The following is a 144,179-nucleotide window of genomic DNA, read 5'->3' on the forward strand; positions in this document are numbered from 1 at the left end:
GCATTTCACAGAGGTATTGACAAAAAAGAGGGAAATTAATCTAAACCGTTAGTCCGATTTGAATGAAATTTGACACGTGTAAAGAAGAAGTGTTGGCGAGTTTAAGATTTGAATTTGGACCGCATGAGTCTACCAGAGGAGCGGCCAGGGGTGCCCAAAGTAGGACTCGGGTATGATAAATTTTTAAAACGGTCCTCTTTCTTCGTTTGTGTTCCGATTTTAAAAAACTTACACACATAGAATCTCCTCACCGAGCACTATAAAAAACCTCATCATGGCTATCAAATAGTTTAGGAGATATTCGCATTTTAAAATTAAATTATCAACATTTTTACCCACCATACTCCAGTTTTTTGATAACAGCGTGTCCAAATATATCCCGATTTGCTCATTTTTTCTTTTATTGGACTAACTACAAATGTATATGTCAAACAAAAAAAGAATTGTTTACAAATCGTGACTGACTCCAAAGTTATATGCATTTGAATTTAAAAATCAAGAGCGTATATGCATTTTCCAATTTTTAATGCCGTTTTAAAAACCAAAATTTTCGAAATTTTTCTAAAAAAAATGTATATTTCTAAAATGGCTGCGAGGATTAAAAACATGTCAAGCCTTACTTAAAGGTAATTTTGTTGCGGAATTTCGGGTTTTTCAGTTTGTTCAATAAAATAAACCGTTTTTGAGATACGCGAATATATTTTGTGCAACCTCCTCCATTTTCGAAATAACGGTATATTTCGAAAATACGAGCTAACCTATAAAAACGGTTAGCACCACTGAATTCAACGTACCCGAAGTAGTTTAACTCACCGGGTGCCCCGCTTGACAGTTTTTTCAACTAGCACAGTGTAATCAAAATATTAACTTAGATTAAAGTGGTGTTGAAAGTGATGGCGAATATGATTTTGAAACGGTCGTCGGAAGTGATAATAAGGACATCTTTGTCTAACATGGTAATAAACGTTTGGCGTATTTTTAAATGCGTCAATCTTGTACGGTCTGACTTCGAATTTGCCACGTTCATTGACAATGATATTGAACTTTGGGCAGATTTGTTTAAATTCCTAAGACCACTTGATTAAGCAAAGATTCGGGAACGTAGATATAGCTTGAGGGTATAATACAATTTGTTATAAATAATTTAGTAATTCATTTACTAAAGAATTAACTATATAAAAAGTTCTTAATACATTTATATTGTACTTGAGTTCAGGGTCATGCCCAATTAACTTAAATTTTTAAAGCATAGCTCCAAAACGAAATCTAAAGTTTTTTCTAGTCAATTGTTTTGTAGATTGTTCGGGAGGGAATCTGATCAGAATATTTCTGATGAAAATTTAAAGATATAAATGTTTTTTGACATTATCAATACTTGAATTGTTAACATTAACATTAGTTTTTGTTTTAATAATAAATTATTAAAAAACCTACACCAAAACTTGATTCGTGTGTAATCAAAATTTTAAAAAAAATTTAAATTATTCGAATAATTCGATTAATTATAAACATATGATCGAATTATTTGAACAAGTTAAAATCTCTTATTCGAATTTTGCGTTTTCTAGACACATTTTTTTGTTGATATTTTTACGTATACTCTTGATAATTGGCTAGTTTTATTAATAAGTACCACATGAAACTATTTGTTTTATTTTTTAAGTTTTATTTTGATAATAAATGGTCAACAAGTTTGCAATAATTCCATGCTTCTTATCTAAATGAACCCCTACTCAATGAATAATGAAGTAGTTTTAATTATATTACTATAATAGATACAAGGTTAAGTATACAAAGACATCGAAATTGTGGTATAGATTGTTAAAAATCAAGAACCTCTAAAGAAGGTGCCCTAAAAATATTCTGCTAATTGCAATTTGAATAAAAAATCTCAACATTTGTTTCTCATTAAAACTAAACATTCAATCTAAAATTCTTTAAAATTCCTTTTCCCAGGGCTAACTTCCCCTTTTTTTAAAACATCACCTGGCCTTTTACTAGCTTCACTGTTGCTAATAAACATTAAGTTGTTCGTGACAACAAAATTATAAGTATCTACATTTTTGTTGTCTTTTTTGTTGTTGTTAGTGTGCAAAAACATAAGGTGCGTTAACTATGATGATTATGTAAATGTCCCCCAAAAGATAAAGGAAGCAAATTGTATAATCGTGATAAAATGTTATTGGCGAAATTAAACCAAAAAAAAAAAACAAAACAAATCTCACAACATTTTGAAGGGCGAACAGTTGGGCACGGAAATGGAATTATAATTTAATTTTGTATAAAGTGAATGATTATATTAGCAACTTGAAAAAGTTTGTGCACATTTTACAAATAATTAATTGAATTTAGTTAATTAATGAATGAAATTAATGAGATAAATGTTTATGTAAGTTTATTATTTTTTTTTAAATGAATATATTGAAAATAATAGAGATGGTTACAAATCTGAGAGTTTCATTAATTATTATTAGTTTAATGTAAATTAATTTTAAAGAGCACAATTAATCAATTATGTCTATCGATTAAGTTGTCTTATTTAAATAAAGCTAATAAAAATTTATAAACTTATTGTCTATAGCGCCATATTGATAAGTCTATAATTTTATATAACTGTGTGTTTTAATTGTACTTTGTCTTAAAGTAGTTAGAGTATACTTTTATTCTAAACCACTGGCTGAAGTTTTCTTTAATCAGTTCCGATTATGTGTTTTTTTTTATATAATTTATCATCTGAAAATATGATTTTAGAAAATACTTGATTGTGGCAACTAAGCAATTTAAATTCTAAAATGTTCTTGCTCGAATAAAACGATTAATTCGAATAAGAGATTTTAACTTTTTCGAATAATTCGATCACACGTTTAAAATTAATCGACTTATTCAAATAATTTACATTTTTTTAAAAAAGTAAAGAATTATGTTTTTATACCATTCACCTTCGTGAGAAGGGTATATATAAGTTTGTCATTCCGTTTGTAATTTCCACAATATAATTTTCCTACCCTATAAAGTGTATATATTCTGGATCCTTATAGATAGCGAAGTCGATTAAGCCGTCTGTCTGTTGAAATCAATTTTCTGAAGACCACAGATATCTTCTGAATCCAAATCTTCAATAATTAAAATCATCAAAATCGGTCCACAAATTGCAAAGACCTTTGCAACGAAGTATATAAGACCATAGTAAGTTGGACCTACAATGGCTCAAAATCGGAAAAAATATTTTTTATACGGAATTTTTTTATCACAAAAAAAAAATATAAAACAAAAAAAATATTTTTAAAATTTAAAAAATAAAATTAAAGATAACAACTCGAAAATTTTTTTTCCAAAAAATAAAAAAAAAACAATTTTGGAAAAAAAATAAATTTTGTTTTTAACTTTTTAGGTAAACAAAATTTTTCATGTCGTTAATTAATTAGGTATTTAAAATGAGTAAGTAATTATTTAGTAAATAAATTATTTACATTTTCTAAATTATTTATAACAAATTGTATTATACCCTCAAGGTCTACCAACGTTGCCGAATCTTTGCGTAATCAAATATAATACAAATCTATACAAATCTGTCCAAAGTTTGATATGATTGTCATTGAACGTGGCTAGTTTGAAGCAAAAAGTTTATTACCATATGAGACAAAGATGTCCAAAGACATGTATAAGATTAACTCCATTCATAAATGTAGGTTTGCAATTTTTGGTGTTTATCATTTGATTTATTAAATATTTTGCAACACTTATGTTCGCGGTTAATAACATCACTTATATATATTTCAAGATCATGGCCTTCGTCTATTTCAACGTCATCATTATAAATGTCATCCTCAATATTACTTTCGACGACCGTTTCAAAATCACATTCGCCATCACTTTCAAAACCACTTTAATCTACATATGTTATTATTTTGATTATTAATTTCGATTGTGCTAATAATTCCCAGCATGTATTCACACCATGGCCGCCCGTCATGTTTAAACTCTAAAATTTATGTAAAATGTTATCTAAAATGTATGTTTCGAAATAAAATCTTAAATCATTCTGCATTTTTTTTTTTTACTAAATAACAAATATTTTATTCCGTACCTTTTATTTTCATTGGTTCAAGTTCTAAATTAAACCTTTGAAAGACTTTTTTTTAGAATTGTAACTTCTTGCAGTAGTATTTATAATTTATGGAAGGAGCTTTCGGACCACTCATCTACAGTGATCAAAAGACTCCCTTTGTCTTTAGTTTTTTGTCGAATTTCAGAAATAATACAATTTTTGTAAGTCATTATTACTTATTTAAATTAGGAATTATGAAAAATTTTAAGCAATTTAATGAATTTAAATATATATATAAATGCAAAACATATATATATGTTTTACATTTATTCGTTTTATTCGGTTTATTCGATTATTCTACATAAAATTGTTCGAATAATTATTCGTAAGAAATTATTCGATAAATTGTACGAACATTCGTCGAATGAATACCGTAGTATTTATGCTTAATGTTTTTCTGCTTTCTTTGGGAGCCCCATGGAAAGTTTATACGGACCCCTATAGAGTGGACCCCTATTGACACTATTATATTTAGAGATGCCAAACGGGGAATCCCGTTTCCGCAAATCCCGGGATTTTTTAATTTCGTACCCCGGGATTTTCCAAATCGCGTTTTTCTTTATTAAATAAGGGAAATTGTAATTTTTATGTTCCTTTTTCATGCATTTTGACTTCTACACGCCAGAATATCGCAAAATTGCTACAATATAGTAAATAAAAACAGCGGTATTTTTGGTTTTCATTTGAAAATCAATTTTTCATCATATTTTTTGTAAGTTATCTAACAAAACCCAATCATCTTCAAACGAAATTGATTTTATCTCAGATGAGGAGCTCGAACAAAATGAAAATATTTCGATTACTCAAAGGCTAAAAGATATTTTTAATAAATGTAAAATTCCCTAAATAACAATAACGAAACCAAATTATAATGTAGGTTTGCAACTTGCAAAAGAAATAGATCATTTTATTTCTGAAGAATCAAGAGGAAAATACTTGCAGATTTGTTACAAGTATTTGCAAACGGTTTTGCCTATACGAAAGATGTTTTTTGGGCATCAGCATATATTATGTCGGAAACAAAATTCGTTCCAGAATGACAGATGAAACCATAGATGCAATAGTACTCTTAAGAAGCTATTTAAAACAAACACTAATTTTTTACTAAGGTACTGCTTTTTACCAGTGTGTACATTCTTTATTTAATTAATTGCTAAATAAAAAATCAAAAGTGACATAACTCAAAATTTTAATTTTTCAGAAATCGAAAATAAATACATATATATAAAAATTGAAACATAATGAAAGACATTAGTTTTTTATCCACAGTCAACAACAACACAATACACTGATATCTTTTTTATAGATAATCAAGTGTGTTCTGCAGTTTAAGCGTAAAATTAATTTTTAGGGTTTATATAACCCGACAAATAAATTTTGAGTTATGTCACTTTTGAACTGGGTGTGCGATATGTACGTTTCTTTCTTATAATTTTCGGGATTTATACTTGATGTATTCTTTATCAAACCTCGAACCCCGGGATTTTCAAAAGTTAGTCCCGATTAGCATCTCTAACTATAATATAATTAACAATAGATTAAATATGATCATATTATGGTATTTTGTAATGCTAAATATTAGTATTATTAGGATTATATAAAAATCATAATATAATTTGACAGCGACTATTAAATCCAATCATAATATGACGCTGTTCCATTATGGTAACCGAGTAACTGCCAGTAATGGAAATTAAATGTGCAAAAATTAAAAATTTTCTCACCCTGTATTATTATAAATCCCCTTCTATATAGAAATTTATGTTTGCATGTCATTTGTATACAATACATTATTAAATATAATAATTAACTTTAAAAGTAAATTCTAGCCCCTCAAAATATACAAAAAATTGTCATGTTTTATAAACCAGTGTAAATTTGAATTTATAATTATTTATTAATTATGACATGAGCACGTTTTAAATTAGTTGCAAATACAACAAATTGTATTATATGTTTAATTAATTTAAAATATTATTATAATGAGGTAATTTAGACAAAAACATACAATTACTTAAACACACGTGTACAAACATTAACCCACATAGAAAAAAATAGAAAAAAAAACACTTAGAGAATTAGCAGGTCAAATAAACTTTGTTTATGATAGAATGTAGAAAACCAACAAAAAACTAAAAATGGATTAATTTGACTTAAATAATTTTGATTTAGAAACTTGTTATGTTAAATAAAAGCTTTTTCCTTCAAGTTGTTTTTTTAACAAAACTTTTGAGCACTTTGCTATTATGTTTATTATTGTTTTAAATAAATAAACATTTTGCTAAGTGTATTTATTTAAAACGTACAACAAGCTAAATGCAATTGCATTCTGTTGTACTTGTTTTCATACTTTATATAATAAAGTGTTTTGATGTATTTATCTAAAGCCAACTGAAAGTATGAGTTTTAGTTTATTTTTTTTTCATTCCACTTTTTTCTGCTAATAATCCCAAGAGTACGTGTGTTTTGTAGCTTCAACTTTAAACTACTGCAATTTGAGTAAAATACAGTTAAATGTTAGTTTAATGTTAAAACTTTAAATCAACTTTGTATTTGTATGTACATATTTTGTTGTTTTATACAGGAGCGAAACAAAATTTACAAAAAATAATTAAATGCTTATTTGTTACAAAATAATTTCAAATGGGAAATATTAAATACATTTCGCTTTTTTGCTCAAAGATTGCAAAAGTTATACTTCAAGTTAATGCAGTTGAAATAAGCAAGAATATAAGTATATTAAATTTAAATATGTTTATTTCCAAGGAATTCTTATAAATTAAATGTTTTATTTTATAAATTGTTTATGGAACTATTGTGGATTTCCATTATGAGCATTCTAGTTATTTTATATTTTTAATAGTTTCGTCATAGTTTCTTGGCAACTTTGCTTTTGAAGCTGTATTTTGTAAAATGAGTTCATTTTAGATTTGAAAACTTATTTATCATTTCGAAATCATATGAAAATTCTTCTTAAATAGATGTAAGACATTACAAGAATTTGTTTAAAATCTCATATTTTTATGAACATTTTTTGTTTGTTTACCTTAATGAAAAAACTTTTGTAAACTACAACATTTTGGCAATTTTAAATTCCTTATTACATATTCTTTTTTTGCTTAAACTTTCATCTTCGAGTATATTACAGATCAAAAATAAAAGAAAATTCTACCAACAGCGTAATTCATTTCGATAGAAATGTTTTTTAATAAGAATATTGAAAAGGAAAATTTCTAAATTTGTATGTTCCCTACACCAATCATAACAAAACTATGAAACTATATTTTAAGCAATTTATTTATTCAAGACTTTTGCCACCGAAAATGTAAAAATATTTATCTGCGGATATCTAATAACAAAGCTATTACAGTTATGATCTGAAAAAAATGTAAAAACACTCATTATTCTGATCTGCTATTTAACCCATTCCCAGCCATTGTACCTACTTGAGTACAGAAAAAAGGCAATATTCAAATACTCATACATTTTTTAACAAGATAAATTTGACAACTTTATTTGTGATTTTGCATTCAACATACTGAGCTTTTAAACATCACGCGTAAAAAATTTAAAAAAAATAATACCCTTAAGGTATATTTTGTCCTGTATTTATAATGATATATAATTTTTTTGAATGTTGTTGACGATATTGTTTGAGATCGCATGTACCAGGTGAAATATAAGTATTGTGTGACAGTGATAGCGACGATGATGTTCCACTTGAGATGTTCTGACAGAAAATAATGCCCTCAAGATCAAGCAAAACTAATTATATTTGGATAATAAGACCATGTGATGTTCAAATGTCTCAAACTATTTTTTTGGACAATGAGTTCAATATTATTTCATACTTGAATGGGAAAAGGTTTTTAGTTTAACCATTTAGCAGACTTGCATTTATGCATCGCAAGCTAATATGCACAATTTATGCTTCAGCGCAGAAGATTTGAATATATTCTTGAGTATTTTGCTTTACAGTGAATATCGCTCTATGCCAAAAGAAGATATGTATTGGTTGCTATGCGAGATTTAAAGATTCAAAGAAATAAAACGTTTTGTTAATTTGGCTGATAACACTTATTTAGATGCTACTGACAAAGTGAGACCCATATACAAATTACACTGGCTTCTGGTGTCGCAACTACTCCTGGAAACCAATTGCATTAAAGGATAAAAATTCCCCTACGATGGGGTGAATGTCATAACAGAATAATATGGTTGTCTGAACAATGCGATATTGCGTTGTGTTGAAAAAGTAATGTTTTAAAAATTTTCACACATTATAAAAATAGCATACACTTTACGCCATTGTACCCATTCAGGTACATCCCCAAAAATACGTTTCATAAATATTTTTTTTAATTTTTTTAGTTTAAATAAATAAATGAATTTAAAAATTTTTAATTTTAAATGGTCTTGGTTTTTAATGGGTTAAGACTGTAAAGAAGAAAAATAATTAATCCCTTTTAAATATTAAAAAAATGCCACTAGGAGAAAATATACCAATCTCCCTTTGAACTTTTGAACATCCGTTAAGTTTGCATTTTTAAATTAATCCATTATACGGACTTTTTTTGTCTTGAACGTTTCAAATAAATATTAATATTTTTAAAAAGTACAAAACTGTTTATCCAGATTTGCCTACAAGATATTTGAGTTTTTTTATACTAAAAATCGATTATTGGTACAAAATATGAGTGATAAAAGATTGATTTTATTATGCATAAATTGCAGTATTTGCGACATTATTAACGATTTAAAATATTTGATTTTTTATACTAAAAATCGATATTTGGCATAAAATATCAGTGGTCGCAGATCACAGTATTTACAATGTTATTAATGATTCATGATATTTAAGTTTTATTTTTTCTAAAAATCGATTTTTGATATGAAATATGAGTGATCACAGATTAAACTTATTTTCTTTAAAATCGCAGTATTTACAAAGTTATTAACAATGTATGATATTTGAGTCTTTTTTTTACTTAAAATCGATTTTGTGATCACAGATTAAGCTTGTTTTCTTTAAAATCGCAGTTAGTACTATTTAAGATATTTCACTTTTTTTTACTAAAAATCGATTTTAGGTATGAATATGTGTGATCATAGATTGATCTTATTTTCCTTGAAATTGCAGTATTTGCAAAGTTATTAACGATTTAAAATCTTTGAGTTTTTTTTTACTAAAAATCGGAAATGCCAGATTTATTTGCCAAAAATTTTGATTCTGCCCCACAGTGGCATGGTCTCCATTTGATCAAAGAATCAAGAGAGTTTCTAACCAGGACATTTGAATTGTTTGGAGAATGAACCTTCTAAAACGGATAATCTCGTGAAATGGTAAGTAAGTACTACTATTTCATTCAATAAAATATTTGGGGTATTCACACGGTTTGCTATTAGTCATATTGTCATAATATCCTAATATATTATAATAGTTGTTGTTGTATTTTAAACAAAAAAAGTATTATTCTATGACAAAACAATAAACATATTTCAAATAGTGTTATTAGTTTAGAACTTTTTTGTTTGAAACACAACAAAAATTTGTTTAAACTGTTAGGACATTATGACAATATGACGAAATAGTAGACGTTTTTTCCAAATTAAAGATATTTATACCAAATTACTGTGAAATATAGAGAAAGTTCGGGTAATGTGGTATAGCTGATCTGTTCTCAGAAAATTAACATTGGGTGAGTGTACTTAATTTTTGCAGGTCATGGAAATAGTCAGTTGTAAAAAATCACCGAGATCTTGTGGTAAACATTTTTTGTGATCTGTTAAAATTTTTTTTTCTAAAATCACGTGTTTTAAACTTCATTAATTTAATTTTAAAGTCAAATGGGAATATTTTGCTATTGAATAACACATGCAACAATATAGCATATTTAGTGTATATGTTTAATTATATCCTTCACCTCTGTGAGAAGGGTATATATAAGTTTGTCATTCCGTTTATAATTTCTACATTTTTCATTTCCGACCTTATAAAGTATATATATTCTGGATCCTTATAGATAGCGGAGTCGATTAAGCCATGTCCGTCCGTCCGTCTGTCTGTCCGTCTGTCTGTTGAAATCAATTTTCTAATTCTATCAGACATGCTTTCAAGAAGTTTAAAATCAGCAAAATCCGTCCATAAATAACGGATATATGAGCAAAAAAACCGGGACAACCGCGATTTTTGACCTATTTTTTATCTATATCTGGATTACAAAGTCATTAATATAGACAATATGGATATCTAAGTAATGATAGATATTTCAAAGTCCATTGCAACGATGTAGATAAGGCTATAGTAAGTTGGACCTACAATGGGTCAAATATGTTTCCCGGGAAAAATATTTTTTAACCCGATTTTTTTTTTCATCAAAAAATTGTTTGTCATAATTTTTTTTTTTTAAAAAACTAAAAAAAAATTTTAAAAAACTAAAAAAAAATTTGCAAAAAATTTTTTTTAAAAAAAATTTAAAAAAAAATTTAATTTTGTTTAATAAAAATATTTAAAAAAAATTATTTTAAAGTATAATTTGGTGAAGGGTATATAAGATTCGGCATAGCCGAATATAGCTTTCTTACTTGTTTTATAATAATTTTAATAAACCACTTGGTCGGCTAATGTGGTATAGCTAAAGAATTTCAAACAAATTATATGCCAAAGAAAGGTGAAGTAAGAAAATGGACAGCGAAAGATTTGAAGAAAACTATCTGAGCTATTAGAAACAACAAGATTGACATTATTTTCACATCAGTCATTCAATGTCTCCTACGAAGCGAAAAATGTATTGAGGAGCTTCTGCTAAGCTTAGTCAGCCGCCAACTTTAACCGCATCCATTTAAGATGATTTAAATAAAACGCAACTCATTTTAAAAAACATGCATCGGTTATGTGGTTTACCCGCCAATTTTTTCAATGGCTTGTTTATATTTTTTTCTCTTATTCCCAAATTCCTCTGAAACTTGAACTTAAACAACTTTTTTACTTCCATTGATGTAAACCTAACACTTGTAGTAGAACACCAGCTGAGAACTGTTCCAATCGAATTGAGATTCTAAAATTTATAGTCAATGTAATTTCAATATTTCACATTAACTGAACTTACTCTATGATTATATTTGCGACTTTGATTTTTTAACTGAATTGGAATTAAACATTTGCTAAACTTAGAGAACATTAATAATCAAACATTTAGATTTGACTGAAAATGACAAAGGAATAACTAACAATTTCGTACGGCAAGAAACAATTTTTTTTTCGTATTTCTTGCAGAAATACTTTTTATTAGGGGCTGTACGGGAATTATATTTTTGGCTTACGGTAAACTGTACCTATATTTGGGATTTCATGTGAACTGAACAAATTTTTAAAAAGGATCGGTCAAGAACTCTCTGAGTTAACTTATTACCTATTGCTCTTAGCAAAATTTGTTTTATAGCTATTTCTTCAATCTTTCGAAGAAAAATTGAAAAGAATGTCAAAAAAGTTTTTGATTTTGCAAAAAAAAAGTAAAATATTTTTTCTTTTTTTTTGAAAGATTGAAGAAATAGCTATCTAAACTATTTATGAAAAATTTGGCAAAATAACTTGAATTAACTATTAATTATCTGTGTACTATTAATTACTTTTACGTCTAGATTCCTTACTTTTTGTCACAATTTCATCACAGATACCTCTTTTGAAAGGTTTTAAAATAATCTGTGTTTCTGTTTCACTAACTGATTCAAAAAATGGCCGCAAGGTGGTGGTAATAACATTTTATTTTATTTATTTATTTTTATTTGGATTTTCTTCAATGTTGCACAGTGGGGCAGAATTGAAATTTTTTGAAAATAAATCTGGCATTTCTAAACGGCTGGTCCGATAGGAATAAAATTTGACGTGGGCGTAGCCAAGGAGTATTCGAGTTTAAGTTATTAAAATGGGATTTATTTCCAAAAAATTTCAATTCTACCTCACTGTGTTTACATTCAGAAAAAAAGTAGACCTAACAATCCTGGATAAAGTTGCTGAACAATGTCAAGCAAGTCGTAGAACAAAAATTGTTTCTGATACCCCAGAGATTAATTGAGACATTGCTATATATAACCTGTTCCTTTGTCTGCTAGTGTTACAACTTTCCAATAGTTAGCTTACTTTTGTAATGAATATTTCTAAAGAAAAATTGTAAAGCTCACAAGCAGACCAATTTATTATTAATTCTTATATAAAGATTCTATCTAAAGTATAAAATACCTATTATAAAACAAAACTAGTCTCTTAAATTACATAAATAAAGAACTTTATTTCATAAAAAACTATAAAAATATTTAGAGTCTTAATAGCATCCTTTATAAGCATAGACTTACTAGCAATCCAAAAATTCATTTTCCAATAATGTTTAGTGTACAACAATGCTCTTGTATATATTTCAAAAAATTGTTGCCAAACTGGAAGAATGGTTTGTAGCAGACAATAGTGTTTTCCAAAAGAAAGACTGCCGTTAATAAATTAGATTCTTTTCATTAAAACCTGGCTACATAGTAAGAGTAAGTGTGCAGCCATAGTAACTTATTTATTTATATACAATACATATAGTTTTCATTTACTATTGCTCTCGTCTCATAAGAATCAAAATGCATTAATAATTTATTTTAAGCACAAAGTCTTTGGCAACCAACCACTTGTAGTAGAATGAGAGTGCATTTATTTGCCGGTGTAATAGGTAGGAGAGGAACAGGATTTGTGGAAAGAGTGGGTTGAATAAAAGTCCTCCTTGCATCCCACATATTTAGTTAACCATGGTGTGGTAGTAGTACAAGAAATATAGTGTTGATTTCGATTTTGTTCTGTTTTGGGCCTTTAAGTGTCATTATTGTTGAGTACAGGATCTTGTAGCAAGTTGTTGTTGCTGTTGTTATTTTTAATGCCTCTTGATACTTTAGAGGTTTGAGGGTTTTTGTCTTACATTGTGTGTTTTTCATCTCAGTTAGTTTTTTTTTCCTTTTTTGGGGGTATATATCACTTGGTTGGGAGTTTTTCGGTTTTACTCTTTTACTATTTTTTCATTCCATTTTGTTTCGTTACTTATCTAGACGCCTTTTATTGTCATGACACTTGAAGTATATCCCCCGAGTTAATATATCAACCGCACTGATTATACTACGTGTATATAAACATTTGGTAGGAAAATAATAAAAAATAAAAAAAAAACATCGAAAGTATAGACATGAGTGTGTGTTTATAATAAGCCTGCCTGTAGAGAAACATGTCTATAGCGGAGACAATACAGTTTTCCTGACTGCCTGCCTGCCTGTCTGTTGTGTATGTACGAATTTACGAGAACTTGTTCCTGATGCCTGGCATTTATCCAAAACGTTAAACGAAATGGTTTAAGTACCAGAAGCATACAACAATATTTAAGATTATGTATATGTCAGTTAAAATATATCTATAAATGTATGAGTTTGTGAGTGTATTTCTAGGAAAGGACTGGGATCACCCAATATTTTTACTATATCTTTTTATAGATATTTTGCACCCACATACTCAGAGCACAAACTTGAATGTGATTAGTTCACAGCAACTTTAAAAGGTATAAAATATCAATCCAGCTAAGTCCACTTATTATGAATATTTAAATCGTTCGACGAGTTTTCTATAGAAAATAGTTGGACGAGTTTTCTCTAGAAAATCGTTGGACAAGTTTACTCTAGAAAATCGTTGGACGAGTTTTCTATAGAAAATCGTTGGACGAGTTTTCTATAGAAAATAGTTGGACGAGTTTTCTATAGAAAATAGTTGGACGAGTTTTCTATAGAAAATAGTTGGACGAGTTTTCTATAGAAAATAGTTGGACGAGTTTTCTATAGAAAATAGTTGGACGAGTTTTCTATAGAAAATCGTTGGACGAGTTTTCAATAGAAAATTTTTGGACGAGTTTTCTATAGAAAATCGTTGGACGAGTTTTCTATAGCAAATCGTTGGACGAGTTTTCTATAGAAAATCGTTGGAGATGTTTTCTATAGAAAATCGTTGGACGAGTTTTCTATAGAAAATCGTTGGACGAGTTTTCTATAGAAAATCGTTGGACGAGTTTTCTATAGAAAATCGTTGGAGATGTTTTCTATAGAAAATCGTTAGACAAATTTCTATAGAAAATCGTTTTAGGATATCATATGGTCGGGCTTCCCGACTATACTTTCTTTGGCAAAATTTTCTGACCAAACGAAATAGCAAAGTAACACTGACTGTTTAGACCAGTCATGCCCAAGCCCTATACTCTTGGTACTCTTTTGTTTTTGTAATTGCTCTTAGCTATAGGCTGTGTGTTTTGTATACTCACTAGAGCACTCAGCACTAGCAATACAAAATACACAAACAACTTTGTCTTATTATTTTTTTGTCGTTCTTCACTGAATACACCCATGTTGAAAGCAACAACACTTTCGTATGCTTTGCTGGTAAACATTGACGACTACGATCATCCATGTAGATTTTGTTATTGTTTATCGTATGATATTTTAAAAATGTGTGTGTTGAAAGTGAGTTTTTTTTCTTTTTTCTTTGTATGAATTGGTTTTAGCAACAACAAATATTGAATAAAAAGTAGCTTTTCTTTAAATGTATTGGTGTTTACTCTTCCATAAGGAACTTGTGGGCACCCCTGGTTTAGACTATCGAAAAGGTGGTTAGTAAAGTGACCACCAAAAGATAACCTAATATGACCAGATTTCAGACGGAAAAAATTCAACCTATAGTTCAGGCAGGCTGTGTACTTGAAATAAATTATTGTTATACAATTGTAACTGCATCTGCATAAACTTATTTAATTGATAACAGTCCTTAAATGCGAGTGTTTTTGTGTGCGTTTTTGTTTTATTCTATCGACGCCAAACAAACTAATATGACGCCAACAGAAAATAAATCTGCAGCAGCTGTGTATTTCCGCCAAGATGAGAATCCTGTTGAAACAAAAAAAAATCAACTAAAAAACAAAAACAACAACAACAACAACAACAGAAAAACACATCACTTCCTGTTTTTGTATGAGTATGTATGTTTGTCTAAAATAAAAAATAGAAAAAAAATAGAAACAACGAAAAGAAAAGCTGCCGGGGTTCACAGTTGTTCTATATTGACTGGCATTAACTATTTTCGTGGTTTATTGAAAGAAAAGAAAAAAAAAATCAAATAAAAGACAAAAGTAGCAACAACATATAAGTTAAAAGCCAAGCAACCGACTTCTTAAGTGTATTTTTGTTTGCAAAACTGACTGACTGAGTGAATGTTGTTTATGGTTTAATTCCTGACTTTTTTTTCTTTGCTTTAAATCTTCTTTTACTCTCCATAAGAGTGAATTTTTGTTTCCACTTTTTGGTATCCTTGATTTAGCGAAGAATTTTGATGTTATCGTTAGAAAAACAAAATGCAGAAAAAGAAGCGTTTTGTATTGGCACATTGCCAATTCATCACATTTAAGAGGGAAAACATGAAAAGAAAAACAATCCAATTTTAGGTTTATCTTTTAAATAATTCAAGAGAGTTTGTAGTTTATTTTTTTTTAATTCTTTATTTGTAAATAAAACAGGAACTTTTGGTCATTGTCTGAAAAGAAATTATAATGTGATGTGTCTTTAAATGTTTAAAGAAATGGTTTTTTGAAAGGAAAATTATTTAAGTAAAACATTAAAAACTTGCGGAATTTTATAAAATTTGTAGCTTTTATTTTGAAACATTTATAAAATGTAAATTTATTAAAAGTATTGGCAATTGTTAGCTATGACCATTTGATATCTTTCTGGCAAAATGTGGATTCTGAACCAAAAGAACTGCTCATCTTTTGGTTTGATACTTTCCAACCACTTCATTCCAATTGATGATGGCATATTACGGTTTCATATCTGGCCGCATATTCTTGGCGTTTTTCGGCCAATGTTCGCTTTAAACGAATCAGTTGCGTTTGGTATTTCAGCAGCTTACAATAGATAGGGCCCTTTTGGTTGCATCAAATATAGAAAATTACCTTAGCGCCATGGATATTTGGCTTTGGTGTCGATTCTAATGATTCTAAAACTGCTTAAATGTATTTTCTTAGAAAATAGTTTTGAGAATGAGAAAGGCAAAGACAAGAGTTTTGACTATATACGGATTTCATACATCAAATAGAAATTTTTTCGATATTTTTCTGTATTTTCAATAGATACATCGTTGGACGAGTTTTCTATAGAAAATCATTGGACTTTTTTTCCTAAGAAAATCTTTGGACGTGTTTTTATCTAAAGAATTTTCTATAGAAAATCGTTCGACGAGTTTTCTATAGAAAATCGTTCGACGAGTTTTCTATAGAAAATCGTTCGACGAGTTTTCTATAGAAAATCGTTCGACGAGTTTTCTATAGAAAATCGTTCGACGAGTTTTCTATAGAAAATCGTTCGACGAGTTTTCTATAGAAAATCGTTCGACGAGTTTTCTATAGAAAATCGTTCGACGAGTTTTCTATAGAAAATCGTTCGACGAGTTTTCTATAGAAAATCGTTCGACGAGTTTTCTATAGAAAATCGTTCGACGAGTTTTCTATAGAAAATCGTTCGACGAGTTTTCTATTGAAAATCGTTCGACGAGTTTTCTATAGAAAATCGTTCGACGAGTTTTCTATAGAAAATCGTTCGACGAGTTTTCTATAGAAAATCGTTGGAAAAGTTTTTTTATAGAAAATCGTTGGACAAGTTTTTTTCAGAAAATCGTTCGACGCATTTTTAATAAAAAAAAATCCTTCTAAAGAAAATCGTTGGGGAGATCTAGAAAATCCTTTGACAAGCTTTCTATAGAAAATCGTTGGACGATTTTTCTACAGAAAATCATTGTATGAGTTTTCTGTAAAAAGTCATTGGACGAGTTTTCTACAGAAAATCATTAGATGAGTTTTCTATAGCAAATCATTGGCGGAATTCTCAATAGAAAATCAATGGATGAGTTTTCTATAGAAAATCTTTGAACGTGTTTTCTGCAGAAAATAGTTGGACATGTTTTCTAAGAAATTTTGAATTTTGTTTAATTTAGTATTAGAACATTTCCTGGAATTCCCGGGAAAGAAAATATTTGTTCATTACTTCCCGGCAAAGGAAAAAGTCTGGAATATTAGGAGCCCTAATCAATATGCTTACATTTAATATAAAGTGATGTATTCAGATCTGGCACAGAATCTGAACGAAAGTTAAAAAACTCGAATTTAGCAATTCCCAAATTTTTTAAAAAGCATATTTAGCTTTCGTACGAATTTGATGTATGTGATAACCTGATTATTGAATTTTTATAATTAAGAACATGTTATGTGTTAGTATATAGTTAAGGTAAAAATTAAATAGTTTTAAGTCAAACTAAAATTTTATTTAATTATAATAATTGTCTAAAGAATATTTCAAACAATTTCTGTAATGAAATCTAAGTATGCTTAACATTGCAATAAAAATCTAATCAAACTTAGAGAAAATCACCAGTAATAAATTAAATTAACAAATAAATATCAATAACTTTGCTTCAAAATCATAGCAAACTTTGTATATTTACAATAAACTCAATCTGCAATACTTGTAATATGTATTATTTGCATCAGTCTCTACTTAGCCATTCGTAGTAAAATTACAGAGAAAATCTAAATATAACAAAATTTAATTGATTACCTTTTTAAGGTACGTAACAGCTCTAGTGGAACAATATAAACTTAATTACTGTGTCCTTTTGTATGATTTGCATTTCTTGACATTACAACAAGACCCTGCCTGCCACACTTGATATTTTTGCATTCTATTGATTTCATTACCAAGACTTGTACGAGTATGAATACATTAGGTATTTCCTGCAATGGCATTACATTCGTATTAGTTAGTCGATGAATGTGTGGAGAGGTAACATTGTTATTATCGTTGTCAAAGTCAACATCATCATCATCGTCCTCATCGCAGTCATTGCTATTATTATTGTTTTATGAATATCGAGAGCAAACTTAATTGTGTTTGGTTGTGTGTGTGTCTTTGTAAGTTTCTGTGCTGACATTAGAACATTGCATTAAAACCACTTACTCTCAATTTTAAATACAGTAAAACAGGGTTAAATTTCACTTCTTGGGATCATTTTAAGTTAATAAACTAAGATTGTTTATAACAAAGCTCTTTACAGCTGATTTTTTTGATATAAAAAAGTTACTTTAACTTTAGTACTTCAAAAAAAATGGAGTTTGTTATAACTAAGTATTACTGTAATATGTATAGGTTTATATAAGCATGTTCGTGTTTATGTTTCCTTTGCAAACAGCCATCAATATCGTTAACTTCATTACAGAAAATACATTTACTTAGAAAAGGATGCAACTATAATTTCCATTTAATATCGAATATTTGCTTGTTTACAGATCTATAAAATCACAAGCTTAAGAGTTGCATTAGAAACATGCAGATAAGTGGTAATTGTATAATGCAAATACCAAATCCAGCTTTAGTCAGAATTCGATTGAATGAAAATCTTACAAAAAATCTTTTAATTAATGGCTAAGTTGGTATGATGCCCCACTATATTGAGGGGGGTTTGTTGTATTATGCGTTTGTGCTGATGGTAGTAAAGCCAAAACATCCACATTAAAGCACGATCGACTTAAAATATCATTATCCGTCCCACTAAGAAGCATTTAACCAGAAAACCTTACCAAAAATGTAAACATGAATTTATGGAAATTTAAAAAACAAAATTCTGCATCATATTGTGAATTTTCAAGGCCTAAGGTTGAGATTTGTAGTTGTGAGACACAGTCAGGAAAGTGAAGAAAATTAAATGCGTTTTAATTTTTAGAGGTTTTTATTATATATTTTTTTGCTAATATAATTGAAAATTTCTATATTGAGATTTATGTAAAGCTCGCTCAAGTCGAATTTCATCACGATACTAATATTTTTAAGTTAACTATTTGTCCCGGCAAACGTTGTTCTGCCATAGCTCACACAAAGTTTGAAGACTACCGCTATAATAGTACTCCAGATATGCCATGCCAATTGTGAATCTAAACCATCAAACACACACAAAAAATTTCATCGAAATCGGCCCAACCGTTAAGGAGGAGTTCAGTTACTAACACACGTACATAAGAATTATATATATAAAGACTCTAACGTTCATTAGTTAGAGTGAATTTGTGAAAGGGAATTTTATGCCAAATAAAATTTAACAAAAATAAGTCATGTCACCTAATTTTATGACAATCGCCACATAATAACTCATAGCTACCAGAGCTGTAAATGAATCATTAATTTTTGAATTTATTCGCGACTCAATTGGGCACTGAATTAGTAAATTTTGAATTAATTCTTTTCACACAAAAAATTAATTGAATGAAATTTGAGTCAATTCAAATGAATGTGATAAAAATTAGATGTAATTTTTTTCCAATTCAAATGAATTTATCAAATGAATTCCAATTAGTTTCTAATAATGAATTTGTCAAAGAAAAAAGAATTAACAATTAATTTCCAACTCATTTGAATTGATTGAAATGTGAATTGATTTTGTTAGTCAATCAATTAATTTTTTATGAAAAAGACAGCAAACAAAACGAGAGTATTGTATATCCCTAGTATAATCCAAAGACAAAAAATTCTTAGATTTGAAATTCCCATGATATACTGGAATTGTCAGGTAACTGCAGAATAGTAATTGAATTATTAGGTATCGACGAAAATCCTACCAAAATGGGAAAATTTTGTTTATTTTCAAAGAAACTTAAATTTTTATTTTTATCAAATAGTGTGAAAATGTTATTAAAGGTGTGTTTAACAATATTTTTTTGTTTAAATAATTTCATATTTGTATATTGTGGAAATTTTTTTTTTACATTTTTCAATGGATTTTTAAAGATTCTAGCAACTTTGAATCCCAACATAACATTTTTTGATGTCAAAGCTACAATTGGAAAAATTTGTTTACTTTTTGTATTGAAAACTTCCAGCTGTAATAAAAATAGTAAATTGAATTTAATTGATTGCAACTCATTTTTGATTTCATTCATTTGAATTGCAATACATTGTTCTAATTCATTTGAATGAATTCAAAATTAATTCAAATGAATTGGAAATTAATTGCAATTCACTTTAACAAATTCATTTGAATTGGAAATGAATTGCTACTCATTTTACATATTCATTTGAATTGAAAATGAATTGCACTCATTTTTACAAATTCATTTCAATTGGATATGAAATTTTTTTCAATTCTTTTGTGTTGTGAAAATAATTAATTCAAAATTTAACTAATTCGTAACGAATTAAAATAAAAAAACAAGTTAGAACGGTATATTCGGCTTTGCAGAATCTTAAATCCACTCCACCTACATACATATTTTTCCTGAATATTGTATGGATACTGCAATTTTGAAGGCATTTATAGACCATAGAACCATATTTCGGGAATACATTTGTATGGGGGCTAGGAGAAATCATGAACCGATTCTTATAATTTTCACCAGAGTTAGTCCTTTTATTATAAAAATAACGTGTGTAAAGTTTTATGGTATTATCTGCAATATATTTACACAAATAACCAAAAATATGTGAAAATTGTCGATTTTTTTTAGGTTGTCTAACACTTTGGTTCATAGCTCTGGTTCTACTGAACCGATTTTGCTGATTTTCAATACCAAACTGCTTAGGACAACAATAAACATATTTTTTGCAAGTCTACCAATTTTGTTTGCGTATTTTGGACGTGAGCATGTTTTACATAGACACACAGACGGACATGGCTCAATCGACTTAGAATTTCATAAGGATCAAGAAAATATATACTTTGTTGGGTCTCAGATGAATATTTCTCAATGTTACACACGGAATGACAAACTTATATATACCCTTATTCACCACTTGTGGTGGCGGAGGGTATAATAATGATTAATTTACAGCTAAGGAAGCTTTCACTTTTTTTACAAGTCTGCATGAACAATTTTTTTCAAAAACTGTGTGTGTATGGGCATTTCCATAGTCAGCAACACGACAATTAAGTAAGTAGTTCTATGTTTAGTGCAAAAGGTATGTTTTGTCATTTTATGGTTTCCAATATATTAGTAATAAATATGTAATAAAGATCGCTTCATAAATTACAACTTTTTTCGACTGCAGAAACTAGTTCAAAGTGATTTTTTAGATTGAAGAATAATGTGTATTTCTCTTGATATTGGTTTTGTTTACAACTTTATATTTTTTCTTTACTGTACAGTGCTGAAATACATAACATAAATTTTAACTCTTTCTTCTCACTTTTAGACTTCTCTACTGTGATTCCTAATGTTTACGTAGATATACATTTTTCTTTGGTATAATTTTCCTTATATCGAGTAATTTGTTTTACCTTATAATATTGTTCCTTTTTTCTTTTAACAGCTTTGTTATTTGTTTAAGCCTATGTCTATAACTCTTAAGTATCAGCTTTTATATCGAAATATGATTTATAATTTAATTGATCTCTTTTAAATGTTTCCAAGTACCGTATTGTTGGTGCCCTTCTTTTTTGGCAGATTAAAATAACAAAAAAATTCACTCTATAGTTTGATTTTATAATATCTTTAGTTTTTCTAAAACCTTTTGGGAAAAGGTTTCCTGATGATCTCGCCTAAGCAACTAGTGAAATTCGCATAGGAACTAGCTTATCCCCCAACAATATATGTCAGTGAATTTATCAATAATTGGGAATTTTAGCACAATTCTTACTCTAAAAAATATTTGTGTTTGAAAAAAACACGGTTTTGAACGCTACACATTTTGAAAATCAAAATAAAATACTTGGTGTGATTATTATTTGCAATAATTTTTTTAGTTATCGCCACTAAACTTGAATTTGATTTAAAACTTTCAGCCACCTGAATACTAATAAGAAACGATGATTTAGGTACAAGTACGTGACATTAGAACATGAACCAAATCAAATTATAAATATACCATTAATCGAGCTTATTCATTAATGTATAGTTGATATTAAAAAATTTATACATTATTTAATATAATATTAGCAAAAATCGATCGTTTAAAAATAGTTTAATTCAATTTTTGGTAATTATTCGAACTTTTTTTATATATAAAATGAAAGTTAATTTTTTATTAGGTTTAAGTTCATTTTATAATATAATTTATTTGTAATAATTCAAAGAATATCACTGAATACTAACATTTTTAGACAATTGGCAAATTGGAATGCCCTTGGCAGGGTAGAAAATGCATTCCAATTTGCCAATTGTCTAAAAATGTTAGTATTCAGTGATATTCTTTGAATTATTACAAATAAATTCAATCACATTTTAAGCCCAAATGAGGCAAACAAATTCATTACCCTTAAGATTATTATTTATGTTTGTATAAATAATCCTACAAATTATTTATAAAAATATCAATGTACAAATTTATGTATTTCAATAATCTACATTGCATAATCGAACCTTGAGCTCATCTACATTATATGTATATTTAATATTTTAACAAATTTCGCTTAATTAATTATTTTTTTTCATGTAGCCAGTTTGATAATTCTGTTGATAAAATAACTTATGTAAGAGAAAGTAAACAGAAAACAAATCTTATCAAAATCTATTTATAAAAGCTGGCGTAGACAAATTCTTAGGGGGTATAATTAAAGTAATATAATAGAGATTTTGTCTTAATATGATTAAGATTTTTTCCTCGAATTCTACTGTGAAAGGTGCCAGTGGCAAGCAAATGAGGATTTCTAGTTAAAATTCAATACAAACACAAAGGCAATAAATCAGGCATTGAAATACAAACAAACAAGCAAAGAAACCAACCAAACAAACAAACACAAACAAAATCAATAGGATTATGCAAAAATTGTTGTTGCTACTGCTCAATATAAGTAAAATTTGTTTTAATGTGTGAGTGTACATACAGGTGTTCATTAGGGTGGCCTTTGTATTGGACAAGTGGTCTAAGTTGGGAGGCTTTGTCTCAACCGTCTTATAGTCCAGACAGTGCCCCGTCCGAATACTATTTGTTGCTGGAAGCTCTCTCTGGCTTATGATTCATCTTGGAACAGAATATACGAAATTGCTTTGATTCGTTCTTGGCCTCAAAAGATGAGCAGTTCTTTTGGCTTATGTTGCCAAAAAGATGGGAAACGATCATAGTTAACAATGCAAAATACTTTGAAAACGTTTATGTTTTACAAATGTTTCTAAATAATAGTTAAACATTTTAAAAATCTCGCATTATTAAGTCATACACCCAATAGATCTTTTTTTCAACATTTAATTTTTTTTTTTGAAAAATATAGTTATTTTGGCCCAAAACAAGAAAATTTTGGGAGCATTGAAAATTCAAAATCAGCAAAATAAGGACCACCCTACAGTACATACATCATGTACTCGTATGCCTCTATATTCACACCCAAACGACATAGAAAAGTTCAAATGTTCATGTGTTTCATTGTGAGCGCCAGAAAAACATGACAAGGTCTCTAAGGTTTTGTTAGTTTATTAATGTGTGAGTGAGTGTGTGTGTGTGTGTGTGTGTGTGTGTGATGAATGAAATATTTATTTATAAACGAATTCAAAATTCTCCAACTTATGGATACATTCCGCCACATACACTCAATGCAACAGCAACTACATACGTCTCTATAGTACTTATGAGTATGTATAAGCAATTAAAAGTTGAGAATGCCATTAAAACTAAACTTAAAATCATAAATATTATGGTGAATTAATCTCCAATGTATTTCGAAAAATTAATTAATATAAAATATAAATGTATGTATTTTAAGTAGTAAATAAATCATTATTCTCAACACAAGCATCATAAATATTGAAATACTTCTATGAGCATTGTATAACTATTTATGTGAATAAATAGAGAAAATTAATTTTACACCATGTCCTTTAAGTATATATTTTTCAACAAGAATAGGGTAAATTTATACAGCTTCAATTGAATCATAGTAATGCTACAATAATCAAATTATTAGTTTTTTCTCTTGTTCGAATAAAACGAATAATTCGAATAAGAGATTTTAACTTGTTCGAATAATTCGATCACACGTTTAAATTTAATCAAATTATTCGAATAATTAAATTTTTTTAAAAAATTAAAGAATGAAGTTTAAAACAAATTTCCAAAAAAAAAAATTTGAAAAACGAAAAAAAAATGGAATTTGTTTACCTAAAAATATTTAAAAAAAATTATTTTAAAGTATAACAATAAAATATTAAAAAACCTATATCAAGTTTTTTAATATTTTATTGTTATACTTTAAAATATTTTTAGGTAAAAAAATTCCATTTTTTTTCGTTTTAAAAAATTTTTTTTTTTGGAAATTTGTTTTAAATTTTTTTGAAAAAGTTTTTCCAATTTTTTTTTTTTTAATTTTTAAAAATTTTTTTTTGGAAAGAGAATTTTTGACAATAAAAAAATTTTAATGAAAAAAAATTCGTGTTAAAAGATATTTTCCCGATTTTGACCCATTGTAGGTCCAACTTACTATAGCCTTCTATACATTGTTGCAAATGGACTTTGAAATATCTATCATTAGAAATCCATATTGTCTATATTAATGACTTTGTAATCCAGTCATAGATCAAAAATAAGCCAAAAAGGCCAAAAATCGAGGTTGTCCCAGTTTTTTCCTTATATCTCAGCCATTTGAGAGCCGCTTTTGTCGATTTAAATATCATCCGAGCCGGAAGAATTCCCTACATACTAGGGTATTCAATTAATCGGGTTTCTGGTTTAATCGGTTAATCGAGCAAATAATTAATCGAGGTTTAGATTTATTCGGTTAATAATCGGTTAATTTAAAATTGTTCGATTAACCGAATAATTTCTATTTTGATTTTAAATTGAAAATACAACAACGAATTTTGTGTACAAAAACATAAAAAAACAGCAAGTAAGGTATTTGAGATCATTTTTGTAAACATATCGCCTATTTGCTGCAACAGTGTTTTTTGTTGTAAACATCAAAATTAAAATTCATGTTTTCTCGTATATTTGATAAGTAAAAATTAGGGTTAAATACAGATTAGAAAGATATTAACATCTACTATTTATATTTCTGAAATCGCATGATTTGTTGAAAATTTATTTAAGAAATAGTAAAATGTCATAAAATATTCAAAGACGTTTTTCTCGAAACGACTTTTTTTTGGATTATAACGTTGTTGCAGCAAATGAGCGATATGTGAGTTTTTTAGGGTTTAAGTGAGATCTTCTGAAAAAATAATTTTAAGAAGAATATAATTTAATCGAGTTTTTTCTTTAGATTTAATAAAACTTTTCTTGGAAAAAATCTCTTTCGCTGATTGTATATGTTTCAGAAATTAAAAGCATGATAAAGAATATTCCTTTTTGGATTGCTTTAGATTTTGATTAATTTAGTTATGATAAAAGACTCATTTCAAAAAAAGTTTCGTCTATAAATGTAAATACAAAGTATCAAATACATGTAAATTAAATATGTCATTTTCATGTTTAGACGCTATAATTTCTGTTTCGAAATCAATTCTAAAATCATTCCGTCTTTTTTTACTAAATGTTTTATTCCGTACCTTTTATTTTCATTGCTTCAAGTCCTAAGTTAACAATTTTGAAAGACTTGTTTTTAGATTTGTAACTTCTAGCAGTAATATTTAAATATTTATTTATAGAAGGAGCTATAGACTCTCCCCCATATGCATAAACAGTTTATAAATTTATCAAAGGTTTGTAAAACAAAATTTCCATACAAAATCTGTTTCATAAACCTTTGATAAATTTATAAACTGTTTATGCATATGGGGGTCTATCTTTAGTTATTTGTCGAATTTCAGAAACAATACAATCTTTGTAAGTCATTACTACTTATTTAAATTTGCAATTATGAAAAATTTTAAGCAATTTAATAAATTTAAAGAATAATCGAATAAAACGAATAAATGTACAATTCGTTTTATTCGATTAATCTACACAAAATTGCTAAAATTATTCGTTATTCGAAAATGGTAGTTTATAATTGTTTGAACAATTAGTTTCAATATATTTTCCTAGAAATTTACTTAAATATTTGGCTGTGCCGAATCTTGAATGGTATCACCAAGTTATACTTTAAAATAAATATTTTTAGGCAAACAAATTTTTTTTTTCGAAATTGCTGTTTTAAATTTTTTTTTTATTTTTTTTAATTTTTTTTTTTGTAAAAAGAGTTTATGACAAAAAATTATTTTTAATGAAAAAAAATTCGGGATAAAAAATATTTTTCCCGATTTTACCCATTGTAGGTCCAACTTACTAAAGCCTTATATACATCGTTGCAATGGACTTTGAAATATCTATGATTAGATATCCATATATATAGATCAAGAATAGGCCAAAAAATCGAGGTTGTCCCGGTTTTTTCCTTTTATTGCTCGATTTTGTCGATTTTAAACAGCAACCGAGTCGGAAGTATTCCCGATATATTGATGTATGAATCATGTATGTAAATTTGGGGCTACTGAAAGTTGATTTCAACATACAAACAGACAAACGGACATGGCTATATAGACTTCGCTATCTATAACGATCCAGAATATATATACTTTGTTGGGTCGCTAAGTCAAAAATTACAAACAGCCACTCATGATGAAGTTTATAAAAAAAGATATCTTGCATTTCGTACATTATAAGCTAAAATTCAGAGATAATCAACATTTAGTGAAAATGTCCTTATATTTAAAAAAACAGCCCAAAAACTTGAAATATTCTATCAGGCGTTTTTATACCCTACACCACCATAGTGGGGAGGGTATTATGCGTTTGTGCAGATGTTTGTAACGCCCAAAAATATTAGTCTAACACCCATCTGAGTCGATTAAACGATGTCCGTCCGTCTGGTCGGCTGGCTGGCTGGCTGGCTGTCCATGTAAACCTTGTGCGCAGAGTACAGGTCGCAATTTTGAAGATATTTCGATGAAATTTGATACATATTATTTTTTCGGCTAAGGACCAAGCCTATTGAAACTGGCTGAAATCGGTCCATTATTTCACCTAGCCCCCATACTAATGTCCTCCCGAAATTGGACTTTATCGGTCATAAATGTTTAATTTATATATGTATCTCCACAAATTCCGCTCCAAATAAGTTTTATATACACAAAATTCATGTCACCAAATTTTGTTACGATCGGTCCATAATTGGTCATAGCTCCCATATAGACCCGCTTCCGAAAATCACTTTAACGTGCATAAATCGCTTAAAAATGTTGGTGTACACACAAAATTCAACATAGTTAACTTTAATATAGACATAAATCACACGACCTAATTTCATGGTGATCGGTCCATAATTGGTCATAGCACCCATATAAGGCCCACTTCCGAAAATCACTCAAAAATATAAATTATTGAAATTTTAAAAGAAAAATGTTTTTGCTCTTTTACTTAGTGTAGGGTATTATATGGTCGGGCTTGACCGACCATACTTTCTTACTTGTTTTGTTATAAGTTTTCTGCTTTTTATAAACATAGCCTTATTTATTGTACTTTAATGTCCATGGTGTTTTTGTTATAATGAAAACAAATAAATTTAATTGAAACAAACACATAATTGAAATGATATTAAATAATTTTGTAGTTATAAATAAATCTTGTAAAATATTTATTAATAAATAAAAATTAATATTCTGAAATACGTTCGTTAAATTTAAGTAGCACTTGCATGCAAGTATAAATCAATTCAATCCTTTTGGTTTTTGCATTACTTTTCCTTATCGCTCGTATTTGCATGAAACTTTTTTCAACATTATTAACTTAGTATATTTTTGCTCTTACATTTTATGGTCTTCAACAGCAGTAAATTTTTTCAGGACAAATAATTCTTGGTTAACTCCACTTTTAAGTTAGTTGCGAACAACAATACCAACAGAAAAAAAATACAGAAACAACAACGAGAAAAGTTATATAAATGAATATAAAGCAGAAACATGCATTTTAACCATAAATTGGTCAAAAGGCCAGTTGGTGAAAATTAACTTTATTTTTTATTATTTGTACGAAACGTAAAGAATATTAAGTGTTATCCAGAAACTCTCTTACACTCACTCGGTCTCAGTTAGTCAAGCAGCCAGCTCATTTTTTTTTTGGGAATTGATAAATATGGCTACAGAAAAGTTGGTACTGGTGGTCGGCCGGTGTTTTTTGTTTGTACTTAGTAGTGAATGGCAGGAAATACAAACATATAAAAGATTTGGGGGGAAAAATAAACAAATGGAAAGAAAATATTATCGTTTTAAATTGGTATGTAGTACGTATTTAAAAATATATAAATTTTGTACAATATCAGCCTGGCAGCCAGGAACGCAAAGTGTGTATACACGCAGAGAAAAAATATAATTGGGCATGGTTACTGTAACCATTTAAATATTGTTACAAGATTTTTAACAATATTATAGTCACAGTAACCATTTACATGATTGTGGTAACCATAATATGGTTAATTTACGATTCACATGATTGTATCAACCATATATATGGTTACAGTAAACAAATATATGTTTGTGACAACCATTTATATGATGAATAATTTTATCATAATATGTTGTTCTCAGGTTATGATAAGCTTTAAGCCGAGAGCACCATAATATGATAAGTCCTTCATCAATGAATGGTTGTCACAAACATATATTTGTTTACTGTAACCATATATATGGTTGATACAATCATGTGAATCGTAAATTAACCATATTATGGTTACCACAATCATGTAAATGGTTACTGTGACTATAATATTGTTAAAAATCTTGTAACACTATTTAAATGGTTACAGTAACCATGCCCAACTATATTTTTTCTCTGCGTGTAGTGATAAGGACAAAAGGATTTAACAGTGAGCGGAAGTGTATTAGGTGTTTATACAGTTTTGGAAATTATTTACATTATGACAACAATGAAACTGTTTTTTTCTGCCAACAAAGCGTTATATGCGGGAAATTTTGCTTTATTTCTTTAATTCGATTTGGATTTTTTCAGAATAAAAAACATTATTGCGTGTGCTATTTATCTCTTACAATTTCAGAGTTATAGACATTTAAAAATTGATATTTTAAAATTTTGCCATACCTTGGTCCGCTTTTTTAAAAATACAGGGGCGCAAATTTTAGTCATAATGGACCTGATTTTTTTTTGTTAAATAGAGAAATAAACAAGGGGAGACATATTCGTAAAATGGAACATGTTTTTTATTCCAAAATGTTCTGCGTAAAGATACCTTACAGAGAAACATAAATTTGTTATATGTTCTTAAATAACGCAAAAAAAACAGCAAAAATCTATTATTTTATGAATTTTTAAATTGAAAATCGTTTATTTTTGGATCTATAATCGATATTGCTATAAAATCTTTTGTAGTATATTATTGGTAATTCATTTGTCTAACTAACAAATAAATTCGAGTCCATTCTAATAACTTAAACTCGAATACTCCTTTTCTGCGCCCATGTCAAATTTTGGTTCTGCCCCACTTTGAGCTATGAAAGCAAATAATTTTTTCACCAAATCATTACTTGCGATAAAAAATGTATCCATTACGACAACCCAAAGTGTAAGAAATAGTACGTGAAGCCCGGCCATCGAGACGAATCGACACCTAAGCTCTATTATGATGAGCTGAAATCTGACTATACCATCATAGGGAACCTCTACAGAATGCAACTGATTCATTTGTAGAGAGCATTGGTCGAAAAATGCCCAGATTATGCGGCCAGTCATGAAACCGTAATATTCCATCGTGAAATCGCTCGGCTACATGTTGCAATATCTGTTCAAAAGTACTTAGAATGAAGTGGTAGTATATTTTTGCCTCACCCGCTTTATAGTCCGGACCGTGCGGCCTGCTACTACTATTTGACTCGATCGTTGCATAATTTTCTCTCTGGAACTTATAAGCCGTTCTTGGCTTCAAATGATGATCAGTTCTTTTGGCTCGGAATCCATATGTTGCCAGAAAGTTGGGATTTTATTATTGATTACGATTCACTACATCATAGTACATATGTATGTGTACAAAATTTTAAACTTTTACTATCAAAAATAACCAAGTATATGATTTTTGTTTTTACCTTATTTTAGGTTGTATCTTTATTTTATTTTAATAAAATTGTTGCAATTGAATATATTTTGCAGTCTTAATGAAAATTTAATGAAGAACATTTTATAGTTTAAAAAAGTAGTTGTTAGTAATTAAAATAAATAAACATAATAAAATTAAAAATGTATATATAAACTGCTTTTATTTAAAATAAAAAAAAATATTTTTATTTAAGTTTTTATTTTTTCATAAAAATTAATATTGATGATATGTTTTTTTGTTTCAGAAAATAACAATTCAAAAAAACGTAAGCCACATATTTTAAATTGTGCTTTTAAAAAATTTGTTTTTTTTTTCAAAAATATATTTCTAGAGTCATTGTAATTCAGATTTGAAAATTTGGTTTCAATATCTCAAGTAGTTTTCATTTTAAATCGTTTTTTTCTTCTCCTATAAACTTATGAAAAGTGATGTTACGTTATTTTGCATTTTAGGTGACGATATATAAGTTTGTCATTCCGTTTGTAATTTCTACATTTTTCATTTGCGACCCCACAAAGTATATAGTATGTACATATATTCTGGATCGTTATAGATAGCGAAGTCGATATAGCCATGTCCGTCTGTCCGTCTGTATGTTGAAATCAGTTTTACGTAGTCCCCAAATAACTTAAATAAATGATTCATACTTGAATATGTCGGTAATTCATCCGGCTCTGTTCGAACAAAATCGACCCATAAATGGCTGAGATATAAGGATAAAACCGGGACAACCTCGATTTTTGTCATTAGTCATTAATAAAACAATATGGATATCTAATGATAGATATTTCAAAGTCCATTGCAACTAGAGATGTTAATCAGAACTGATTTTTGAAAATCCCGGGTCGGGATTTCGGGATTCTCGGGAAATCTAAAATCCCGAAAATTATAAGAAAAAAACGTTCATAATTATGTCTTTACAATTGAAAGAAAATTTGTTATTTAGCAATTAATTGTTATTAGACACTAAAGAGCATAAAATACTTGCATGAGTACATTATATAAGAAGAAATAACTATAAAGTATGTACATTAGGGTACATACTTTATAGTATGTGGGTCGATATTTTTCAAGAAAAATCGTATAGCAGAATCGAATTCTACAGAAAATTCTATGAAATTTTCCACAAGGCTAATATCGGATCCTATCTTGCGCATTTCGTCTTTTATTAAATAACACTATGCAACAAATGGAGACTTTTGGAAAAACACAAGATCATGACAGTATAGGTTCGACTCTACTACCAAAGGGTAGTACAACCCTATACTCAGTTTGCCCATTTTGGTGACCGATTTTTTTTTATGGGCCCCCAAAGTTTCTGAAAATCAGTGGGGCCTCTAAAAAAGGTGTCATCAGGTTTTGGTTAACAGCTAATTCAGACTTTGTGCTACGGCTTAACTTTATATGGCAATAATATAGCTAAGAGTCCGCCAAATAAATTTTGTTAAAATTTGTTTCCAAAAAATAGCTTTTTCGTGCACTTTTGTTGAAAAAATATAGGAAGAAAATTTTTTTTTTTTACTTTTTTTAGAATAACTTCCAGGGACTCCTAATTTTTCAATAACAATATCTCGCAAAGTTGTAGCTACGGTAAATTTGAATAACTCTTGTGAACATATCAATGCATTCTGAATGTGTCTAGTCACTCTACATAGCACATAAAGATCACTTTGTACCTTAACAATTTTCGTTTTTCCTATTTTTTGACGCTAAAACAAAGATTTTTTTGTAAAAATAGTATTATCAAGTCCACACTTCTATGTTGTGCTGTATTATTTACTCGGCTGAGGTGTTCGGAATGGGGATCAGTGGGTGGACCTTCAATGTCACACATTTATAAAAAAATTACCAAAAAGTCATTTATGATCCGAATGAGCTGCAATTTCAAATATAGATAGACCTTGAGAAGGTCTACAAAAAATATGATTTTATCTGTAGTTATCTCTTTTAGTTCAAGAGATATTTGGGTTTAATATTTTTTTAAATTTTGCCCGATCTTTTTTTCGTATTTTAAATTTGATGGGCCTACGAAAGGTCGAAATTTGTTTTTTTATATATGACGTATATTTGCGATAAAATTCTAAAGAAAATAAAACAAATCTGATAACAATTATTTCGTCCCTATAAAAAGTTACACGCATCCAAAGTTGAAGCATCTTTTTATATATTTCAACTTTGTATGCGTGTGTTTTTTAAGTTTTTTCCCAAAAAAGTCCCCATATTTTTTCTTTTATAAAAAACTAATTTTCTTCGGGACTATATAAATTTTTTTATGATCTGGAAAGAGAACTTAATGCAAAAACATATAAGGTAAAATTTGACTAACTTAAGCGGACATTGTACCCCCCAGCCCTATCCAAACTTGGGCAATTTTGAAAAAAAAAAATTAGGTTTGAGTAAAAAATTCTAAAAACGCAAAACACCGACCCTCAAAAGCTCATCACATTTGTATAGCCCCATATGTTGTTTATATACATACAGAACGTTTTTACTATCATGCTGTAAATAACGTCAAAGTGGGCTATTTTCTAAAAAAAACTTAGTTTTTGGAACAAATTTTCGCCGTTTCAGGAATTTCGGTGTTTAAAAACAAAGAATGGCAACATTAGTGATGCCATTGACTTACGAATATTTAGGTCTATATTACTTCCAAATTTTATTGTGATGTCTGTAACTGTTCAAATTTTACATTAATTCAAAGTTTTTATTTTTCTTGATGGAAAATCACCATTTTAAAATATTATTAGTTTTTAAGGTAAATGACGTCACAAAATTATTCATTTCACTAAAATGTCAATCTTTAAGTCATAAGGTTTCCACCGATATCAAAAACTTATATAAAAAGCTTATATTTACACTTCAGAAGTTCCACAAACCTTGCCCACTTTCAAAAATTTTAAAGTTTTTTCATATCTTGCATCAAGCCGGTCTTGCATGATCAAGATTGGATAAAGTTATGCGCCCGGATCATACCGATAATGATTTGCCCATTCTTCGTTATTCCAGCACAATAGAGAATATACACTCGAACATACATTTTTAACAAAAAAATTATTGTTTTAGAGTCAAAAATTAGTAAAAAACTACAAATTTTAAGCTACAAAGTGATTTTTGACAGCTATTTAGAATACCTAGGTATGTTCGGATTGCATTGATATGTTCACGAGAGTTATTTAAATTTACCGTAGCTACAACTTTGCGGGATATTGTTATTGAAAAATTAGGAGTCCCTGGAAGTTATTCTAAAAAAAGTAAAAAAAAAAATTTTCTTCCTATATTTTTTCAACAAAAGTGCACGAAAAAGCTATTTTTTGGAAACAAATTTTAACAAAATTTATTTGGCGGACTCTTAGCTATATTATTGCCATATAAAGTTAAGCCGTAGCACAAAGTCTGAATTAGCTGTTAACCAAAACCTGATGACACCTTTTTTAGAGGCCCCACTGATTTTCAGAAACTTTGGGGGCCCATAAAAAAAAATCGGTCACCAAAATGGGCAAACTGAGTATAGGGTTTTACTACACTTTGGTAGTAGAGTCGAATCTATACTGTCATGATCGTGTGTTTTTTTCACTGTTGCACTGTGTAATAATTCAGTATTTATTTTTTTTATCAATCGAAATATTTTCATTTTGTTCGAGCTCCTCATCTGAAATCAAATCTATTTCATTTGAAGAGGATTTAAATTGAGTTTTATTAGACAACTTACGAAAAAAGGTGAAGATTGATTTTCTAGAGCCTCAAGGAAAACCAAAAACACCATTTTCCTTTATTAACTATATTGTAGCAGGAGTTGCGCTTAACAACATTGCTGAACATCACTTTGTGATATTCGGTTATGTAGAATGTCAAAATGCTTGAAAAAGGCACACAAAAATGACAATTTTCCCTATTTATTTATGAAAAACGGGATTTGGAAAATCCCGAAAACCCCGGGATTTAAAATTAAAAATTCCCGGGCTTCGGGATTCAGTTAATCCCGAAAACCCCGGGATTTTCGAGAACGGTATTCCCCGTTTGGTATCTCTAATTGCAACGCTGTATATAAGGCTATAGTAAGTTGGACCTACAATGAGTCAAAAGCGGGAAAAATATTTTTTAACCCAATTTTTTTTTTCATAAAAAAAAAAATATTTTTGTCAAAAATTTTTTTTCCCAAAAAATGTTTTTTTTTTAAAAAATTTAAAAAAGATTTTTTAAAAAAAAATTAAAAACAAATTGGAATTAAAAAAAAAATTATTTTGATTAAATATTTAAAAAAAATATTTTTATTTACAATTTGGTGAAGGGTATAAAAGATTCGGTACAGCCGAATATAGCTCTCTTATTTGTCCTTTTTAATTTTTGTAAATTGCACTAATAATTACCTTTATGATTTATATACTGGTGTCTAAATAACAGCAAATAACAATAAAATGTCGTTACCGTTTCAAATCGGTAGCCAAATTAACTGTACAAATGTTTGATCTTCACTGTATTCAACTAATTTTCCTAAAACTTTTTTATATTTTGTTAAATGTGACTTTTTAAAAACCACAGAGTAGTGCACCCGATTTATCAGTTAACACAATAAATTATCTGAATACCGAATATTCAACTTAAATGTATAAAAACCATTTAACATTTAAACAAATATTAAATCACGAGAAGAAAAAACAAAAAATGTATTCCAAGAAACATGTACGAATGAGTAGTACGAGGAGTGGTAAGTAGATGTTGTATACAATTATGTTTGTGCGTATTTTATTATCCAAATTTGATGAGCAACATTATCTTTTGATCATTGTTTGGAAACAATTTCATTAAGTGTTCTTTTCCCTAAGTTGAGGCGTGTGGATGTTGTGTTGTTCTGGTTGCGTTGTTAAAGTCTGCGTAATTATAATTATGTATGTATTTCTACTTTGAGTTATAAGTACAAAAATACCTTTTTAACATTTTCGCATTTAAACAAAAAAAAAACATTCAACAAACTTACGCACATACAGAGATACACTCCATTAACTGATTGTGTTCGTGATGAATGTTGAACATCCGACACAAATGAAAGGATGAGAAAAACAAATAACGATGGCTGCAACAAGAGCAGGAGCCAACTAAAATGGAGACTGTTTGGCTGAATGGATAAATGGCTGACTGGCTGACTAACTTGCCGACTATTTTGCTGGCTGCTGTTATTAGTAAAAGTAAGTTTTACGAAAATAAAGACGGAAAGATAACAAGTAAGAACTATGATTTTGTTATTTTTTTTTTTGGAGCCGCACACTTTTCCACGAAATGACTAATTTGCAAAAAGTTTCCACTTCAAGTTGTTCGAGAGTATAGAGTTTATTTCCGCCTGCTATTGAATTTTTATAGGCCATGAACAGTGTTTGCAACTGCAAATAATTTTATGGGAAATCACAAACAACATTTATTTGTTTTGGAATTCAATATTTACGGTTCACCAATTGATTATATACAATTTTATTTTATAGTTTTATTTTGCAATTTTCCTTCACCTGCAAAAAGTGCACAGATTTGTTTATGTGTTTATTTTCGCCAACGTGTCTTTTGTAAGTTTAAACTTACAGCACTACATACATGGTATACAGTGATTAGAAAACATTTAGTTAACTTTAAAAGAAGGGCACGAACATTTAACATGTTCCTGGCGAAACGAGGTCATGTACATACAGACATCTAAATATGTATGCAAGTACTATCTCAACAATCGCAGGCGACAGTGGAGCTAAAACATGATTTATATACATCTGATTTCCAAAAATTTCAAATCGTTTATGAGAAAAATCAAAAATGTTGTAGAATTTTAGAATCATTTTGAGTCTGGCTGGGTGGCTGTTTATGTAATGTCCTTTTGAAATAGGAATTTATTTGTCATCAATGTTTAATTTACGTATGTAGGTATCTACACTCGAAATAAAATCAAACGATAATAAATCACACGAGATTATTGCTTATAACTCCGAAAAATAAATTATTGAAATTTTAAAAGAAACTGGTTTTTGAAGGGCAATACTTTTATTTTTTTTTTTTTGGAAACTCCAATTTTTTTTTTTTATAAAATTCTCAATTTAGTTTCACTGTTCGCACCACTATAACAAATAACAACTCTAATGTCAGTTATTTTTTCTGCTTTTGTTTCTCTCTTTATTTCTACGCCCCCTTTGTTTACGAAGTTTTGTAAACAAATCACGTAAAAAATTTTAACGCAACGCATTTTTTGTTTTCCGTATCATGGAAACAAATACACTGAAACACGTTCTCACACCCACACATACAGACTACAAACAAATCTGCCAGAGTGTTATGATGAAAAACTGGCTGGCTGACTTAACTTCAAACATCCTTTCCTATTTTGAAACTGTGCGAAAAAAAAATCAAAGCTTTGTTCTAGCTCAAATACACGCCAACACCCCAACACTCCAACATTCAGACAAAAACCCCTCTCCCCGAAGCTCAATAATGTAAATTTGTGTATTTGTTGGCTTCTTTGTATATTCTTTTGGGGGTGAATCAGTCAGTACATACAACAAAAAATACTGATAAAAAGTTGGTCTTTCATTAAAACTGGCTACAAAATAAGCGGTATATAAATAAACACACACACACACAATACATTTTCTATGGAAAGGTACACGAGTATTGAAGTATATTTAACAAAAATCTATTGAAAAAAATTAAAATAGATGGTTGTTGGAAAAGGCTTTAAAAACATAAATATTGGCATACTGGCATGTACTTCAAGAGTTTTGAAATTATTTGATTTTAAAGAATCCTTTAAGGGATGGTCTCCAATTCGTTTAGTAAAATAAATCGTATTTGATTCTTGGAAAAGCTACTAAAAAGAAAAGCTTTTCAAGATATTTTCAAATTCAACTCTATGGTTACTTAGCAAGAGAGTTAGTTATGTCATTTTGTCAAAGTTTATTTTAATTAGATAGCGGTTTCTGTGAAATTTTCTTACTTATGAAAGCAATAGTTATTTCCTGAAAGTGAATAAATATGACATTCAAATGAATTGTAGTTAATTTTAAATAAATTTATGGTATATAATATTGAGTAAAGAGAAAGTGATTAACGACGCTAATTTGGAAAACGACATAGCGTGGGTTATAGGTCTTGTAAAAGTTATTAATTATACCCTACACCACCATAGTGGGGAGGGTATTATGCGTTTGTGCAGATGTTTGTAACGCCCAAAAATATTAGTCTAACACCCACTATAAAGTATACCGATCGAATCACTTTCTGAGTCGATTAAGAGTACAGGTCGCAATTTTGAAGATATTTCGATGAAATTTGATACATATTATTTTTTCGGCTCAAGAACCAAGCCTATTGAAACTGGCTGTAATCGGTCCATTATTTCACCTAGCCCCCATACAAATGTCCTCCAGAAATTGGATTTTATCGGTCATAAATGTTTAATTTATATATGTATCTCCACAAATTCCGCTACAAAAAAGTTTTATATACACAAAATTCATGTCACCAAATTTTGTTACGATCGGTCCATAATTAGTCATAGCTCCCATATAGACCCGCTTCCGAAAATCACTTTAACGTGCATAAATCGCTTATAAATGTTGGTATACACACAAAATTCAATATAATTAACTTTTATATAGACATAAATTACACGACCTAATTTCATGGTGATCGGTCCATAATTGGTCATAGCCCCCATATAAGGCCCACTTCCGAAAATCACTCAAAAATATAAATTATTGAAATTTTAACAGAAAAATGTTTTTGCTCTTTTACTTAGTGTAGGGTATTATATGGTCGGGCTTGACCGACCATACTTTCTTACTTGTTTTATATACAAACTAGCTAAAACCCGGTGTGCTTCGCTATCCGTATCGTAATGAAATAAAAAGTTTAGGGTTAAAAAATATCTTTAAAATGAGAAATCTCTTAATAAGTATAGTTCTCTACATATTTGGAAGTAACTGTTTACTTTGTATGATAGGTGCCACGCCCACTAATACAATCTCACCCATTTTCAGCCAAACTCCGTATATTGATAATAATTTTGTGAAGTTTTGCGGCTTTCATTATTATAGTTCATCAAATATTCCATAATAACTACTTACTTTGTATGGGAGGTGCAACGCTCACTACTGATAGTCCGCCCATTCTTGTCCTAAATATTATTATTTGCTGGTAGGAAATGTATGGACTCTATCTCATATAGGAGGTGCCACGCCCTCTGTGGTTACTACTCCCATTTTTTCCTCAAATAATTATACAAATGGTGGAATTGTTCAGGTGAAATTTGTGGTCTATAGCTGTTATAGTTTCCTAGATATTTGATTTTTAAAATTAACTTTCTTTCTAAACTTTCAATGTAAGTTATCTTATTTACCAGTATCGTAAAGCTGACTCCTGTTTTTCAAAATTTATTGAAAACATATATCCGTATTTAATTTTTCCTTAAAGTATATCACACCTGCGAACCATTTTGACAGTTTATATTGTATATATGGGCATTTCCACAGAAAAAAAAATGTGTTTTCAATTACGAAAATTATCTATTCAATAATTTTTGTATTTGAAATTCAACCAATAACGAAAATTGTATATTCAGTTGTCAAAATAATCAAATTCAAAACTCGAAATTCAATAGAAAATATCAAGAAATTTTGTTTTTGAGCAAATGAATACTTGATTTAATTATGAAATAATTGAAACCAGTTCAATATGGGATAAATGTTTGAATTTAAATATAATTTTTTCTGTGTATGTATGTATATAGTTATATTAAAAACTTTGTAATGATACACACAATTATGAATGTATATTTATAAAGTTGCTTTCAATATAATCAAAGACATCGTAAAATCAAAAAATCTACATGGTAACATTTAATAAAACATTAATTAAATATTAAGGTAGAACCAAACTTAAGCGACCATAACTCTTCAACTTGTTTCATTTTCAATATTTGAATTTTCTTCCTGTCACCCACCTATTTCAAGTATGTCAAACAAATTTCGTAGTTGTTGTTCATACCAACAACAACTTGAAAGAAAAGTTTGTCATTAGCTAGAAAATTGCGTTGTTAGTAAATAATTAAGAAAAACAGTTTGGTTCATTTTTATCAAAGTTTGTTTTCCGTTTTTTCTATAGCAAACTTTGTAAAATAGATGAAACACAAAAGCAATTCTTAAGCATGATTTAACAAAGTGAAACAAAACAAACAAAAAATTGAAACAAACAAATTTGTTTGTATACTTTGAAGCACTTTTTACAAGAATAATGGTTAATTTAAGGTATTCAGTCAGTCTACGGCGAATAAATTCTACACTCACAACAAATAAACTTTGTTTTGTCAACAAAGAAAAAATACAATCAACTTGAGACTTAAAGGATCACATCATTTAAATTTCAGCAAATTTAAGCACTATGACACTTGAAGGATGTTTTAACCCAAACCAGGCGATAATAATTCTGAAAAATCTCTCAAGGTCATATCTAAAGCGTAAAACTGAGATAGAGATACAACATTGAACAATGTTTGTGATAAATACAATAAGAAAAAGAAAACACAAAAATGTTTAGCTACTAAATGGAATGATTTATTAAAAGTTAATTTTTTGTTAAGAATTTTTTTGTTCTTTTCTTCTCTGGAAAGAATAAACATTTCTTTTTTTCTTCTCATTTTTGGTATTTTCCTTCATTTAAATGCTATAAATCAAGTCTAGTAAAAATCAACTTAGTTTCTGTTTTATTTCCATTAGAAATGTGTAGCTACTTATGTGTGTGTGTGAGTTAGTAGTTACCCAGTCGGCCAAATCTTCAAGACATACTCAATGAGGGTATGTCTTCTCACCTTAACAATTAAATGAAGTCCTAATTCAAGACAATGTTGTTCATATTGTAGTCAACAGAGTTAGATATAGACATTGCCTTGGTCCCGAACGTGACATTTGTACACCTTTGAAGTGAAAAAAATACAGTAACCTAAACAATTTTCTTTTCTTATCCACATTTTCCGATTGTATATATATAGCACTATGTTTTTGCAAAAGATCAATTTGCAATAAACATGGTATCCCGAACGTGACAAAAAATAGAACTCGTCCGGCTTCCACTAGAAAAATCAGTTTCTAGAGATGTCTTGTTGAAGTGTTTGCATTGGTTTTTGTTGTACAATAGTTTGCATTTAGTATTCAAGTTATTGTTGCTCACCTTTTCATCGATTGTATTTGATATAAAAAATGTCTTACAAAAATCGACAACGTCAATGTTGTCTGCGATAATTTGGTCAACTGGATAGAAATGCACATACACACATTTGGTTAAACAATACAACACACAATTTTCGATACATAGTGATATTCTATTTGGCTTGTTAAACTGAAATGAGAAATATTTAGCTTTAAGAAGCATATGTGCAGATTTCCAAGGTTTGCACTCATTATCAAGGCCTGGGAAAGAAATATAATTTTAGCAGATTTCTTTACCTTGAAACATATTATTGTTTTCAAAGGACTTCTTGTAAACTTTTGATTTCGTAATAATTTTGTTTTTTAATAAAGATTTTACTTCTTTAGAACTCTGTCTTATTTAGGTATACGATTTACGTTTCAAATATTTTTTGTTTTTCTATTTTTGTGAACTTTTAGTGCGGACATCTTCTAGAATTGGTTGTTTCTGTTTTTATTTTTTTTTGCACCCTATGGCTATTTTCAGAAAAAGTTAAACATCAGCAGAAAAAGAAAAGAATTTATGTGAACTGTTTTTCTTATTTGTAGTAGTATAACATTTCATTTGTCAGGAGGTAAGAGTTATGAAGCCATGTGTATTAGGGTTGTAACGTGGCCTAAAATTGACACTTATTTAAAACCTGAATTTGTGTACGTAAACCCATTCCTATGAGAGAAATTGAACCTACAGCTTAATAGCATATACAAATCTAGCATCGTGTTAGCGAAGGCTTGACACCACTAGTAAAGTAGGCCTGGATTGATTAACGGCGACATGAAATAACGCCCAATTAGGAAAATGAAATAAGCTCCAATAAAATTGGAAAAATTTAAAATTGGGCGTTATTTCATTTTTTTGGCGGGTTAATTCATTTTTAAATTGGGAATTATTTCATTATGAAATAACTCCCAAATGAAGTAAATTCAAAAAGAAAAAAAATTGGAGTTTACTTCATATAAAATATTTTTGGGCTTTATTTCATTTTATTTGGGCCTTATTTCATTTTCATAAAAATGAGTTGTTGACAAATTTTTAAGAGTTTAAAAACTTTTATTACAACTAGAAACCGTTAGGATCGTGTTAAAATATTCTTGTTGCAGCTTAATAGCATTAGAATTGGACTACAAGACGATAGAGTGTTGGGCTATCAATCTGAGGGTTGCGGGTTCGATTCCAGCCAGAGACTCTGGGTGTATCTGCAGACAAGCAAAACGCTTCGCAGTTCGTGTGTTTTTTAAAAAAACCTTTGAACTCGTGACATCAAACAAATTTTTATTAATGGAATACGATTATGAGTAGAAATAGAAAATTGTTGTATTTTATTACTGAACAACAATTATACTTAAAAAATCATTATAAAAAATACAGTGCTCTTCATGTACTACGAAAAGAAGCTTTATTACTTTACAGAGACAAGTTTTGTAATGGAAAAAAGAATAGCGCCGCAGGTGAGCAATAGTTTGTAACAAAAATCGCGGCGATTTTTGTTAATGTAAATTTGTAAATTTGTTCTTGTATTTCCATTAACATTTGATCATGCAAAGGTTACAACCACCCATTTAAATATTTTAATTCAAAGGTGTTAAATTTCAATGCAGCCATATACAGTGGTGGCCAGGAATTTAAGACAAAAATTGTTTGCTAAATTCCATGTAATTGTCAATTATTTTTTCAAATATTTCCACAAATATGTATGCATGAGGACTGTTTTAACACACAAGTGTGTTTTATTCGAATGTGTCAATTCATACATATTCACCATGAACACATAAAATTTTTCTACAACTTGACCAAAAATTTGTTTTTTAATTAAACATATTTTCTCACATTTATATCATTATAATTTTATTATTATAAAATATTCGGACCAAATTTCGTATTTTTAGTTCCATTAGTTTCGGTCATATCATGTTATTAACAGCGGATGTTCGCTGAGGTCGGTCAACGTATTTCCACATATCTTTGTCCATATATGTTTTACCAATTTTTCCAAACATTTTTCAGAAACTAGAAACATTAATAATAAATTTCATACCCTTAGAGGTTCTTTTATTTTGGCTCTAACTTAAAATTCAGTTGATGAAAAAAATTCAAGTATTTGTCTTAAATTGGTGGCCACCACTGTACATAACTGACTATGAGCAAGGTCTCCGTAAGGCAATAAGAACCGTATTTTCAGGTTCCAGAATATTTGGATGCTGGTTCCATTACTACCAAGCATTACGTCGAAAAATAACATCTAAACACAAAAATTTTGATAAATTCATATATAAAACACGTTTCATTAAAATTTTAAATATTATTTAATTTTTTGGGACTTATTTCTTGGGCATTATTTCCATATTTTTTTGGAAATTATTTCATTATGAAATAAAACCCTAATATTGGGAATTACGTTGTAACTTTAATTGGGAGTTAGTTCATTGAAATTGGGTAATTTTTTTTCATTTGGGAGTTATTTAATTTTTTTTTGGTTTTAATTTATTGGGACTTATTTCATTTTCCTAATTGGGCGTTATTTCATTGGGTGTTATTTCATATCGCCTTGATTAACAACTCGCGCATCATTGTCATTATTTCTTAACCCTTTTAGCCACGGTTTTATGTGTATAAGTTTATAATCAAAACAATTGCAGAAAAAAAAATAAAAATACACCTAAAGGATTTTATTGAATGGGGTGGTTAGTTTATTAACCACCATGGCGGTTGACATTAAAAATAATTATGATAAATAATTTCGTAGCTTATAACTTTATTTGAAAGCTAATCATTTGGACTATTTTGTTTGTTTGCTAAAACAAACGAAATAGCTCCGTAGTTGGGTCATAATCCAATTCGATTATATCATTTTTTATAACCCCACATCCTGTGTAATAACCGGGCTCTTTCAATCGATAATTTGTTCCCCATTTTGGTTCCACCACAGCAGTTTAAGTGACTAACAAATGTATGAGCCAAATTTGATAGAGATATGTCATCATCCGAATCAAAATCAACATCAAACTTTGACTGGAGCCCTTAAGGTATGTCACGGAGCACCATCAGATCGGTTTCCTCCTCATAATTCTCTTTTTCTTCGAACAAAATACCTTCTACCTTCGTTCATTGAGTACACGCGGAATCTTTACAAAATTACAATAAATTATGTAGAGAAAAACATTATATAAAACCTACTTCCATCACAGTGGTTAGTTATCTAACCACTCTATTACTTTCGTTGTTTATCAAAGAGTATAGTATAGAATATTACTTTGTTGGTTCAAGACAACCAAAGAAACACAAAATAACAAATTAACACTAAAGTCGATGAACAGTAAACTCTGATATTTTTTATAGAATGCGGGAAAGCCACTTAGAGAAACTGCGGTTTATAATATTTTCAAATTAATATATTAAACTAATCAGAGAACCCTGACGGCAAAGTTTTGCAAAAACCATAAACGAAGACCTCAAAAAATTCAATTGTTTAGCAAAATCCCAATACATGCCTCTAAAAATGTTTTAAAGACTTTAGAAAAGGTGGTTAGAAAAGTGACCACTAAACCGCAAAGAGTTAAGGACAATCAGGCTAGTTTTCGTTTTTTGCCCTTCAAGAATCTTTCGTCTGGCGCTTGTGTGATGTAAGGCTTAGTATAACGGTTCCAATTGTACTTCGTTTGCACCAACTGCTTGTCTTTTGGACAATCCCTGGTCGAGACCATAAAAACTGTTTGATACTGGTTGAGTACCATTTAGAACATAAATCGTAAATTGGTGGAGTAACATTTTCAGTCTTGATTTTAGTAACAAAAAATTGTTCATATCTTATATTTCTGTTATTTGAACGCTTTCGAAAAATCTGTTTTCCCGGAATTGGACCATAGTCGGTTCATATTAATAATATCGTTAGAAATGTATTGTTAATATCGAGCCCTTAGCGCCAAATTATCGTAAGCGACATTTTTAAAATTTTTGTTTTATTACAGAAATTAAAATTTTATGGACCGACTGATGTTTTAGCGTTCTCAGAATATCAAAATTGTTAATAACATCAAAAATATAGGGGGTAAGATTTTATCGTAAGTCAATGTTTATATTTTACAGTAAACTAATTTTATCGTAAGCGACACACAGTGGTATAGAAAAAAAAGATGGAAATAAATGTGTAACTTCTAAATGGTTAGATTGGTTTGAATGAAATTTCACGTGCGCAAAGAAGAAGTGTTGTCGAGTTTAAATTTTGAACGTAGACCTCATGGGCCCACCAGGGGCGTGACCAAGGGCCCTCAAAGTAGGACACCTCGGGTATGTTACATTTTTAAAACGATATTATTTCTTGGTTTGAGTTCCGATTTCAAAAACATTATACATGTAGAATCTTCTAATCGAGCACTACAAAAACCCTTGTCGTAGCTATCAATTATCTATTATAGCTTAGGAGATATTCGCATTTGAAAATTAAATTTTCAACATTTTTACCCACCCTACTCCAGTTTTTTGATAACAGCGTATCCAAATATTTCCAGATTTTCTCCGGTTTTCATTTATTGGACTAACAACGCATGTAAGTGTCAAATGGAAAAAGAACTGTTTAAAAATAATAACTAAGTCCAAAGTTATATGCATTTGAATTTAAAAAATTTTTAAAAAGCAATTTTTCGCTATTTTTTTGGGAAAAAATAACTTTTTTTCTTTTTAAGTTATCGCAAAAAGATTCTAATATGGTGTATAAGGAATTTCTAGTTTCTGAAAGCTTAGTCTTCATAAAATATTCTAAAGGAAAACCAATTTCAAAATTCTTGTTACCGAGGGGACCAGGTCCTTTTAAAAAACACATATTTTTTATGTAAAATAAAATTTTAGGCCAAAAATTCTCACATGGCGTATCCGATATCAAAATATAGTAACCGATTATAGGTGGCTCAATATGTTTCTAATTATTTTGTAAAGGGTCCCGATAACCCCGACCCTGGTGTGGATATTATAGCCAAAAAACTAAAAATTACCATTTTTGGAATTTTTTAACACTTTTTTGGGAATTGCGGGATTGCTGATAATAAATTTCAAAATTCGTTTTTATTTTTCCATCTTAAATAGAAAAATCTATATAACTGTGAAATTTCATTAAAAACTATTCATAAATAAAAATTTTATTTCAATTCGAATAATTTGTATCTATGCAAAAATTCAATAAAAAACATTTTTTGTCATATTTTTCTATAAAGTATTCCATGAATTTTTAATTGTCAAAAGTTATAAATATTTTTGAGAAATAGACAAATAGCTTGAACGAAATTATATTATATCGCATCATAAAATTTTTAATTGTATGTATAAATTTCAAAATAATCAAAAAAAACCTTCTCCTGTAAAATTTGTGTTTTGTCGCTTACGATAATTTGGCGCTAAGGGCTCGATATCTTAATTTTGATGTATAGAAATACAAATACTTTTTACCTTTGGGCAGGTCGCCTACCCGAAAATAGGTGTGACCGACAAACAAATTTTATATTGCTACAGCAACATCAACAAGACATTGATTTCGCTGCGCGAGAACATTGTACAAAAGTTTATGTGTGTCGTCACAACACAATTTTCGACAAAATGTTTTCTTGTGACGGCCTTAAAAATGCCATATAAAAATCTATTTAGATATATAATGCTTAAAATGAATTTATTTGCTGTGAAACAGATAAAAATATAATTGCCAGTATCTATTGTTTTATGTTATTAACATTATTTCATAGTTGTTATCACCCTAATATTGGGCAAACATCCTTCTATTTCGATTTCCTTCACTAAATAACTTGTGTGATTTTATCGCAATCGAAAAGTCATCATTGTTTATTGATGCAACATTAAATTGTACTTAAAAAGAATAATGTGTTTTTATTTTGCTTTTTATACCATGAAAAAGGAAAGTATACACCACTGGAGATTATTACGTTAACAATGTTAAAGGCAAACAATTCAAAGAAATGCGACCAAACTTAAAGTTTGATAGTAAGAGACCGATAGAAATAGGAAGTAACTCGTTTTGAAGATATACTATATGTCATGTTAGACACAACTTGAATGATTTACCAAAGAATGAATATTAAAAAGGAACATTTTTTTTAAAAGCAATGATGTTAAATGGCAGTTACTAATTAAGTTAAGAAAACATAAATAATTCCAAAGTTTTCAACTGAGCTTGAGTAGTATATCAAAACAAATGGCTTCACAAAGTAGCATGTCTTTTTCCTGCTTATGCGCACCCAGAGAAAAAATATAGTTGTGTATGTTTACTGTAACCATTTTAATATTGCTACAAGTTTTTTAACAATATTATAGTCACAGTAACTATTTAAATGATTGTGGTAACCATAATATGGTTAATTTACGATCCTAATGATTGTATCAACCATATATATGGTTACAGTAAACATGTATATGTTTGTGACAACCATATTTATGATGAAGCATTATATCATAATATGTTGTTCTTAGATAATGATATCCATAGGCCGAAATAACATAATACGGTAAGTTATCCATCATAAAAATGGTTGTCACAAACATATATATGTTTACTGTAACCATTTATATGGTTGATACAATCATGAGGATTGTAAATTAACCATATTATGGTTACCACAATCATTTAAATAGTTACTGAACTATAATATTGTTAAAAAACTTGTAACAATGTTGAAATGGTTACAGTAAACATACACAACTATATTTATTCTCTGCGTGTGGCAGCTATTTAGTTGATCACTTTTTTTACCCGAAATAAATCTAGTTTTTAACTTTAAACCTCATCTTCAATACATAAATAATAATTTTTGGTTTCAAGTCTCCAAACAATGCTTTCTTTTATTTCATTATATCGCCTGGCCTTTTCATCTGAAATATTAATGACTTTAAATTTGGTTTGTAATTTATAAGAAACACAAAATCATCGTTTTATATTTTCTGTCATTATGTGCTGTTGCTCTTGTATTCTTTTGGCTTTTCTTCTGTTTGGTGATTACTGAGGTCTTTGTTGTGCAAATGTTGTTCTCATGGCTTTAGTTCGTAAGAACTTTTATTATGCAAATTTTTAATGAACATTTTAACACACACAAAAAGGACCAAGCGACTTAATGTGAAAACAAAGGGAAAACGAATTTAAGACGATAGAGAGATAGTCTTTTTTGACAACATCTTCGGGGAGGACAAATAGAACAGCAGGGAATAAAGAGAAAACAAGTGGTATTTTCGTTAGAAAATTTTAATTTATTTTAGATTCTTTTCTTTCTTGTTTTGTTTTGGTTTTCATTTACGAAATGTAAAATTAGAAAAGAAAGATTTAAACAAAAATTAGGTGACAAATTGTCATGAAGACTTCAAAACTTAATGTGGAAAAAGCAATACGAATGAGATTAGATCGATTTTTTACTGAATTTAATATTTATGGAATATTTCTGTTCTCCACACCTAGGGAAAGTTGTTTAACAATATTATAGTCACAATAACTATTAAGATGATTGTGGTAACCATAATATGGTTAATTTACGATTCACATGATTGTCTCTATCATGTATATGGTTACAGTAAACAAGTATATGTAGTGACAACAATTTTTATAATGAATTATATAATAATAAGGGTCCTCATGTAAACGCTTATATGCCTCGTAAACTGTGCAATCTGTGCATTTTTATACTCTCGCAAATGAACTGTCAAAAAATGTATGGAAATTCGTTTGCACAACTCGGATAAGTTTGCGCGACAATTTAGACTCGCAAACTTGAATTTATTGTACATTTGATGAATCAGCTGCTTTTGTTTACTTTTATTAATAAGAAATAAAAATCAAATAAAATATAAAAATTTTGAGCATGTGAAAATTGTGTAACTTTAGAACAGAATGATTGTATTAAATGACATTGTATATGAAAGCATTAACCAACAGCTACACAGAAAAAATTATGACTAAAATATTTTCAAACAAATGCATGTTTGAAATCAGATTTGTATTTTATTATTTATTTTATTTGGTTTCATAAATATTTTAGTTGGTTTTAAATTTGATGGTTAACAATGCTAACAACTTTTTTTAATAATGAGAAACGTCTATTTGTTTTGTAAATATTTTAACATAATGTACTTAAAATCAAGCACGTTTTCATTTTGTGATACATTTTTATAATATTCAAAATAATAGACAACACTTGTACATAACAAAATATTTTCTTTATTAAAATTTTGTTTGAATTTTTTTATAAACTCAAACAATTTTTTAAATTATTGAAAAAATGTGTGTTTACTTTGAAACAAAAACAAATTTATAGTGAATTTTGACAAACAGCTGTAAAATAAAAATAAATTATACATATATTTTGAAAAAAAATATTTACATATGTACACAATTTTTAAGTTTTGGTCGTCATGAAACAGACTAGGAGTTCAAGGGCTCAATAACTCCTCACGTTTCAAGATTGGTAAGTATGTATGAACTTAAAATTCTTTATTATATCATTGTTAAACATTCCGGTATAATTGCAGACGTTGTTAGCTTCCTATGACAGAAATTTGGGAGAATACGACATAATTGGTAAGACGATTGATTTTCATTAAGATGAATGTGAAAACTGGTTTATCTTCCCACAGGTGAACAATATCCATATAACTTGGATTCCCGTTTGCTGGATAGTCCGTAAGTGGGAGAAACTAGTTCATATTTTATATGACAGTATTTTCTATAGAAAATATTGTGTATAACAGTATTTTCTTTAGAAACTATTATATATAACAGTATTTTCTTTAGAAAATATTGTATATAACAGTATTTTCTTTAGAAAATATTGTGTATAACAGTATTTTTATATAGAAAATATTGTCTATAGCAGTATTTTATATAGAAAATATTGTGTATAATAGTATTTTCTTTAGAAAATATTGTGTATAAAGTATTTTCTTTATAAACTATTGTGTATAAAGTATTTTCTTTATAAACTATTGTGTATAACAGTGTTTTTCTATAGAAAATATTGTGTATAACAGTATTTTATATAGAAAATATTGTGTATAACAGTATTTTCTTTAGAAACTATTGTGTAAAATAGTATTTTCTTTAGAAAATATTGTGTATATCAGTGGTTTATATAGAAAATATTGTTTATAATATTATATTATAATATATAATTAAAATATTTATTGATTTTGAATTTAAATGTTATTAATATTTTAATTGATTTAATAAAAAATATTGTTTGAATATCTAGTCAAAACCAATTATTTGTTTCTATGGTTTTATTAAAAATATTGTTTGATTTTATGTGGAATTTCATATAAATGTTTCATTGATAGTTAAAATATTTTAATAAGAAAAAAAATTTTTTTTTTCAATAAAATATTTACAAATTTTGTTGTTTGATTTTGTGATTTTTGTGATAGGTCCCATTTCAATAAAATATTCAATTGACTTTATGAATTTTGTGATTGGATTTGAATTTTTGTTTTTTCTGTGTAGAACATAAATAAAATCTTACAAACTATGTATATCACCGTTTGTTCCAAAGATTTAACTTTCATTCAACATTTTTAAAATTAAAATTTATACAATTTGAAAATTTATTTTTTAAGGCTTTTGTTGAATTTATTTTTATTTGACATTTGTATCAAATAGAGAGAAATTTAATGTATAAACTTGCACAAAATTGAAAAGGTGGGTTCATGAAACACGTCGCGCAAATTTGCACAATTGAACAACTTTTTTTAAGTTTTATCCATGTCGACTTCACGTATCATCAGAGATCGAAAATAACTCGTCCATATACCAATAAACCCAAATTGTGATTTATATTTTTCTGATAAAAATAAATCACTGAAAATAACAGTTATAAAATGATTTTTATTTTAATGGTTTGGCGTGAGATAAACAATTCATTTGTTCTTGTTCTTAATAACTGTTACTTTCTCTTTTATTTAGATACAATAACATATTATTAGTAATTTTTAACAAATTATGGAAATAATATGATAAGTATGAAGTAATGAAGTCTGAGTAACAGAAAAGAGGATTTTTTTTAAATTGTTATTAATCTTTTGATAAATTTTATATGATTAAGCGTTGATTTGCATCAGCGTTGATCCAAAAGTGTTGGGTATAAAATATTCGGCCCAACCTTGTAAAATTTCCTCACTTGTTTAATATTAATATAATTAAATTTTCTTCTATTATGTTCATTAAAAAAACATATTTATAATTTGTGCTTTCTTCTCCTTGTATTATTATATTCATTTCATTGTTGAAAATAATAATAATAATAACAGCTACTACTCCTGTTTCATTGTGTATATCTCATCCATAACTCTTAGTGACAAATGATGCCAACCATTATTGTGGCATTTATGTTCAGCATGCTCTATCATGCTTGTCATGTCCTGTCCTGTACTGCTCGTTTCAGTCCTGCACTCAGAGCACAATGAGCACAATATTGCGGAACAGTTCAGTTCAGTTTGAGTTTTATTCTTCATCTTTGTTCTATAGTAAATAGACGTTCATTTTGCCATGCGTTTGTTTATAAGAGTTTGTGTGTGTATGACTGCGATACTGCAGTATTTTAACACTTCAACGCTTATGAATTGCTTGTAATACATCACTAAAAATTAAAAAAATAGAATATTTTGTGTATGTTGTCGTCGTCTAGTTGAGTTTATCTTAAGCCTGAGAAATGAACATCTTGCATTGTGTACGTTTGATTATCTTCTTTTTCATTTTATATAAGAATTTTTTTAGTTTCTAGTATTGTTCTGTTTTTAGGGGTATTGTTCTGTTTTTATAACCTCAAAACTTCATTTGTTAAAAAAAGTGCACCTGTGTGTTAGATGATAAAATATGTTTCCTTGTAATACTGGTAATTATGTATAAAATTTAAAGAACATTTTTAATCGTGTTTGCTATAAAATAGAGAATTAAGGGCAACTGGGAAATTTGTTATTATTATTTGCAAAGGTGCAGTTGAGTATTATGGCATAAATGATGCCTTTATTCTACCTTTTAACCTTCTTTGTGTACCTTGGCAAGCGTATAACGTGTTCTTTTCAAATAATGTTGCCCTTAACAGCACTGAAAATATGATATTTGCATTTTTAAAACAGCTGTTCTTGTTATTGTTTTTGAAGTTCATTTGTATTAGTTAAATAGTTTTTTTATTTTTTGATTAAAAGTATTAAAATGTAGGCAAAAAGTATAGTTCTAGAATATGGCATTGATTTTGATCGTTAAATGTGTTACTCTTTATGAGGTTATGAGCAGAGTACGGAAATAAACAAATCGAAACGTTTGCTATCGTTTTGTTTTGATCTTTGCAGTGAGTAAAACAAAAAACAAACATAAACAATGAGAATGATTGTCGCATTTTGTTTTGTATTGTTTTTGCTCATGAGCGCAAACTGTACATTATTATAAAGTTTATATTATAAACGTACGCAGCTAGAAAAGAAAAGAGTAAAAACAATATTGAAACATTTTGATAAAAAAAACGATTATCAAACGTTTGGTAATTGATTTACTCATTATAATAGAGAACACAGTACAAAAAAAAACAAAACGAATAAAAACAAGTAAGAAAGTATGTCGGTCAAGCCCGACCATATAATACCCTACACTAAGTAAAGAGCAAAAACGTTTTTCTTTTAAAAATTCAATAATTTATATTTTTGAGTGATTTTGGAAGTGGGCCTTATATGGGGGCTATGACCAATTATGGACCGATCACCATGAAATTAGGTCGTGTGATTTATGTCTATATGAAAGTTATTTATGTTGAATTTTGTGTGTAGACCAATATTTTTAAGCGATTTATGCACGTTAAAGTGATTTTCGGAAGCGGGTCTATATGGGAGCTATGACTAATTATGGACCGATCGTAACAAAATTTGGTGACATGAATTTTGTATATATAAGCGCAATTTGTGGAGACACATTTATAAATTAAACATTTATGACCGATAAAGTCCAATTTCGGAAGGACATTTGTATGGGGGATAGGTGAAATAATGGACCGATTTGAGCCAGTTTCAATAGGCTTGGTCCTTGGTCCGAAAAAATAATATGTGCCAAATTTTATCGAAATATCTTCAAAATTGCAACCTGTACTCTGCGCACAAGCTTTACATGGACATCCAGCCAGCCAACCAGACGGACGGACGGACATCGTTTAATCGACTCAGAAAGTGATTCTAAGTCGATCGGTATACTTTAAGGTATACCGATATATAAAGTGAGGCCAATCCACCACAGGCCTACATACTCCATTCCATCCAAATAAACCGTTTGATACGGATTACATGCTGGTGGCATCATCGGACCTTATTTCTTCAAATATGAAGCCAGAGCTCATTGACCGAAACAATGAGATCGTTACCGCACCATGATTTTTTGTTTGAAGATATGGGTGACATTGAAATGTACTTGTCAATTTGCTTCCAAGGTAGTGCGATTTCACTCCTCTCGATTATTTTCTGTGGGGCCACGTAAAGTCACTGGTGATAAACCAGCAAGAATTGACATAACGCCAGAAATTAAAATTTTCTGGCTTTAAATATATCTTATTAAATTATTCAAATAATATTTTTCACGCGTTATTTGTTCGAATAATCTCGGAAATTTAGAAATTAATTGATAACCCGAATAATAAATAATTTATACTTTTATTCGATTAAAATGAAAATAGAATAATTGTCAATCCTAGTCAGTTTATTTTCATTATTTAAAAATCAACAATTTTTAAGACTTTCACTCATTATAGTTTTTTCTACAGACAACACAAAAATAAGAAAAAATTTGGAAAGGTCTTTGTGTGAGATATTTTATTATTAAATATTTTCTTAGCCAATGTAATTAAAATATTACTTATTAGTATTTAGATTTAATAAATTTAACTTTATAAAACAAAACTCACCTTTCATTTGTAAAATTAAAAAAAATTCGATTAATAAATTGCACAAAAACAATAATCTGCTACACACAATAATAATTTTTTGTTGCTTTTACTTTTATATAATTTCACAACAACAACAAAAACAAACAAACCCTCACTCATATGAAAAAAAAACAAAACAAAGTGAGAGCTAGAAATTGCTATGCTTCTTCTTTTATTGATGAATCTCTCGCAAAAAAACAAATGCAACGTCATCACAATAATTTGTCAAATTACTACTTAATATTTTTTACACGCACACACTTTTTCTCTATTAAATAAACATTTTTTTAATAAACTTTTCATTGTTTTCTATGAATATAATATTTTTTATTCACTCTTCGCAATTTGTTTAATTAATAAACTATTTTAATAATTAATAACAATCAATAGACGATCGAACAATGAAATTACGTTTTTTAATTAACAGGGCGAAAAATAAACTAAAGAGGAATTGTGTAAATAAAGGAGATGACAGATGTTGCGAATACAGTGAGTGAGTGGTAAAGTGATGGGTTTTGGTACAAAAGATGTTGTAAATAGTGGGATGTAACATTTTTAGATTTTATAGGTTAAAAAAGTATGTGTGATATAAAACTTACTACAAATCTGGCAATCATAGATGTCTTAACTTAATAATCTTTAAAGAACTACTTTAAGAATGAATGTTACCCCTAAAATACAAACAAAAATTGTCTGTAATTACATTTATTGAAGTCTGCAGAAGTTGAAACCTTTGTTAAATTACACTCTGCTACAAAACAACACTTTTTGTGAGAACTTGAAAAGCGACCTAATGAGGGTAGGCCTAGGTGAGAACATACTAAAACCGTTTGAAAGATTTTGAAACACCCTCAAAATTTTGAGTTATTTCGAAAACACTGTTTTAGGGTAGGTCGTAGTACTTTAGTACCTCTAACTCACATATTTTTAGACCGATTTCATAATTTTAAACAATCATGGAAAATGCATACATAAAAAAGTTGATAAATTTTGTTTTGCTTTTAGATATTCTTAGCAAAAACAATACTTATAACTTACAAATGTATCAAAAAATGCACGTCATTTTAAAGCGTATTTCTATCCAAGCTCGTTAATAAATTTAAATTCGGACAAAAACTAACTGCGCGACATGTCGACAAGTCGACGAACATCACTGAAAACGGTTTTTTATAATAACTTCTGAATTTGAGGGTGTTTCTGAAATTTTTAGACACAATTTGTAATGTACTCAGCAATACCTATAACCCACGCTGGGTCGTTTTCCAAGTTATTTTCCATCGTAGCACCGTGTTATATTTGATTTTTGAAAATAATATTCATAGCTTTATTTATTGACTTTAATTACAGTTATCAATAAAATACCGTAACTGAAATAAAGATAAATAACATTACAACTGATTCTCCGTTGAGAAAATAATCCAAATTATCGTTACCGTTTCGCGTAGGTAGCTAAACACGATTTTAAGAATACACTTTAATATTCGTATGGGAGTGGATTTGTTTTTGTTTTCCGTACTCTTGACAACCCTTGATTTTAAGTAAATAAATCTTTTTAAAATTCGTCATATATTCTGGATCCTTATAGATAGCCATGTCCGTCTGTCTGTCTGTCTGTTGAAATCAATTTTCTGAAGACCCCAGATATCTTCGGGATCCAAATCTTCAATAATTCTGTCAGATATGCTTTCGAGAAGTTTGCTATTTAAAATCAGCAAAATCGGTCCATAAATAACGGAGATATGAGCAAAAAACCGGGACAACCTCGATTTTTGACCTATTTTTGATCTATATCTGTATTACTAAGTCATTAATATAGACAATATGGATATCTAATGATAGATATTTCAAAGTCCATTGCAACGATGTAGATAAGGCTATAGTAAGTTGGACCTACAATGGGTCAAAATCGGGAAACATATTTTTTAACCCGAATTTTTTTTCATCAAAAAATTTGTTTTGACATACATTTTAAAAAAAAAAAAATTTTGAAAAAACTTTTTTTAAAAAAAAAAAAAAAAAAACCATTTCAAAAAAAAAAATTTTGAAAAACGATTAAAAAAAAAATTTTGTTTTCCTAAAAATATTTAAAAAAATTTATTTTAAAGTATAATTTGGTGAAGGGTATATAAGATTCGGCATAGCCGAATATAGCACTCTTACTTGTTAAATATATAGATGTTTAAAAAAGTCGATCGTATGTATACTTCTGTAACGGTGTGTGACACTTTTTTCAATTAATTTTATTCGGTTTATTCGATTATGATATATAAAATTATTCAAATTAGACATTCGAATAATATAAAAACTAACATTTTAAATTATTCGAATAATTATTCGTTAGAAATTGTTTGCTTATTCGAATGGATACCTTATTGTTCAGTCAATCTAACACATTTTTAAGATTATTTGAAAAAAAATTTAAGTTTAAGGTGCAAAACATTTCCCAAAGATAATTCAATTTGCATCATGAATGCATTTTTTGAATACAAACATTATTTTAGTTAAAAAAATTCGTCTTAAATCAATAACATTCGACATTAGCAGTTGCAATGTAGCTACCACCTAAATTGTATTGGATCTACACTCATATGCAAAATATTTTACTACAAAAATAACACAATTATGCCCTCCATATCATCGCTAAACTAGAGCTTACAAACAGAAAATGGGTAAAACTCATACACATGATTGTACTCATGTTATTATTGTGGAATTAACTAAACAACAGCCATAATAACAATAATATTGCGATGACCTAGTTTAAACAATTGCTATTAGTGTTTTCTACAAAAATCTTTAACAATAAAACTATTTTTATGCAAATTATAAACAAAATAAAGTAAGTAACACACCACTGCAACTGCAACTACAACAAACTTGTAAACCATTGTTAACGATAACATTAAACCGAGTGTAACGCCAATGACCGACCATCCTGTGTATACAAACTCATACACCACACAACGGATGTTGGTCTATACTTAAATTAAAACAGGATATAAGTAAGTGCTGCTAAATGCAAATATGTGTGTATCTACATATATTTAGAAACTTTAAACAGGATGTTTCTCTTAACAGCAAAATATCAACATTAAATAGACAATGGACATTTGTGTTTATCCCTGCCACAACTTGGAATTTTTAGCATTTCATGCTAACAAGTCTTTGGCGGGTCAAAATCATGTCATGTCAGTAATCATTATTTTCAGTGTTGTATACCTAAATGCCCATTATTATATGACAGTTTTTTGAAGCACATACAAGCAAACAAATGACAAAAATAAGCATGATTGTGTGGTATACATATTTATAATGAATTCAGACATATCATGTCTTGAGTTACGTATGTAGGCGAAAAACAGAAATGATTGACTAGTTTTATTGAATATTGTATACATTATGTATTTATATTAGCGTGGGTCTAAAAAGAAATTGACAAAGGCTCCCCCTAGAATTTAAGATAAGGTAAATACGATTCCAGAAATGCGGAAATGATTTTTTTTGCCACGCCCCAAAATACCACCATGCGTTGTCATTTAAAGCTCGATCATTGTTTATTTACAACAGCTACATTTCGCTATTTGTTTTTTTGTAGAAAATTCTAGAATTATATCGGTTAGGGTGGGCCGATTTGTAAGAACGATAATTTGTCGATATTTTGCCATCGATTTTTCGAAAGCTTTTGGCATGAGGAAAAAAAAGTTCCATATCTAAAGAGTCATATTCGAGTAATATTAAAAAAAATTAAATCAGCCGATTTTTGTATTACCTACTAAAAAATCCTATCAAACTTGAGGCTATTCTAGATATCGGCAATAGAGACAATATGAGACCTATAGACTTAAATAGCCTGAAGGATGGAGAAGTTGCCACTGCATATTCCGAAGCCTTGAGAAATGCTTTTAGATATTGACAAGAAGGTGAGCTAATGAAATGGAAAAAGGTGAAATCTATATTTATGTAACGAACAACGGAAAAGCACGACATCTCCGTAGAGATTTCGAACTCGAAGTACTAAACTACACATGCAGGCACGTTGCAACAAGCTCGATGTAAAAGTGAAATGGGACATAAGGAGATGGCTCGACGAAATCAGCAAAGACGCGCAAATCGCAGCAGATAACTAGTCATCGCATCGGCGATATGTATAGATCTCTGAGGAAACTCACGCATGGTTATACGGCATCGCAAAGGCCCCTAAGAGGTGTGAACGGTGAACTTGCTACGACAGAAGAGCAACAGGTTGAGGTATGGGCGGATCACTATAGCCGAATAATTTCTAGGAATATTCGTCCTTTACGAACTGAATACATATGTGAGTCTCACGTGGATGACCCTTACATCGTTTCCGCATGTCCCTCCATTGAGAAGATTGCGAATTCAATTAGCAGTCTCAAAGGAAACAAGTCTCCAAGTGTTGACGGAATATCTGCTGAGCTCTTGAAATCCGACCCACATACAGGTGCTGAAATAATACTGCCAATCATTGGTACATTTTGGGAGAACGAAAATCTCGCAAAACGAGCTGACTGAGGGCGTGATAATAAATATACCAAAAAAGAGTGATCTCACGGACCCTATATCATTATTCTACTATGCGTGATTAATAAGGTAATAGCCCAGATAAGGTTTTCGGACAGGGTAACACCAACTCTAATCCAACTCCAATGCTGAATTCAGACCCAATAAGTCCACCATCGACTATATAAACAGCCTACGTGTTATTGTTGAACAATCTGTAAAGTGGCGCTCACCATTGTATCTATGCTTCATAGACTTCGAGAAGGCCTTCGATAAACTGAACAACGATGTAATTTGGAGTTCATTGGCATGTATGAGAATACCTCTTAATACCTCTTAAAAGTTTATACCGTAATGCCTCTTGTAGGATAGAACATGGCAAATTGCTGAGTGAAACTGTGAGAGTTGGGATAGGTGTCCGATAGGGATGTGTCCTGTCATCACTTCTATTTAATATAGTTCTGGATACGATCTTTGGAAGAGTCTTCGATAAAGACAGGGAGATATTGTGGGGATTGCAGGGTCGACTTAACGATCTTGATTATGCAGGCGACATTTATCTACTGGCTCACAGCCACTCAGATCTGGCGGCAAACACACGAAGCGTAACTCTGGCAGCGGATTCAGCAGATTTGAAAATAAATGTCATGAAGACAAAAACATTACGTATAAATGCAACCTCCCGGAATTTATTTGGAATAGATGTCAGCGAAATGGAAGATGTCAGCCAATTTTGCTATCTCGGGAGCAGTATATCTACGTACGGGGGATCGGGTGAAGACATAGACAATCGCCTGGAGAATGGAGAAGGCACATCAAACATTTGGTCGCCTAAAACCTATTTGGAGATCACCGTATTTTTCTCTGCATACGAAAATAGCAATGCCAATGTAAAATCTTCTCTTTTGTACGGCTGTGAAACTTGTGATACACATACGTAATATGCAATTATTCATGAACCGCTGTCTTCGCAAGATCCTACGTGTATTCTGGCCTAATCACACGCACAGGGAAAAAATAAGCCAATAAATCCTATCGGATCGGATCAGCCACACCCTTAGAAGGCAGCATAACGACATCATTAGAACTGCCATAGACTGGAACCTGCAAGGGAACAAAATTAGGGGACGCCCAGCTCGTACATGGAGAATGCAGATTGAGACCGAAGTAAATAGAAGTGGCAATAGTTGTGGAGAAGTGAAGGCGTTCGCACAAAATAGGTAGATGTTCAAACATTTTATTGAGGCCCTATGCTCCTTGTAGGAACGACGGGAACTTTTATATACTATAAAAACCTTAAAAATAAAAGTTGAGAAAAAGTAAATTTTATGACTTTTATTCCTCATGCCAAACGTATCGAAAAATCAATTGCACATTATCGACAAATTTGTTTCCTTATAAAACGGCCCACCCTAATGTATATAAAAATTAAAGATATAGGAGCTGCAAAACATTGTTATTGTTATTTTTCGAAAGATTGAAAATTTATATTTAGTTTATAAAAGCATTTAAATCTTGTTTTTAGATTTAAATGGAAATAAAAGTGATCTATTAACATATAATGAAATATAAAAAAAACTATAAGCTTTTGTTTAAAAAAAAAATGTATTGTCCTTTATTTCCATTTCCAATCCATTTATTATTTTAGTAGTTTTTAACCTGCTATAAAAATAATATTAATCTTATGCGCAATTTAGATTTAATTTAATCCTAAACATTGTAAATGATTTGTGTCCTGTGGAAAATAAAAACTAAAACAACAGCAGCATTTGATGCCATAGTAAAAATAACCTTAAATTGTTTATAACATCTAGTGATTGAAAATTATATTAAACACAAAACAACAAATCTGTTACACAATACGGATTTAAACAGATATAAAAAATAACATTTAAGTTTTAGCAGGCTCTTAACACAAAGAACATTTAGGACCTCAACATCTGTTGTTTTGATGCTTGTCATTATTATCAGCAACAGAAATACTATTTTGAGAGCTTGATGTGCTGCTTTTGTTTCTTTTGGTCTACATTTCAAAAGCTATAAACTATACAAAAAGAATAAACCTAAACCTCATCCTTCACTAGAGCTGAAAACATTGAAATCATCTATTATATTGAGTTTTACGAACGAAACGAAATGTTGGTGCCATTGAGAAAATGTCAAATTGCAAATCAATGCAAATTGTTACCAAAACACTAATCAAACGCACACAACAATGAACTGTCAACTGTTATTACTGCTGGTAGATGGTACCGCAACATTCAAATTCTCTTTATCGTACAAATGCATAGGAGTATTTACAAAATACATAACACATACATATGTAAATATTTACATATATACATATTTATATTGTATGTATATGAATTAGGATGGCCCTCATTTCTCTGTCATCTAAAAATATAAAGTATAATTATTTTCCTGCATAGCTAACTCTAGCTAGATACCAAAAACATAAAAAAATCGAGTAAAACAAAAATCAGCCAAATCGCTTCAGCCGTTTTCACGTGATCCATTACAAATGTACATGGACCATTTCATTATACCCTACACCACCATAGTGAGGAGGGTATATTCGGTTAGTGTTGATGTTTGTAATGTGCTAAAATATTGTCCCAACACACACTTAAATTATACCAATCTTCTCATCATCAATCGATTAAATATTGTTACGTTTTAACCTTTTCAAAACGTTGGTTTATTTCCTTTAAATAAACCGGATACTTTTGACAGCAAATAAAAGCCGTTTAGTAGTTTAAAAAATTGTAACAACTCTTTATTTATTCAAAATGTACAACAACAGAATTAAATAGTCACATGGACCATTTCATTGTGCTAAAATATTATAATGTGCTAAAATATTGTCCCAACACACACTTAAATTATACCAATCTTCTCATCATCAATCGATTAAATATTGTTACGTTTTAACCTTTTCAAAACGTTGGTTTATTTCCTTTAAATAAACCGGATACTTTTGACAGCAACTAAAAGCCGTTTAGTAGTTTAAAAATTGTAACAACTCTTTATTTATTTAAAATGTACAACAACAGAATTAAATAGTCACTCAATGTTTTCTATACAAGTTTATAAATTCTCAGAAATACAGACACTTTATAATGTACAAGAATTCAATTGAAAAATACAGCACACTTTAAGGCACTCAGTTGATGTTTATTCGAATAGCGTCTCTGATAAACTCACTAACTACTATAGATATTTCAAAGACCTCTGTAAAGACAAAACGCCATAGTAAGTCGGACATACAATGGGTCAAAATCGGAAAAAAAATATTTTTTAACTCAATTTTTTTTTTCACCAAAAGTTTTTTTTCGCTAAATTAAAAATTTTAAAAAACAATTCGAAAAAAAAATTTCGTTGAAAAAAACAACTTTGAAAAAAAATTAATTTTGTTTACCTAATAATATTTAAAATTTTTATTTTGAAGTATAATTTGGTGAAGATTTATTTAGAATAATTCTTTCAGTAACTAGAAAATATCTTTGATAAATTTCAGATTGCTAGAGGATAATGAAAATTCCTGATATGGGCCTTATACATACAATTATGGATAATAAATATGGATAATCATTGCTGGTTTAAAGTTGCATAATGCCGCTCAAACAGCAGTGCTTCTCAAACATTAACATAACTGTGGGTATTATTAGCCAGGCTGTGGAACATACAACAAAAGCATTGAGTTGAGTATTGAGAATCTTCACTGGTAAACGCGGCCTTTTGGACTCTTTCAAACTGCCTGACACGTGCAAACAGGAACCTTTGACTATAAAAGGCCTTGTGTATTTGTATTTGTATAATTAAGCCGCCTATTAATATGCAAAAGACGGGTCGTACTTGGACGTAACACCGGCAATATTGCTATATATTCACGATATCGAATTTTATAGAGGAATGGGGTCTAATATCACCACTTGTAGAATGCACTGGCCCTCTGTGGCAAAGGAAAGGATCAATACTGTCTTGACTCTTGTTAGGGATCAGATCAGGCTTCTTACGGGTATAATTGCTAGGCATTGTGTGATCCGATATATGCCAGAATGTTTGGGCTACCCACTTTATAACTATTGTTTAGAGTTGAAGAGGATGAATCGGTACATCACCTTACTTATCACTGCCCCGTTTTACAAGATCGGAGAGTAGTACATATTTCATGATCTGCACTGTCTCAGAGTCAGAAGTCAAATAGATCACATGAGTTTAGTGAGGGTGAATAATCTTTCCTTCTTTCTTTATTTATTTTTATTTATTATTGACATCATACGTGAAAACTTCTAAGGACACTGCTCTACACGCAGAGAAAAAATGTAATTGGGCATGGTTACTGTAACCATTTATTTAGTGTTACAAGTTTTTTAACTATATTATAGTCACAGTAACCATTTACATGATTGTGGTAACCATAATATGGTTAACTTACGATTCACATGATTGTCTCAACCATATATATGGTTACAGAAAACATATATATGTTTGTGGCAACCATATTTATGATGAATAATTTTATCATAATATGTTGTTCTCAGATTATGATAAGCCTTAAGCCGAGAGCACCATAATATGATAAGTTCTTCATCATATAAATGGTTGTCACAAACATATATATGTTTACTGTAACCATATATATGGTTGAGACAATCATGTGAATCGTAAGTTAACCATATTATGGTTACCACAATCATGTAAATGGTTACTGTGACTATAATATAGTTAAAAAACTTGTAACACTAAATAAATGGTTACAGCAACCATGCCCAACTATATTTTTCTCTGCGTGTATGTTCATATACATATATTGTGCTATTTGGATTGCGATCCATTATTAGTTATTTATTATTTTTTTAATTTTGTTTGTTTAATTTTATTTATTGCGTTCAATATATATTGGCTATTTGGTTCGCGATCTGGATTTCAGAATATTAGGCTATTCTGCGATCCATCAATACTGCATTCAATAAATATCGCAATACTGGATCACGGTCAATATATATTGAACTTGTAGCACTGCCCTAACAGTACCACAATGGGCACAAGACATCAAGGTGAACTCGCTAATTTGTGAACTACCTAACATTGTGGAGGACTAATATTGTTGTGTTGGACAATTTAGAACACAGATATTAAAGATGTTCTAGAAAATTAAAATTGTAAATATGCAATCCAAAGCAACAAGGTGATATTAAATATTAGAAAATTGGCTACGAAACGTATTTAAATGAAATACTTTTCATAAATTTGTGACCCATATATAAATTTCTTCGAAAGCCGCCAATTTAAAATCGGTCCTCATTTCCCATTTTATAGAATCGAAAAAAGTTTTCTTAAGTTTTTAAATTTCGTAAAAATGATTTGAAAATTCTATATTTGGTGATTTGAAATAAACTTGAAATTGTATGAACTTTTTTGGTATTAAATTATAATGGGTTATCGATGTCAGAAAATTTGTATATTTAAATGTCTACATATGTATGTAAATGAAATACAAAAACTATCTTTAATTGGATTTTTTTAATATTTAATTTGTTTGAAAATATTGCAACTTTAACTCAAAACACGAAACTCAAATTTTCGGCATTTAGTTTTTAGATGACAGTGAACAATTTCTGGAATCATCAATAAGGGTCACCCTAATATTATGTATATATGTATACATAGATATGTATGTAGTTTAGTATTTTGTAGTCGTAGTCATAATCGCCATCATCATAATGAAATGACACAGCAACATCATGGAACAAATTAGAGAATGAATGAGTGTGTCAATGTAACATTACAGAACTAAGGACTAAGATTTGTTAATCTGGTCTACTCTGAGTGATTTGACGAATATTTGGACTTTAATATAAATATTCACATTTGAATTCTCTTTAGAAAATTCCGATACCTTTAATTTTTTAGAGTTTCTAAAGTTTTGTCTAAAAATATGACACTTACTTGATTGAACCTATTCCTTATTATTAATAATGTTTAGTTTTGCTAGTGGCAGTGTTACACTCCATAAAAACACCAAATATACTACACTAAATAGTATAGAGTAGAGAAATTTTTAGTTATGGACCAAAAAGCAGCATGTGGATTTTACGGCTTTGATCAAAGCATACACACACACACCATTAACAAATCCCATACATACGACGGACTTCAGCCAACAACAAATGTAATGTTTGGGAAAATCTATTGGCCAACAATTTTCAAACGTATAAAACATGAACATAACTGCTGCTGCTGGTGTTGCTGACTTTGAACAATTTAAATTGTTAATATTTTATAACATTTATTGGCGATGTTGCTTGCTGTTGCTGTTTACTACGAAATATGCATAAATTATGCGATAACCCAACATATTTTCGGAACAAACCACAAAGTGTTATGGATATTAGATAGATGTGTAGATGGATGTATGTATGTTTTTATGGAATGAATGAAAACAAGAAAAATGACACATTAATATTGTATAATGGTTATATATTACCGCATAAAAGCTGTATGGGATATAAAATGTCTTTTATTGGAAGATTTTGCAAATTATTATTAAACAAAGCTGGCTCTGGCCGTTTTGTGTGCAAATTATGAGGGTTTGATTTTCTTTTGGATTGAAATTAGAGATTTATTTTTTCAATAGAGTGGTCATAATGTTTTTTAGATATATAATCTTTGGAGATATTAAACAGTACCAAAGTGAATACTATTATAGTTAGAGAAATGTTTAATATGAATTTTTAAAGATTCAAACTTAATGGTAACATATTTTGTATTAATTACATACCATCTACATTACTAAGAAGTAGTTTAGTAACGTCTAGTTTATAATCTGGTATATAAATAACAATAATAATTTATTGGCCTCAGTCCGAGCTAAATAATTCCATGCGTTGAAGAACATCTTCAGTTTGATGGCATTATTAATCGTCAAAATTGCTAACATGTGATTATCAAGAACAAAATGCATAAACAACGTGTCTCAGTTTGGTTGTTTTTGGAGCTGAAGATATTAGTGGGCCATATTTCTTCTTATTGGGTGTAGGTCTAAAAAATGCGGGATTTTTTAAAATTTTTGGCTATTATATTGAAACATTTGTACAATATAAATTTATTCCAAATATTGGCCATTGATATTAACAACATATTGATTCCGTTAACAACATACTGCTCATATTGTGAGGCCCAGAATGAATCAAGAAAATTTCGGATACAGAGAGCGTTCTGCATCGATTGAAACAAATTGTATTTGGACGAGAAAAGGTCTGGAATATAAGGCGGGAGAGGCAAAACTTCCCAACCACTTCATTATATATAGTTTTTAACAGGTATTGCAATATGTGGCCGAGCGTTGTCTTGATGGAATATTACGGTTGCATGTCTGGCCTCATATCCTGGTCATTTTTCCGCAAATGCTCGCTGCAAATGAATCAGTTGTTTTCGGTATAGGTTCCATGTAATGGTCAGACCAGATTTCAGTAGCATATTTGATCCCACCAAATACAGTGCATTACCTTAGCGTCATGGATATTTGGCTGGTTGGCCAGGCTTCACATCCGATCTCTTACGTTTTTGGTTATCGTAATGGATCCATTTTTCATCGTAAGTATTGAGTCGGTGCAAAACATCATTTCAAGTTCTCTAGGCTTCAATTCTTATGGTACCCAATTTCCCTGCTTTTGGATAAATCCTGCTGCTCGCAAGCATTTTGAAATTGCTGCTTGGGAAGCTCCCAATCATTTTGCAAGCTCTTGTTGAGTTTGACAACAATCTCCATGGAATAATGCCTCCAATTATTGGTCTGCAAACTTTTTTGGCTGACCTAGGCGATATTTGTCATCCGTCTCAAAATCACCACTACCGAACAAACCATAAAAGTGAATAAATTGAATTATTATTCACTTTCATGGTAACTGGTATTTTTTAGAGACTTTTTGTAAATGAAACACAACAAGTTTAATGGAATGACCAACATTTTGGTTGTATTAGCTCATTAATTTCATGGCATATAATATTTAAAAATAATTTCTGCGACTGCGATTTAAGAACGCCATCCTGTCGTTCCAATTTGTACCACTTTTTCGGTCTTATTATAATTGAGCAATCGTTGCTGGTTTAACAGCATAGACCAGAGATTTGACGATCTGCCACAAAAAGTGGTTCAAAGGTTTCAAATCACTCGCACGAGGTTTCCAATTCACAGGTTCGGTCAACAAATGATTTGCAATGGAATGGGGAATAAAAAAACGCTACTCGCAGTTCGCCATTCACGGTAATTTTGGCACTGGTTTTGAATTTAAAGACAAATGGACCGATGACGCGTTCTACCTGTAAACCGCAGTAAACAGTGATTTTTTCGGGATGTAATGGAGTCTCAAGAGGATTTTTCAAAAGATTACACTTCTGCTTGTTTACATACCCTTCAAGCCAGAAAAGAGCCTCAACGTTGAAGATGATTTGACTTGATGAAATGTTCTAGATGTTTCACCAGAACAACGTTTGCGTAAACGTTGTTCTGGTGAAAGTCTTTGCCTGGTGATTTGCCAAAATATATTGAAAAAAAGTCAAACACACATGATTAGTGTGACAGCTAGTTTTACAGTTATCACTATCGGAAGTTCTATACATCAAACTCAGATTCTCAAAACAATTTTCCTCAATCACTATTCTACACTATTTCGTGATCAAGCAACTCAGTTGATTCAGAAAGACTTTTCTTGGACATCATCTTAAATCGCTAAAGAGTTTTTTAATAAAAATAAATAAAGTTTTTTCTCATCTCTTTTCTAATAAAAATTTTATGAAAAAAATAATTACAATTGCTTTAATCAGAGATGAATTCATTCAAATTTTAATTCAATTCATATTTCTGGAAAAACCGAGTGCAATGAAGAATTCATAATGAATTCATTCAGATTTTAATTTTTTTTCTATTTTGGACATTTAAATATTTTTTATTCACTGTGAATTTGAAATCAAATTTTGAATCATTCATTTGCAGCTCTGCTGGGTAATCACATATAACTAGAATCTATAACTGCTGGTTTTACGATTTATTCAATTTATACATGTTCATTTTATGATTTATAATCAAACATTTTTAGTTTATTTTCATTTCGGTTTTGTTTTAATTTAATAAAAACAATTTATTATACATGTGACATTGTTTTTGACCTCATTTAAAGTAAAATAAAATGAAAAAACACTATAACTTTTATATCAACAAATTATATAAAAAAAGTTATCACATAAGTACACACACAACACTTTCAAACAATCATAATTTTTATGAATACATATGTATATTAGGGTTGATCTTATTTTGCACTTCCTTTTTTTAGAATATTTAACAAAAAATTAAATGTTGAAAAAAATAAAATTAAAAATATTTTTTTTCTAATGCTCAATATGCTGGGATATCAATCTGACAGTTTCGGGACAGTTCGATTCCAGCCAGAGTATTTGGGTGTATCCGCAGACAAAGAAAAACTTTCGCACTTTGTGTTTGTTTAAATAAAAAAATAAAATAAAATATAAACATTTTCTGACATTGATACCTCAGTTATAACTTTACACCAAATAAATCATAAAATTTCATGCAAATTTCTAAACCCAAATTTTAAAATTTTCTCAAACCAAATTTCCAAAAATAACTCAAGAACTGTTTTTTTTACTAAAAATTAAAAAATGTTCACCTTTCCCATGTACCAATATTTCATATGTTTTCTAAGGTCATAAAAACCTTAACCCTTTTAAGGTTTTTATAATTTTTTTTTATCCTTTGATCCTTACCAAACACTGAACACAGAATAAAAATTTTGAGAAATATTGGGTCAACCCTAATATACATACATCAATAATCGTAGTGTAGTTAAAAATTGTTCGCAGTTATATAGGATTTGAGTCAGGAATAATCAACTTGGTACCATTATCCTTTTTTCCCACAAATACAATATTGTAATGATGGCTTATTTGGTACATGCTCGCATGATATCAACTTAAGACTTGACGAATGTTGGTCCATTTTTCAATTTTGTTGGTACAATTTGAATTGTTCGTTGTACGTCCCTGATGTATGTTTTCATACAAAATCATTTTAATAGTTCTTGACACTCATATTCAACAAATTCCAGTCACACATAAAATACACAAGTTTATGCGTTTATGGTAAAATAGTTTATATATGAGGAAAATCAAAAAATTTTGGAAAAATTTTCGGAAAATATTTGACTAGAAATATTTTTACTACTGCCTGCTCCACGACGTCGAAATTTTTCTTTCGAAAAATTTGTATGAAAAACACTCAGTTTTTAAAATTCTTTCGAATAGTTTTCATACAAATTTGTTAGGAGCAGTATACGAATAAACTTAAGCATGCTAAAACTGTACACGTTAATCACTTTTACCAAAAGTTATAATGGTTTAAAGCTGAAACTCGGAACTATCAGCTTTGTTAAATATATATATAATTTGCAAAGATATCTATAAAAATCTCCGTATTCCACATTTAATAAAAAATAACGGTTTTATTCAAATAACATTTGATTTCGAAAGGATATATGTATATGTCTAGAGGCGCTGAAACGGGAATAGAACGAGAATCATGGCGTCAGCAAATGGGTCGCAGTGCATCTTCATCGAGTGCTACAGAGACACCTCTACAGTATATCGAAATACTAGAAGCCAATCGCTCCCGAATGGCTCGATCAAGAGAAAGAATCGATTTAAAGTTTGCCGGCATTTTATTACAATAAGTATGATGGCTAGAGGAATCACAATGATGTACTGATTGGCGCAATGAACAATCATTGCTTACATTGCATCGTTTTGAAGTTCCCTAAGGAATGCCCGGGAATGAGCTGTTCAAACGATAAAGTTATTCTGCCAACAGCTATTGAGCCGCCTGAGCTGCTTCTAAGTTACATTTCCGGCGCCAATCCTATTCTTCAAAATATCCTTCCTTTAAAATATCCTTTCTTCAAAATATCTAAAAGTGCAACTCATGCTTTCAATGACGTCGGCTTCATGCTCACCTTTATAGTTCAAGGTCAAATGTACCACAGAATTGGATCATTGCTCCCGTTTCCCAATGATGCGAAGTTCCTTCAAATTTATTTCACTGGAAATGAAGCTACATAAGCCGAATGCTATCAAAGAACATACTTGTGCATTTGCTGCAATACTCTTCTGCCGAAACATTCTCAAAACAATTGTTGGACATCGGAAATGGAAATATTTCAATTGATCCCGACTCAAATGAGATTTCGTTGCCGAAATGAATATTCATGCCGTTGTCGTCAAGTCTTACAATCAACTACAAAAATTCGGATTAGCTGTGGGAAGATGCAATTTTGGCACCAACAAAATATGATGTTAACAATCTCAATAAGTAAATACAATTAAAACTGCCTGGCGAAACAATAAAATACAAATCGATTGACACAATAATGAACGAAAAACAAGCCATCGATTATCCTACTGAATTTTTGAATTCTTTGCAACATCTAACATTTAAGGATTGGCTGTGCGTTGGATCAACGACTTTGTCCGACACTATATATTAAAATCTAGATCGAAAAGCAATATAAAACAGATGTTTTCTAAGGGCCAGCAACGCGGACCGGGTTCAGCTAGTGGACTATAAAAATGTCGAAAGTACTCTTCTTTATTTTCGATTTAATCTGTAACTTAGAAAATGTTAGTACACACGCAGAGAAAAAATATAGTTGTGCATTAAACCGTACATCAAGAAAAGAAGATTACGAAAAAAAAAATTTTTTGCCATCTTTGTCATTTACACTCGGATATAAAGTATCATTGTTTTTGTTTCGGGAAGATGTTTTGCTCTACGGGCCATTGGTCTCAAGTTACCTGTTCTATTATTTATCCACTAGATATTTCTTCCTACCACCCTAATGTACGACCCTAATAATAGAAAATTTAAGCTCGCAAGGAATCATTAAACTTTTGTACGGCGCACTTTTTTTCCTTGTAAGGTGGTACACTCTATTGTGCATGTTTACTATAACCATTTAAACATTGTTACAAGTTTTTTAACAATATTATAGCCACAGTAACTATTTACATGATTGTGGTAAGCATAATATGATTAATTTACGATTTAGATGATTGTGTCAACCATATATATGGTTACACCAAACAAGTATATGTATGTGACAACCATATTTATGATGAATAATTCTATCATAATATGTTGTTCTCAGATTATGATATCCATAAGCCGAGAGCAACATAATATGGTAAGTCCTTTATCATATAAATGCTTGTCAAAAACATATACATGTTTACTGTAACCATATATATGGTTGACACAATCATTTAAATAATTACAGTGACTATAATATTGTTAAAAAACCAATGTTGAAATGGTTACAGTAATCATGCACAACTATATTTTTCCTATCCGTGCAGATATCAAATTAATGATAAAAATCTTGTAAGTAGTATATTTAAAATTATTGTTTATACCCTACACCACCATACTTGGGAGGGTATTATGCGTTTGTGTAGATGTTTGTAACGCCCAAAAATATTCGTCTAAGTATAGTATACCGATCGACTTAGAATCACTTTCTGAGTCGATTAAACGATGTCCGTCCGTCCGTCTGGTTGGCTGGCTGTCCATGTAAACCTTGTGCGCACAGTACAGGTCGCAATTTTGAAGATATTTCGATCAAATTTGGTGCATATTAGTTTTTCGGCCAAAGGACCAAGCCTACTGAAACAGGCTGAAATCGGTCCATTATTTCACCTAGCCCCTATACAAATGTCGTTCCGAAAATGGACTTTATCGGTCATAAATGTTTAATTTGTAAATGTATCTCCACAAATTGAGCTTCGAATAAGTTTTATATAAACAGACTTTATGTCACCAAATTTTGTTACGATAAGTCCATAATTAGTCATAGCTCCCATATAGACCCGCTTCCGAAAATCACTTTAACGTGCATAAATCGCTTAAAAATGTTGGTATACTCACAAAATTCAACATAGTAAACTTTCATATAGACATAAATCACACGACCTAATTTCATGGTGATCGGTCCATAATTGGTCATAGTCCCCATATAAGGCCCACTTCCGAAAATCACTCACGAATATAAATTATTGATATTTTAAAAGAAAAATGTTTTTGCTCTTTTACTTAGTATAGGGTATTATATGGTTGGACTTGACCGACCATACTTTCTTACTTGTTTAAACTTTAAGTGGTAAAAGATTTGGATTCACAGTTTTTTCTATGGTAGCGATTTTTATTTTTTCATATCGAAACAAAAGAAATACAAGCCATCTGAATTCAGTTTCAACGATTCTCCAAAATTTTTGGATTTTCCTCATATGGATGTTTGCAATTGTAGTTGTATTTGCTAGCAAATGTTTATGTATATGTGGGAGAGAGAGTCTGTGTTGATTTATATGTCAGTAATGCTGCCTTGCATATGAACGTGATTTGTACGTAGTCACAGTTTTATGAAGTTTCATATTTTACGATGACAACGCATGGTTGCCATCTCTCGAACGAACGAAATGAATATTTGTTATTGCTTTTGGTCCTCTTCTCTTTTTAATATATGCCACTGTTCCTTTGGGTTGGCGTTTGTGAGATCTCATCGTTAGCGAAAAGAAAGAGAAAATAGTTTAATAAATGCGTTTGAGTTCAGTGCCAGTGCCATATCGCACCAAATAAAATCCATAAAACTATCACAAAATGAAACTAAAACAAAAAACAAGTTGCCATTTTTGTAGAAATGGTAGGAGGAGGGAGGTAGTAGGAGTAAGAGTGGCAGGATGCTGTGAATGGTATGTTGCCAGATATACGAGTATAAGTCATAAAGTTATTTACTTATTTTTATGTTCCTCTTAATTTTATTTCTTTAGTGTTTTAGTGTGTGAGTGCGAGTGAAAACATAAAAATTATAATGAATGAAGCATATTCATAATTGGCAAAAAAAAGAAGAAAAACAACATAAAGCAGATGATAAAGGATTTTATTATGAAAATATTTGTATAACAATTTTTAAGTCGATCTTATTATTTTAATCTGTTGTTATTAAATGCGGATTAATTATTTTCATTTTAATTTTCAATTTTAGTTAATTAAAATCTGCTAGAAAGGGTTATGGTGTGAGAAGTCGTAAAAAAATGTAAAGTTTTTTGTTATATTATAAAGATATTTATATTTTATAATTGGGTCTTTAGTATAAATGATAAGTAACGAAATGTTTATGAAGTTCTCATCGAGTTCAAACAAAGGAAAGAAAATCATCAACAAAATATATAACTGATTGATACTTTTGAAACAGTTACTAACCCTAGAACACAAAAAATAACAATAATGTGTTTTCAATTACGAAAATTATCTATTCAATAATTTTTGTATTTGAAATTCAACCAATAACGAAAATTGTATATTCAATTGTCAAAATAATCAAATTCAAAACTCAAAATTCAATACAAAATATCAAGAAATTTTGTTTTTAAGCAAATGAATACTTGATTTAATTATGAAATAATTGAAAGCAGTTCAATATGTGACAAAAATTTGAATTGAAACGGTTTAAGAAATAGTTTTTTCTGTGTAATTTTTAAGTCAAAAATTATATAAATATTTATTCTATTGATCAGAAATGTTAGGTATTGTTATATTCGGCTGTACCGAATCTTAAATAGCCACTATCAATATATGACAATAAAATATTTTTCTGATATATGGGTTTTAAGGGGATGTAGTCTCAATTGTGGACCGATATTCACAAAAGTTGGTAGAATGATTTATGTTAATATAAAAGTAGTTTAGTATAAGAAAAAAAAGAGAGCTATATTCGGATGTGCCGAATCTTATGTACGCTTCAAAAAATTATACTTTAAAATAAAAATTTAAAATATTTTTTTAGTGAATTTCAAATTTTTTTTAATTTATTAGTGAACTAGATATTATGGGAAACATTCCTTTTTTAATTTTTAGTGAAAAAAAATTTATGATTTTTTGTGAAAAAAAATCGGGTTAAAATTTTTTTTCCCAATTTTGACTGATTGTAGTTCCAACTTACTATGTCCAAAAATAGGTAAAAAAAATCGAGGTTGTCCTGTTTTTTTCATTATATCTTTGTCATTTGTGTCTATAGCGTTACGAAAAGTTGATTTCAACAGACGGACATTGCTATGTCGACTCCGCTATCTATAACGATCTAGAATATAAATATATGTATTTTGTGGGGTCGCAAATAAAAAATGTATAAATAAAAATGGGGGGACCTTGTTTGGCGACTTGGGATAAATGTTGCTTCCTTCGCCATACAGTATAATTTCAGAGTACTTAGAACTAATTTGTGCAAAATTTTATCAACATATTTATTCTGGGGGATATTCGTACTAGGGCTAGGTGAAATCATAGACCGATATTACCCGTTTACAATGCCAAACCATATTAACAGGGAGCATTTGTGGTAAAGTTCAGTCAGCTAGCTGCTGTCGGTGGGGTCATATCGTGTCTTCAACAGATAGACAAGCTAGAGCATATTATAATAAAATTCTGACCCAGAATGACCCAGAATATATCCACTAATGTGGTTCTGAAATAAATATTTTGATGTGTTACAGACGGAATGACAGGAATATTATGACAGTAAAGAATTATGGATTCAAACACATACAAATCGTTTTTACATTCCAGTTATCATTCACAATTGCTCTTAATTCTCAGCTTAATTCCAGCTCTTCTGGGAAGCTGGAAGTATTTATCTATTTTCTTCGTAATACATACATTTCCATAACCTGTCCGTTAAACCCAAATAACTTACAGTCATGAGAAAACGGCCAACAAATGACTGAGATATAAGGAAAGAACCAGGACGAACTCGATATTAATTGAACTATTTTTTTTCTATATCAGGATTACTAATATAGTCATTAATATAGACAATATGGATATCTAATGATAGATATTTCAAATAATTTTGCAACGTCTATATAATACTTACTATGGTCAGTAGAATCTACAATGGATCAAAATAGGAAAAAATATTTTTTAAACCGAATTCTTTTCACAAAAAAAAAAAAATAGTTTCATTAAGAAATTAAAAAAAAATATTTTATATAAATTTTGATTCACCATTAAATTAAAAAAAAATTTTTTTTTTTAAATTTAAAAAAAAAAAAATGAATTTTCTATTTATATTTCACAATGTTTTAAATATATTTTAGATTTTACTTATTGCATTTCAGAAATTTTAATTTATACTTCAAAATTACTAACAGAAATGGAAACTTCTTAATTACAAAAAGCAAATTCAGAAATACATTTAGAAATTTCTGAAATATAAGTTGAAGAAAATCACATTTAAACATTTTTTTTGGGTCAATTCATAATCAAGCATAGTTCCCATAATCTTTTAAAAATATTTATATCTACACAGAAAAAATTATATTTCAATTCAAACATTTATCCCATATTGCACTGGTTTCAATTATTTCATAATTAAATCATGTATTCATTTGCTCAAAAACAAAATTTCTTGATATTTTCTATTGAATTTTGAGTTTTGAATTTGATTATTTTGACAATTGAATATAAAATTTTCGTTATTGGTTGAATTTCAAATACAAAAATGATTGAATAGATAATTTTCGTAATTGGAACACAAAAAATAACAAAAATGTGTTTTCAATTACGAAAATTATAATTCAAAACTCAAAGTTCAATAGAAAATATCAAGAAATTTTGTTTTTAAGCAAATGAATACTTGATTTAATTATGAAATAATTGAAACCAGTTCAATATGGGATAAATGTTTGAATTGAAATATAATTTTTTCTGTGTACATACAATTCAACAGAAATAAGTTTCATATAGATATAAATCACACGACCTAATTTCATGGTCATCGGTCCTTAATTGCTCATAGCTCCCTAAAAGTCAACACAAATAGGTTTCATGAAAACATAACTCCATAATTAGTGATAGCTCTCATATAAGGCCAGCTACCGAAAATCACTTTAACGAGCATAAATCGCTTAAAATTCGTGTCTACATAAAATTCAAACAATATAAGTATCATATAGACATAAATCACACGAATCGTTCTAAAATTTATCAAAGCTCCCATATACGTTCCACATCCAAAAATCACTTTAAAGATCATAAATCTGACAAACATGTTGTAATTCAAATAAAATTTAACAGAAATCTGTTTCATATGGAAATAAATCACACGGCCTAATCTAGTCCATAATTGATCATAACTCCTAAATAAGGTCAACACATGAAATAGGAAAATATTCAAATTTTAATAGCATATGATTATATCGTCCTTCTTGACCGACTATATTATTTTAATTCTTTTTCGATTTTTCTATAGATTTTTTAAAGAATACCTTAAATAAATCTCATCTAAGTAATAGTAACTTTCTATTAACTAAATTTATATAAATCTTGACAAGACACCTTTTCATTAAAGGTCTGTGTTATTGCAAACCTATAACAAGCCTAACACATTCTTCCACCAAAAAAATTTTAACATAAAAAGCAAAAAGGAAAATAAACGTATGATTAACCCTCATTTTCACAGGATTAACAAGAAACCATTTAAAACATTTTCATTATTACTTGCCAAAACATTTTGACCATTTTAAATGAATAGATTTTTGTTAACCAGCGAGACCTTAAAAAAAGTAAATAAAAATTAAATAAAAAAAACCTGAAACAAAAAGAACTAAATCAAGCCAAATAGATAAAAACAAATCTTGGCAAAAAAAGTAACAGAGTGGGATTAAAAAAATAAAAAAAACAGAAAAGTGGCGTTTAATTAAATATTTACCAAGTCATAAGTAGCAATAAATGGTTTTTTAAATCCAGAGGCCATATTTTGGCAAACACTTTACATTCTAAATAGGAACATTCTTTGTATGTGTTTCACTTTTTTTTATACTATGTAGCTTAAATAATTCCCCAGTTATATAAAAATAGACCCCAAATTTTATACACGTTTTATATATAAATGTACAATATATGAATGATTGTGTTTCTATTTTGCTTATAAACTGCCTTAAAGGGGTGAGCAGGGAAAATTTCCAATCAGTACGTTTTTGTCTGTTTTCTTTTTTTTATTTAGTTATATATTTTCTTTTCTATTGTTATTGTTGTTCTTGTTGATGTTGTAAAACTTTCTCTAGCCACATTTGGGTTATTTTGTCTTCTATTTTTTTTCTTCCCTTGTGTTATCACTAACTGACCCTTTTTTCTATTTTGTTGGGTTCTAGTGATACCATATAATAATAGGAAAAACTGAATTTAAGTTCTATATACACCTAGGTCTCGTTTATCTTAAATTCATTACAATTTTTTGTAGTTTTTTGTATATACTGTGGATTAAGCAGCATTGAATTGTGTGTGAAATTATTTAGTCAAGTCACATTGAAGTAAACTGAAACATAGTAGTAACAGGACCATTTAAAACCATATAAAATAGAATTGTAGAACAACACAAATTTGTTAAACTTACACAAAATGTATGTAAAGTTAAATATATCATTGATTTAATCAATTCATTTGTAACACATACAATATTTGATTATATTGTTAAGTTTTTATATCCATCATCGCTGGCTGGAATATTCTACAAATACTCTGTGTTGATAAGGTTTGTTTGGTATTGAAAATGGGCATTATCGGTCCACGATTCCACCTAGCCCCACATAATTGTCCCCCTAGAATATTGTTTGAGCCATCAATAAATATCTTGATTATATGGCTAAAAATTCTGAAAAAATTAGGTCCAAGTACTCTGAAGTTATATTGTAAATTATGGCGACAATTGGGTAACATTTGTCCCAAGTCCCCATACAAGGCCCCCTTAGAAAAAGACTTTTACAATCATAATTGTATTATAATTACACTGTCCAACAATTTAAGACTTTTTGATTGGAAGAGATAAACTCTGTAATTCTGAAAGGAAATGTAGAGTAGATCATTTTTGCAGAAGAAACTTATAGTCCAGCTGGTTGGAGTTTTTTTCTACACAAAAAAAGTTATATTTCAATTCAAACATTTATCCCATTTTGAACTGGTTTCAATTATTTCATAATTAAATCAAGTATTCATTTGCTCAAAAACAAAATTTCTTGATATTTTCTTTTGAATTTTGAGTTTTGAATTTGATTATTTTGACAATTGAATATACAATTTTCGTTATTGGTTGAATTTCAAATACAAAAATTATTGAATAGATAATTTTCGTAATTGAAACACAAAAAATAACAAAAATGTGTTTTCAATTACGAAAATTATCTATTCAATAATTTTTGTATTTGAAATTCAACCAATAACGAAAATTTTATATTCAATTGTCAAAATAATCAAATTCAAAACTCAAAATTCAATAGAAAATATCAAGAAATTTTGTTTTTGAGCGAATGAATACTTGATTTAATTATGAAATAATTGAAACCAGTTCAATATGTGACAAATATTTGAATTGAAACGGTTTAAGAAATAGTTTTTTCTTTGTACAGTAAGTTATAGTTTGAATTTTTTGATCGAAGTTGTAAGTTAATGTCTGAGTTAATTTTAATTGTCAGAGGTATATTATGGAATTTTATGGGGATCAATTTTGTGAAAGATCTTAACCCACTAGTTCCTCTCTTTAGGGGTCAATTTTAATATTTTTTTTAGAGAAAATAAAAAAAAGCTTTCAAAAACGACAGTTTAAAATTAATGTTTGCGGATAAATTTCAGTGGGGGTTACCAAAGATACCAAAATTGTAAACAAAGCTCTTTACTCTTAATTAGCAAAACTAAACGCCACCAAAAATACATTTATGATCCGAACAAGCTGTACTAAAGTTAAGTTAAAACTATACATATGTTAAGTTGTCTCGTTTAGTTCAAGAGATATTTAGGTTTATTTATGAAATTTGACATAAACAATTTTTATATAAACCTGATTTAAAAAAGCTGGATTTACATATGTTTTGAATGCGGTTACTTAATAATTTATATGTCATTTTGAAGGGTACATATCTGCAATTGATTTTCATTTAGTTATTGAACATTGTAGTGAAAACAACAAAGTTTTTTTTTTTGTTTCGAATTTTGCGGGAAGTTTTGCTTTACTTCTTTAATTTGAAAAAATGTTCCACTGAAGCACACCGATTGTTCATCGGAGCTTATGGTAAAAGTGTTTAATCGGTTTCAACGTCCGAATGGTTGTTTGTGCAGTTTAGAGGAGGTGATTTTGATACGAAAGACAAAGATCGCCTAGGACAGCCAGAAAAGTTTGAAGACCAAGAAATTTAGGCATTAATCCATGAAGATTGTTGTAAGACTTAACAAGATTTTGCCAAATCATTAAGGGCTACTCAATCAGCAATTTCAAAACGTTTGAAAGCAGCAGGATTCATCCAAAAGCAGTTAAATTGGGGACCAACGAATTGAGGCTGGGAGACATTGAAATACGATTTTGTATGTCTGAACTGTAGCTCCAACGCTATAGAAGAAAACGATTTTTGCACCGAATCGATGCGATGAAAAATGAATCCATTACGATAGCTCGAAGCGTAAGAGTTCGTATGTGTAGCCCGATCAACCAGCCGAATCGACACCAAAGCCAAATATCCATTGCGCTAAAACAATTCTCTGTATTTATGAGCTTCTGAAATCTGGCAAAAATATCACATGGAAATTGTACCAAACGCAACTGATTTATTTGAAGTGAGTATTTGCCGAAAAATACCCAGAATAGTTCATCACGACAACGCTCGGCCACATGTTGTTAAAAAGTATTTAGAATGAAGTCGTTGGGAAGTTTTGCCTCACTCGCCTTAAGGTCCAGACCTTGCTCCGTCCGACTTATATTTGTATCGATCGATGCAGAAAAGAGTATCCGAAATTGAATTGATTCGTTCTTGGCCTCAAAAGATGAGCACTTATTTTGTCTCGGAATCCATATCTTGCCACAAAGATGGGAAAAGGTCATAGCTAACTATGGCCAATACTTTGAATAAATTTATATTGTACAAATGTTTCCATATAAAAGCAAAGTATTTTAATATTTTTAAATTCAAATTGCAATGAATCATTAATACTTTAAATGCAGAAATTTATAAATAAATATTCCTGAGAAAATCTTTCGATTTCAATTGTATATGGCTTTTAAACCATTTATGCAATTGTAAACCTTAGTTTCTACATATTTTCCAAAAATCGTTTTATTGAATACTGGATATTGAACCAATTAATTGAAAAAGATATCTTCGATTTTTTAAATTCAGAGTGCGACCATGAGGGAATTTCGAGACAGTCGCGGATCCAGAGGGGGTGAAAGATGAATTTTCCCCCCCAAAACCGAAAAGTTTTCATATAAAAAACAAATTTTATTTTTTATCAATAACAAATTTATTATTATTTTCTCTAATATCGTTAAAAGTTATGTTAGGCACAATAATAATTCCTTTAAGAACACACAATTTCAATTTAATTCATTCTTAATGATCAAATTGATCTGCTGTGGCTGATAATTTGTTTATTTACCAACAGTATATCTGTTGCTAGAACCGGAAATAAATTACTGATATAATGGAATCATTCGTTTAGCAACAAATTTGACCATCATAAAAATCTGAATATTGCAACTTTAAGAAGAAAACGTATAAAGAAGTTTCCGAAAAATCTCAGCAAAAATTTTCTGAAAATTTAAAAATAAACATTTCCGGGAATTCCCAAATGTTTATTTTTAACCAAACTAAAGACAATTTCATAATTCTGGAGAACTTAAAATATATGCCCAATTCACAATTGATGTCGTAGCGTTGTAGCATTGTATATCGTAAATATTTTTCAAACAAATTTTTCTAAACAAAAACAAAACATTAATAAAAAAAATACGACATACAACGATACAACGCTACGACACCAATTGTGAATTGGGCAATTATGTTACGAATTTAGAAGTGTAAAGGTTGATAGACATTTTTCGATTCGTCCCTCATACACTCTGGTTCACTTATTTAAAGGCACTAAAAATTCCATATTCAGCAGCCTGTATCTTCTGCAATTTTAAACCAATTGCATAATTTTAAAATAGAAATGGAAGCTAGACATCTTGAGATCTAAAAAAAATCATGATAGTAGTGGTTTCTTAACTAAAGAACTTTTTTTTTAACAATTTATAAAAAAAGTAAAAAAATTTGCTATTTACAATTTATTACATCTTAATCATTTTACGAGTCAAAATGGCAAAACAAAAAATTTTAAATCTATCGGAAAAAACTAAAATCGATGTTTACCGTTCTGAAGGATATTCTAACCGCGCAATAGCTAAAAAAATTGGACGAAGCCCAACAGTTGTCGACAATTACATCAAGGACCCCGAGGGGTATGGAAAAAATTTTAAAGGAAGGGTTTCATTGTCTTTATCTACGTATGAGAAAAGAAAAATCGTCAGAATTGCTTCTAATTCTGCCTTATCCTTGTCAAAAATAAGAGCTCAAGCTGGAGTGCAAGCGAGCAAGTCATCAATACGCAGAGTAATTAAGAGCTGTGAGTATCTTAAATACCTGAAATTACAAAAAAAGCCGCCACTTAATGCTCCTCGTAAGGAAAAGCGGCTTCAATTCGCAAGAGACTACATGGTATGGGATGTGCAGCAAAGAGGTCATGTAAATGACTGGAGAACCGTTGTATTTACGGATGAGAAGAAGTTTAATTTGGATGGGCCTGATGGCTACAACTATTATTTCCATGATTTGCGCAAAGAAAAGCGATTTTTGAACCGACATCACAGCCGAGAGGGCGGCGTTATGGTGTGGGGTGCTATTACGTACTATGGCACCATTGATCTTGAATTTCAAAGTGCAAAAATGACTGGTGCAAGCTATAAAACGTTATTGGAATCAGCTTTTCCGAAGTTCAGTGAACTATTTGGTCCCATATCTTGGATATTGCAACAGGATAATGCCCCTATACACACCGCCAGAGTAGTAAAGGAGTTCATTGCAAGCCAAAATGTTAATATTCTGGACTGGCCACCCTATTCGCCAGATCTAAACATTATCGAAAATGTCTGGGGTTGGTTATCTCGTAAGGTCTATGAAGGAGGTAGACAATTTGATGACAAGCAGTCACTAATTCAGGCCATTAAGGATGCTTGGAATCAAATATCGTTGGATTACATACATTCTCTTTATCTGTCAATGAAAACACGTATATTTGAAGTTATTAAAAACAAAGGGGGTTGTACCCATTACTAATTTCTTAAATAAAGTAAAATAAATTTAAAAAAAACAAGAAAAACTGCTTTTCATTAAAATTAGTTAAAGTGCCTTTATTCAAGTGAACCAAAAAAATAGCAAATTTTTTGACTTTTTTTTATAAATTGCACAAAAAAAGTTCTTTAGTTAAGAAACCACTAATATCATGATTTTTTTTAGATCTCAAGATGTCTAGCTTCCATTTCTATTTTAAAATTATGCAATTGGTTTAAAATTGCAGAAGATACAGGCTGCTGAATATGGAATTTTTAGTGCCTTTAAATAAGTGAACCGGAGTGTATAACAGTTGTCAAGCCATTATGAGCAAAATGCAATATATTAGATCGGGCTTTATATGATGTATTCAAATAGCGATATTTTAGGGGTTGATGAACTATATTTATCCGTGATTGTCTTCAACTAATTTTTCAACATAGGTAGTTTTTTTTAAATTTGTATAAAAATTGGACACATATTATTAGACATAAGCGGTCTTTAAGGATATTCGTTATAACCTAATGTAGCATTCTACTGAGCAATAATAAATAAAGCTACTACAACAAAAAAAGTTCTATTTGACTTTGTGAACTTTGCTGGACATTATAGTAAATATTTAATATGACTCTTTTTATCTTCATGGTTGGCAAGCAATCATATGTACACAAAACCCTTTACCCCATTCTCATCCTTTCTAAATTCCCTTACACACAAACATGCCCCTACTTCCTTTACCGGAAAATTACAAAAGCAAAAACAACAAAAAATTAACAAAAGGATTATTTGCTTGAAAACTTCAACAAAATTACATTATAATTAAATTTTAGTAAAACACAAAGTAAAAGGCAAAAAAAAACTCCCAAAACAAACAGACACCAAAAATGAAAATGAACCGAGAGGAAAATATAGAAACATGAAAAAAGACTAAACTGAACTGAAACTGTGATATAAAGTTTTTGTGTTTCTTAGTTTATATTGTAAAATTTCAATTACCACAATACGAGTGTACAAAAATGCTTATAGGAAAAGAACATCTGGTTGAATTCCCATTGGAGTTTCTTACAGCACATTTTTGGCAATTACACACAATGGACACAATCACGAAAAGCAACCGTAATTAAGCAGCGTAAAGACGGTCAAAGGCAATTATGACTTTATTGTGTTTAGTACGAGTTTTTTTCCGTAGAGTTTAAATTTAAAATCATTAATTTTATTATGTGTCTTAGAAATGTCGAAAGATAAAAAAACAATGTTTAGAGTGTTGATTAGAAAGTTTTTTAAGTAAAATTTTAAATCTTAATAGAGCCTTAAAGGATTTTCCTGTAAATTTTTAGAGTTCTTAAATTTATACTTTATGTCAACAGTAGCTGTAGAGTTACTCATTGTGCTTCTATTACAGTGTTGTGTTGTAAAGCAAAGCTTAAGGCTATTTTATCTAAATGAGGAAGAAGAAAAAAAGCTTCCTTTTTGGTGTTAATGACTTTTATGTACCTGTGAGGTAATTGTTTAAAATTTATTTTGTACACCACTGCTGCTTTTTACATGAAAGGGAAAATGTTTTGAATTTTAAGATTCTGTAAATTTTGGATTTTCATACTAAATACTAGCCTCATCTCTACAAAAAAACAATGAACTGAGATTCAACATTACCGAAATTTGCTAACATTACCGAAATTACTGCAATTACCGTTCTACGCAGAAAAAAATATAATTGTAAATGTTTACCGTAACCATTTAAACATTTTTAAAAGTTTTTGTACAATATTATGGTCAATGTAATTTTTTATATGATTGCGATAACCATAATATGGTAAATTTACAATTCCCATGATTGTAGCAATCATACATATGGTTGCACTAAATAAGTACATGTTTGTGACAACCATTTTTGTGATGAAGGATTTACTATATTATATTGTTCTCTGCTTTTGTATACCATAATCTAAGAACAACATATTATGATATAATAATTCATCGTGAATATGATTACCATAAACATATTTATTTACTAAAATCACACATATATGGTTGCGAAAATCATGTCAATCTTTACTTTGATTAGGTTTATTATTACATTACTGTAATCTCATATACAAATTACATTACTAAACAGGACTTTATCGGTCATAAGTTTCTGATTTGTATAGGTATCCACTAGGGTATTCGAATTATTCGATTTTTCTCTTTTTCGAATAAAACGAATAATTCGACTAAGAGATTTTAACTTGTTCGAATAATTCGATCACACGTTTAAAATTAATCGAATTATTCGAATAATTTAAAGTTTTTTAAAAAAGTAAAGAGTGAAGTTTTGATGTCGGTTTTTTAATATTTTATTAGGTCTGTTCATTTACTTTCCCAGTAAATACTTGCAACGAGAGAATAAAATCAAAATTTACAAAATTACTCTCTTAAATAACAGTAACAATTGTTTTATACACACAATTTCCTTATTTTATTCCTTTTAAAATGTATAAATACTCACATTTTCTTCAATTTTATTGAAAATTCTTTTGTTTTGACATTTTTTCACCACAAAAATAAAATTTTAAATAAATAAACAATAACACAATACATATAAAATATAAGCTGCTCACTATTACGAGTTCAAAATAGAACTTGTAATAGTTTGCAACGAGAGAACACTCTCTAAAATTTATACGCTCTTGATTTTTTCTCTACTTGCAAGTTTTTGAGTTAATGAACGCTTTTCCAATAACAATTGTTACTAACTAGTAACAACTTTTAGTTATTGAACATAGCTATTGTTATAGAAAAACATAAAATAATGTTAAAGTTAACAATTCAAGTATTGATAATGTTAAAAAACATTCGAAAACAAAGTCCAACGTATTAAGAACTGTTTTATATCGTTAATTAATTCGGGTTTTAAATTGAGTAACTAATTCTTTAGCAAATTAATTATTCACTATTTCTAAATTATTTATAACAAATTGTATTATACATCAAGCTCTATCAACGTTGCCGAATCTTTGCTTAATAAAGTGGTCTTGGGGAATTACACAATAAAGGGAATCTGTCCAAAGTTTGATATCATTTTCAGTGAACGTGGCTAATTTGAAGTCAGGCAGTGCATGATTGACGCATTTACAAATACGCAAAAAGTTTATTACCATGTTAGACAAAGATGATCAACGATGTTCAAAATCATGTATAAGACGAACTCCATGCTTTTCTTGCAACAAAACGTTAATTTGCAATATTTGCGTGTATCATTCGATGTATTATATATTTTGCAACACTTACGTACGCGGTTAATAATATCACTTATATACATGTAGGATTGGGACAGTTAAGGACAAGACAGACAGACAAGGGTTAATAGACAGAAACAGAGGGACGGACAAACACTCATTTATCTATGGGAGAGAATGAGCTTAATATGTTTACATAGTGAACAACGGACAGACAGGGAAAGGTAGTGAGTTTAGTTTTATTGTGACGTTCGAACAAGGAAGTTCTAAAATATTAGTTTTGACGTGTTGACCGTGATGAACAAACGCGACTGTTTATTTTAATTTCTTTTAGTTTCATACATATTTTTATTTTTACCGCCTAAGCCATTTACTTTAAATAAAATGAATTAGATTTAATATTCAAAGTGTTTTATTTAATAAAAAGAAGGAATCAACAAATTCCTACAAAATTGGGGGCTCAACCGGGATGGCCCTGGCGGAAAAGTGAATGTGTGAACTTGATTAAAAAGTGATGAAATTATGAAAAACTGTGTAAGAAACGAATAACTGCACGAAAAGAACAACAAAAGAAAAAACGTAGTCAAACTATTTTTCTGTTGAAGTGATGTGCTGTATGTATATGAGAACAACAACAACATGAATAAGTGCCGTATGTAAAAAGAAAAAAATTGTGTTGCATGAAAAGACAAAACTTCTAGAAGCCAAAAGTCGTTACTATTGAAGTGAGTGCGCGTGAAAGAGAAATTGTGAACTTTACCACTCAACTATATTCGAAAAAAAAAACTTTGAAGGTGGCAACAAGAACGATCATACAAATGTTATGTTAAGAAGGAAAGACGTTACACAGAGATTAAATGAAAAAAAAACTTTTCGAAGAACTTATGAACATAGTAACAAGTAAAAAACATGAATTGATGTTGTGTAGATGTTTGTACATAAGTAGTGTGTTATTATTGTTGAGACAATAAACAAATGAAGAAGAATCAATGAGAGAGCAAAATAATAAAACTAAACGTATTTACAAGAACAACACAGTGTGAATATGAAAAGAAGAGAACAGTGAAAAACATATAATAGAATAATATAATAAAGCTCAACGTATTTACAAGAACAACACAGTGTGAATATGAAAACAACCCTTATTTTGAAATCAAATGAACAAGTGCTTTTGAGTGAGATGATCGGAGAATAAAGAAGCTGTTTTTTGCATTGTGAAGGAGATAAAGCGTTGTAGATGACGAAATTGGTTGCTGTAATTGTTTGAGCAGTAAACGCAGTTGCTGAGCAGTCGCAGCCGTGAAGATTTTTGTTATTGCTGTTGATGTCAACCAAGGCGTGTTTTAGTAGTAATAAAGATAAGTGTGTATGTATGTAATTAGAATATTTTATGTGGAGAGGTTAATATTGTGAGGCTGAGTAAATTAGATGTTAATGGACGTTGAAGTTTTGAATTTTGAGTGCTTTGGACGTATGCATTCATTTATGACGTATAGATGTTAGTATTTTATACTAAATTTGAACTTGATGTTTTGAGTGAATTTTGTGATGTAAGAGGAAGATGGAAGATATTTGATTTTGAAATTGCATACATAGTGTGACGATAATTGGTGTTATTTGATGATAATAATTTGAGTATTTTGATTAATTAAATTAGATGTGAATTTTGATTGGATGTTTAAATTCTTTGAGGATAATTAATGTAATTTGGACTATTTTGATTGATTTTAATTAATTTGAATATGGAGTTTAATGATTAATTTTTAATGTTTAGATTATTCGATGATAATTGATGAAATTTATAATATTGTAATTAACTTTGGCGAAATTATTCCATCGAGATTTTATACGTGGATAATATTTTAAATAATACTGTATTGATATTGGATATTTTAATTGTAATAATTATTTAATTTTTATAATAATATTTAATTTTAAATTTATGAGCCGTTGATGGACACAATGGACCGAGACGAAATTTTGGGATTGAATTTAGAGGGCTTGAGGGCCAAATTGGACGAATTAGGACTTTCTAGAACTGGTAATAAGAGTGTTTTACAGGAAAGACTTTTGACTCATTTTAATGTAGAGAATGTAGATGATAATTCCGATTATGGTGAAGCTTCTTCTGTAGTTGCCGGCAATGTTGCGACATTACCCCACAGTAGTTTTACTTTAAGGGACGTTCAGGATTCGGTTTCAGCTTTTTCAGGCGATGGTTTGCCAGAAATTGAACAATGGTTAGAAGAGTTCGAAGACTGTTCATGTGCTGTTAAATGGAACGACCTTCAGCGGTACATATACGCAAAACAATTGTTGACGGGTGCTGCGAAGACTTTTGCTAGAAGCGAATCTGGTATTAAGGATTGGTGTTCCCTAAAGCAAGCATTGAAGAAAGAATTTGGAAGAAAGCTGTCATCGTTGGAGATTCATAGAACATTGGGAAATCGGAAGAAGAAGTCAGGTGAAACATTGCGCGAATATCTTTATAGTCTACGAGAGATTGGAAATCCTATTAGATTGGACGAACAGAGCTTAATTGAATACTTCATAGATGGGATAAGCGACTATAAGTCAAACAAGGCTATTTTGTACCAGTCAAGGAACTTAGACGAACTTAAGGAGAATATCGCAATTTATGAGAAGATTAGTGCATCGGACTCATCAGGGTCAAAGGGGGCACGACCCAAGAGTTTTTTGAAGAATGTGACGGGAACCAAGGATGAAAGACGATGTTTCAAGTGTGGTGATAAGGGACATTTGTCTAGTGCGTGTGCAAGTGCCCAGGTAAAATGCTTTAAGTGTCATGGTTTTGGACATAAGTCATTTGAGTGCGGACAGGAGGTCAAGAAGGAGAAGAACGAGGATAAAAAAAGGAAGTGGAGGCGGAGGAAATGGCAAGAGCACCAATAATGTTCATACGTTGTCTGACGATATAATTATTCCATCAAGAAGAATATTTAAGGACATCTCGATTTTGGATAGGACAATTTCTGCTTTCGTCGATACTGGTAGCGATATTTGTGCTATTCGTTGCGATAGCCTATTGATTTTAGGTGAGTTTGATCTCAAACCGGATGTGAGGACTTTGGTCGGAATAGGTGGAAGGAAGATTACTACGATGGGTAATTTTACTGTTAAGGTCGGTATGGATGAGGTTGAAATGGATGTAACATTCCATGTTTGTAAGGAGGGTGATATTTTGTATTCCGTTGTGTTAGGGAATGATATTTTTGATGAGGTTGATTTGGTTATTGATTCGGATGGAGCTAAATTTCGATATAAGGGGCGATCCGCGAAAGTTGAGGAAGTGAATGATACTGGGAATGACAGTTTGATGGCTGAGCTGCAGAGCGAGTGTGGTGATAAATTGGACGCTCAACACTTGGTGAAGAATATTGAATTGGAGAATTTAATTGGGACGTATGAACCAACTAGAGCTGAAGATTGCTCGATGAAGATGATGTTAAATGATGAGATTCCCGCGGCACAGATGCCGAGAAGAATGTCATATACGGATCCAATTTTGGTAGACGAACAATTGGTAGAGTTGTTTAAGGAGGGCGTAAATAAGCCGAGCTCTTCGGAATATGCTGCACCAATGGTATTAGCTGCAAAAATAGACGGAACCAAACGACTATGCTGCGATTACCGTAGACTTGATGAGACGAAGGTAAGGGACGATTTTAAAGTGGTTGTAACTGATGATGTTATACGGTGTTCGAGGGGTGTAGAGGCATTTAGGAGGTTAGAATTTGATTACATTTCTTCGGTTTTTAGGGAATTGGTGACTGAGGGATCGATGATGATTGACACGAATGATCGAGTACTTCTCTCAGGGAATGAAGAGAAGGAAATTGGGATGTTACGAGGAGTATTGAAGGTCTCGGAGCTAAACGGACTGGATATTGAATGGATGAAGTGTCAGTTTTTGAGAGGGAAGATTGATTTTCGTGGTTGTATTGTGGAGTTTTTGACGGTTAGACTTTTGGATGGATCGATGATTTATGTATTGAGTTTGAGGTTCAGGGCGATGTCATATTGTGCTTCATTCGCATTAACGATGAGGGAACAAAATGTTCTGCCGAGGATGTCTAGGAGTGATCTATTTTTACTGGAAATTGACTACGAGACGGAAAATAGTATTGTTTCGGGGATGAGATGTGTGGATGTATGGAGTCGAGCGCAATGCCCTATGATTGGGAATTCTTTCAGGTACCGTAGTGTGAGGAAGGCACGACCCCAGGATGAGCGGATAAGGGAGGTTCCAATGATTTTAAACAATGTTTTGAATATGAGGATTTGCGATGATTTTGATGTTGGAAGTTTGTTAGGTGAACTAATTCTACGAAGGTTCCATGAATTACGGATTCGGAAGGAGGAAAGGTGGATATTTGATAGGGGAAGGGTTCCGATAACAGCATATGACGGTAGTGGATTGGTCGCCATTAAGCGCACACAATTTGGTGCTGGAATGAAGTTGGAACCGAAGTTTCTTGGTCCTTATGGGGTCGTGAAGGAGCTTGACCATGGTCGGTATGAGGTTGGGAAGGTGGGAGATTCGGAGGGAAGTAGGAAGTGTACGACTGTGTCGGAGTACATGAAGAGATGGGGACAACATTCGGGACGAATGTGAGGTCAGGAATGGCCGGATGTAGGATTGGGACAGTTAAGGACAAGACAGACAGACAAGGGTTAATAGACAGAAACAGAGGGACGGACAAACACTCATTTATCTATGGGAGAGAATGAGCTTAATATGTTTACATAGTGAACAACGGACAGACAGGGAAAGGTAGTGAGTTTAGTTTTATTGTGACGTTCGAACAAGGAAGTTCTAAAATATTAGTTTTGACGTGTTGACCGTGATGAACAAACGCGACTGTTTATTTTAATTTCTTTTAGTTTCATACATATTTTTATTTTTACCGCCTAAGCCATTTACTTTAAATAAAATGAATTAGATTTAATATTCAAAGTGTTTTATTTAATAAAAAGAAGGAATCAACAAATTCCTACATACATGTATTTTAAGATCATGGCCTTCATCTATTTAAATGTAATCATTATAAATGTCATCCTCAATATCACTTTCGACGACCGTTTCAAAATCACATTCTCCCTCACACTCAACTCCAATTTAATCTAAGTTAAAATTTTGATTATTAATTGCGATTCTTCTAATATTTCGCCAGCTAAATATCAAATATTTTATTCCGTACTTTTTGTTTTCATTGGATCAAGTCCTAAGTTTTTAGAATTGTAACTTCTTGCAGTAATATTTATATATTTATAGAAGGAGCTATCAGAACACTCATCTACAGTGATCGAAAGTTCATTTGTCTTTAGTTATTTGTCGAATTTCAGAAACAGTACAATTTTTGTGAGTCATTGTTACTTATTTAAATTTGAAATTATGAAAAATTTTAAGCAATTTAATAAATTTAAATATATATGAACATTTATTCGTTTTATTCGATTATTCTACATAAAATTGTTCGAATTATTCGTTATTCGAAAATTGCCATTTTTAAATTGTTCGAATAATAATGCGTATGAAATTATTCGATTAATCGAACGATCATTAGCCGAATGAATACCCTAGTATCCCCACAAATTTTGGCACAAATAAGTTTTATATTAGGTGTATGATTGAAAAATGCAGGATTTACAGTAAATGGCGTATCTTTTAAATGCGATTTTTGTTTTTAATATCTTATAAGTCATTTTGAAGGCCACATATCTGTCTTTTATTCTCATTTAGTTATTGAACTAGAAACAATTAAATTGTTTTGATTCGAAAATGTCGAATTTTGTCCCCTGCGTCCCCTGCGGAAAGTTTTGCTTTATTTCTTTAATTTGCAAAAAAGTGCCGCTGAAGCACACCGATTGATCATCAAAGCTTATGGTGAATATGTTCCATCGGTTGGAATGCGCGAGAGATGGTTTTTGAAGTTCAGAAGTGGTGATTTTGAAACGGGAGATAAATATCGCCCACGCCAGCCATAAATGTTTGAAGACCAAGAATGAGGCATTACCCCATTAAGGTTGTTGGAAAACTCAACAAGAGTTTGAAAAATCATTGGGAGCTACTCTTGCAGCAACTCTAAAATGTTTGCAAGGAGCATGATTCATCCAGAAGCAGGGAAAGTGGGTACCATACGAATTGAAGGCAAGAGACCTAGAAGAAATACATTTCTGCAGCGAATCATTGCATGCTATGAAAAATGGATTCATAACCCGAATCGTAAGAGATCGAATGTAGAGTCCTACGAACCAGCCTAATCGACACCAAAGTCAAATATCCACGGCGATAAGGCAATGATCTGTATTTTGTGGAACCAAAAGTGTCCTATCTAAGTCTGGCCAGACCATCACCAGTACCGAAAGCGACTGATGCTATCTTAGAGATCATTGGCCGAATGTAAAATTTTTAAACACGTGCCATTTTTTTATCATTCGATTTCAAAGCTTTTTATATTTTTGGAAAGATCTTAGCTAAGTCTTGAAAAAGCTTTCTTGCATGTGATACTTATCTCTTATATTTTCTGAGTTATAGGCATTTAAAAAATTAAATTTTAAAATTTTGGCATACCTTGCTTTTTTAAAAATATAGTGCATCGAATAGACTTAAATTTACTTTGTTATTCAGAAAACTAAATTACGAATTATATACAAATGATTTCAGATGAATGTCTATTACGGATCCAATAAACGATTTTCTATTTAAAAATTAAAAAAATTTTAAATTTTTGCTGTTTTTTGACCGAAATGGTGACTTAAATCTTTTTGTATTTAAAAAAAAAATTCTTAAAGAAAATATAACAATTGGTATAAAAAACATGTTCCATTTTTCGAATATATCGTCTCTACGCCCTTCGGAATTTGACTTATTTTTTATAAAAATTTCAAATTTGGACCACATGTTTTAATATCCCAAAGCTGTGCTCAGAAAACGGAAAGCAGCTCTGCAAACCTTGATGTGTTCCCTATTTATCCCCGAAGTATTTTCCGACCTTATATGCCAATACCATTTTTGAGATATTCGCTCCAATTATTAGGAATTCCGGAATTCCCTTTGACCTTTTCACAAGTTTATTTACACTTTGTTGTTTTGAATGACAAATTTAAAAAACGTATTGAGTTTTATTAATAAATAATGATTTTATTACATATTACATATTTATTGAGTTTTTGGTACTTTTTTATAATCCTAGAAATAAGAATTTTATAGCTTCAGAGTGAAAACTTAAAATTATCAAAATATTTTTAAAATTATATATTTTAATTCGCATAACACAGACTGAAGAAATAATCTGCTGATTATTTATAGTCACTTTGGAATGGCTTTGTGCCAATTGGTATTGTTCCAAGTTCAACAATTTTATTTGTTAAAGAAATGGGCCTAGTCACTGAAGATTTTTTGACGAAAATTAAGATTAGTTTCAGTTAAACAATTTTATAATTTTCAAGTGTTGTTGAGCGCAATATCCGTACATGATGATTTGGCAAAACAGCTTTAACAATATGAACGCTATCAACTGTCAAAGTTCGGAAGTCCCTAGTGGTAGATCCTTTATATTCACTGGTTGTCCTGTCAAATAAACAGCTTTAAGTAATAATACTTTAAATTAAATTAAGATTGTATAGAAAAATTTATTAACGATTGATTTAAGTCAAGGATACAACATATTTTCTTGTATATTTCTATGCGCATTCTAAAACTACAAAAATATCTTATAAAAAATGCACTCAAGCTTGCTTTAATTGAATTAAAATTGTGTAACCAATTAGGTTTTAATAATGTTTGCAAAAGATCAAGAAATAATTTCCTTTCTCGCCCCCCCTACCCCAATAAACAAACACTTAAATATTTGTTTTAGAAACACTCGAAACTGTTGGATTAAAATTTGTTGTATTTAGTAAATTTTTGTTATAAATCTAATAATGTATTGTCATCATCACGAAACACAAGACGCACCCTAGATGAACACATAAAAGCAACAAAAAAAATCATTAACAACATTACTTTTCTAATTTTGTTACATAAAAAATAAACAAAAAAAGTATCGAGGGGGAACAAACGGAATACACTCGTACTAAATGTATTAAATCTTCTAAGAGCATCAACAAAAGAAGAAAAGATAAATAACGATTAACGCACGAGTAACACAAGGAAACTTAATTAATATTTTATTGTTTACACTTGGCAAGCAGTCAACATTTTCATTCATTCAGTCACTCACTCATTGCTGCTCTTTCACTATCTCTCTTGGTTTAATTTTTCGTTTTGTTTCAGTTTAAGTTTCTTTGCACTGTGCGACTAAATCTTGTTAGTTGGGCCACAATTTACAAGAAGATGTTTCCTTCAAAGCTGGGGTGTCTGAGTTCAGTTTTTACTTACAATATTTCCATTTCAGCCTTGCAAGATGAGTGTGTACACAAAAAATGACTCTGTGTACTTTAGTATAAAAAATATCTACATCCTTTTTGGCACAAAAGCGGAAGTACTCAACATGGAATTATGTTTAACCGGAAACAACACATAAACGTGGGAGTAGCAAGAGTTGAGTTGAGAGAAACGTAAATAAATAGAAAGTCTACGGGTTGCAACGGAATAAGTTTTCATCACAAGACAACTTTAAACACAGAAAAATCTTTAAAGTTTTTAAAATAAGAATAAAAAAGGAAATAAATATAGAAATAGTTACTAAGTAACCATTTTTAATGCTGAACAATAGGAAGACAATTTAAATAAGTTAAAACAAGTTTTCTTCTATCTTTGTAATGACATTAAACTTTTAAGCCTGCATATCCATTCTATTCATTTAACTTTAAATGTGTTAATGAGTTATTTAGTTGAATTTAATTTTATATTTGAAACTCATTGCTGCCAAGTGCAACTTCACAAGTGTTATATAAGAATTTGTGCAATTGTATTAATACTTATATTGTTAGATGACTTCTCACAAAACCAAAATTATTTCATATATCTTGAATTCGATTAATAAAGTTTAAACTCTGTTTGACTCTTGAAAGGTATTAGTTCCTCTGACACATAATTGAAGCTGCTGAAATCCCTAATGCTCATGTTCGTGTTCAAAATTCATTAAGTTTGATATGTAAATGCATATGCTCATACAAAACCAACCACATACAACAAATAGCACTAACATGTTTAGCACAAACCAAAATACATAGTTGTTGCCAACCAACCAACATCATCATCAATACAAAAGTATTAGAGTGTCCATTTAAGGAAATGATTTCTTTGAAATGCTGCTTATATTGAAGCTGCGATAAATTTTAGCTCAAATCAAATGCCAACTATACAAGAAGATTATTTGGTATTCGATTACAGAGAGATGCAAAAAATAATGAAGTGGAAATACCTGGGAACAATTTTGTCTGATTTTCGCCATACTTTACAGTATTATTTTAGAATACTTAAAACTAGTTTGGCAAAATTTTATTAGGATTGCCACATAATCAACATTTTTATGGCTGCTCAAACAGTATTCCGGGGAGACATTTGTATGGGGACTAGGTGAAATCATGGACATAGAAAAAACTATGGCTGACTTCATAAACGCATTTTGCAAAGCAACACTGGAATGTACAGTGTTCATAAACGCAATAGATTTTGTTTTGGCAATGTCGCAAGTTCATTATTGTATGGCAATGCTTGTCCATGCGCAGCATCTGCCAAATTTGTGAACTGTTTTTATTTATGATTCTTTAACAAACATTTATGCGTTCATGAATGTCACAAAGTATTGCTTTGTCTTGTAATTGCTTTGCATTACTGCGTTTATGAAGTTGGCCTATATTTCAATTCAAACATTTTTTACATATTGAACTGTTTTCAATTATTTCATAATTGAATCAAGTATTCATGTGATCAAAAACAAAATTTTCTGATAGTTTCTATTGAATTTTGAGTTTGAATTTGATAATTTTGATAATTGAATATAGAATTTTCGTTTATGGTTGAACTTTAAATACAAAAATTATTGAATATATAATTTCCGTAATTGAAAAAACAAAAAACAACAAAAATGTGTTTTCAATTACGAAAATTATCTATGAGCTGCTGAAATCTGACCAGATCAGCGCTGGGAACCCGCATCGAATGCATCTGAAATGTTTGAAGCGAGCATTGACCGAAAACTGTAATATTACGTCATGACAGCGATCGGCGGCATGTTCTGATTAAGATGTTTTGCCTAATCCGCCTAATAGTTCAGACCATGCCCGGTCCTACTGATATTTGTTTCGGTCGATGCAGAACGCTCTGTCTGGGATACGTTTCACTTTGGAGCAGAGTACCCGATATTGGCTTGATTTGTTTTCGGGCTCAAAAAATGATCAGTTATTTTGGTTTGGAATCCATATGTTAGTAGAAAGATGGGAAAGCGTGATAGCTAACAATGGCCAATACCTTGAATAAATTTGTGTTGTACAAATGTTTCTAAATAAAAGCTAAAAATGTTAAAAAATTTCAAGTTTCGAAATTAATTTTTTTTTACAAATTTTATTGCTAAAAAATTATAAATTTTTGAATTTTGAAATCTAGTTCTAATTTTCGAATGTATCCAAAACGTAATCTGAATATATTATAAGCCTCACAACTAGTGTGTTCAAAAAACCGGAAAATTTAAAAAATCAGTTAACAGAATTTCGAAATTTAGTTCAAATTTACAAACATTCATTGAATTTTCGGACACGTCCAAAATAAAGAATTGATAAATTAATTACAACATTTCCCATTTTGGCAAGAAAACAATATTTCGAAAATTAAGCATACAATACTATAAATACTTAATTTATTTTGTGAAGTTAATTTTTTTTTTCGAATTTTCGAACATGCTCTAAAACGTAATATTTTGCCTAAATAGATTCATATTAATAAAGTAAATAACGAATTTTACAGTTTTCGAAAAAAATCTACATATGCTTGAAATCGTCAAATGAGTTGAAAAATGCACACCTTTCGTTCAGTTTGTGCCATCAAAACTATCACTCTCGAAGGTTCTAGAACAATATGAATAAAGAATCATTAATTTTACAAATACTTTTTTTGTTCGAGAATTATTCATATTTGGAAAGTTTCGTAAATTATTGATTGTTTGTATTATAAATTCATTTGACATTAACGCTCATCTCACTCTTGTGTGGGAAACAAAATTATAATTTTTTATAAATTTTCAAAAAAAAAAAAATAATTGAAAAATGACGTTCCTTAACCTCTTGTGTGGTATTCCACACACATATAATTTATAATGTGTTGAAGAATTTTATGACAAGGAGATGCAAAAACATAAAGCTAAATATGTTATTAACGGTAAATTATGATTTTGAGTACATAGACATATTGTATGTGTGGAAAACAACACATGAGGGTAAACAACGCATTTTTTTTAGAGCGAGATGAAGGTGTGTTAAAGTCAGTAGGATATACATATATCTATTGGAATTGTTTCATCTTGTTTCATTTGAATTAGAGTAAAATCATAGACTTCTTGTGTGGTTTTTTATAATGATTACATCAGTAAAAAAAAGATTCCTGAAATGTCCTACTGTGAAGATATGGCAGTTGTAGATTTTTGATCATTATACCCTACACCACCATAGTGGGGAGGGTATAATGCGTTTGTGCAGATGTTTGTAACGCCCAAAAATATTAGTCTATCACCCACCTTAAAGTATACCGATCGACTTAGAATCACTTTCTAAGTCGATTAAACGATGTCCGTCCGTCGGTCCGTCTGGTTAGCTGGTTGTCCATGTAAACCTTGTGGCGGCAAGGTTTTTTTTGTTTTGTCAAGGTTTTTTTTGTTTTTCAAACAAAAAAGTTTTAAACTAATAAGACTTTTTGAACTTTTTTATTGTTTTATAATAAAATAAATTGTTTTATAAATAAATAAACTATATTTGAATACGAAATATATTTGGGTTTAATGAGATTTGTTAAAATATTGATTTGTAAATATATTCAGAATTAGTGTAATATTTTGTAATCAAGCGCTGCAGGCGAAAAATTGTGTAAAAAATAAAAAATCGCGCGTTTTTTTATTTTTTACACAATTTTTCGCCTGTAGCGCTTGATAACAAAACATTACAGTAATTTACAAATCAATATTTCAACTAAACTTGTTTCAAGTTAAACCTTATAGATCTTATTAAAAAAGTTAAAGCAGACCAAAAACAATATTTTTTTACTTACTGCAGAGGTATGGCCCTTAATATTTCTCCAAGATCTTCGCATTCATCCTTAATTATATTAAGAGCCTTTAACAAATAACAAGCAAGTAAGCAGTTACCAGCTGTTATCATACTTACTCTTGCCTGGCGAGTTTAATTCCTGTACTCTTATTTACTGGTACTATTGTATACCGACTTTTTGACATTCTGAACCAAAAAAAAGTCATTCTGAACCCAGTTTCAAAATTTATTTTTATTCTTTACAACTTTCTTTGCACTGTGAAATTATCATGATCATAACTCTCCGAAATTATCACTTCAACTTTTTTTTGTGAATGGTAAATACATGTTGTTAATATATCGGGACATAATTTACAGATTTTAAGTTTTCTTTATATATTAAAAAATGAAATTATCCCCCAAAATGTATATTGGGGACTTATTTCATAACGATTTGTTGGGGTATTATTTCATATGAAATAATCCCCCATTTCAAAATATAAAATAATACCCCAAAAAATGAAATAACCCCCCAAAAATCATTGTTGTTGCTCTCTGTACTAATTTTTGAGGGGTTATTTCATTTTATTTTTGGGGGATTATTTCGTGGGGGGTTATTTCATGCCGCCAAACCTTGTACGCAGAGAACAGGTCGCAATTTTGAAGATATTTCAATCAAATTTGGTACATATTATTTTTTCGGCCCAAGGACCAAGCCATTTGAAACTGACTGAAATCGGTTATTTATTTCACCTAGCCCCCATACAAATGTGCTTCCGAAAATGGACTTTATCAGTCATAAATGTTTAATTTATAAATGTGTCTCCACAAATTGCACTCCAAATAAGTTTTATATATACAAAATTCATGTCACCAAATTTTGTTACGATCGGTCCATAATTAGTCATTGCTCCCATATAGACCCGCTTCCGAAAATTAGTTTAACGTGCTTAAATCGCTTAAAAATGTTGGTATACTCACAAAATTCAACAAAGTAAACATATAGACATAAATCACACGACCTAATTTCATGGTGATCGGTACATAATTGGTCATAGCCCCCATATAAGGCCCAATTCTGAAAATCACTCAAAAATATAAATTATTGAAATTTTAAAAGAAAAATGTTTTTGCTCTTTTACTTAGTGTAGGGTATTATATGGTTGGGCTTGACCGACCATACTTTCTTACTTGTTTTGTTGTTTAATTTTTAATAATCGAATAACATTCGAATTATTTTCTATTCAAATGAAATGTTATATAATTTAGAACTGTATATATTTTTTCTTCGATTTATACGTATTGATATCCTAATGCACACCTGCTTATTGACTTGCCCATCCTATTTATTAGCATAACTAAGCTAAACACATTTTAAAGAAAAACATAAATTTTTTACCGGATACCCTATAACTAATACAAAACACAAATTGTTAGAGTTGCCAAATGATAACAGCAACAAAATGTTTATTATATGAAACAAATTTAATCGAATTTCTATGCAAGTGCCCATCAATAAGCGATTGTGGTAAAATGTATTGTACAATAAAATGAATACATAAAAGTATATTAAATAAATGTAGCTAAACATGACAATGTTTGTGAAATCAGACAGGTTTATAATAAAACCAATCTCCTAAGGAGATGGCGATATTACATGGCAACACAGTGAGTTAGCAACCAGAATACAAGCAGAAAAATGAGAAGAAAATGAGAATATCTACAAGTACACTTGCCAGCACCCATACATACATTTATATAAATACACAAATGATCTGTTTTCTGTGTGTGCGAGTGTGTTTTTTCTATTTTAGAAATGTTTGCTTTAGGGAATGTTTAAAAAGTTTCACCTGCAACATCCGTTTTAGATTTCCTTGTATGTTAGAAAATAAAAAAGGAAGCAAAGAAAAAGAAGAGAAAAAGCAACAAACTGGAGAAAAAATCAAAAAACGGAAACTTGTACAAAAGTATACATGGGTTAGTTAGCTGGGTTATAAGGTATAAACTTTATGGTTACTACTACATAGAAATTTATACATAAATAAGTATGTATGAAGACTAGGGTGGCTCTCAAATTACTCCATTATTGTTTTTCGTCTTCCAAAAAATAAAACTTCAAAAAACGAACAACATTTAGAGTTTGCACAATTTATTTTACATTTTGATACCAAGTAGCAACATATTCGATAAAATTAAAAATATAAAATTTTGGAAAAAAATCAACTACAACCAAACGAGTGGAGCTCCTTAGCTAAAAAAATTAGAAAATACTCTCTGCTGATAAGGTTTTTTTGCTATTGAAAATGGGCAATATTGGTGCATCATTTCACCTATCCTACATAAATTAAAAAATTGTATTCAATTCTACTAAACATCTGTGGTTTTTATTCCGGGAATTCCCGGGACAAATTTCTCGGGAATTTTACCAATTTTTCACTACCCAATTCCCGGGATTTTTGGTCGGGATTCCCGGGAATTAAAAACTTTGGGGTTTTTCGAATGAACATTTAAAAAAGCATATGGAAAACTGCATAATCTAGAAATAAAAATGAATAATCTTCAATGCCAAGATTGACTAGTGCGAATTATTGAAGAAAACACTAGTAGAACAAAGGCCCCTACTTTTGATGGCGGCACACCATTTGGTATTTCCAAGTATAAAATTGTTTTGGTCTTGAAAGGAAACACAGCAACAGTCCATGGTAACATGAGTGGGTTTTGTAGATGTTGTATTATAAAAATCCACCTTTGAATCCAATAATTTGGAAACTTTCGAGATCAACATAAATTTTATCTCTTAACTATTCAGTTAAATGTATTGAATTCATTGCATTTACTAAAAGGCTTAAGAAATTTATTTTCAATGCATTTTGAAAATGATTAAAAGCTAAATAAAACTGAATGAAGAAAAAACATTTTAACTCAATATGAAGTAGATTTGAATCAACAAAAATTTAATCATTCAAAGTTTGAATAAATTCTGTTATTCAAAATTAATTCAATTTAAATGAAGCTTTTGAAGGAAGCTAAAGACTTAGATATTGGGAATGGATTTATAAAATGAAAGGCAGTCATTTTTTAAATACGTATTAAGATTTTAGTGAATTCAGCTCAAATTTAATTAATTACTACGAAGCTCTACATATAATGACTATAACACTAAGATTTTATATGAAATTTTGCTATAATATTCATAGTTTACAGTATTATTATATATTTCGGGAATAGCCGGGTACCCGAGAATGTAGAGACAAATTTTACCGATTCCCCGAAATCAAAAAAAGTTGGGAAATTAAAAACCCTAGTGGGGACTGATTTGAAATTGCCGAATTTCGAGAAAATTTCGTTTGGGTCAGAAATTTGGTTAAAAACATACATATATACATCAGGCCCCTTCTTTAAATTGAAAAATTCGTTATATCGAGATGTTTTTTTTTAATTTTGGTCAACTTTTCTATTTTGGAATTTAATTAAGCGTATGTCGTTTTGATTCCTAGGTTGGATGAGTGAGACGTCCAAATTTGTATATATTTAGTAGTTTTTACTAATTGTTCTTCTGGAGGATGTCTTGGTGCATTATCCACGATTAATAAGCCTTCATTGTAAGGGATTTCGATTCTGAAAATTTTTCAACCTGTAGAAAATTAAATTCAGGGACAAACATTAAAAAAAAAGGTTTTGAAGATTCCAGATTCCACTTAATTTGTGTAAATATAATTTACAGGAAAAACTTAATTACGTTCGCTTTTATTTTCATCAAAATACATGTTGAAAATTTTGTTATTCCATATTTCATTCAATGAAATTCTTCTAAGGTTTCCCATATTTAAGTCACGTGAATTACAGCCTGTTTCACAATATCGAATGAAAGATTTCGTTCGCATTCTAAGCGGAAGAAAACTGATTTTGGATTCCCTAACTTCATAGAATGCGAACGAAATCTTTCATTCGATATTGTGAAAACAAGCAATTAAAACCACTATAGAAAAAATTATAGCACCTATTATTAAAGAAAGTAACCATTGAAAACGGTACTGTAACGACTTATTTTTACATTTTTTACTACTTTTTTTTTATACTTTCTGTTCGTTATATTGAGCGTACAATTTTCGAAATATTCGCTATATAAGGTTGCCAATGTTAAAAATTTGGTCGTCTGATTTTTTTTGGTTTTTTTTATCATTCGTTATATCGAGCATACAATTTTTGAAACGTTCGTTATATAAGGTGCTCACTGTTACGAATTGGACCGTGCGTTAAATCGGATTTTCGTAAACTGGAATTCGTTATACCGGGATCTGCCTGTAATAAAAATTCTGTAATCTATTATTCGACTAAAATGTAAAAAAATCGATTTGTTAGAGATTGGGCAGAATATTAGATTCGGTTCTGAAAAAATGATTTAAGTTAGACTATAATGATTTTCATGATCTTAAAACAAATCAAAAAATTCTTTCCGCCCAGTTATTTTTTGAAGGCCGGGAAACAAGAAATAGTATTTCGGTGCTAAATCCGGAGAATATGGTGGAAGATGGACCATTTCGTAGCCTAATTCATGGATTTTAGCCATGTAAACTGAATATATGTGTACCAGATTGTGAGCAAATACGCGAAAAGCTTTATCATAACCATGTGATCATTCAAAATTGAAAACACTGAGCCATGTGCGATGCAAATGTGTATAGATTTTTTATTTTTAAGTGAAAAATACAAGTGATTAAACATAATTTTGTATCAATAGGCAAACTATTGAATAAACTGCAGCATATTTAAGTGTTTTTTCATAGGATAATATGTTTTTCTCGAAACATGCAATTTAAGAGCCTTATTCCGAAACACGAGTGGAAAACAATTTAAAATTTTTATATGAAAAACAGTTATTTGAAAACTGTGGATTGATCAAACAATAAATTTTCAATGGTAGTACTTAGTCAATGGTAACGTTATATTTATATTATTTTACAAATAAATTACTCATACTTCAGGGTTACATTTTCTGTTTCAAACAAAAATATATTAAAGTTGCATGTGTTATGCTTTGCACACGCTTTCATTTAACTTAAATTTTTTGCTAAGACAAAATTCTGACGAATATAAATTTTATTTGAATTTTTTTTCTTGTTAAATTATGATAGATAAATGTATATGGGCAATTCCACGAGAATGACAACCACGACTGAAAAAACAAAAACCCTTGAAACTTTTTTACAAAATGATTTGAGTAGGAGAAAACACTAAAATGTAAAAGTATTTAGAGATTATTACAACATTTTAAGGGAAAAAATAATAGTTTTAACTGAGTATGTTTAATTTTTTAATTTAGTTGGTATGTTTTAGGCTAAGATTATGGCTAAGTATGAAATAAATTTGACTTTGATTGTGTTTTTGCTATTATCAAATTGTTTATTGAAACCGAATATATGTATACATATTTTCTATTAATTTTTTTAGTTTTTGTATACATAAATTTACATAATATATACGGTTTTACTATAAGACAAAAATCTGTCACGTACGGTATGTCACGACGTTATTAAATTTTGTTTATTATAAAATCATTTAAGGATTGTTTTTATTTAAATATGGTGAATTTTAAAGGAAAAATATTTGGTTTATTGTAAGAAATTACCCTTATTTCACTCGATATTTTCGACAACAATTTTTCGAAAGAACATATTATTTTTTTTTAAAAAAATAGTGCCATCTGAATGCAACATTAAGATCAAATTATTTTTGTAAAATCTACTCCACTCTATAGGCGTACAAATGTCACGTACGATGACATGGAAATACCCATATGTGTTCTGTTTTATTAAGTTTTGATTTGTTTTTTTTTGAGAAATATTCCCTAATATTGCTATTATTATAATTTACAAATAATAATTAAAAATACAATAGATTTCGATTAAAAAAATATTTTTTATTTCTTTCTTATATCTTACAAAGGAAATGTTCTTAACGTTTACCCGCATTTAACTAATCGACAGTTTTGACAATCATGTTTGACACGCCAGATACTGAGTCTGGAAAAGCACACGCAATCTCTCATTTCAATGTGTTATTAATAAAAAAAAAGATAATCATAGTATTCCACCGAATTATTGTTGCTGCAAAAAAAAGCCGTGATATGACAATATCGGAAAATAACCGCAAAAGCATTGCTAATTATGTCTATTTTTACCTGTAATTTTTAAAAACTTTAAACATTTAAAATTGCATGATATTTATATGTTAGATTTATAGATCTATGGGTACATTAAATACAAAAATTATTATGCGAACTGAGATCTAAAATTCCTTAACGCACGTTTTTCATTAAAACTTTTAAAATAAGTATTATTTGAATTTTTTTTTGATCAAGTTACCTTTGTAAAGCATGTCAGTTATTATGCTTAATGCCAATTGTGCTCATTTGTTAATTTGTTTAGAATGGGTGACGAGAAATGAGTGCGTACTAAAATAATTAAATATTTTCAACAACATCCAACTTAGTCCTACAAAAAGTTTGTCAAACAATCAAAGGTCTGCCAACAAACTAATTCCAATGTTGTTAAACAATATCTTGTCCGTTGATAGAAAACCTGGATCAAGTAGAAGGAATGGTCCACATGCTGTTTCTAAAGCAAATAAATAGAAAGCTTTTTCAAATGAGCTCCCAACATATCCGGTAGGAAATCAGTCCGGTTAGCTCAGTACTCGGATTATTTGGTACGAAAAGTTAAAGCCAATGCAGGTTTAAAAAAATACAAGGTTCAAAAAGTGCCTGAAAGAGCACGGAAGTTGAAGTCAAATAGATGACGAAACGTACGTATGGAAATTTTTCGCAGCTTCCGCGTCAATATTTTTATATTGTTGATGCTCGAGGGAATGCTGTAGAAACATTTAGGACCCAAAAGCAGAAAATTTTCCCAAAAACTTCTTGGTATGGCAAGCAATATGCAGTTGCAGAAAAAGAAGCCACACATTTGTTTCAAAGCTTTGCAAAGGACTCATAAATACCGATATTTATATCAAGGAATGTTTGCAAAAAAAGGATGCTTACAGTCATAAGAATGTATCCACTTATTTTTGGCCTGATTTGACATCCTGTCACTATTGTAAGAAGGGTTTTGAGTGGTAAAAGAACAATAATGTAGTATTTTTACCAAGAGATACGTTGAGCTCTTGTTTACAGAGAATTGAAGAGCACAAAAAAGGGTATCCAAATGTTTGGCAGATTTTAATCGGAGATGGGCAACCTGTTCGAACAAAGTGACAGAAAGCTCTATAAAAACCATAATGGTAGGGTTTCCGAAAAAGGTTCAAAATTTCAGCACTAACGATTAGAACTATAAAAATATATTTTTTTTATAAATTGTAATAATAATTTCAATCAAATTAGAAAAATCAAAATTGTAAGTTTAGTGGTAAGAATTGATTAAGAATTTTTCGATCTCAGTCCTAACCCTTCGCCTATACAAGTTTGTCATTCCGTTTATAATTTCTACATTTTTCGTTCGCACAAAGTATATATACTGATGGACAAAAGTCACCGCCATTTCCCTTTAGAATGTTTAAAGGACTGCCACGTTATAAATATAATAGAAACGCAAAATTTTATTTTTTCAACAAACACAATAATTCATTTTAATTATACTTCAGTTAAAACAAGTCTTATAACTTATCCTAATTTACAAAAACGTAGCGTGACGGTCCTTTATACATCCTAAAAGGGAAATGGTGGTGAATTTTGTCCATCAGTGTATGTATATTCTGGATCTTTATTGATAGCGAAGTCGATATAGCCATGTCCGTCTGTTTGTTGAAATAAAGTTTTCGTAGCCCCCAAATAACTTACAAACATGATTGATAAATTAATATATCGGGAATTCTCCCGATATGGCTGAGGAAAAAACCGGGACAACCTCGTTTTTTGGCCTATTTTTGATCTATGTATATTAAGGTGGACCTTCAATGTATGGAAAAATTGAAAATCCATCTGTTTCAAAAACAAAGGACAGTTTTGTGGGAGGTTAGGAAAAAAATATTTGACACGAACGCTAAAGTACGTGAAAATATTTACAAGGTGAAAAATCAATTTTTTCAGTTTTTGTAAAAATTTTGCCATTAAATAATTACTTTTGACCTTCGTTTTTGAAACATCGAAAATAAAAAATAAGGTCAACTTTAATGTATATATAGATTACTAAGTCATTAATATAGACAATACGTATATCTAATGATAGATATATCAAAATCCATTGAAACGATGTATATAAGGCTATTGTAATTTGGATCTATGTACAATTGGTCAAAATCGGGAAACATATTTTTTAACCGGAATTTTTTTTTATCAACAAAATTTTATTGTCATACATATTTGTTCACTAATAAATTTAAAATTTTTTTTTTAAAAAATTAAAACATACATTTGCAAGAAAATTAAAAAACATCAAATTCGAAAAAAAAAATTTTTTTTTATCTTCATTTATTTATTGTATCTTCATTATTTAATGAACTAACAATAAGTGGTTCAAATCTTATATCTAATATTATTATTTAATTAGTCCAGCCAGTGCCGGACGAAAAAATTTTTCATTCTTCCTTCTAGATTGGGTCTGCTGTGTCCCTCCTTCTTAATCGAGTGTGGCCACGGTTATCTAATATGTTGCGGGCCAGCGGGTTTGGGTGAACTTCAGGTTTTTTTAAATATTTTTGTACGTTTTTCGAGATTTCAGTTTTTACAATGGGCACGTTTAGATCTTTTTGTATCTTCGCGTTTTTGATATACCAGGGGGATACTGTGATCATTCTTAGAAACTTGTTTTGGCGTCTTTGTATCTATTCTACATTTGACGCTGAGGCCGTGCCCCATAACTGTATGCCATAACACCATATCGGTTTTATGATCATGTTATAAAGTATAAGTTTACAATCTAAACTAAGCGTGGAGTTTCTGCCAATAAGCCCATTAATTTGAATTGATTTCAATTTCATTTAAGTCAACTTTGCATCTATATGACTTTTCCATGTAAGGCGACGATCGAGATGTATTCCGAGGTATTTCACTTCCGATTGTTGAATTATTGTTTGGTTATTGATATGAATAGGGGGGCTTGATTCTCTACGCAATGTAAATGTAATGTGTGTACATTTTTGCTCGTTGACTTTAATTTTCCATTGTTTTAACCATTTTTCTAATTCAAATATGTGGTTTTGTAAGTAACGAGACGCTTCTTGAGGGTTTTCATGAATGCTTAGAATAGCAGTATCATCAGCAAATGTTGATGTATGAGTGCGATTGTTAGTTGGCATATCAGACGAATACATCAAATATAAAAAAGGTCCCAGGATACTGCCTTGGGGGACTCCAGCTTCAATGTGTTGTGCAGTACTTAAAAAGTTTCCTTCTTTAACCTTAAATGTTCGACCAGTTAAATATCTTTCAATCAGCTTATGTGTATTTGCCGGTAAATTTTGACTCAATTTGTATATTAATCCAGCATGTCATACCTTATCAAACGCTTGAGAGATGTCGATGAAGAGTGCGGAACAGTATTTATTTTCTTCAAATGCTTTTCTCACCATATTTACAAGTCTATGGGTTTGTTCGATAGTACTGTGTTTTCTTCTAAATCCAAATTGATGATTCGGAATACAATTGTTTTCAGTTAACATCGGGTACAACTTGTTCATAAGTATCTTCTCAAATAGCTTTGATATGTTAGACAATAGGCTGATGGGTCTGTATGATTCTACTTTTGTGTGATCTTTTCCCGGCTTGGGTATCATGGTAACTAGTGAAACCTTCCATTCTGGATGATAATATTCAAGTCGTAATATAGCATTAAAAATAAAAAGAATTATTTTTATTGCTATCCGGGGTAGCTCCATAAGCATATTGTTGCTTATGGAGCCGCTTTCTTGGGATTTAAATCAACAATAGCATTTTCGATCTCTCGAATCTCAAAACGTAGAGTCAATTGCTTCGTTTGATGTGTTCGGTGTAAATACTTTTTTTTGAAATGATTAACAAACAGATTCCCTTTTTCAGTATCATTTCTTGCCCAACCGCCATTTGAATTTCGCAAGGGGGACTTTCATATAACGGGTCTTTTAAGACTTTTTGTTGCTCGCCATAATGAGTAATCCGATTGCGGGGTTGCGTCCAGGCTTTCTAAATATTTATTCAATGAATCCATTTTTCGAAATTCCAAGAGCTTTTTAAGTCTTTTTATACAATCTTTAAATTTGCGAGAAAATTAAAAAAAAACATCAAATTCGAAAAAAAAAAATTGAAATTTTGAAACACAATTTTTAAATTTTTTTTTAAATTTTGTTTATCTAAAAATATTTAAAATTTGTATTTGAACATATAATTTGGTGAAGAGTATATAAGATTCGGCACAGGCGAATATAGCTCTCTTAATTCTTTTTAATTATATTTTTTTTTCAACATTTATTTTTATTAAATATTGCTACTTTGACCCATAAATCTTCAAATAAAATAAAAAATTTTCAGAATTTGGTTTTTATGACGGGTGACGGAAAACCATTTGATAACTTGGGAGCATCGAAAATCTGAAAACTGAAAAGATAAGGGCCACCCTAGTTGGTATGATTGTGTATCTTTGTTTGGTATTTATATACATTTTATATACAAAATCTATGTTTGTGAGTGTAATGTAATGCATGTTAGAATTTTAACTTATGTTTGTGAGTAGGTGTGCGAGTGAGTGAGTGTGTTTGTATACATGTGTGTGCAGACAACACCAATGATTATTATTACTACTATTATCAAAGAGTGCAGTTGGAAAGTAACCAACATTAAATTCCCATTAAAACTTAAAGGTTTTGGTTTCGGATTCTAGTTTGTTTTTTTTTTTTCTTCTTTGCTGTTGTTGCTACTCTTACGTTCATTTTCATTTTTTGAACAAATAAACATTCAAACTTTAAATGCACTAAAGATGCGGTGGCTGCAGCTGGAGGTCTTGTTAAAACGGAAGTTGCTGTTTGTTAAGCAAGTTGGGTGGTGCATAACCAAATAAAAAAAAATAAATATAAAATCTACCCAGTTAAATAATAAAGTTTTAGTTTGCCAGGTTTTTTCGTTTTTTATGCTTGTTGTTGCTCCGCATAATGCATATTGAAAATTTCCACAAATATTTGTCAGATTAAAATTTGCAAGCAAAATAAGTATGTTTATAAATATAAATGGAATTAAGTTGAAATTAAATTACGCTTAGACTTTCAATGATGATCTTTTGCTGTTTAAAATTAGTTGTTAAAGTTGTTTTTCTTTGGCAATGACTAAAAGTTTATTACTAATCTAATAGATATAAAGATACTAAAAGAACGTTTTTTAAAAACTGTAAACTTCTCATTTGCCTAAATTGTATAGTAAAACTTCTGAGTAATCAAATATAAAAATTACTGACACAATAAAACTTTTTACATCTTTTTATTTTAAATACTGATTGAGAGTTTTTTTCTCTATTGATTAATTATTGTGAAAGTACTTGATCTATATTTTCCAGAAACATTCTACTTACAATAGTAAAAGTTGTAAAGTTTAAGTTTAACCTACTTTATGTTAAACAGTTTTATTGTTGCTGCTATTGTATTGATTTCGAAATACATTTGTAAATATATACAGGCCTTAAAGTGTTGTTAGGCACACAGTTGAACACAATTGTAATTTACATGTTCTGCAGGTGTGAGTAGGTGCATTTCACCCAGCTATACATTATTAAGTAAGTTGCTGTTGTTAGAGATCTTTTGGGGATTAACAGTTGTAAATGGAATTGGAATTGTAGTGCAGCTAAAATTGTCTGTAGCAGCACCTGAAAAACTACTACAATGCAGAAAGTAACACAAAGTGAGAGGTTTATGGAATAGTATGTATATTTTTAGGAATTTCCTAAAAATTATGCAAAATTCTGTAAGACCAGTTGGATTTTTTTTTATTTCAACTGCCAATTTAGGTGCTAGTTACATTATTAGGAATATAATAAATTAGGTTTGACTTTGTGGATTTCCTTATTCCAAACGAAATTTATTGTGGAAATTTAATCCATAACCAGACTGCCACTACTAAATATAGTTTTAAAACATATTTTGTACATAAATACAGTTTCAACATATTCGTGTATCTTGGCAAAGGCTAAAAGCATCTGCTCCCAGCTTCATCTTATAATTTCCATAGTATATATTTTTATTTTCCCATAGTTCCTAGGTCTTAACAAATTCAATTTTATTTTGTCTAAAGCTACGTTTTAAATTTCTCGCCATATGTAGCCTGCTTCTATATCTATCAGTCACCTCCCCGTATTAGCCGGTCTACCTCTTCTGCGACTACACAGAGGATTCCTAACCAGAGCTGGCTGCCTAAATAAAAAAAATAAGTCCTGTTATATCCGGGTGTTTATATGCAAGGCGGCAAACGTCATCGGTATATGCTAGGTCTCTAAGATTGCCTTGTAGTCCCCACGTAATTCCTCTGTTATTTTGGAGATAGGATGCAGCTATGGCGCACCTTTCTCCACTGGAATTTGGCCACTAACTCTGGATGTATATTGTCAGGACCAGTTTCTTTAAGGCGAATCATATTTCGGAGATACTCGTGTGTACGGTCTTAAATTCATTGTCCTCCTGGTGTTGAAGGCACTCATATTTTTTTATATAAAAACTCAAAATATCTAAATTCGCTAATAACTTGGCCAATAAACAAAAAAAGGAGGATCTGTGATCACTCATATTTCTGACCAAAAACCGATTTTTTTATATAAAAGCTCAAAATATCTAAATTCGCTAATAACTTGGCCAATAAGCGTTTAATCAAGAAAAGGGGCTCGATCTGTGTTCACTCATATTTCTGACCAAAAATCGATTTTTTATATAAAACCTTAAAATATCTAAATTCGTTAGTAACTTGGCCAATAAGCGTTTACTCAAGAAAAGGAGATCGATTTGTGATCACTGATATTTCTGAACACAAATCGATTTTTTTGTATAAAAACTCAAAATATCTAAATTCGTTAATAACTTGGCCAGTAAGCGCTTAATCAAGAAAAGGAGCTCGATCTGTGATCACTCATATTTCTAAACAAAAATCGATTTTTTATACAAAACATCAAAATATCTAAATTTGCTAATAACTTGGCCAATAAGTGTTTAATCATGAATATTTCTGAACAAAAATCGATTTTTTATATAAAAACTCGAAATATCTAAATTCGCTAATATCTTGACCAATAAGCGTTTAATCAAGAAAAGGAGCTCAATCTCTGATCACTCATATTTCTGAACAAAACTTGATTACTTATATAAAAATTCAAAATATCTAAATTCTCTTATAACTTGGCCAATAAGCGTTTAATTAAGAAAAAGAGCTCTATCTGCGATCACTAATATTTCAGAACAAAAATCGTTTTTTGTATAAAAACTCAAAGCTCGATCTGTGATCACTAATATTTCTGAACAAAAATCGATTTTATATAAAAACTAAAAAAATATCTAAATTCGTTAATAACTTGAACAATAAGCGCTTAATAAAGAAAAGGAGCTCGGTCTGTGATCACTCATATTTCTGACTAAAAATCGATTTTTTATATAAAAACTAAAAAAATATCTAAATTTGCTAACAACTTGGCCAATAAGCGTTTCATCAAAAAAAGGAGCTTGATCTGTGATCATTTTTAGTTTTTTGACAACAGACTTAGCTTCTTTGTCTCTCAGTAACGCTTCTATGTATATTTTATTCTATGACCATATGATTCATTTTACATATTTTAAAATCAAATATAAATCAAACATAACCCAAACCTATATGTGTAAGAATTATTGTTCAACAATACGTTCTCTTTTTTCTCATCAAAATTTATAAAATCATGTTAAATCACACCGTCTCACAGTGGGAGAAAACCTTAATTTAGTTGAACTAAATTCGTATCTTCTAAACGCTTGGCCAAATTAATTTCATTTATATGGAAATATTGCAGGCAAGGAGGTAGGATAATAAAGTAATGCAAAATGGGTACTGCTACTTCAGTAGAATGAGCGGGAGAGGCTGCTAAACTACACTACCTCGGAAGAAATTCTATACTATTTTCAATTGTAAGATATTAATTTAATATATCTTTCAAAAAATTTAAATTATATAAGTAATTTTATTTATAGCAAGTAACTATTTAAATCTATAGATTTTGGACATTTACCCTATTGCCGGCATAGGTCGAAATATTCATATAAAATTAAACTTTTTTTAGTTTTATTAATAAGTTTATTTTTAAAAACGAATAACAGTTATTAGTTATGAAATGATTTAATTTCATTATTATAAATAAGTTAGTTATAATTAAACAATGAAATAAAGAGTAATTAAGCTAACTAACACTTTTTTGAATTTTGTGAATTTTTATTATGAGATTTTTAAAATTTATTTAAATTAGTCGACTTCAGAGTCTGATGATTCACTAGGAAGTAATGGATCCAACAAAAGTTGCCTAACATCTTTCGATAACGGTTCCACTTTTTTATAGCTTGCAGATGAAACTAGAGATGCTAATCGGTTTTTGGAAATCCCGGGGTTCGGGATTTGGTAAAGAATCCCGACCCGGGGTTTCGGAATTTTCGGGAAATCTAAAATCCCGAAAATTATAAGAAAGAAACGTATGTTTTTACAATTGAAAGAAATTTTTTATTTAGCAATTAATTTTTATTAGACACCAAAAAGCTTAAAATACTTGCATGAGTACATTATATAAGAACAAATAACAATAAAGTATGTACATTACGGTGGGTGGATTTTTTTGACGAAAAAAAACCAAGAAACGATAGGTCTAAAATCAAATCCTATTTTGCGCATTTCGTCTTTTATCCAATGATATTTCAGTATTTTTTTATTGGATAAAAGGCGAAATACGCCAAAAAATTTTAATCTAAATAAAGCACTACCATATTTAAAAGGACTCATAATTTTAAGGCAAATTTGGTATATGGGCATTTGTTTTTAGCAACTTGTAAGTAGTTAGAATTACATAAATTTCATTTTTATATAATGTAATTACCAATAACACTTCTTATATACAATCTTAAAAAAATAAGGAACAAATTTAGTACGAGATTTTACATCGTCCCAACGATAATAATTTCTTAAAAAAAATTATCTAAATTCACCTCGCACTTTTTCGCAGCTAAATTTTTAACCATATGTAGTGTGTAATATGGCCTTGATATTGGTAACAAAATTAGGACTGCATCTCACAGCATTAGTAACTGGCAACCTTCCGAAAATTCAAAAAGTAAAAAAAATAAAATTCTATTAGAATATGGCCATTGGTTATCACAAATAGCGGAAAATATATTTTTATTTTTCTGATTTACCAGGCCTCATATTCCATCTACATAAAATAAAGTAAAAATACAACTTAAAGAAAACCTTGTACTATCCAGCTTAATAACAACTTTGAAACCAATTCTTCATAAAAAATTTCTGAAATATTTTTCACATTTAAATAGTTGTCAATACCAAACCACTGAAGTTATTAATAAATGTTAAATATTTTTAAGTACAGCAACAACTATAGATTGAAATTACATAACAATAAATCAAATATGCGAAAGTTTTTTTTTTATTTTGCGCCACTAAATTGTTGATTTCTCCCACAGTGCGTTTGGGTGCGAATTCTGATGACCGTAAAGAGAGAATACACGACTATGATGTAATTAAATTATATCATGGGCTGTATGGCATGTCTTGTTGAAACCGCTTGTCGTTTATAGTAATATCATTTAATTTAGGTAGGTAATATTATCATTTCGTTATGACGAGCCTCAGTAACCGTCACTGCTTTACCAGCATCGTTTTCTAAGAAAAATGGACTAATCTGCCAGCCTAAAATCCACACTCAACGATCACACTTTATGAATGAATTTATTCTTGATGATCTTGACGATGCATAAATCCATCATGATGAAAACGTGCTTCATCATTTGGGATGAGTTTTTTTTTTATCGAAAAATCAGCATCTACTGGTTTATGTCTAATAATCCATTCAACGAACTTTCTTTGTTTGTGCATGGGTATTATATTGTATTTGGACCGCTTGTTTCTATTAATGTTTTCTAAGTTGACTTAACTATCATTATTTTTTTCACGTTGTTCAACAACATTATTGGCAAGTTTTTAGGGTTTGGCCAACCGCTAAATATAGTGTCTTCGGTCCACTGTTCAAGATATTTTCTTTAGATCAATACAGTTGCTCTGCCGACTGTTCAAGTGTTCAAGATATGGCCAACTAATCAATGTAGCGGCTTTGTATCTATGGAATATTCAAAGTAAACATCGTACTGATTCTTTATTAATCCCCCATCATATATTAGAGAACGCATACAGCGTATTAATAATATTGAATTCTTAAATAAAAAATTACACAAGTTTACAAAAAAAAATTTCTTTTGATTGTTGAATGAAACATATACTACATATTTTTGTGAAATACTACAATATGTACGGTAATTGATGAAGTATTTTTTTATTTTTAAGTGAAAAATACAAGTGATTAAACATAATTTTGTATCGATAGGCGCACTATTATATAAACTGCAGCATATTTTATTGCTTTTTCACAGTATAACATGTTTTTCTCGAAAGAGACAATTTAAGCTCTTTATTCCTTAATATGTATGAGTGGAAACTATTTTAAAAATTTTATATGAAAAACAATTATTTGAAAACTGACCATAAAAAATTGGTTAAAAAATGTACTCTAGTAGTCATTGGTAACGTATGAGCAACAAATATTTATATTCTATTACAAAAAAATTACTCATACGCTAGGGTTACGTTTTCGTTTTCACAAGAAAATTAATTAAAGTCGCAAGTGTTATGCTTGGCACACATGCTACTTTAAAAAATGTATTTTTATGTGTTTCTAATGGATAAATGTGTTAGGTTTATATTAATTTTTGACTTGTGTATTTAAGACATAGACCCTAATTAACAGAAAAATAATTAAAAATACAATCGATTACGATTAAAAAAAGTTTTTCATCTCTTTCTTATCACTTACAAAAAATTATTCTTAACGTTTACCCACATTTAACTAAACGACAGCTTTGACACTCATGTTTGACACGCCAGATGTTGAGTCTGGAAAAGCACACACATTCACTCACTTCAATGTGTTATTAATAAAAAAAAGATAATCATAGTATTCCAACGAATTATTTATTGTTGGTGCAAAAACAAAACATTTTTATTTTTCTTAACACGGCATATTAGTAGTCAAAGGCAACGTATGCGCAACAAATATTTATATTTATATTACAAATAAATTACTCATACGTCAGGGTAACGTTTTCTGTTTCATACGAAAATTTATTAAAATTGCATGTGTTATGCTTTATACACGCTTTCATTTAACTTTCATTTTATTTTTCTGTAAGACAAAATTCTAACGAATATAAAATTTATTAGAATTTTTTTCTTGTTAAATTATGATGGATAAATGTATATGTGTTCTGTTTTTATTAAGTTTTGACTTGTGTTTTTAAGAAATTTTTAATATGTCAAATAAGTGACTATGACTGACATGTTAGGAGCAAATATATTCATTTTTTTCTTTATGTATATGAAATAAAAATGAGAAAAATATTTAAAATTATTAAAAATGTAATAGAATGAAATAAAAGTTATGTTTTTAGAAATGAACTTTGGATAAAATTTAATTTTTTAACATATTTACTTGTGTGAGTTGACATCTATTAGCTCTCATAAAAAAGGATTTGCTCTAGTGCTACTTTGTATATGAATGATTAAAATAAATATCTAAATAAAATAATTAGAAAAAGGTTGTGTTATATATAACTTATTTTGCTTGAATCGCAATATAAATTATATATGATATATTCACAGAAAGGTCCACCGGAATCGGAACCGAAAATTTAAATTTCAATAAACAAATCAGTACTGAACGCTACGACTTAAAAATGTGGGGTTTACAATAGATCCCATTTTGAAGTGTAAATGTCTTTCATTTATTTTCACTTATGGTGTTTTCTTTTCTAACACAAAATGTATATTGTATATTGTGTACCATTTATTAAATGTTACCCATACCCTCATAATGTGTTGCATTTTTAACGATCACAATAGAACAAAATCATTACCATTTATGAAATTTTCTTTTATGTAGCTTCAAAATATTAAAAAACTATACTTTTTGTTTACAAAAAAAGTGGTGCATTTCTAACCCTTTGATAAAATTGAGGGTGAAACATGTAGCATATCTTCAGGGTTTTAGGGTACCATTATTAGAAAAGAACACGACCAAACTACATTTTTTTCAGAAAAGAACACAAAGAAAGGTAAAATGCAGAATAAATGCAGCATTTATGCCAGAAAAGAAAACACCATTAGTTACATGGATATTTTGCTTCGAAAATGTCGAATTTTGTAGCATCGAAACTTCATATATGGGAGGTTTCACTTTACTTCTTTAATCAAAAAATGCACCGCGCAAGTACACGAATTATACACAAGAGCTTGCAAAATAATTGAGAGCTACTCAAGCAGCAATGTAAAAATGTTTTGGAGCAGCAGAATTCATTAGGAGGCGGGGAAATTGGGTACCATAAAAATTTAAGCCTACACAGAGAAAACAGATTCGTAATAGCAATCGAATTTGTTGCCAATCGAATGATTTCGTTGCACATATAGAATTATTTGGTTCTAGCAACAGAAAATTAGTAGCAACCAAACTTTTGTTATCACTTCTAAAATTTTGTAGCCGCAACTGTAAAATTCGGTCACTAAGGCAGAAAAATTCGGTTGATATTACGAATCTGTTTTCTCTGTGTAGAGACCTAGAAAGACGGTTTTACATGTCCGAAATGATGCTTGGACGCTATAAAAGTAAATAATTTTTCAACCGAATCATTACTTGCGATGAAAAAGCAGCCAAATCTACACCAAAGCCAAATATCCATGGCGCTAAGGTAATTCTCTGAATTTGGCAGCAAAAGTGTCCTATCTATTATGAGCTTCTGAAATCTGACCGAAACATCTCAAGATAACTGTATCGAATGCAACCGGTTCATTTGAAGCGAGCATTGGTTGAACAGAATATGCGGCCAGACATGAAATCGTAATTTTCCATCATGACACTCGGCCACATTATCCAATACCTGTTCAAAAGTGTTAAGAATGAAGTGCTTTATAGTCCAGACAAAGCACCGTCCGACTACTATTTGTCTCAATCGAAGGAGATACGCTTCACTTTGGAACAGAGTATCCGAGATTGTCTTGATTCTATCTTGGTCTCAAAAGATGAGCAATTATTTTGGCTTGGAATCCATATGTTGACAGAAAGATAAAAAACATCATAGCTAACAATGGCCAATACTTTAGGTAATTTATATTGTACAAATATTTCAAAATAATTATTTTTTTTTTCATAATATATATTGTTTTATACTGAGTAAAAGCTCAAATTTTTTTTTTAATATTAAATTTCATACTATTCAACAAATATTTAGAAATTGAAACATAACAATTACTGCTACTAAACATGAATAATAATGACTGTGTTCTTCAATTTCATTATTAGAATAAGCCTGTTGTTGTTTAAAATGCTTTAAAAGCAGAAACATTTTAAACAATAAACAGAACAAAAAAATATAATAATAATAATAATTTCATACTCATACAACAGAATAACAATGAAACAGAATAACAACACAAACATTAAACATACACATTAGGGTGGGTCGATTTAGCAATCAATACTGTGCCATCGATTTTCCGATATCTTTTGGCATGAGGAAAAAATAATTTCTACTACGACATATCAAAAGAATCATTTTACTTTTTCTGGAATTTTGAGCGCCTCGAAAATGATTTTTTGATATGTCGTAGCGGAAAATAGATTGCACAATATCAAAAAATATTGGCCTTACAAATCGACCCACCCTAATACACACAATACAAAATACCCACACATTAATGTTTATACTTAGATAGACATATTTATTATTGTTATTGTGATATATAAACAGGGTTATCCAATAGCAGTAAAGAATTTTTATTTAAATTTTCAAATATCCCCTTGATATATATATCAAATGCATTTCTGCTAAGTCTGCTCTACGACTTAAACACTCGAGCGGACTAAAGAATGATCGTATTGGTCATGGCACCATCCTACAAAAGATAGGCAGGCCAATCATAGGGCGGGAAACGGACTACATAATACCTACACCGAATTTTGACAGAACTTTTAAGACCAGAATACCGACAAGGGATGATTGAGCCGCGAACTCTGTCCTAAGGGATGACGTGATCTCAATCTACACTGATGGTTCAAAGACAGAAAGAGGCACGGGCTCGGGAATCTTCTCACATGAGCTGGACCTTTTGATGTCTATTCGATTACCCGATACCTGCACGGTTTTCCAGGCAGAGATTTATGCCATCGATACAGCCGCGAAAAGAATCCGGAAACTGAATCTCAAAAATTCGACTATACATATCTACTTGGATAGCCTTGCATCAATCAAGGCTCTTAACTCCAACGTGATCAGGTCGAAATGTCTTCTCAATTGTATCAAATCACTGGCACAACTAAGACAACATCACGTCGAGTTGATATGGGTTCCAGGACACGAGGGCATCCGGGGAAATGAAGTATCTGATGAGTGCGCAACCAACGGGTCGTCCCTGGACGTATCTCTAGCGCAAAGGGATATTCACATTCCCCTGGTGACAGTATCGGGATTGATAGATGAATGGGCTTTGAGCGAGACGGAACTCAGGTGGTCAAATATCATCACTTGTAGAATATCCAGAATGCTCTGGCCCAATCTGACAGAGGATAGAACTAGGACTCTTTTGTCTCTTAGCTGGAATTCGATCAGGCTTCTTACATGTATAATTACTGGGCACTGTATGATTGGACATATGTCGGAACGTATGGGTTACCCACGTTATAGCTACTGTAGAAGTTGTTTAGATGAAGAGAAGGAGCAATCGGTACAGCACCTTCTATGTGAATGCCCAGCCTTACAAGAGCATAGACTACTACATCTTGGTAGAGCTCTTTTCCATGATCTGGACTGTCTCAGAGAAAATATAATCAATATGTCAGTAGTAAATATGATCAGATTTATTAGAAGTACCGGTAGGTTCCCACGGGGACCACAGGAATCACATAGTCAACGAAATTAGGGAGCGAAACTATTCTCACTTTATGTACGAATTTTCAGCATAAGGAAATAGTATTTCTAAGGGTATCACAATGGGCCACAAGGCCTCCGAGTGAACTCGCTAAATTGCGAGCAACCCACGTAACCTAACCTAACCTTCAAATAAATATCAATCCAAGCTGCAAATAGGGTATTCATTCTTACGAATAAATATTCGAACAATTTAAAAATTTCCATTTTCGAATAATGAATAATTCGAATAATTTTATGTAGAATAATCGAATAAAACAAATAAAAACTTAAAAAATTTTTATTGTTTCTGACATTCGACAAATAACTAAAGATAAAGGGAGTATTTCGATCACTGTAGATGATTGATCCGGTAGCTCCTTCTATAAATATATAAATATTACTGCAAGAAGTTACAATTCTAAAAACAAGTCTTTCAAAATGTATAATTTAGGACTTGAACCAATGAAAATAAAAGGTACGGAATAAAATATTTGTTATTTAGTAAAAAAAAAAATAATTCATTTACTAAAGAATTAGTTACTCATTATACCCTTCACCATGAGTGGGAAGGGTATATATAAGTTTGTCATTCCGTTTGTAATTTCTACATTTTTCATTTGTCGATGTAGATGACTTCGCTATCTGCCCGTCTATCCGTCCGTATGCTGAAATCAACTTTTCGTAGCCCCCAAATAACTTACAAACATGATTGATACATGATTGATACATCGGGAATTCTCTCGGCTCGGTTAATATTTAAAATCGAGCAAATAGGCTCACAAATGGCTGAGATATAAGGATCTATATCTTTATTACTAAGTCATTAACATAGACAATATGGATATCTAATGATAGAAATTTCAAAGTCCATTGTATTGATGTATATCAGCCCAATTATGAATAAAAATTCCCCGGGAGTTTTTTCCCTTTTCTCATTTTTCCTATTCAAATTCAATGGGAAAAAACTCCCGGGGAACAAACTCCCGCGGAATTTTTTATTCATAATTGGGCTGTATATATTTTTCTTCACTAATAAATTAAAAAAAACTTGGAAAAAATTTAAAAAAACAATTTGGAAAAAAAAGAATTTTTATGAAATTTTTTGTTTTTAAATTTCCAAAAACATTTCTGAATTTTTTTTAAATTTTGTTTACCTAAAAATATTTAAAACTTATATTTTAAAATATAATTTGGTGAAGAGTTTATAAGATTCGGCTCAGTCGAATATGGCTCTCTTACTTGTTTTAAAACCCAAATAAATGAATGACATAAAAAGTTCTTAATACGTTTATATTGTACTTGAATTTATGATCATGTCCAACTAGCTCAAATTTTTTAAAGAATAGCTCCAAAACGGAAATTAAAGAGTTTGCTAGACAATTGTTTGGCAGGGAATCTGATCAGAATATTTCTGATGAAAATTGAACGATGGACTTTGTTTTCGAATGATTTTTAACATTATCATTAGTTGTATTGCTAACTTTAACGTTATTTTTTTTACTTTTCTTTAACAATAAAATTTTATTCGAACAAGAGAAAAATCGAATAATTTTAATACCCTAGCTGTAATGCATTCATTCAATTAGCAAAATAGTTTAAATATTGTGGATGATTTCAAATCTACTGAAAAGAATATAGTCTTTTAGGTAGGCTATTCCTTGAAATTATTAAATTTGAACTCTAACTGCAGCTCAGAACAAAATAAAATTTCAGATTTTTAATTTAAACTATTGAATTACCCTTTTCATATACATACAAATGTATGCATTTAGCTTTATTTTCACACTCCCAACCATAGGAATAATATTATGAGTTTATGATTTTTATAGCAATTTTGACACTTGTTCATTACGATGTGTTCATAAAAACTATGAACATAAACCACAAAGCAAAACAAGGCTGTTTTTATTATTATTTTTTTTCCATTTCAAACTAAATAATTGGGTGAAGTGTGAAAACCACAATAAACAACTGCAACTTTTATAATTTTTTTTTAGCATTTTTATTAAAACTTTAAAATTGAACTAAATAATTTTATATATTTAACTTGTTTTTATTTCTATATACATAAATAAACTATTTATTTTTATAAAATAGTTAATATTAATATTTGTAGTATGTGGTATTTTTTATGTATTGTGTATAGAATGTATTATATAATAATGCTTGTATATAAGTAAGTACATGTAACATTTACACAATATCTGTATGTATTTTCAATACATATGAAATGTAAACAAAGAAATAAAGAGTCCATTAAGAGCATGGTTGGTTCCTTGAAGTAACAAAACGAATGGAAAAATAAAAGGGAGTAAAAAAAAATTCAAAAAAAAAAGATGCTGAGCAATGACTTTGAGTGACAATAAAACCATTGACAATGTAACAAAAGCAGATAAAGACGACTGTAGAAGAACAATATCAAGTAGATGAATGTATGTATGTATGTGATGTGATATATTATTGGTTAGTGGAAATACAAATTTCTTTACATGATATAAGGGGAATATATTGTAATTATTTGGGCGGCCCTTAATAAAGAAAAGTTTAATTTTTCCTAGTCTCACCTCCGGTTTGGCGAATTTTAGTAAAACAATCATTCTGAAAAAATTAAAAAAAATGTTAGGTATCGGTTATCTCAAATCTTCAGGGAGCTTGCGGCACGCTCTCTGAAGTTTTGAAATACAAGGAGATTTAGATTTTGTAAAAAATATCCCATTAAAAAATTACCAAAGTTGGTTTAAAAATGTAAAAGTTATTAAAAAGTTAATGGCCAGGGGAATTTTGTGCCGATTTTGATGAAACTTAAGAAAAATATATCACAAAGTCTAGTATTTATAATAACAGCAAAAAATATAAATTAACCCTTAATAACACTTGGGGTTAAAATGACCCTCAACTTTTAAAATCACGAAAAATACAGGTGTCGGCTTGTTAGAACTTAGTGGGATATTTTTTGGCAGGCCTGGATCAGCATAGGCCTCATTACAGAAGCCAAGATTTCTTCAATTTTGTGAAAAAAATTTGGTGAACAAACATTTTTTAAATACATTTTTGGTAAAAAAAAATGGCATGAAAAATTTTAATAGATGAACTATTGCGGATATATTGATGTATTGATTTCAGCATACCGGTGGACAAACGAACATAGATATATATACTCCGCTATCTCTAATGGTTCACAATATATATACTTTATGAAATGAAGTATGAAAAATCAAATGAAAAATGTGGAAATTATACATGGAATGAAAAAATTAAATACACCATTGCCTTCACCATGAATGAAGCGTATAAAAAACAATCGGACATTTTGCAAAACATAAAAAATAATCTTTGATTTTCATTTCTTAATATATTAATTATACGTTCAAATAAAATTCCAAAGAATTACAATTTACATCAGACTGATTGAGAGCCATGAAAGTTTTATCTTAGAAAACTTGTTGTAATCCACTTTTTATATTTTTATCAATAATGTAAAAGGTATTTAACGATAAAGACGTTTACGATAAACATGTATGACTGTAAATATTGTATAGTCGCCACAACCATGTCACAACCATATATTTATCTGACTGTTAGAAGTTTGATATATGTAGTTTAAACATGTTCTTTATTAGCATTTTCGGTGTCTTTAACATTAGATTCAAAATAATTCGAAAATAGTTTTGCCGCGTTAGCTCTTCACTTATATGCTATTTTTTTGTTGGTATCTTGATGACAATTCGCACTTTCTACTCATGTTCGGAAATGGTGATTTTGATACGGAAGACAAATATCGTCCAGGCCAGTCAAACAAATTTTATGACCAAGAATAGGAGGCATAACTCCGTGAAGATTGTTGTCAAACTCAACAAGCGCTTTCAAAATCATTGGGAGCTACTCAAGCAGCAATTTCACAATGTTTGGCAGCAGCAGGAGTCATCCAAAAGCAGGGAAATTGGGTACTATACGAATTGAAGCCGAGAGACCTTGAATGACGATTTTGAATGTCCGAACCGATGTTTGAACGCTATAAAATAAAATAATTTTTCCACTGATTCTTTACTTGCGATGAAAAATGGATTCAAGCAATCAAATCGAAACCAAAGCCAAATATATACGGCGCTAAGTATAAATATAGTAGTAACTTTTTTTGAAATTTTTGTTACATTGAATTAAATTGATTATACTTAAGCATATATAATAAATCTTATATTTATTTCTAAAAAAAATATTAACATTTTCATATATAATTAGTATACTGAGAGCCCGAGTATAGGACTATGTATCATAATAACACTATCAACACAAAAAAAATTACGAGGTCCGACCAATAAATTTTGATAGAGAAGATAAAAAAAAAAGACACGTGTATCGGCGTTTTGAAAGTTTACATCTGAATTTCATTTGAGGGGGGTTTAAAGTTTCCCAACTCTGGCACATTCTTATTGTTAATCGTCATAAGAAACCCAGTGATCCTTACATTTTAGGTATAAAATGTGTTCAGCAAAGTTACGTAAAATGTTACCGAGAATATTTTTGTAGAATATGTTAACCCTCTAAATCCTCAAGGCATGGGTCTTTTTTGTCCTTCTTTTAAAAATGAGCAAAAAACACCATTACAACAGGGATTTAATGGGTTAAAATGTTCCGCAAAAATATTATCCGTAAAATTTTACTATAAGTCTCTAAATACACCAAAACGGAAAATTCAATTAGAAACTCAGAAATAAGACATAACAAAAGAGAGCCGAGGGTTCATTTCGCATTTATTAAGAATTTTATTTTAAAGGACATTTTAGGTATCAAATATATTTCAAATATAACTTTGCTGAACACATTTTATACCTAAAATGTAAGGATCATATGGTTTCTTATGAAGATTAACAATAAGAATGTGCCAGAGTTGGGAAACTTTAACACGCCCTCAAATTAAATTCAGATGTAAACTTTCAAAACGCCGATACACGTGTCTTTTTTTTTGTCTCCTTTATCAAAAGTTATTGGTCGGACCTTGTAATTTTGGAAAAAAATTGATTTTGTTGTATAGTGTAATTTATAATTACTATTTGTTTACTTATAGTTTTAAGTACACGAATTTCATTTAAATAAACAATTTAAAAAAAATATACGGCGCTAAGATAATGCCATGTATTTGTCGGGAGGAAAAGGGTCTATTGCGAGCTACCGAAATCTTACCAGACAATCACAAGAAACTTTTAAAGCAAGTATTGGCCGAAAAATACCCAAATATGGGACCAGACATGAAACCGTAATATCCCATCATGACAACACTAGGCCTCATTATACAATACCTGTTAAAAATTATTTAGAATTAAGTGGTTGGAAAGTTTTGCCTTGTCCGCCTTATAGTCCACCTTGTCCTTGTCCCGTCCAAATACCATTTGTTTCGATTGATACAGAAAGTTTCATCTTAGAACAGAGTATCAAAAATTGGCTTGAGTTGTTGTTGGTCTCAAAAGATGACCAGTTCTTTCGGTACGGAATACACATTAATTCTAATTTACATTAGCGATTTGAATTTAATAGTCTATATCAACTGCCAGCAACATTCATCGTGTTTATAAACATTTCCATCAGTAGAAGTTTCTAGTTATCAACAATGTTGATAGCATTGTTTATAAGTATGGCAACACTAAATGTTGAAGGTGCTAAGATTAAAGCTCTAAAATTCGAATATACGAGTTTTGACCGTTAAGAATGATCTAGGCTACTCAGATGCAGATGGCACTGTCTATAAATAGTGGCAGAGGCAGTGTTGTCAGATTAGGGGATTTTTCCCCACTTTGGGGATTTTATTTTGTAAATGGGGATAAATAATTTGGTTTGGGGATATGGGGAACAGTTGGGGAAATATTTTATGTTTTGGGGATTTTTATTTATTTTAGTTTTCGTATTTACTGAATTGTTTTATTTAATTTATGTAAGAGTTTATTTTAAAATCGAAAGAAAACATTGAACTTTAAGTCTGATAAGTCGTGAAATTTCAACAATATGTTATTTGACATTTTATACTGGCAATCCTTGATATTATGTGTTATCAATAAACGTGAATGTTTGTTATAGAAGAAGAATTCGTAACATTAAAAATGGCAAAAAATAAAACTGCAAAGAAAGCATAATTCCACATGGGAAATTGAATATTGGTCTCAAGGTATTTCTTATGGAATAAACTCTGAAATTTAAATGTATATAAATAAGGGTATTCATTTAAAAATGAGATGGAAAATTACACTGAGTTCTTATAATTGGTTATAGTTTGTTAAAAATACAACTTTTTGTGTAATTTTTTTTTGAAATAAGTAACCTTTACATGTATATGTATTATAAGTTTTCCCTGTAGAAAGTGTCAATAGTGAAACTATACTGACTTACTATTGACACAGTCACCAGTACTAGTGAGTTATTTTACCCCAGAAAATGCTATTTACTATAGACATTTAACATGTGCGTGTCATTGGAAGTCTACTACTGACGATATTACTATTGACTAGGTACTTATTCACTAGTACATTTTAGTAATTCTAATCTACACTTTTGGTACTTTTCTGAAGTAGATATAAATAATGAAACTGCATATTTTGTTAACATCTGACGTTGTATTAAACAAATTAAAAAACGAAATGGTATGAATTCATAACAGATGGAAGAGTAGTCTTCGTTGACGCTTCGTTGACAATGTCGCTAAAAAGTCACCAAAATAGTCGACAAAACTGCTGACTTGGAGACACTTGTCCCCAGGTTTCCTTCAGGGTTATTTTTAAAATTATTATACATACATACATACTACTTAAATAAAAAGAATTGTAGAACAAATAAAGTACATATAAATATGTATGAATTAAAATGAAACTAGTATTTTCACTGGGGATTTTTGGGGATATCACAAACTGTTTTTTGGGGTATTTCGGGGATGAAAAATTTAAAAAAAAATCTGGGAACCCTGGGCAGAGGTTACAGTCGTGAATGAGTTTAATTTTAAGCATCGTTAAGTAAAGACATCGACTGCATTGCCAGTGTATACTTTTACATTATAACTGAGTGTGTCTGCGAATTTATAAACGTGTATAAAAACACTGAGTGACTATTTTAACTGCTGTTGTTGCACATTTTAAATAAATAAAGAGTTGTTGCAAATTTTAAACTACTAAACTGCTTTTATTTGCAATCAAAAGTATCCGGTTTATGTAAAGGAAATAAAACCCCGTTTTCAAAAGGTAAAAATGTAAAAATATGTTGCCAGAAAAATGGGAAAAGGTCATAGCTAATAATTAACAATACTTTGAATAAAAATAAAAGCTACAAAATTTAAAAAAAAATCCTTGCCATTTTAGGTCATACACCAATAAATAGAAAATGAAATGACTTTTTCTTTCCGCCAACATTGTATAAAACTGCAAATTATATAAAACCCCCAATGTAACCATTTGTCATTCTTGTCCTTTATACCACTTCATAGCATGTGTAGGTTTGTGTGAGTAAATATTGTTATAAGTTTAAAAATACATGGATAAATAAAACCATCTAATATGTGTTTGAATTTCACCGAGTATGAGTGTAAAGTGAGTGAATGGGTAAGTGGGTGGGTGGGTGAGTTGTTCTATACGAAAGTGTGTGCACTTTATGGAGGACTTTAAAAGCATGTGTATGTTTAACACTTGTTGACTTTGTCTTACATTGAATAGGAATAGAATATACAAAAAGAATAGAAAAATAACTGAGAACCTCAACACAGACACAAAAACATGCTTACCAAAACACAAACACATACTTGAAATTGTATAAAAGTCGAACTGAGTAACCTTTTTTTTAGCCATATCTATGTGGCTCAAGCAGGGCACTGAAAAACAAAACAAAAAAAAAAGTTTGAACAACAAACATTATATAGTGCAATTTTATATATAAGAGGGTCATCAACATTGTATTTTAAGTTTTTTTGACTTTTTATCTGTCATGTAGTTATCAACACTTCAGAACAATACAACACAATACGATACTCTCTCTCATATATGATTACAAAACAATGATTATCTAGTATGTAAGGCTAAGAAAAACAAAACCAGATCTTTTTCTGCATTGGTTTTTTTTGTTTCCTCAAGAATCAAGATTAAAATAGCAGAAACAAAAAATTGAAAAGAAATCTTTAGATTTTGCTGGCAAAATAAAATCTTAATTAAAATCAAAAATCCATATAACAATCCTTCAACCAAAGGATAATCTTTCAAGGTACGAACAATTTTTTTTTCCACAAACAATCATTATTTTTGTATTTATGCTTAGATGGGGATGCAAAGCATGGCTGGATATTTTCGGTTGGTATTAAATCTAATAAAGGAAATGGCATTGTAACATACTGACAATGAAATTAATAAATAAAATACGAAAATAGAAAAACGTATCTATCATTTGATGAATAAATCCTTAAGATTGACATAAGATGACTTAAAGCTTCAACGGAATATACCAAACGTAAAGTAAGCGCTTGTATTTAAGTTGAATGCTTGTTAGATGGAAGAGAAATAAGAAAAAACGAACAAATGTATAAAAGCAATTATGGTAGAATTCTGTTTCTTTATTGTTGCATGAATTTCGAGTGCTGTTGTCATTCACATCCTAGAAAAATCATGATAAAATATCAAATGTTGATAATTTTATTTTTAGCTTGTATATAGGGTTAGTTTCGAAAGTTATTTGCAAACTAATTTAAAGATTTCTTTCAGTATTTAGACTTCTGTTATTGATTAATAAGCCCAATTACAAAAATATTAAGTTGAGAATTGAACCCCTAATTCTCAGACCGTTAGTATAATACACTATTATATATCGTTGCAGCCTTGTCCTTGATGATGGAACTCATCATAATATGTTACTCAGAAACTATGATAGCCATAATTAGACATACTATAATGTAGTTGTTGGACACGTAAATGATTGTAGGAAACATTGATCGCTACAAACATTTACGTGATTGCAGCGGTCAAGTCAGTCTTTACCGCTAAAATAGCCTTACCGAAATAAACCGATTATAATCGGTTGCCAACCTTGGTCAGAACTGTAGGTATCTTATTTAAGACTTATTTTGAAAACACTTTTCGAATTACTTGACTTTTAATAGAAACATTCTTATTATTTCTTTATACGTCAGGAATTCTTCTTTATAAGTGTAGCATTGATCATTATTTATGTATCCGGATGTTGTGTATGTTCAAGAGCTGAAGACAGAGTGTGAAACAAATATAAAAATGAAAACCATTGAAATAATTGCTTTTTTTTTTGCAAGACTCACAAAATTCTGTCTAGATTTTTAGCTTGATTAAATGTTTGAAAAGTTTTTTTTTCCGTACATTCTTGTCTTGTAATTGTTGTGGATTTTGTTTTTCTTGTATATTTTTAATTTTTTTTCAGCTTGATTTTTATACATATTCCATCCATACATATGTTTCTTTTTTTACATATTCCCCCTTAATGGTTGGTTATTTTGTGTTTTTTTTTTGTGTGCTAAAAATCTGTAACCCTAAAAAGCCATCAAGTTAAGGAATGAAAAAAAAAATAAAGTAAAAAATGCTAAATCTGAAAATTTGCTTTTATTTGTAAACAATTATTTTTATATGTTCTCCAAACCATAAAATGGGGGAAATTCACATAAAAGATATTATTAAATTGTTAATGGTGTATGTAACCTATGAAATTTGCCATAAAAAAGAAACACTGAAATATTAAAAACAATTTCTAAATAGATACTCCAGAGAAAATTTAATTAAATAACTCCCCAACTACAAAGCTATATATAAGTTATAAAATATTTCCACTAAATTTGTTTAAGCATGCTTAGTAAATTTCTATATAGACTGAATTTAATTCGTCTAAGTTTTTTAAAAATCCTATACTATTTTATTTCCTTCATGCATTTTTTATATTTCATGTTTTGTTGGTGTAAAACAATTTCAGTTATTGCATCAACTATAAAACTTTAACAATTTCTAATGTTTTTCTATTCTTATTTTCTTTTTTTCTGTAATAACAGAGTTTTTTTTTTGGATTTTTTTGCTTTTCTCTTAGTTGTTGTTCGTGTTTCTATTGTTAAAGATGAATATTGAATGCATGTTAGCGGTTGTTTAAAATAAAAAAAAAACTTTAACTTACTTTGGATATTGTTGGGTAGAGAGAAAAAAAATTGGTAAGACCAGATTTCGGTTAGGAAATTCAATTTTTGTGGTAAAGCCAAAATCTGGGAAAAGTGTAGTTTTGCTTTTTCAAATAATGTAATGAAAAGATTGTGTCAAAAATGGCAAGTAATTTCTATGTATCAGAAAAACACATTTAAAGGGAAATAACAAATAAATGATTTTATAAATTTGCTTAAAAAATTACCACTATATTTCCACAGAAAATTCTACCGGAAAATTTAAATGTTAATAAACAAACAGTTTTTCTAACGTCATAAAAAAACTAATTTTATATTAAAATAATTTATTTCCAGAGATGATTTATTTGTCTTAGCTTCTGTTAATGACTTTTTTTTCTTCAGAATTTATTTTTTTAAATATTTACATTATAATTGCACACATCTTTTGAAATATCAAATGAATGCTCTCTTAATTGATTAATTTTTCATATGATCTTATTCATGTTCTAATGTCGCGTTCTTGTATCTGTCTTGTCAGTATTCTATTCAAGTGGCGGACAATTTTCATTCAAATCAAAGTTTAGAAAAGTTACTGCATATAATAATCACACTAACCATATTCATATTCCCACTATGGATATTCAAAGAATGCGTTCTCTATAGTAAGTTAGCTTTTACAATATAAAAAGCAAATTTTTTTGTTATGCAAGCAAACCAACATTTTCGATAAGGCATTGGGGTTACCTCATTAAAACTTGCTACTTATGCATAAATCCCCCCAACTCAAATTGAAGCTTAACGAAGCACAAATTTTAAAAGCTCTTGGAAATGTGAAAAATGGAATCATTAAATAAATATTTAGAAAATCTGGACTCATAAAAAGTCTTAAAAGACCTATAATATGTATGCATCCCTTGTGAAAAGAATGGAAGATTTCACTAGATACCATAATACCTAAAGCGGGAAAAGATTATACAAAAGTAGAATCATACAGATCCATTAGCGTTTTGTCTAATACTTATATCAAAGCTATTTGAGGAGATACTCATGAACAAGTTGTGTTTCATGTTAATTGCAAACCATTGTATTCCAAATCATCAATTTTGATTTAGTAGAAGAAACAGCACTAACGAACAAACGCATAGACTTAAATATTTTAACAAAAGCGTTTGTGGAAAATAAATATTGTTCTGTTCTCTTCATCCACATTTCTCAAGTGTTTGATAAGGTACATCATGATGGTTTAATATACAAATTAAGTAAAAAATTCATAATTTATTGGAAAGTAATTTAACTGTTCGAATATTTAAGCTTACAAAATTAGACTTTTTAAGTTCTCCGCTATTTAAGAGATCACAAATTTGAATTAGAAAAATTTTTAAAACAACCAACAAATCAATTTATACCTATAACATTTACATTCATATCAATAACTAAGCGATAATTCAATATTCGGAAGTTAAATACCTTGTCTTACATGGAAAAGTCATATAGATGCAAAGTTGACTCAAATGAAATTGATATTAATTCAAATTAATTGGCTCACTGGCAGAAACACTATGCTTCATTTAGATTGTAGACTTCTACTTTATAAATCGGTCCTAAAACTTATGTGATGTTATGGGATCCAGCTATGGTGTACGGCCTCAACGTCAAATGTAGAAAAAATTCTAAGACGCAAAAAAAGTTTTTACGAATGACCACGATTTCATTTTTGGTTAGGTCTTGAAAAAATGTGATTGCGTGTACTAAGTATTTATTTCTTATAATTTCCGAGTTATAGGCATTTCAAAATTATAATTTTGCCATACCTTGGTACGGTTTTTTATAGAGCGTACTATTGGACTGAATGGACTCGAATTTCTTTTGTTAGTTAAACAAATAAATTACTAAAAACTGGATCATTTGTAGGGCTCATTTTAATAACTTAAACTCAAGTAATCCTTGGCTATGTCCCCGTCAAATTTTATCTTGATCGGACCAGCCGTTTAGAAATGCCAGATTTATTTCCAAACAATTTTGATTCTGCCCCACTGTGCACTGGCTGTTAGTTTATTAAGTAATGAAGATACCATAAATAAATGAAAATTAAAAAAAAATATAAAATTTTAAGTTTCACGAAAATTTTAAATTCGTTTTGGTTTGTCCTTTATCGATGTTCAAAATTAAAATTTTATATGAATATAACTTTTTAACCGCTTGTACAATATTGGTCCTATAGGAATGCTTATGTAACCTAGTTTAAATTTTTTTTTTAAAAAATCTGGATATTGAACCAAAATATTGTTCTTGAACAAACAATATCTCAATATAGATATATTTCAGTTTGCTAACAACAAATACAAAATTAAGTGTGGGACCGTGAGGTAATATCAATATTATAAGCATCTGTCTGTATATATAAAAATGGGTGTGTGTATGTATGTTCGGTATCGACTCAAAAACGGCTGGACAGTTTTTAATGGAATTTTCAGGGAATCTTCAGAATATCCAGCGGGTGATTTTTGATTTTCGGTCTGTGGACGTGGCAAAATCAAATTTTTACACTATATAGTTAATAACATCAAACAAAATATTTTGTTAAAAAAAATATTGTTGTAAAAAATTAATTTTGCCCAAACATTTTATTCTCAACCAAAAAAAATGGTCGACCATACATTTTTTTCTTCTCGATAGTGTTTATAAACCGGTTAACCGAAAAACCGGTTTTTCTTCGAAATCTCGGTTTTTTGCTAACCGGTTAATTTAAAATGTTGATTTTCGGTTAACCGGTTTATCCGGTTTTTATCACTCGGTTAACCGGTTTTTAAAATTTAGGTTTAAAATTAAGAAATCTCATGGTTTTGTGCATTTTTTATATTCATTGTACAAACATTATTGGTCTGATTTGAAACCTAAACTGCTGATTTACAATATAAACCTATTTAGATTGATATTTTTAAGAATTACAATGATTATAAATAGTAGAGTACGATGAGTTTACTTAAAAACTTTTTCAGAATAAATTGCATATAATCAAACTATAAAAATTAAATTCCGCCGAATTCTAGAAGTTAAGCAAAATCTTAATAATGATTGATTATAAACTTAGTGATGATTTTACCAAACGTCAAGTTGAATTTGATGTGCGTACCTTCTTTCAATCAATTTGACTTCATTAGTGTTTTTTGTTCTTAAAATTTTATTTTATTATTCATTTCGTTAGCTTAGTGTACAAAGTCCTTTTTAGAAATAACAACGTTCCAAAATCCATAATTTGAAATATTTTGAAATCTGATAATGGAGTTTTATTAATTATTTGGTATGATTTATAATGACAAATAATCACAGCTAAGAAGTAGTGCGTTTGCATCTTATAGGTCCTTTTTTGGGACTGGCTACATTTTCTGTTCCATACCAGAAAAATTTAATGAATAAACCAATAATTAAAACAAGTATATTATATATTTAGTAGCATATTTATACTCAATTCTATTTGACTGAGATAATAATTTTGAAATTTTTACAAAATAAAATGGACTTAGCACTTTTGTATATTCATAGGTATTTAATATTAACCATTCCTGACTACTAAAAACAAATTTTAAAGCTGTATATACTTTATTGGACATTTTTAGTTTTCTACATATATATGACGGTTAACCGGTTTAACCGGTTTTTTCGATGTCGGTTAACGGAAAAACCGGTTTTCTAAAAAAGCTAAATTTTCGGTTAAACACTACTTCTCGAGAAATAAATGTTTTTTTTCTAAGGTCCACCAACGCGGACTGGGTCCAGCTAGTGGCGTTTATATAAGGACAATCTTTGGAAAATGCAAGATGGGAAGATTATGTACTTTAGGTATTTTGCACGCATCTTTTAGAAAAATATGATCTATGAACCTACATACATATATAAAATTAAACTATAGCGAATTTCGAAATTTTGGAGAACTTGACATTTTATATAGACATGGAAAACATATATACCAAGATTAAGAGTAAAGATTAAAATTTTTTTAATCGAAATATTTCGTATCGTCCCCATATTATAATGTATGAAGAACGTTACTTATTCTGCATCTAATTGTACGTTTTAATTCTATTAAATTAATGAATGTAGCAATATTAAAAGTTTTTTAAAACTGTTCAATTCAAGAACATAGAAACATGTTTGCCAGTAAGCACACAATAACTAATAAAAATTGAATTGGCATTCAATTATAATTGTTCTTATCATAAGTTAATATAAATTTTCTGATTAAATTATTACCACACATGGAGAAAAACTAAAACTTGCCTATTACAGTAGGTATTTAATTGTGACAATTAATATGGTCACCTTATTGGTCTCACATATGAACTTTCTTGTTGAAAGTTTGTTTGTGTGGTAGGAAGATGAAAACTTTTCAACAATTTGGTTTCTATTGCCGTCTATACATATAAGCCAGTATGTGTTTAGCTATAATTGTTAGGTGTATATATGTATGTATATGTATTAAAAATACATAAATTCATACATACGTACGTACTAATATGGTAAGGTATTGTAATACTAAGATGTTAGTTGTTGGTTTGGGATGTGAAATACAAATGCCAATACCTTTGGTTATGTGTGTGTTTGTGGTTCCAGACCCAATAAACAAATTTCCTTTAAAAAATGATCATGTTAAAGGTAAATCTCTTTGTATTTACATAGCAAAGGCTTACAAATGTCGCGTTCTTAATAGTGGAAATTGACTTATTTTATTCATTCACGAATTTAATCAATAAGCTTAAAGAAGGAATTGTATTATTTAACATGGAAATAAATTATTCATACTCCCATTATCACAATTAAAATTTATTTTCATACAAAAATATCGTATACTGCAAACTGTTTAAAAGCAAGCTTCAGTACAAGGACACCGACCATCTCGACAGTTTTTTCGGGTCACGGAAGATGTCTGTTTATCTTATGCTACTCTCGTACTTTCTTCTCATAAATAACACAAAATAGAAAAAGGGAATCATTGTATTACGTAAAAATTTTGTTCGGATACAGGAGATATTATAGAGGAAAAATAGTGTCCGCGTCCACCAAGGGAGCGTCCACCTAACGCAGATTAATTTGTTCTTAAAATACAAAATCATAGGACTATGAAATTCGCCCATCTTAGTAGAACTTCTACTGTACATCAATTCTGAATAAAAATTTAAGTATTTACTTGAACATTTAATACGATCAAGTATAACTCAACGAAAACTTTAATTGAATTTGAATAAATTTGGTTAATTGGGTTGGTACTTTACACTTTGTGCTAATGTATGCGTAGGAGCGTATGTATTTGTAGGTGTGTTAGTAGCAGTTTAAAGTTATGAATACAATCTACAATCAAAACAGCAACAACAAAAAACTTTTAGGTTTCTTGTCGACAGGTTTTCGCCATAGTTACTGCTACACATAGCTACACCTTCAAATAACTTTTGCATACATATGCAAAACTATACACACACATACTATACATAAAACTCTCAAACAAACTGGTTTGTAAACGTACCACCTAGCAGTTCTAGGAGACTGTTCCATAACTAGTGATGTTATCTAGAATTTATGGTGACAGCTGGTTACTTGGCCTAATAAGGGGATTAATTGACCCTTTTAGATGACAATGAGACTGTCTGATAGCTGGTTTAAAGTCGCTAGTAAGTTACCTTACTAGCTACCTAACTGGTTACTTGATCAACTCTATATGTTGTTATTTTAACGTTGTTGTTATTTTAAGTGACAATTGTCGTAACTCTAGATTACATGGGATGTATAAAGTAACCAGTAGACTCCACTCTGCACTACAAAGGGCACCTAAGTATCAAATGACCCAAAATATATAAATTGGAATCAGCCAAGTGATCGGACATTAGTGACTATTACTGTATATAAAGGATACATTGACTACATGTTTAACTGCTGGGCAATGTTTGGTTAAATTTCGTTTATAGAGGATTTAATAAAAGTATATGTAGAGGTAGGTGTATGTGAGTAAGTGTTGCTGTGTTGTTGCAGTTGCTATTATAAGGGGTAAACCAAAAAGTTTTGATTGCAGGGAAACACAATAATTGCACTTTATTATGTTTTCTGCTTATATGTAAGTGCGTATGTTTATTAGGGTGGCTTTTATTTCACAGTACAACACATGATTTTGGGACTCAATTCTAACAATTGCACGTGAAAGTAGCCCCAAAACTAAAAACTTATGCATCATTAGTTTTGTCAATTTGGCAGCCGTAATAATTTAATGGCCATACGAATTTTTTTTCCTCAAGGTGGATTTTTATCACTTTTTCTATATTTTAGAACGGTTATATCTCGTATACCGTACGGAATATCTCTTTTATGCCTGAAGCAAAGTTGTATATATTGAAAAGTAGAAGAAAAGTACGGAACATACCTACCCGAAAAAGGTGCATCCAGTGCCTTTTGTAGTGTTTTTATGTTGTATTTATTTTTTGTTATACTTGTAATTCATGTTATTTTTGTTTATTTTATGTTACTTTAACTTTTTAGAAATGAATTGTATTGATTTTTTTAAATAAAAGTATATTCTTTGGTTAAAAATTATGTAAAAATTTGTTTTTTTAAGAGCATATTTTTTAAATTGGAGCATATTTCCCGTTTCCCTGGTGATAAAAAATTAATTCAAACAAAGTTTAATTAATTTTACGATTACAGTTTTTAGATATTCGAAATTAACAATTTCATTGTAAGGTACAGCCACGAACACTAACATAATTCCGGCCATTTTCTCCTAAACTATGTAGAAATAACTGTAATATTCGGGCAAAATTGGAAGACTTCCAGAATTATAGTTCTCCAGATATTCGAAAATAACTATTTACTTTGTATGGGAGGTGCCACACCCCCTGTTGGTTAGACCTCGTACACCGATGAGACTGTCACATTTATAGTTCTGCAGATATTCGAAAATTACTATTTAATTTGTATAATAGAACCCTCTATCTGGCTTGATTCGTTCTTGGCCTCAAAAGATGAACAGTTCTTTTGGTTCGGATTCCATATGTTGCCAAAAAGATCGGAAAGGTCATAACAAACAATGGCCAATTCTTTGAATAAATTTATATTGTACAAATGTTTCAATCCCTTAACCGGTTAATCAAAAAACCGGGTTTTCTTCGAAATCTTGGTTTTTTGCGAACCTGTTAATTTAAAATGTTGATTTTCAGTTAACCAGTTTAACCGGTTTTTATCACTCTGTTAACCGGTTTTTAATATTTGGAACTAAAATTAATAAATCTCATGTTTTTGTGCATTTTTTATATTCATTGTACAAACATTATTGGTCTGATTTGAAACCTAAACTGCTGATTTACAATACAAAACTCTTTAGATTTATATTTTTAAGAATTACAATGATTCTAAATAGCAGAGGACGATGAGTTTACTGAAAAAGCTTTTCAGAATAAATTGCACATAATGAAACTATTAAAAATTAAATTCCGCATAATTCTAGAAGTTAAGCTAAATCTTAATAATGATTCATTATAAACTTAGTGATGATTTTACAAATCGTTAAATTGAATTTGATGTACATACCATATTTCAATAAATTTGACTTCATTAATATGTTTTGTTCTTAAAATTTTATTTTATTATTCATCATAATATACATATGAGTATATGAGTTAAATATCAATCATACGCCTAGTGTTTTTTTAAATTTAACCCAAAATTATGCTACATAATTACTACTCAAAAGTATGTGCTTAGCCGGTGACGTATACTTATTATCAGAATTAAATACTTATCATACGTTTCAAACATAGGTAGGTGCAACCCAAAAAGTATGCAATGGTTATTTAGTTTGAGGAATTTGAAATTGAATCTGGTAACGTATGAGGAATACATAGTGAAATAAATAAAGTATACATACATGAAAAATACATATGTATGACGTTTAACCGGTTTTTTCGATGTCGGTTAATCGAAAAAACGGTTTTCTAGAAAAGGCCAATTTTCGATTAACCGACAAACCGGTTTTTTAAAAAGTCGTTTTTTTATAAACACTAGTCATACGCCCAATATTTGAACATCTATGTGTAAAGAAAATACAAAAACTATTTTAAATAGGATTTTTTTTTGCAACATATATTTTTATACCCACCATGAAAAAATATGGGGGGTATATTGATTTTGTAATTCCGGTTGTAACACATCCAAATATACATCACAGACCCACAAAGTTATACATACATATATGTATATACTGGGTCTTTATGAAATTCTAAGACAATCTAGCTATATACGCCTGTATGCCCGTCTGTTGAAAACATTATGGGGTCCAAATGAACTTTTTAAATTTCCAACAAATACTCTCTGTTGATAAACTTTGGTTGATATTGAAAATGGGCATGTTCCCCCAGAATACTGTTTGAGCAGTCATAAATGTATATGTTAATTATGCCGCCATGCTGATAAATTTTTGGACAAATTAGTTGTAAGTGAGTATCGAAATTCCAAAGACCGCAAAATAAGGATCACCTTAGTATTTATACACCCGTATATATGATATCATAAGGGTATTATGCAATTTGATATTGGTGTGTATGAAGGTGGGTTGATGTTTGTTAAGAACTTGTGTATTTAGAATAGTTGGTTTCTTGAAGTTTTCAATATATTTTTTTCTATTAGAGAAAATTAATTTGCTGTAATGGAAACTTTCTAATTTACGAGACACATAACAGAAGAGAAGAAAATAAACATAAACATAAAAGCCACTAATTTATTTGAAAGCATTATGTTGAATATAATGAAAGTATTAAACGATGTCATGTAGTAAATATTTTCATACAAGTACATATGTACTTATTTCCTACGCAATAGTGGTGTACAAACCTTTAACATATTTAACTTAGTAATCACACTTGTTAAGTTTATTAATCATTAATTTTAATACAAAAAAAAATATTCTTTCCTTAATCAAAATATTCACTGTTTAATTTCTCAAATACATATTTCAACTATTAACTATCAATTGCCTTGGCTAATTAATGACCCTCTACTTTGTAACTTTATTAAAATTGAAAAATGATGCCTGCCGTCTTAGCAACTTTATGTTCACAGCAATTTTGTAATATTTTATGATTCTATCAATTCCTGCTAATAAAATTTGACACAAACTGGTACAAGTATGAGTGATATTAAATAATGCCTATGATTTTAATACCAGTACAAGTACAACACGCTATGCTAAGTAGTTAATAGGTAAAACCTTAATGGAAACGAGTGTAAATTTTATAACGTTACATCTTTTAGCTGAACATCATCAGTGACAGAGCCAACGACAGAGCACCCAGCAATAGATTTGAAAATATTTATAGCAGCCATTAACAGCACAGGAGCCACTTGTTAAACAACACAATGTCCTGTCGTTTTGCTTTTAAAACTAAAACAAAGCAGACTAAAAAAATAGTTCGTTTTATCGCTTTTATACAATTTTAACAACGAGTGTGAACATTATCGTTGTTGGCTTCTCTGTAGAACATGTATTATTCGTTGTAGTTGTTGTCAGTCGGCAGCTGCAGTGATAGCTTCACACAGCCCACTTGAGCCTGACAAGCCCTTTTATTTTTTTTTTGTTCGTTTTTGAAAATAGCCAAACAACACACTTTAATAGTGTTTTTCATTCTTTTGTTTTAATTTCTTCTGGACGTTTTGCAAGTGCAACAATACAGCAGCAGAACATCATCCTAGTATTATCCAATGATTGTATTTGAGCTTGTGTTGGTAGGTAGGTAGTTGGATGTTAGTGTATATGTATATGTTGTGTATCTATGTGTAAAGTAAAGTCATTTAAAATAAATTGCATTCGATAGTTGTTACGGAGTAGAAAATATAATACAAACGGGTAATAGCTAACGGAAGTAGCTTGATAGCAGGTCATGTCCTTTTCTATACACATCTTATACCCAGCCATTTTTAACATTTTGCTACTACTTTTCAAATTCATGGAAAACAAGAAAAAAAAACACAAAGAAAAATGGACTATTGTTTAAAATTTTAGGTTATAATAGGATTTAGTAGGCGTTAAACGAACTTTAGATGCGTTTCAATGATTTTTGCTGCATATTTGTTTGAAATTTTCATAGTTTACAAGACAATTTACCTAGTTTTTGCTATTGCTGTGCTCGATAAAAATTGATCCTTTCAATTGTTTATTTATAACTCTTCTGATATTTATACATAAATGGATTTTGGTGTCATATGGGCGCATATAGAGTGGTATAGATTTTGCAAAGATAAGAGTATCTGAAAAATAATTCGCCATTTATGTTCAATTCAGAGGGTACTATATAGTTACGTTTTAACCTTTTTAAAACGCTGGTTTATTTCCTTTAAATAAACCGGATACTTTTGATTGCAAATAAAAGCCGTTTAGTAGTTTGAAAATTGTAACAACTCTTTATTTATTTAAAATGTTCAACAACAACAGAATTAAATAGTCACTCAATGTTTTTTTATACACGTTTAAAAATTCTTAGAAATACAGAAATACTAAGTGACATCGAAAGCTCTAGAATTCATATATACGAGCTTTGACAGCTAAAGAACAATCTAGAGTTTTTTTATTCGATTCGAAATTTTCAGGAGATGGTTTGTAAAGAAAAAAAATTCAAAAATTCCGGGTAAAACTCGGAAATTCTTGTTTTTGTGAGTTCAAAAAAAGCTCCCTAAAATATGCAATACAAATTTTGATATTTTATTTGCAAATAAATAAGAACAGGCTGGTGTGCGTGGGTTGGAGAAATTTGAAGAACTAACATTAGTAAATGGTATCGGGTTTATCCGATTCTGAATCTCAAATTTGCCAAAATCGTAGAGCAGATCTACCATCCTGATAAACTGAAATACATTTGTTCATCAAAGCTCTCAAATTGTTTTTGATCTATGATATGATTACTGGTTGTTAGTTCTAAGAACTAAAAACAAGCAATAAATTAATATATAATAATATATGTATATAATATATATAAGGGGCATTTCATGTCAAGTGAACCAACTTTTGAAATCGATGTCTTCCGATCGGGATGAAATTTGCACCAAGGTTAGCTCTATTGGATAGTAACTCAGACACAATTTTTCAACAACATCGGTCGAGAACTCTCTGAGTTATAGGGGGTAAAATTTTGACAATTTGGTCAAACAGGGGTTTTTTCTTATCCATGTAACTTATTACCTATTGTTCTTAGCAAAATGTGTCCCAAATAGTATAGATAGCTATTTCTTCGATCTTTCGAAAAAAAATATTTAAAAAAAAAAAAAATAAAAAATTTTTAATATTTTTTTTCCGAAATCAAAAACTTTTTTGACTTTTTTTTAAAATGGGTCCTTTTTTTTTTTTTTTTTTTTTTTTTTCTTAAAATAAAGTTTAGATATTTTCCTTGAACACCTACTTGGTCGCATAGTGGGATGCGAGTGGGATATCTATCAAAATAAATATTTTGTAACTCAAAACATAAAATTTTTGACTTTTTTTGCAAAATCAAAAACTTTGTTGACTTTTTTTTTTCAAAATGGACCCTTTTTTAATCTTTTTTTTTAGGTCAAACAAAAGCTTAGATATTATCCTTGAAGACCCTTTTGGTCGCTTAGTGGGATGCGAGTGGGATATCTATCAAAATAAATATTTTTTAACTCAAGACTTACAATTTTTGACTTTTTTTTTTGCAAATACGATTTTTTTTCCAAATGGGCCCTTTTTTTTAAATTTTTTTTGTAGTCAAAAGAAAGCTTAGGTCCATTCCTTTAAGATATTTTTAGTCCCTTAGTGGGATACGAGTGGGATATCTATCAAAATAAATATTTTGTAACGCAAGACATACAATTTGCCCCATAAATTAATATTGTTTTCAAACTAAAAACTCTTGCACAACATCTTTTCAAAATTCTCATAAAACACACTGAGTATTTATTCTTCTTTATCACCCATAAATCAGTCTACCATTAAATGACCCTCAAACCTTGACAAATGTGTTGAGTAGTCAACTGTGTCACCTTCATAAGTGTAGTTTAAAATGTCTATGAAAATTTGTTCTTTTATTATAATGCATTTTCTAACATTTACATGACTACATGGATGTTATTGTCGTGTTGGCGTTGTTCTCATAGTTGTACGAGCTGATGTAGTTGTCGTTATATATTAAAATTGTCTTGACTTGACTTGGCTTGGCTCCTTTACTACTTATGTACATGCAAGCCATAGTTGTTACATACACGGAGAAACACGTAGTCTCGTTTGTTATAGTGTAAATTGAATAAATTCTCACTTTGCACTAAAACTACACTTTATTTCACTTTTGTCCATTTACTTATTCACTCATCTAACTTAGTTTTTCGTTGCCAGCTCTCGTCCTACTTTAACACCTTTCTGGTCTAGCTATCGTTTTTAATCGCACTCATGTAACTGACATGCATTTGTGTCGAAGAGCTGCAGTTTTGCAGCAGAAGCCTCAGCATCACGAGGAGTAATACTAAGAGCAGCCAGCAATTTGGAAATTTGAATCTTACTAGACATGTCTTGACTTAAAATGTCTTTAATATTTTCCTTTTTTTTGGGTGTTGGTTCCTTTTCCCTACTGCTTTTACAATTCTACATATAGTTGTAATGAGTGCGAATGATGCAGCAAGAGGATTGGGTAAAATGGAAAAAAGTTAAGGAAACGGACGGAGACGTATAAATTATTCATTTGTCTATGATAGGACTTTGATATGCAACACTGACTTAAACACATGAAAGACATTAAATGACTTTGGAAGGGTAAGAGATGTTTAGGTGCCTGTCTAAAGAGTGTGTTGTGGCAGTTTGTGAAGGGGGGAGTTTGGCAATCATGGATGATGTTGCCTGCTTAAAACTATTTTGTGTATTTAAGAGAGATTTTTAGTATGCAGCATTAACATTGTAGTTTGTGTTGCTTTTGTTGGCTGTGTATTATTAAAGCTTTAATTTCATAGATGTAGATTGTTAAGTGTTTTAGCAAAATTGCATTTAATTAGCATAAATTAGCAGCAACACGACAAATTTGTATGACAACAATCATACAAAATGCATTTTAAATTTAACATTTCATAACATTATAAAAGTTTAAGTTGTTTTAAATGCAAAAAACTTGGCACCAATAAAATGTCAGTCAACTAACTAAAATAAATATTTATAGGATTGGAATTAAAATTGTTTGAATGGGTTGTACTAAATAATAACTGAATTAATGATGAGTGGAATAAAACAGTGATAATAAATTTGACATAATTATAAATGAATAAAAGAAATTTTGTGTCAAATTAGTTGATGACAAGCATGATGATTTATTTTAGAGCGACAATACGATTAGTTTAAAATGAATTAAATGAGAAATTAAATAAGAAGAATTTTAATAAATTTGAATTTAATATGCAACAAATTTAATGCCAAAAAAATATTTTTGGTGAAAAAAAACTCGATTTAAAAAATAATTTTCTCGATTTTGAGCCATATGGTGGAAAGTATATAATGATGGACTGATTTTAAAAGTGGAATATTTATACCCTACACTACCATAGTGGGGAGGGTATTATGCGTTTGTGCAGATGTGTGTAATGCCCAAAAATATTGGTCTAACACCCACCTTAAAATATACCGATCGACTTAGAATCACTTTCTGAGTCGATTAAACGATGTCCGTCCATGTTAACAGAAAAAATTGGTCCTAATATTTAAAATTTTGATAAAAATTTTAATCTTAGAAACACAATAACTAAAATCTTGACTTATTAACAAAATTCTTAAACTTTTTTTAAATTTGTCGTTCTAAATAAGAAAAAACTTGTTAAAAAGGTCAAAGGGAATGCCGCAATTCCTAAAAATTGGAGCGTAAATCCCTAAAATGGTATTCTTTACAATTTTACCCATAGGATCCACATTTCCCTTGGAGATGGGAAACTACTTTGGATATGAATAGAGAAACGCCAAAGTTTACAAATCTGCTTTATGTTTTCTGATCCCTGCTTTGGGATTTTAGAATATGTGGCCCAAATTTGAAATTTTGATAAAAAATTGGTAAATTTCCGAAGGAAATAGGGGCAACATAATCTAAAAATAGGGCACGTTTTTTATACCAAAATGTTTTCCGTAAAAATACCTTAGAAAAATATAAAATGGTTATATCGAGCCCTTAGCGCCAAATTATCGTAAGCAACATTTTTAAATTTTTTGTTTTATTGCAGAAATTAAAATTTTATGGACCGACTGATATTTTAGCGTTCTCAGAATATCAAAATTGTTAATAACATCAAAAATATAGGGGGTAAGTCAATGTTTATATTTCACAGTAAACAAATTTTATCGTAAGCGACACACAGTGGTATAGAAAAAAAATAGGGCAATAAATCTGTAACTTCTAAATGTTTAGATTAGTTTGAATGAAATTTCACATGCGCAAAGGAGAAGTGTTGTCGAGTTTAAGTTTTGAACGTGGAGCTCATGGACCCACCAGGGGCGCGACCAAGGGGTGTGACCAAATGGAAAAAGAATTGTTTTAAAATAATGACTAAGTCCAATGTTATATGCATTTGAATTTAAAAAATTTTAAAAAGGCGATTTTTCGCTAATTTTTTGGGAAAAAGAACTTTTTTTCTTTTTGAGTTATCGCAAAAAATTTCTAAGAGGATGTATAAGGAATTTCTACTTTCTGAAAGCTAAGTTCTCATGAAATATTTTTAAGGAAAACAAATTTCAAAATTGTTGTTACCGGGGGGACCAGGTCCTTTCAAAAACACCTATTTTTATGTAAAATAAAATTTTAGGGCAAAAATTCTCAAATCGCGTATCCGATATCATAATAAAATAACCGCTTACAGGTGGCTCAATATGTTTCTAATTATTTTGTAAAGGGTCCGGATAACCCCGACCGTAGTGTGGATATTATAGCCAAAAAACTAAAAATTAAAATGTTTTGAATTTTTCGACACTTTTTTGGGAATTGCGGGATTTCTGATTTTTATTTTTCCATTTTAAATAGAAAAATCTACATAACTGTGAAATTTCATTAAAAACTATTTACAAATAAAAATTTAATTTCAATTGGAAAAATTTTTATCTATGCAAAAATTCAATAAAAAACATTTTTTGTCATATTTTTCTTAAAGTATTCCATGAATTTTTATTGTCAAAAGTTATAAATGTTTTTGAAAAATAGATAAATACCATGAACGAAATTATATTATATCGCATAATAACATTATTAATTCTACGTATAAATTTCAAAATAATCAAAAAAAAACCTTCTCCTGTAAAATTTGTGTTTTGTCTCTTACGATAATTTGGCGCTAAGGGCCCGATATGTTCTCAAAGAAAGAGTTAAGTCACCTTTTCGCCCAAAAAAACAGCAAAAATCTACTATATTTTAAATTTTTTAATTGAAAATTGTGTATTTTTGGATCCATTATTGATCTGAAATCTTTTATATATTATTAGTAATTCAGTTATCTAACTAACAAAAATTCGAGTTTATTCGGTCGAAAAGTGAGCCCTATATTTTTAAAAAAGTGGACCAAAGTAACACAAAATTTTAAAATTTCAATTTTGAAATGCCTATATCTTGGAAATTATAAGAAATAAATAGCACATACAAGAATGATTTTTCTAGCCAAGAGTTTTGTAAAAATATAAAAATCTTTGAAATCGGAGGGGAAACAAAAATGGCAAATGTTTAAAAATTGATCATGTCGAAGGTACCATACTTTGAGCCCCCATAGCGCCGCAATAACGGTCATATCAAATTTTATCCCGATCAGACCAGAAATGCCAGATTTATTTCCAAAAAATTACGCTATGGTAGACCTAAAGTCTACTATTAAGTAAAGACGAATTTATTGCTCTTAAAATATATTTTATTTCTGACTATGATTATTGGCCTATAATTTTAATATTTAAGAATTGTAGAATAAAATACTAGGATTTGGCTGAAAGTCATTGTTTTTTAATTTAAACAAAATATTTTTAAGCAGCTTTTAAATCCGCATTACTTTTATGCAGCATAGCGCTTATAAAACCTTTTTGGAAAAGGTTGTAAACAACTGCATGCTTTTTATCTGTTCTTCAAATGTCTGGCATGTTTAACAAATAAAAATAAAAACTCATTATTAACACTATTTTATTTATTTATTTACTTTATTTATTTTTGTGTTATTTCTTTAGCTGCTGTTTTTGCCAAGAAGTTGCCTCTACTACTCTACTATATAGTCCCAAATGTAAATATTCCCTTTTGTTTAATGAAAATTCTACGAGTAA

Source organism: Calliphora vicina, chromosome 4, assembly GCF_958450345.1.
Source record: "Calliphora vicina chromosome 4, idCalVici1.1, whole genome shotgun sequence".
NCBI lineage: Eukaryota > Metazoa > Arthropoda > Insecta > Diptera > Calliphoridae > Calliphora > Calliphora vicina.